The sequence below is a fragment of the Diadema antillarum genome, unplaced genomic scaffold (genome assembly GCF_040938485.1).
Source record: "Diadema antillarum isolate AM-2024a unplaced genomic scaffold, OU_Dant_1.0 scf00000007, whole genome shotgun sequence".
NCBI classification, from domain to species: domain Eukaryota; kingdom Metazoa; phylum Echinodermata; class Echinoidea; order Diadematoida; family Diadematidae; genus Diadema; species Diadema antillarum.
Genome location: NW_027270896.1, coordinates 2,633,609 through 2,777,787, shown reverse-complemented (window position 1 = coordinate 2,777,787; position 144,179 = coordinate 2,633,609). Strand labels below are relative to the sequence as shown.

Genomic DNA, 144,179 nt, shown 5'->3' with positions numbered 1-144,179 from the left:
TTTTATGTTTAAGTTCATGTTATGGATTTTTCTTCTACCTTTTCTGGAAACCAGGATCTAGTGCCACAGTTGGAGAAGGACTGGCCAGACTTTTTAATCCTGGATCAGTATTATTCGCTGTGGTATGTACACTGTCCTTTTCTTGAGCAAAACACTGATTATCATTATTTTTTGTTGTTGTTGCTAGGAGCTTCTTTCGTTTAAATCAGATGTTCATCATGTTTTTTTTTTTTTGTGTGTGTGTATGTGATTAGCATGTCTGTCTTCAGATTCATTCAGATTCATTGTTATTGATTTGTGATGGGACATAGAAATTTTGTTTCCGTTTGACATATTCAATTCAATTTTTTCAATTCAATTCAATTCAATTCAATCATAGTTTATTTCCAATCATCGAAAATCAAAAAACATAGTACAAAGTATACATGTGATGAAATAATATTGTTCAAACGTTTGCAAAAGGTTCATGTAATATATATACGAGACAAATTATAGAACAACATATAACATGTACAATATTTAGGAAAAACATTGTATAAATACTTCGTGGGTGAGCGGAAAATAAATTCGATTATGAAAAATAGTGATCCACTAAAAAGCAAAGCTTGTCGGACGTGGATCGCTAGATAAATAATGAGTATTAAAATGATATACTATTCTATAACAATATACATGTAATTATTTTGAGATACACCGGTTGGGAAAAAAATATAGAATACCAATGCTAGTGCCCAGACACTGCTCACCGAACCACGTGTACCGGGAAAATGTGACAAGGACAACACGTTCGTACACACATTCGATTACCCACACGTATATACACTGTAAGACGCGAGACAGTACCGAGAGGAGAGAAGACGGTAACAATACAAGTCTACGAAGAACAAAAGACGGTAACAATACAAGTCTACGAAGAACAAAAGACAGGAAAGGAAGAGGAGAGAAGAAAGAAGATAAGTCTGCACACAGAACACGCCAAGTGCTGCGACATCAGGACAGGTGAAAGCTCAAGCATGAATTAAAACAATTTAAATTATCTAAGATTATAAGTAGAAAGTAAATGTTTTCTGAGTTTGTATTTAAATGTAACAAATTTGGGGGAATCTTTTAAACTATTATCTAAATTATTCCAAAGTCTGGGTCCGGTATAAAGAAATGTATTTTGGGCATGTGCGGTTCTCATTAATGGAAGATGAAATTCGTCGGATCGTCGCGTGGGATAGTTATGAACATGACTGTTTCGATGAAATGAATCGTGGAATATTTTAGGTAAAGAGTTACTGTTGTAATTAAACGTGAACTGGCCAAGTTGAAACACATACAAATCATTTACTTTTAATATTTTATGGTCAGAAAACAAAGCATCTGTATGTTCTCGGGTATGTAAATTAAAAACAATTCTAAGCGCTTTCTTTTGCAATAAAAGAAGTTTATCAAGTAACATCTGATATGTATTACCCCAAGCAAGAATCCCCTGGTTTAAATAAGGTAGTATCAAACTAGAATAAAGAGTTAATAATGCAGATGAAGGAAGATAATATTTTAATCTTTTCATTACGCCAATGTTACGTGATATAATTTTACATATATGTTATCAATATGATTCCTCCATGAAAGCTTGTTATCGACGCAAACACCAAGAAATTTAAAAGAAGAAACTTCTTCTAAAGGAGTAGTATCAAATGTACAACAATCATGACAATACAAACACATTTTGCATCACAGTTGTGTGTGTGTGTGTGTGTGTGTCAATGACAGTAACAACATATAGATGATGACTGGCGGGGGAGGGAACATACCGAATGTTCGACCCGAAAGGTTTGAAATGCTATTGAGGGAGGTTATAAGTCCCGAGACGAAGTCAAGGGACTTATAGCCTCCCAAAATAGCATTTCAAACCCTGAGGGTGGAACGTTTGGTACCGGTAAATGTTCCTGACAACAAAAGTCATCATCTGTTATATTATATGGGTTAGTCAACTCTACTTTTTCACATCACTTGTATGGAATAGGCAAATTTATCCTATCGATTGCGTGAAAAATTGTTTGGTATGGTTTGTCATTTGTTACGTGAAAATATTTTCCCATGGGAGAACATTACAAAAATGTTCTGCCCATGGGTGAACATAACCAATGTGCCTCCATCACATGGCTGTGTTTAATAGCCAATCACTAACCAGTATTTGACTAACCCATTTAATATTGAACATTATGAACATCATAAATAAATCAACTGAAAATATCCCTATGATGAATGTGCCTCTGCTGTTTCAGATGGTTCTCTAACGAAGTTCACAGTGCATCCTAACAACAACAACAGCAACAACAAAAATAACCACAAAATGATATTGGAATGTAAAGAGGAAACTAAAAATTTCAACCATTTTTGCTGGAAATCTTGAATTCTAAGAATACAAGAAAATAAATCAAATGTGTGTATGATAATAATTTTCCTGAACTCTTTATGTGCCATGTTTGCATGCCTGACTCACTGGATGTCATGCCAAACTTGCTTTCCCCGCTCAAACGCACAAATCCATCTTAGGTAATCAGTAAATCACCCGAATACCACAGGACAATGAATTAAGGTTCACTTTCAACTGCATTTCTCACACAGCTTACGTTGGGTGATGGCTGAAAAGCCCCGTTTCAAAAAAGTTGTGTCAACAAGAACCTTGATACAAATACAGTACCACATTTTGTGGTGAAAAAACAATGGGGACTTTCAGTTACACATCTTACAGGGAGAAATTGATATAATGTGACCATGCATCACAAAACCAATGAAAAGTCATGTGTCATTAAATGAGGACTCAAATGGTGAAAAAAGGTGATATGGGTCAATCATCCAAGTAGATCTTTAATTTTCTGATTCCTGAAAGAGTAATTCTTCTTCTACATAATTCTAAAATATAGGGTCTTCAAAAAGAATGGGAAATTGTGTGTTTTTGCAGTCTTTCTAGATCACATTAAAAAAAAAAAATTAGTGGTATCTTAACTCTTTCCTCACGGAAAACTTGTATACCAGGTTCCCGTGGGAGCAACTGATATATGGGAACCTGGTATACCAGGTTGCCAAGATGAAGAAAAGAGTGCCTGCCGTTATGGCCTAAATTCATATTTCTTTGTGTTATAAAGTCCCCAAAAATGGGTTTGACAAAAAGATAAGAGTTTATTCTATCAGCATATGATCTCTTTTTGTCTGAAAAATGTGTATATCACAGTAGGCCTATTATTTGCCTTTTTACTGATTTAGTTTTCGCTTGTTCTGCTATAAAACTTGTATGAACATGTACATAGCGATCAATGCTGAGCTCAGTAGATTCCTGTGTTCGCTGACCCCAGTCATTCCATTCAGGTGCCCTGTTTTGTGTAAAACAAAGAGTCTGTGAGCCCATCAGTGCACGCTCTATTCATACCTCGCACCCGATTGATATTTTCATTGTTCGATGGCACATGTAGTTGACCATGGAAAGGGGATACATGCGCCGCTTGACTGCTCTCGCACAGGTGGATTACCAACCTCCTGTCCTCTGTAGACTGGGCAAAAAGAATCTCGTTTGGGGGCATTAAAGGCAGTCAGAGAATTGCGGAAGGAACGGGTTAAAAGCCCCAATTTATTTCTTATGAATTTTTTTGTATTCTTCTCTTTCAGCTGTAATAACTTCTGATGATAGAGTGGTGCTGTTTTGAATGTTGGTTAAAGTTATAAATAAAATGTTTTACAAAGTGTCTAAAATTTCAGCGTAATCTGGAATCCCTTCGTTGTGGTTGCTTTGGAGTTTTACTTCCACGTTTTGTCCCCATCATTGCACAGAGTACATGTTTGTGAAATTAGGTGCTTGAATAGACCTTTACATTGTGTACCTTCAAAGCCTCTTTTCCAATTGAACACTTTTTCAGTGTGTGTGTGCTTTCTTTCCATTGTTTAGATGAGTTATGCATCTTTTCAAAGCTTAGAGTCTGCTCTTTCAGAATATGGCCTTACGTGTAACTAAAAATCCATGTCTGGCAACTTTTTGGTGGTCTTGTGATGCAGGGTCACATATACAATGAGCTCGTTGTATCAGATTTGCTCACTGCCAGGCGAAGTATTAATACCCTCACATATGAAACTCACTTTGATAGTTACTTATCATCCGGGAGAAAAGTTTGGGGTAGCACCATGTGTGCTGCTACCGCAAACCTTTTTTTCCTCACTTACCTCCCCATGCAAACCTTCAAGCAACACATTACTTATCATTACTTTTAAAGGAACTATGCAATGCAAATGCATGTTGACTTATGTTGCGTCATGATACCTTCAACATCACTTATGTGGTGAGATGGGTTTGCCAGTTTGTGGTTGAAATTTATATCCCTCGCAGTTGTCACGAACCTCAAATAATGTCATGCACTGATACTTGTCAACGTAGTTCCCTCTGTGTGCCTAGAAAACCCAGTTATGTAGTGTATGTTCTCACTCGTGTTGAAGGAGAGATTCAAGCAGGTAAACAGCATGCTGAAATGGTCCAAATTTGAGCCATTTTTCATTGGCAGGCTTTGCATGAATAGGTGAACTTTCTTGAGCTGATTCCGTGCTTTGGCTACTGCGACCCTGTAAGCTGTTATCTGGGGTCATCACTAGACACCGCCATACAAACATGTGCATGGTGGATTGCCATTGTATTAACTGCAATTCAGACTATAATAGTTAGACTAATATGGAGCCACCTTGAATTAAAGGTACTGTTTACTCCATGATGTTTTGTGGAGTTAACTTTTCACAAATTTTGTGAGTTGTGTGCTGTTCGCAAATTGAAAATGCGCAATAACATATCAACTCTGATGCCGACATGAATCAATGTACTGTACATTTCTCCATCCATTACTGTACCCCACAATTGCAAATTTAACCACTCACAAAAGTGTTGGGAAGTCTGGATTACCGAAATGCAGTCCCGAAATGCAGTCGACTCATCAGAATTGACAAATATCAACTGACAGTAGACATCTAATTTGTACAAAGAAAGTGAGTTACATTCGATTGTGCTGGCAACAAGCACCTTTTTTGTGTAATATACAAATGGATAGTATATCATATCTGGTTAACATGATCATTTTTATCAACTGAGTATGAATTGGTTCAAAGTCAGAAATGAAAGTATGGAACAGGATGTATGTATGGTAATCCCAACATTTGTGTTTACATCTGTTAAAAATACTGGTCCTTTTTCCCATGCAGATTGATGCAGATAATCTCATGGAGGAATGCCCATAACGGCTCTAATCATAACATTGTTTTGCGCAATAGATGTCTCAGGATTCTCTTGTGTTCGTTGCTTTAGCTTCCATAGTGCTCTTTTAGGAAAACTTTCAGTTTGGAAGAGCAATATTGTGTGATGTCTTGTGCAATATGAAAACATTTTCCATAGTTTTGATATCTCTGTGGACTGGTGTTATTTGTGTTGGCCAGGAATATTGGATCATGCCAGGTGAACGAGGATGTACATCAAGATTCTTTAAGGAATGCCAACTCTTCTCCATTACATAAATTGTGGCATCATGATATATGATAGATTGTAGCAAGGACGTTAGGGACTGTACAGTTCTGGTCGAGGTGAGGATTTAGCTTTTAACGTTTTGCGAGATATTCAGAAACCACTCTATGAGATGTCAAAGAGCATGCAATTCTAAGGGGTATCAAGAGTTTATTTGATGAAAATCGGTTTTGAAATGGCTGAGATATCCAAAAACAAGGTGAAACAAAGAGATCCAAATAAAAGGCGTTGCCTGTCGCCTTTTATTATTATCACTTTTTTGGATATCTCAGCCATTTGAAAACCAAATTTCGTCAAACAAACGTTGAATCCTTCTTAAAATTCCACGCTCTTTTATATGTCATAAGAGGTTTCTCATTATCTCACTCAGGAATGTTACAAACCTAAATCCCCACCTCAACCAATACTGTACAGTCCCTTTAAGAGTTGGAGTTCCATCTGGCTATACAACTGTAATTATTCAAACAGTTGTCAAATTTCTATTGATGTACAGAAGAATTTTACAGGTGAATTTGTGCCTTTGATGATCGATGTACGAAGCTACCGTCTTGCTGAGCAATCTGAAGATTAATTTTGAACATTAACATAATATTGGCCATATTTTGCTTATTTATTCATTTAATGAAATGAATTTCACTTAATGATAAAGCATGTAAAACAATAGTTAATCCCGTGCAGAAATTTGTGCAAAAGTGTAAATTATTCCTTTAAAAAAAATACTCTCATCACTCCCCCCCCCCCCCAAAAAAAAAAATGGAAATTATTGTTGGCCCAAAAAGTATAAACCTATTGAGAAACTGCCTGAAGTAACTGTTTGTGAGTTTCGTGATGAAAGACCTCATATCATGCGATAGTATTTCATTTGCAATACACCAGTTGCTCCCAAGAGACACTGAAATCAATGTTTGTGTGTGAGTGTACATATGGTACAGGTAAAAAGATTGTGATATATATATTTTTTTCTGTTTGTGACATATACCATGATATAGAGCCTGCATGAGCCCAGATGTGTTCATAAATACGCATAGTGTGGACGTGTGCAAGTGATTATTGGTGTATAGGAATAGGAAATGGGAGTTTTTGCTTCCTTTCCATATCGGAAGTTGTGATTCGGAATTCGATTTGGATTTAAAATCTTGCAGATTGCCAATGTCTAAAAGAGATCATAAATCTCATCTCTTAGATTACATTTGTAACAGCGCAATGACATTGAGAACAATGTTCTTCAAAGAATTAAAAAGCCAGCAGTTCAACATACTAAATTACTTCTACTAAATTTGATAGTGCCACTACTTTTACTTATATCACTACCATGATTACATCTACTAGAACTACCAACATTATTGCTACTTCTTCCACTGCTACTACTCTTACTACTACAACTGTTGTTGCTGCTGCTACTACTACTAGTGCTGCTACTACTATTACTACTAGTACTACTAGTACTACTACTACTACTACTACTACTACCACCACCACCAGTATAGTACTACTACTTTTACTAATATGACTTCTGCAACCATACTGCTAAAATTATTTTTATCACAAATGTGCTAATTATATCAATGTGAAAGGAGTGACTAATTATAAATTGCACACGGCACGACTGCTCCTACGACCTACCTTACCTGCAAGTACTGCTACTACTACTCATTCGATCAGTGTATAAAACCCCAAACTGGAATTTTGGTTCACTCATCGCTTTGTGGTGTTGTCTTTTGTGGACAGGGCACATGAGTGGGACAAACATGGCACCTGTGCGTCTGACCTACCAGCCCTGTATGGAGAGCACAAATACTTCAAGGCCACCCTCAAACTGAAGCAGCAGTACGACATTCTTTCGTGAGTATTGCTCAAATTAGGTAATCTGAAGTTCGTCTATGTTCATACTTGTTGCCACCACCACCCAACAAAGGCACTAAAGCCTTACTACAACCTCTATCAGGGCAATTATCCCCCCCCCCCCCCCCCCACTAGATATGATTATGATAAAGTTAGAATAAAAATTAGGTTTAGGGTTAGAGTTTGGGTTTAGGATTAGGGTTAGTGTAAGGGTCTGGGGTAATTGTCCAGGGGTTAATTGCCCTAGACCCCTACAACCACTGCTATCACCACCACTGCCAACAAACAGTGATAACCCCTGGCTACCAACTTAAACAACAGTGAACTCCCTAATTTCCCACAATGACGAAGCCTGCTCCCAACAATGACAATTAGTACAATAGCCATATGATAATGAATCATCCAACCGCCTGTTTTTGAGTGCAGAGCTGAAACTGCATACCAGTTCTAGTCTTTATATCTACGGACAGTACGTGTCATCCTGTGTGGGGTTTGTTGCGATGTAGGCAGGATACACACCGCGGGAAGTGTGAAATATGCAAACTGGAAATGATATCATAAAGCTTTCCCAGATCATATTACAACTTGATAGGGTAAACATAAGACTTTTCTTGTTACCTTTTCCTTGATGATCCTGAAGTGGATTTTTTTTTTCCCTTAGATGGAAGAAAGAGAATCGTCCAAATTACATTACCTACAAGCTTGTATCTTATCAATATCCATAACCTTAACAAGAATATTTAATGTACATGGTCATACATTATTTACATCAGTGTCTGTAATTTGTGAATATATTTCCTGCATATGTAGTCATGGGAATTGAATGATTAGCAAGTGTGTGTGTGTGTGTGTGTGTGTGTGTTTCATGCCATTGTTACTGACAATATAGCATGAAATACATACTGATGTACACTATTGTAGGAGAGAAAGTGTATCCACTTCATAGTAAGATCCTCTCTCCCATTTCAGCTCTTATCCCTAGTAGGAGATTACTTGCAGATCATTCCAGCTGTTGCTATTAAAAAAAATATCAATGTATTATATTCAGGCTGTTACATTCAGGATTACATCCTGTTTGACAGGATGTTCAAACTGTTACTGGGTCATATCAGAATTTGATGATTGCACACGATATCATGGTCCATCATCTTTTGTCAAAATACATGTAGTCCCTTACTGTTCACAGAATGGATGAGGGGATTTTGACATCCGTGTTGATGCCAACAATGCAAAATTGAGATCCTCTTCAGATCCTCTCAAGTCTCTCTGCTGTACACAACTATTTAATCTATTAGATGCAGATGATGTATCATCAAGGCAGATATTGTAACTGGGTGGCAATGGTCACATTGTCCACTAGTATCTGATTATGATTTCCTGTTATCAGTCATTTTTCTTAACTCATTTTCATTATAAAACAATTCTTCTTTGTTTGATGTAAACATTTTGAAGTCAGATGCTGTGGATGATTAGCTATGCAAAGCAACACACAGGGACACCTCACCAAACTACCTTTATTGAATGATGTCACACTTGGTAGTTTCATCGGTTCTTGTAATATAGCATAGATGCACCTGTCATAACCAAAAAAAAAAAAAGAGAGAAAAAAAAAGCTGTCTTACATCTCCAAGAAACTTGGTGACACTGAATATGCAGCATATGAGTAAAAATGCCAAATAAGTGTAAAAGGTGAAAAACATTGTGTAAAAACCAGGTAAAGATTAGAGATCAGAATTTAGTATTGCACCTTTTGCATTGAAGTTTGTAGAGACCATCACTGAGACTTGATCTCAGAAGATGCACACAAAAAAAATTAAAAAAATAGGGCTTACTCCACACTTTTAAATAAATGGTACAATCCTTGGATGGATTTCATTGCATGTGAATAGTAGTTATCAAATTAGACATATATCTCTGATGCTGTTTTACATCAGTAGTTCACTATGGCATCCCTCAAGGGTCACGACTGGGCCCCTAACGTAGCCTGTGAACATGAGCAATCTTATTGGGATTGGTGGAAAGAAATGTTATAGTCCATCTTGTCACTGATGTACACAGATAACGTACAGCATTGTGATGCAGGGGTACAAGAGCCACTGACATTGTTGCTCTTAAAGGTTTGATTTATTACTCATGATGAGAACCGGGATATAAAGTTCCAGTTGATGCTCTAGATACATGACAGCGGAATGATATGATTTATTATTTGTGCCCAAAGCAAGCATTAATGCTCAGTTTCAATGAGCTAGCAATTGGAAATGTATTGTTCAGCTTAAAGCATAGCTCTCAGAAGGGCTCAAAATTCATCTTCCACCATTTGGAATTTGCTTGTAATATATTGACAGGCTCTACCAAGAAACTTGTCTGGTTGGCACAATATGCCAGGATAGTGAGTTGTTTTTGGAGTACTTTGAGATGAAAAGTGTTATATAATTTCAATACTTTAGTACTGACACAACCTTTATTCCTGAAGATCCCTTCCAATTCAGTAGTGGGTGGTTAGAATGTTACAAGTATGTGCTAATCAAAACGTGCCCTAGCAGTATTATTGAAATGCATGTGGCTAATAAGCTGTGCATGTGATTCACTCTTGTGCGATGGATAATATTTGCCCCGATGTATTGTTAATCAATGCAATCGACTATGATTAAAATGTCACATACCAACCACAATGAGGATTGCTCTGAGATTGCAATACTCCTTGCACTCCTTTTTTTTTTTTTTTTCATTTCACATTTTGGTCAATACCCAAGTGTATCTTGATATTAATTGAATATATGGATACCAGACTATAAGCTCAAGCTTGGTAAATGACAGCAAAACTAAATGATTATTGATACACCTGAGCAAGTACCACGGTATCTAAACTCAGTTTTAATGGGATATCAATTGGAAACTACTTTTTAAACCATGGGCTCTTCAGATTCAAGTACTTCAAGTGTGTGTCTTGATATGTATTTCAATATGGAAGCATACATGGGAAATGTACAGTAAATCAATAAAATGTATGATTCATATTCTGTGGTAAATCTGGAAATGTCTGGATCAAGACAACATTGATAGAATTGTTTGTGTCTGTGTCTTCAGCAAGCTAGATTAAACTGTAAGTAATGGTGTATTAAATGCACCTTATTTCCCGCTCAAACAGGTCAAAATTCAGGATGCGGTTTTACACTGTTACAGCCAGTATCTACTTCATGTCTGAATATATATTGTAGACATTGTTCAGTAATGTGTACAACCATTCATTCTCAGCTGACCTTTGGATGATTTAATAGGGTAGTTGAATGTTCAAATAAAGACACATCAGACACATGTTAATCATTTGAAATTTAATGGCGCATCACAGAATTGACATTAGCAATACTGCTTGGAACATCCATTGTAAGCCATTCTGTCTACATAAAGCTAATGGAAGGAACACTGTGCCAATGGCAGTGATGTTCTTTCTTAGGCCCCCATCTCACTAGGAAGGCAACAATGACGACCATGGCGATCTGTGACGATTACAAAAATCGTGGCGTGATCACCGTCCGTCTACATTTTTGTCCTTCGAGGCGATTACACCACGGTTTCTCTATGCTCAACCTGCGCTGTAGGCGATAGTGGCACGATAATGCTACGACGCTGCCACGTTTGTGCCACTTTTCCAAGCCGACGAGACGCTGCTTCTGCGATCAAAGCAATCATATTGTGATATTTGTACGCTTATCAAAGCGTCGCTACAAATTACAACAGTGATACGATTGGAGCGACAGTGATACGTTTACGCCGGGCTCATGCTTCGATATCAAGCGATTGGGTATATAATGGGTTTCATGATTGAATTTCTTCAGGCAGATGTTAGTGTCAAACCAACATGGTTATGCAGAATATGGTTTTACCCTTACATCTTAGCCTTTTAGAACACACCAGTTAGAACCTGATGTGAAGTTGCATTATTAGTTAAGTCATTCATTCAATTAAAAGGGTAAAATGTGTATGTGATATTAAAGAACCGGCTTACGAGCAAACTACAAATCGTATCCTACAATGAGACAATTTTATGAAGATATATATTGAAAAGATGACAACTTAATTTACTTTCATTGACTTGCAATGGTAAATGACAAACAAACAATTTAATAAACAGAATAGATTCGTACTGAGTGTACGTGGAAAAATAAAGTTGATACGCTTTCTTCCACATCCACCTTCGTGGTCTATGCATCACTTTCTTTCTTCTTTCGTTCATGGTTGGTAAAAGTTTGTAAAAGTGGTAATTTTCATAGACGATGGGGGCTGCTTTCGATGCGCTTGAGTTATGCCTAACGCGTTGCTACCCCGTCAGAGTTACGAATGTGGCGCTTTTAATGCGCTTGTGAGGCGATTGTGATACGCTCTAAAACCACGGCGACCTCGCTACGGAAGTTGTGGACATGTTCAAAACTTCCGTAGCGAGGTCGCCGACTATGGCGATGGTGGTGACCCTCCGCGCTTCTGAACCGCTCAAGATACGATGGAGAAGATTTAAAGCGATCAAGCAACGATCCGCCATGCTTTGTCGATTTTTGATGATCGTAGCGGAATCGCCATCTAGTGAGATGGGGGTATTACTCCCTACCCTAACTAGAGCCTTAACCCGTTTAGGACAGACTGATTTTGCTACAAAACGCATTTCCCGTAGACACCTGCCCGAGTATACTCGGGACTCGTCCTCAACAGGTTAAAGATAATATCAAGTTTTGGTACCTCAAAAGTTTCCCTGAATTTCCTTGTCTTAGTTTGTGTTTCAGGTTAAAGTACCTTTCGTATAACTAACACTGTGAGACTTACTCGCCCCAAAGTGCTCTCATGTCTTAGTAATCATGCAATAATGGTTTCGTACCAGAGCCGTTAGTTTGACTCGCCGCCGTACGGCGAGGTAGTACTGTACACGTATTGTACGAAACCATTATTGCAGTGAGTGAGAAAGTCTCACAGTGTTAGTTATATGAAAGGCACTTTAACCTGAAACACAAACTAAGACAAGGAAATTCATGGAAACTTTTGAGGTACCAAAACTTTATATTATCTTTAATATAATCTCATAATATTACATATCGCTTATGCATCACTACCAGGTATTCATCTCTTTGTTAAATAAATTTTAAAATGTTAGGGCCGGGTGGGGGGGGGGGATGAATAGGGAAAAAAATCTTTTGAAGCTAGCTGAAGTCGAGACCACTTGCATGATTTCAAATGTTGTGATTCTATATATTTCTTTCATCTAAGTGGCCTCAAATAAAAACAGTGATAAATCATTTTATGTGTCTGACATGTTTGTTCAACCTTGCAAAAAGATTGCTTCATCACGTCATAGGGAAAATTGAAACAGATGTGCACAGAGAAAATATGAAGAGGTACACACTTTTGTATGCCAAGGCAAATATCCCCCCCCCCCCCCCCCCCCCCCCCCCACTGCTGAAAAAAAGGAGAGTGGTTTATATATGGGTATGGTTAATACACTATTATTTACAGTATTGCAGTGGGAGGTGTAAATCTACTTCCCTGAAACTCACAGATTGTGGCTACAATGTACATACAGTGGTTAAAAACACTAGTGCATTAAGAATTACATAAGTACAATTGTGTACCTGTGGTTGCTCCAAATCCACAAAGATAAATCTTCTCTTGAGAAATCTTCTTCAGCTGACAGTTACAGGTATTAGACCAGGTTAAAGTCTTGTTAGATCTAAATCTACAAAGCACTTACCTGTAGAGGTCAAGGTCCTAGTTATTCCTGAACTGCCAAAACTTGTATATTATAACCACATCCACAACGTCTGTAGCTGCATTCAATGTAGGTAGATACGTGTATTGTACATTACTAATGTACATCACTCATAGAATGCAAATCTAGTCACATTCACCCCCCCCCCCCAAAAAAAAAAAGAAGAGAAAAGAATAAAGACTAAAGTAAAATTAAATAACTCAGATGAAAAAGCACCCAGCGATCATACATTAGCATGTAGGCCTGCAAAATGCACAGTCCCCAATATATAGAATAAATTGTTTGTGTGCACACTGTACCCCCCACAAACTAGATAATAAGTATCACAACACTTCAGATAAATAGAAGTGCATCTTTTCAATCAAAATCTTTAGCAGAAATTAGAATATCTCTTTATGTAGTTTCTGTACTTTGGACATCTATGTGAATTTTATTACACTGTGCATTTTAAGCTCAGATGAATTAATTTATAATATCATTTCATTGCGTTCATGCAGAAATAATCGCATGGACATTGTAAAGGTTGTCAAACTTGCCATGTGGGCTACAGTGTAATAGGGCGCGATGAGACTTTTGACAATATGTTTGAGTGGCAGGGGTGAGAGGTCATACCATGACTTTATCATGATTGGAGGGACTCTTGCGCACATAATTTTACTGCAAGTCCACATACCAAAGAGAGAGAGAAAAAAAATGGCTTTCATGCATTCATGCTCAGTTACAGTAGTGTTCAGTTTCAGTTGTGACTATACACCGGAGTCCCGGGCTGCCAAAATTGCTGCGATAGTAATTAATGTGTTTTTTGTTTCACTGTGCCCCTCACAGAATTCTGAAGAGTCATGAAATCACACCAGACGAGGAAAAGGTCTACAAGTTCCAGGATATATTTGACGCAGTCAGATACACAGTGGGGACAGACCCCATTATCAATTGCCTATATGATCCGGTGAGTGTTGACCAGTGTCGAGAGTATCCATGTCTGAAAGTGAAAACCGACGTGTGTCCGTGTTCCCCTTGCAATTACATGGAAATTCATGTGGCATGTGCAAACTTAGATTTTTATTTCAAAAGATTTAGGTGATGAGTGTGATGTTTGCATCACCTGGCATACTTAGAGATGGGGGGAAGGAAGGTCTGATCTGTTTAAAGTTTAGTGTATGTATGATATTTGTTTTTAGCATAGTTTGTTATTATCATTGTCATTGTAATTATTATTATTTTTTTTATTATTGTTAATAATAATAATAATAATAATAATATTAATAATAATAATTTTATTATTATTATCATTATTATTATTATTATTATCATTATTATTATTCTTATTCTTATCAGTTCTGAAAAGTGAAGGTGTGTGTGTGTGTGTGTGTAGGGGGGGGGGGTTTCGGGAGGGCTGCAGGCCTAGTCCCCACTGGGTCTGCAGCCTCTGCCACATGTCACAAGTTTTTTCAGTGGACTCCCCACATAACGCAGTCCTCAAGACCGACACTGTTCTTTCATTATAGCGAAATTTCATTATATCCGAACAAATAAGCAATAATAAAACATAAAGGCGATAGTGTTGCCGCCTGAATTTTATTATAACCGTGTTCATTTTAATGGGAGTGCACTCTACTACTACTACTACTACTACTGCCACAACTGCTACTACTGCTAGTACTTCTGGTATGACAATAAGGATTGTAATGATGATGATGACAAAATTATAGAAAACTATTGATATATCATATAGTCTGTGCTTGTATTATTGTATTCATCAGCAGGATCATAATCATCATTATTTAATACTCTGTGTATCGTGTAACAACTTAAAATTGTCACTCTCCCTTTCCTGTTCTTTGCTCAATCCCGACCCAACAGGGGACCAAAAAGGTGTATCTGTCCGAAGTTGAGCTCTGCTTGGACAAACAGTTTGGCCTTGTTGACTGTGTACCTGTCAATGGAGCAGCTAAGGGGACACAGGTTGAGGATGAGAACTGCTCTCGCGACAAAGATATCATGTATCCACCAAGAAAGTAGGAAGGAAAGTGTATGTGTGTGTATGTGGGGGGGGGGGGGGGGGGGATGACTTGCTGAAATGTCCCCCCTCCCCCTACTTCTACCGTAATCTTACCGGATTAGGATTTTAGTCTTCCTCGTCAGATGATCTACATCCTGTTAGATTTGGCACCACCTGATCTGGTTGGAGGTTTCACAATTCTCAGGAAGAAACTATGTGCCACTTTTCCCCCATTTGTATTGTAGACAATGCTGCCCTAGTCATTACAGCCTGAGAGTGAAACCACTTATAGCCATAAAAGCACCTACTGTAACAGTGCATGCTGGTTTGTGTCTCCCAACATGCTGCAGAGTTGTGTTGATGTGTGGAATGGAATGAAATTACTTGTAGACAATGGTACTTGTGAGCCCCACAAGGCAAGCAGCGGTGGAATTCACATAGAGAATTAGTCTATTATTTTGCAGACATGTTTCCTTTTTGGAAGATTAAAATGTTAGAAGTGCACCATAGGAATCATGAAAAAAAAAATATTCAAACATTCAAGAATATGAAATTATGACATGAAAATTGATATCTCTTCGATGATGTGCAGCTCAAGATGTCATCGCAGATTATATATGTGAATTGAAACCACAATCAAATGCAGGCAATTTATTCATGACGTAGATTAAAGTGTTATGTCATATGCAAGGGAAAAAAAAGACAATAAAATTAAATAGATGGGAATACAGGTGAAGGAGGGTGATCTGTTTTGTTCACCTTTTCAGTTATTATTTTATGAGCTGTATGCTTTTGTTTTATTCATTTCAATGTAGATATGCAAGGGCTTACTGATTACTACATTTTAGTCAGAAGTAAGTTTAGCATGTTGGGTCCATGGTAAACAGATTTTTTTGGTTTTTTTTTATAGCAAAGAGTGTTTCTTTAAAGAGTAGATGGATACAACTGGACTGTCTTGTGGGATATTTATGTATCAAATTGTGAAGGACATCGAATTGTAAAGGACAAACATCGAGCTATTTAAAATACTGAATGAATAAAGTTCTATCCAGTAGTATGATGATGGCTGCTCTAAGTAATCCAGACACCTTGCCTCCTTCCAATAACTCATTACTGAGTAGCAGATAATATCACATTTACATAGGAGTGGCAAGTGTCTAATTTCCCCCCCATTTTTTCATTTTTCCCCCTTTTTTTTCCATTTTTCTTTTGGATGTATGTGTTCACATGTATGTGTATGGAGATGTGTAGTGTTTGTGTGTTCGTGTTTCTGGTCATTTTCATACTAATGTGTATTAAATCGAAATCAATTCAATTTATCAAATTAAAGTGGATAAGCCAATTTGTGGGTATGGTTATAGCAGAGACTCCAACCCAAAGCACCTTCTGATCTGGAGATTCTCCCGCCTGAAACCTCTAGCAAACGGGAGACTCCAAGTTGATGTGTGCGAAGCGCGAAATTTCCAGGGTTCTAGATGCTCTCTGGTGCTATCTAAGGCTTATTTTTTCAACATACGATAGAAATCAGTAAGAAATCCTCTCCAACGGGAGACAAAGAGCCAGGGCGGGAGAAATTAAATCTCAAGCGGGAGAACGGGAGATTTTGCTAAAGTGGGTTTTCGGCGGGAGATCTCCCATCGAAATCAGGAGAGTTGGAGTCTCTGTTATAGACATGTTCTTGTCTCTTTGTGTATACTATGCTTGTGTGTTCCAGTTGTTTGAGAATGTATGAGTGTCTGTCCAAACTATGGTCATTGGTGTCATGTTAATATTGTTAGTTTCTTCCTTTGTAGTACAATCAGTGGTGTATAGAATTCTAGAGGGCTTGGCTGAACATAAGTGCTAAAATGGGTAGTCTGCGAACCTGAAATGCCTGTCTTTCAAGCAGCAAATGTAGATATGTAATTTAACATATCCTGCTACTGTAGTGTAAATGCTTATATACCGGTATTGAATTACAAGAGCTTATACTGTATGAGCTGTTATTTTTGCGAGGATTTAATTTTCACGAATTTCGCAAATCACTGTTGGACCGTGAATTTAACAACACGCGAAAGTTTCGCTATGTGCTAGTGATAATGGACTTACGATAGCCTCAGTGTCAATTCGCAAAAACAACATCTCGCAAAAATGTCTGTGACCTCATTTGCGAAAATATCTGTACGCGAAAGTAATTTGGGGGGGACATCGTTCCTGCTCCATGGCCCTGTTGCATTAAAAGTTGTGATCAAACATAAGTCAGAAAATCAAACATTAGTATCTGATTACTCAATTGTGATTGGCTGATGCCAGACTTATGTTTGATTTTCTCACTTATGTTTGATTTCATCTTTTAATGCAGCATGGCCCAGGTGTATGAGCATGGATGCAGCTATTTTTTGATCTTATTTTATATTTCTGGCATAAAAATATGAAACATTATTTGATATGTGATGAGCTGAAAAATGAATGAGAAAAATAACACTCATCATATGAAAAGAGATGTGTGATTAGTATAAACTGCAGCCTTTCTTGTGACTGCTAGTGGCTGCTACCTAATGCGCATGTAAATACATGTATGGTTTTCACATGAGAAATTATGACAATGTGTGACAAGCTACTTGCCATGACAAGTGCATACTGTTTAAAGTATGCCGGAGTAATATGCACCCTCTGTATCTGAGTATAATGGACTGGGATATCTGATGTACTGTATATACTGTATGTGTTTGAGGGATGATTGACAATTTGTTGACAAAAGGTCCTTTTTGTGGTTTATGTCTACAAAGCACTTTATAGGGCAAGACCCTTGTTTTTACTGAACTGCAGAAAAAAAAGGTACTTTCTACTTTGGGCATTATCAATGGTATATTAAAAGCCTGAGATACATACATGTACTGTAATCGCTGTAACACCTGAAGGCAAGGTACTGAAGAAAGGGAAAAACAATATTCAACAAAGGTTTGTTCTATAAAGTGTATTGTCCCTCAAATGGAGAAATATGCCGATACATTGTATAAGTTGATTGCAACACATACATGTACATAGGTTGCAGATCATGTGAAGTACAAAGGCAAGATCTGTACTCTGTGTATGGACGATGAAGTGGCCTTCTGAAGTATGGTCAGCGTTACAAAATCATGCACTCTGACTTGGAAAGGAATTCATGAATATATATATTTGCTGTTTGTGAACTGTACCTATCATAATCATGAGCAAGTTTCCTATTAACGTCTTTACATTATGCCTTCTCCATACAATGCCATATGTCACTCAGAGTTGTGCAATAGTTTCTTCAGCATGCCTTATGAAGCTTTGAGAAAAACAAAAATGTACAGTGTTAAACTTGCGCAGAGAAAGGAAAATCAGTAAAGAGAATATTGTGGAGATATGATTAATATAGTAAGAAAAGGGGTCAGTGGTATATTTGCATCATGTAATTAAATTATCAATATTATCATTATGCTCACATGAAATTTCAAAGTCACTGGGAATTTGCCATGTAAATTTTGATTCCTTGAATGTTACTGTAGTTTGCAGTGTTAACCGTTTGGTATTCACATGGTATGTTTAATGATAATTTCTAAGAATTTGCCTGCCCTTACCTTTCCAGACATATATCATGATTAAAAAAAAAAACAGTCTCGTCGGTGTACTTTTTTTAAATTCAAAGTAACCTATCTTGCAGTGCTGCAACACACGTAGTGCCTTGGCAATGTTGTTTTACATCAACATAAGCAAGTTTTAGCTTAAGCAGTCAAATAATCATTGTATACACACTTTCACAACAGAAATGTATCCAAAAGAGAGAGGAAAAATAACAGAAAAAGTGGAAGGCATGAAATCAAAGAGATATTCAGACACATGGACCCAGGTTGATAACGAACCTGCTTTTGCAACACTTACTGAAATCTATAATAAATGCCAGTGGCAGGGAAAATGTCTGAAAATTGTTTGTAACAAATTAAATTGTCGTCCTGTCACTATACCTCACTTATTTTATGTATGAAATGATGCTACCTTGGACATGTACTGTAATTTTCATGTACAGGCATGTACTGCAGGCTTAATCATCTCCAGAGATTCATAATACTCTATGTTATGTCATCACATTGCTGTACTCCATGTGTACAGTGCACTCCCGTTATAACGAAAACGGTTATAACGAAATTCCAGTTACAACGAAGTAAAAATTCAGGCCGCAAAATTATCCCCTCTTTGTTCTCTATTGTTTACTTGTTCAGTTATAACAAAATTTCAATATAACAAAAGAAAATTGCCGGTCCCGAGGACTTCATTATAACGAGAGTCCACTGTAATCATTCATTTGAAACACTAGTGGTGTAATGCTTCTTTTTTTTTTTTTTTTTCATAAAGCACAAACATGTAGTTTCCATGAGGAGCTGTCTGCATGTTAAAATGTAGTTTTTTGTTTTCTTTATGTTGCATGGTTTGATGTGAGAGTATAATAATGTACTGAGTTCTTCGAGTAATGAGAATAAAAAGCAAACAAATGATCTAGAACATCTCTGTGTTTCCTGAAACACTGTGTTTTGCTTCTGGGGTGTTGTTATCATTTTGCTGTGAAATTCCTGAAGAATCTCATTTGAATATGAATACATGTATAATTAACCGTGAAATCCTAGATTTTGCTTCAAGTGCAAGCAGGTATAAGGGATAAAAGAGAAGGGGAAGACACTATGCTTCTGTGGTTAAAAAAAAAATTATTTAAAAAATGACAGTTTGCAAAGAGACTAGAAGTGTCGGGGAGAAAGTTTGAATCGATCGTTTCTGTAATGGATTACAAATTCATGGATGATTGTTTTTTCTACAGCCTAGTATACAACGAACCGGATTTACACTTATGCACATATTTCTGGACGGATTGACTTTTGTTTTATATGCTTATATCATTAGACTCAATTTCAGCACATTTAATAAATATGCAAAATATCCCGTATTGAGTTTGCCCCATGTTATGTTTTCACTAATACGAGGATTGTTATTTGAGCCAGTTCTGAAGGTACGGACACAAAACAGATGTTTCATAGGTAGAAATAATATACAATCTAGAAATTGCATAGCCTGTTCATTTTGTGAAACAGCCTTATATGCTTACTATGACAAATTTGGAATTTGTGTGCATTCCTTTTGAATTTCGTGACAATGAAATAAAATACAGAAACAAGATAATAAAGACAATACAGTGGCGGATCTGGGGGGGGGGGCAGCCGGCGCACGCCCCCCCCCCCCCTTTATTTTTCGTTAAAAACAAAAGAAATAAAAAGAAAAAATGAAATGAAACCCAGAAGTGGCGCCAGAAATATTAGTCCCCCCCCCCCCCCTTTACAGAATTCCTGGATCCGCCCCTGCATTATTTTTGTGATGTATATTTCCTTTTGGCACTAAACGAGGGCAACATTAACCCCCTCTGTACCAAAGAGTCAAAAAGGCACAAATTTTACACACATACCTATTGAAGGAAATAAACGTGGTACACAAAGGATTAACTTTATTTTGTTTTATATATTAAACAGACGAATCACAAAAACGGGACATCGATATAAGCACGCAAATAAAATAGGTTGCAAAGTCAATCGCAAAAGAGCTTCAGCAGTAACACAATCAGTTTTATGTCCAAAACGAAGGATAGTGACCAAAAAAGATAGTGATATTGAAGTGAATGCGTCTACGTAAGAATGAAATGAAAGGCAAACGGGTGCGTATTTGTATGCATGAGATGACGAGTTCTTGTGTGAGATTTGACATCACGAATATTATGCATCGCGAATCTGTGTATCGAGAATATGGGTGATTCCACCGCGTGTTCGAGGTAGAAGTTACATGTCCCCCTCCCCCCCCCCCTCTCTCTCCTTCTCTCTCCGTCTCCCTCTCTTTCTCTCATCTGTCTACACGTGTGTTTGCATGATGTTTTAACTGGACCTTAGGGGTTGCCATCTTCATCGCGATCCTCTCATTGTTTTGTCAATGGGCAAATGATAAACTTAGAAATTAGATAAACATTTAAATGATTATGCTAATCATAATGATAATGATGCTGAAGTAATGGTAATGAAAGGATTATGAAATTGTGAACAGTGCGCTAATGTCGAAATAGTGTTTCTGTCGTCTATTGTATGATATCTTTATACAAGCTTTACAATTTGCGACAAAAAAAAAATATTTGCGGCGTTGAAAACTGTCTACGAATTTGACAGTTATCAAGTGTTGAAGGGGATATCTCACTGAGCTGCAAATATAATGTTTGCGAGCGTAGCGAATTCTACAGCAGTGGCGGCTCCAGGCGGGGGCGCACCGGGCATAAAGCCCCTTTAATTTTTGATAAAACAAAAGAAATAAAAAGAAAAAATGTGGGGGCGTGCGCCCCCTTTAATTTTGTAAAGGTGCCCCGCCTTTACGGAATTCCTGGATCCGCGCCTGCACAGGGAATGTGACGGTTCGTTAACAGTTGCAATCAAATTCGTAATACCCCCATCTCACTAGACGGCGATTCCGCTACGATCATCAAAAATCGACAAAGCGCGGCGGATCGTGGCTTGATCGCTTTAAATCTTCTCCATCGTATCTTGAGCGGTTCAGAAGCGCGGAGGATCGCCAACTTCGCCATGGTCGGCGACCTCGCTACGGAAGTTTTGAACATGTCCAAAACTTCCGTAGCGAGGTCGCGACCGATCGCCGTGGTTTTAGAGCGGCATCGCCTCACGAGCGCATTAAAAGCGCCACATTCGTAGCTTTGACGGGGTAGCATCGCGCAAAACGTAACTCAAGCGCGTCAAAAGCGGCTCCATGCCATCGCCCATGAAAATTACCACTTGTACAGTATGACAATATAACAGGAACCAACCATGAACGATAGAAAGTGATGCACAGACCAGGAAGGTGGACAATGAGAAAAACGTATAAAATTCATTTTTCCACGTACGAATCTGCTCTGTTTTGTTTGTTTGTCATATACCATTGTAAGACAATATTTTCAAATATAATTTCTTATCTTCATAAAACTGTCTCATTGTAGGATACGGTTTGTAGTTTGCTCGTAAGCCGGTTCTTTAATATCATACATGTTTTACCCTTTTAATTGAATGGATGACTTAACTAATAGTGCAATTTCACATCAGGTTCTAACTGGTGTGTTCTAGAATGCTAAGATGTAAGGGTAGAACCATATTCTGCATAATATCCATGTTAATTTGACACTGACATCTGCCTGAAGAAATTCAATCATGAAACACATTTTATACCCCGATCGCTTGAGATCGTAACATGAGCCCGGCGTAAATGTATCACTGTCGCTCCGATCGTATCACTGTTGTAGCGAGGTCTTGATAAGCGTACGAATATCGCAACACAGTCGGTTCGATCGCAGAAGCAGCGCGTATCGTCGGCCTGGAAACGCGGCAACAACGTGGTAGAGTCGTATTATCATCGTGGCGCTATCGCCTATATACAGCGCAGGTTGAGCGTGGAGAAACCGTAGTGTAATCGCCTCGGAGGCCAAAAATGGAGACGGACGGCGATCGCGCCACGATTTGTTAAATCGTCACAGATCTCCATGGTCGCCATGGTCGCCTTCCTAGTGAGATGGGGGCCTAAACAATAGAATTGCAATCAAATTCGCAGTTTTTATTGTTGTATACAGTTTTTGTTGTTGCAAAGGAATTTTGAACATGATTGCAATTGTTTTCGAATTTGATTGCAAGTGTTAATTAACGAGCCTGGGCGAACCCTGACAGATTCCACAGAAATTGCTACGTTCGCAAACATTCGCTGCTCAGTGAGATACCCGGCCCCGGTTTACGAACTTGATTGCAACTGTTTGCGAATCCTGACGAACAATAAAATTCGCTGTGTTCGCAAACATTTGCCGCTCATTGAGATAATCCCAGATGGTTTAATTTTCACTGTCAGCGAGTTTCCGGGCACGAAAACCAAATATCATTCTACTGCCAGTATGAATTCTGGGTTTTGGTTTTGGTTTTGGTTTTCTTTTTTAATAGCAGGTATAAACACACGTATCGAAAATGATCCGCGGTTGATTTCGACCGTGGTGTTAGTGTCTGATTGCTCGACAGACAAATAATTCGTGCGACACACTTTGCAGGGGATGGGGGAGGAGGGGGGGGGGGGGGGGGGAGATATTGCTTTCGCTCACGTTCTTTTTCTGTAGTGTCATGCATTATAAAAGCCGCAAGAACAATAGAAAGGCACATCATTATTAAACAGAAGAGCGGATCATGGCCCGGTAATTCCCATGCACGGTACCTCTCGTCATCTGAAACACGTCTTGTCACCATGAGCTTTTGTTGCTTTGCTTTGTTTGTTTGTGTGTGTGTGTGTGTGTGTTTGTGGGTTGGGTTTTTTTTTCAGTCCGGGAATTCTGTTCTGACTTTTATTTCTTGAGGTTGTAGTGCTGCTCAACAAGCGGTATCCTTGTTGTGGTTATTGATGGACAAGTGGAAATCTGCGAGTCATGTTATTGTGCTAGGCGGTCACAATACCATGATCGAAGCACGAGGTAGCAAAATAAAATAATGATGTTTTTGCGCCAAGCTGACCACCGCACAGTTTGTTCAATTCAATCAGCTGTTGACTTGTACACTAGTCACTTTAGCTTCAACAGGAACAGGTCACGAAAACTGTCATATCAGAAGATTGATAGATAAACAAAACAGAGAATTGATAAGTCATGGAGCTTTGCAACATACTTCCTTTTGAAAAAATCTGTACTATCCGCTATTGCGTGAGAGAACGATGCAGATTCACCATCTAATTTTGAAACGCCGCATAGGAGATCGAGTGTGTTATACCCTAAGCTCTCGTTTTTCTAATTAAAAACTGTAAGAAAGACTTCAGCATATTATTTTCAAAGGTGCAGTTCAATACGATGACCCATTGTTTTGCTGACGTTCATTAATGAACAAAATAAATCATCAAAATGTTTCCAGTCATAATAATATCAAGAAATATTTGCATTGGTGAGTTTGTGTCGTTGTTCAGTGATTAAAGTCGGCCGGAGTTTCCATTTAGAAGCTATGTATGTAAATAGAGATTAATTTGACCTTGTATGTGCATAGGGTAGATATGATTTTCATTAAGCATAATATATCATTAGCCTTCGTCAAAGGCCCAACTTCGCTGTATCATTGCAGCAGAAGCGGGATTAGAGGGTCGTCACGTACGAGTGCCAAACCAACAACGAGGCGCAAGCCCCATTGATAGGCGCGCTCTGGCTTGTTTGTTCGTGACTTTTGTATTTTTTTGAATTACCTGAAAGATTATATTCTGTGAAATTCGTCTTGTACTGTGGCATCACCACTCGTTGTCGAGTTTCCCCAAAGCATCAACCTAGTGTTTGAAACTTCATAAGTCTTAAAATCATTGTCTTGATTTCTAGTGAACTCTGACGGATGTGTTTCACTTAAAAAGAAAAAAAAAATCCCGCACGAACTAGATCCACATTATTACATGTTTGGGGAAATTCCCTTTTCAACCTTACGTCTCAGTCAAAGTGCGAGAAGGTCAAATATCTATTAGAGTATACTTACTTGAGAAGAGGAAGTATGCCTTTTGTTAAACCAAGTTTATTGAGCTCATTTCACGCCAAGTGTTAACTTACCATCATAAAGAAAAATGAAAGAAAATAAAACCATGTGGTTCACCACTAACATTTCTAAAAACCAATATGAGGTTGTTTTTATGAGGGTTCATAAAAGGGGTGTCAGAATAACTGCAATCTGATTGACTCATTGTCAAAAGCAAAAGTATGATTACGATTTAATAGGCGCCTACATTTAGGCCTACAATTGGAATTCTCATCGTAAAATCATTTCAGCATTTCTTTCTTCGCAATGGCCATGTGTCAGCAAGTTTCCTCAAATCCAGTTTTATGTACGATACATGCTTTAATGTTAAATTACACGTGATGGCAAAACTTGTTAAATCTACAGGATGCAGGGAAATTACCTACCATTTCAAGCTATGGAAAAACTCATGAGTAAAAAATAAAACCTGCTATTATAGGCAGAGAAAATGACTATAACAAAAGACCTTTTATGTAATGTCCGGTAATTCACGTTTCTTTTCCTATACAGCCTAGAATGACGAAGCATAACCTGTTCCCTCCCATTAGGTTCCTTAGGCGGGAATTCACAGAGTTAATTGTTGCCAGTTGGGGCAAGCCTCCGGCAAGCTTTGTGATTGTTATGGGCAACTTTTTGTGAACAAACCATGTATAGAATTTGAATACAAAACAGTCTACAGCTTGAAAACATATAGGGCTACATTGGGCACTTTGCCTTAACCTAGTCAAACATGGACCATCCGCAGGGAGGTGTTAAATGGATTGATTGGCAACTCTTTATAATCCATGCAAAACACGTATTTGGGTTTAAAGAGTTACAATAGGATGTCTGACACTCGTCTACGATTTGATGCCATGCTCGACGTTGCTCTAGCTTCGTGTACAAGGCGAAGTTCGGAGATGAAGAACGCATTTCACATTTCATCGAATTACAAGCTATTATTTCATCAGTTTAGGAAAGAATTCGAGTTATAGAACATATTCTAATTCTAGTTACCTCGTAATGCGCAAGTCGAAATGAAATGAAAATTATGTCCTCTTGAAATTCAACATTATTCCACGATGCGCACATTTGCGCATGCTAGTTTTATATCTTTCAATTTGGGATATTTTGATCTTTCAAATAAAATACTCCACTGGAGTGTGTTCCAGCGTGCTTTTCGACATGTTGCTGCTAAATTGCCAGTTTTACACTGCATTTTGATCCGCGGCTCCAATTCAAGGCACACAAATTCATTGTTGCCATCACAATGAAAAAAATAGCGAACTACACTATAAGGGGAAGTACTTCCTGAAAATGTGTATGAGATTGCTAGTCCTGACCATTGATGCTCTCTTTTGTCAAGGCACATGGGTAAAGGCCGTGTCACACCTTTCCGGGCAAGCCTCGCGCGCGACTTACGAAGAACAATTTTTACTGCCCGGAGGTCGATCCCACAGATGACCCGCCGCACATGACAGTTAGTAGCACGTATCTCACTCGTAGTTACCTGGAGTTGCTCACGCAAGTCCCATTCACCCGCAGCCAAGTTTGGGCCCTGTCTCACCTTCCCGGGCAAGATAGGCGGGCTTTTTGCGTGTGGGGATTTTCCAGCACGTAGGACAAGTTTTGCAGGCGGACAAGGATTTGGGCAAGTTTCGCATGCGTCTTACCTGCTGGACCCGTGTTACTTGTAAGCGTTTCTACTTCCGTGTGACCTGCGTGTCAGGCGCGTGGGTGGCGAGTTAGGGCTGACAACTCGGTGAAGGAATCCCTCTGAAGGAATGGCAGAAGTTCCACAGAATGTCATTATCTTGACGCATACGGGGACTGCGAAGTACTTGCGTTACATCTGTGAAGTACCTGCGTGGGAGCTGCCTGCGAGGCGCTGCCGCTAAGGGTCTTCTACTGGCGTTCTGCATGGACCTCTAGCCGCGGCAATTCCGCGACTCACCGGGAAACAAAATTTGGTCATGCTCAAAACTTGGCTGCGGGTAAATCGGACTTGTGTGCGCACCTCCGGGCAACTATACGGGCGAGATACGCGCTTGATACTGTCAGGTGCGGACCAACTGCTGGGAGGTCCGGGTGGCTAAATCCCCCCCCCCCCCCCGCAAGTCAACGCGCATAACTTATTGGTGGTGCCGATACATGACTTTGAAGGAGAGCAGTACGTGTTGTTGTTCTTCCTTCTCTCAAATCTAAATTCCTGCATGGACAAGCCAGGCAGGGAGGTGTCAGAGCTATGAGGAGAAGATAATCTCTCATAAAGTACGCGCAAGGCTTTGCAAGACACGGTGTGACAAGGCCTTGAGCGTGATCAAAACTCGTTCCGGGTGAGTCGCGGGGGTTTGCCCACAGAGGTACACGCAAAACACCAATAGGAGGCCTTTGGCAGCACCTCGTAGGTAACTCCCACGAAAGTACTTCGCAGCTGTAACGCAGCTACTTCGCAGTCCCCGTATGTCACTCGTAGCTGAAAATGGATTGGTTTCAAAGCTCCAACGCAGGTCACACGGAATACACGCAAGTAGCAGGTAAGTAGCACGCGTCTAGCAGTAAGACGCAAATACGGAACTCGCCAACAACCTTGTCCGCCTGCAGAAAATTCTCCTGCGTGCTGGAAAATCCCTACTCGCAACAAGCCCGCGTAGCTTACCCGGAAAGGTGTGACAGGGCCTTAACATCTATAGGTGGCGCATAACTTCTCGGTGGTGCCGACCATGACTTTGAAGGAGAGGCAGTACGTGTTGTTGTTCTTCCTTCTCTCACATCTTCCTGCATGGACTAGGTAGGGAGGTGTCAGAGAGTAGAAGATATAATAATCTCTCCTTTGTACCCATGCTGTGCAGCGGAGAAGTTATGTAGTCTATCGCATGTGTTGATATATTCCTTTCACAAAAGACGGCATTTCTGTCTAGGTATTCTCTTCTATCACACCATACCTGGGCGGTGAGATGGCTCAGTCGGTAGCGCGTCTGCCTCACGATCCTAAGGGCTCGGGCTCGAACCCGAGTCTAGACTGAGCAATGTTGTGTGTATCATACCGTCCCCTCTAGCAAGAGGCAAAACATTCTGTCCCTTGGATAGGACATAAAATGGAGGCCCCGTGTACGAGAGAGTAACAACTCATGCAAGTAAAAGATTCCGCTTCATTCATCGCCTCACATCCAACTGGACCCCCCATGGTAGACCAGCTTAACGTAGCTGAATATGGGCTGTCCAACCATCTTCTCAATGGAAATAAAAAACAAACAAACGACCCAGTGAGCATCTGTTTGCTGCAATTTTTAATATATTTCGGCAGCAAATTACAAATTAGTGGGATTCACACGTACGCGTATTAGCGAGATACAAATCTCGAGATTTTTGCCCGAGTGGACATTAAATCTCCCCAATAATATCACGATCATCATCGCGGTGCAAAATCCCAAGAAATCTTAAGCTTATTTCTGAATTATCCCGATGATTCGCCCCGCCATGACCGTGTGAACACTGGACCAATGATCTCGACATTTTATATCCCATCATTCAAAGCGCACATCACAACAGCATGCACACCACACCACTGTGACCAGCAGGAACAAAGCTCAAAGAGAAGCGCACGCAATGAAGTGCAATGCTGTCCGCGTGAACACTTGCAAATAATCTCGAGGTTTTGATCGCGATCGTTACCCTGCTACTTGTAACCATGTGAACGCTTGCAAAAACAACGAGATATGGATCGCGATTGTTGCCTCGCTGTTTTGTACGTGTGAATGCGGCTACTTGGTGTGCTGAGAACAGAACAAAATCAATAAAAGATATAGGCCTACTTCTTTAACTGTAAAACACTACTCAAGCACGCAGAAGTATGCATTAGCCAATTCTTTCATCCTAAAGTGTTAAACCTGGCGAACAAAATTATACACAAATGTGCGGCAAGATGGTAAAATGTAAACTATTTATGAGATGCTACTACATTTTACATGTATTCCTTTTCAGTCCTAGGGTATTCATAATAAGTTTTGAAGGAAAACTGGAAGTATTTCTGTTTTGTACCATTTCATTATTGCCACCAAGTTTCACACGTGATTTCATCATTTCCTCTGAAATACACGTACATCTTGAAAAGAATGTCTTCTTATTCTGTGGTTCCCATATCCAAAAAGTCTATAGGCCTATAGGGAAGAGAGGCTAAGATAATTGATACATCAAAGCCAGTGAAACGCTAAGCATTCAGTTGTCAAGCTACAGAGCCTACACATAAATTTCACAAACTGCAAAGAGGTTCCACTCCTTCTTTGACACCTCCTGGGACAAGGCATGTTCAGGGCTGAGCAATGAAAGCAGTACTGTACCTACACTATTTGGCACATTACACAATTGTGTGGAGTACAGAGGTCAAATTCATTCCTACATTCCAAAGTACACGTACAGTATAGAATCGAGAGCATGGTGGTGTCTTGATCACCTCTCCTCGTGTAACCATGACAGCAACACGGCAATAAAGATTCATTACACTTCATAAATCTGCCAATTTTGTGAAGTTTATTATGCCTGGTACTTCCAAAGGCAAATTCTTACACTCTACACAAAGAAGCAATCTTTTATGTTTGTTTGTTTTGACATCACTGACCGACAATGCACATTCTACACACACAAGCCTACCAGGGACAATTAATGAAACTGGATTTCGATCAACATTGAGCCATTAGGGATCTCCGTTTCAGGTTTTATCAAGGATTGACAGGAAATAATTTTCTGTCACAATGGGCGGCTGTGTGGGAGGACGACCCTGGAGCTGGAGACAGAGAGTCACATGACCAGGGAGTCAAATGATTGATCCTCTCAATACATTATCAGTCAGCAGATCTGATGTTGAGCTGTCTTAGCATACATTGCATTGTGCAGAGACAGACAAAGACATTTTGTACAACCCTATTTCCTCACACTTATGACAACTGCATTCCTTCATTCGGGTCTAGGGCAATTACCCCCTGGGCAATTACTTCAGACCCTTCCCCTGACCCTAACCCTAATCCTGATCCTGAACCTAATCTAACCCTGACCAAAACTCTAACCCTAATCTTTACTGTAATCTTATCACTAACCAGTATGTAGCTGGGGGGTAATTGTCCTTAGGGGGTAATTGCCCTGATACGCTTCATAGACAAGCAAAGTACATGTACACACAGAACATCACAATTCATTTTTCCTCGCATGTATTCTTCATTCTCCATCCCTAAGTAACTGAAAATACAAAGGTTGCACTTTCTGAAGGAAAACAATAGAATACAAATGTTACATTGTACCATGATAGCACTGTTTATTAGCAAAAACAATGCACTAATAATGTGAGAGATACACACTGGACTTGGGACAATCAGTTGTGACATAAAAAAGATATGTATACATGTATTGCTAACATGTACGTGATGGAGAGTAATGGCCTCTAAACTGGGATCTGAATGTTTTTCAAACATGCCACAAAGCATCATTGAAGTGGAAAACAAAACTGCAGATTTTCCACTTTCTCATTGAATGTCTACAATTCTTCATCACTCATTAAAGCTACTACGTATACATATCATATGATCACGGTCAACTCACTACCTTTAATGTAGTATTTGGCCACAAAACCAAAGATCTCCAACCTTCAGATTTACACAATAATCTATTTGTCAAAAGCGCTGTAAAAGTGGTTGTTTTTCCCCTAGTAATTTTTCACGCTCAGCAGGGTAAGATGAATTTGCTGTGTTTTCAATTCTGTGGAATCAAAACAATGAAATAAGTGGAACATATGACCGGCAAAAATATTTGTGTGTCGTGCTTTAGCGCTGGTTTTTGGTCGCGTGAAATGCGCAAAAATTTCCACTTTTACAGTATGCTATTTCTGTTGAGTACCCACGACAAACCAAGTAAGGGATAATAGTGGGGTGGCTTAGTGAAATTATCGTGACACGGCGGACAAAAGCATGATTTTTTCACCAAAGGTACTTCATGATGTACCTTCTCAAAAAATAGGGTGCTCCAAGAAAATTGATGCTGGGAAGGAGGTCAGAGGTCAAAGGTCAATGACCTTTATTTGTGAAATAGGTTTTTTGGCTATTTCTCAGGTCAGGAATATCCAATCTGGATAAAACTTGGCAGGAAGAATATTGAGAACAAGTAAAATATTTTGATTGAATTTGGGGTGAATTTTCCAAAGGTCAAAGGTCAAAGGTCAATGAACTTTTTCTAAAAATCATGTTTTTGTTTATTTCTCCAGGTAGGAAGATTCAATTTTCACAAAATTTGATATGAACGTTATATAGAAGGTACCAAGAGTATAAACCAGGGGTCAAATATAATTGTTGATTTGTGCGTTGCCATGGCAACCCAAAACGAGGGTTTTTGATTGAAGTTAGTTACAGGAGGCTATTTTCCAGTTTGGAAGAGATTCCATTTGAATAGGTACAACTGATCAACGGGATGTATAGAGGTTTGAAATACTTTTCATTAGTGTTAAGTGGTATGTTGCCATGGCAACTACATATATAGATTTTGGTTAAACTTAAAGGAGACTTCAGAACTTATGAATTTGAAGAGATTTCCATCAGGGTTGGTATAATTGATCAACAAAAAAGTCGCCAGACAAAGATTTGTCACCTTTATAGCATGTGGGTTGAGTGAATGCAGCAACAATAGTAGAACACATCAGTGAGAGTTTGAGGAAAATTGGACAATCCGTTCTAAAGTTATGAATTTTTGAAGTTTCTGCTCATGCAGTCGAGGCTGGATGAGAAGACTACTATACCTTGTAATGTCACATGTGTACAACGATATAAAGAATGAATAAAGAAAATTCAACATAAATTATTTTCGCTTACAAAAGGATACTCGACTTCTCTTTCAGAAGGCAGGGGGAATAATTTTACCCTTGACATACGTAAGTAGCAAGTCAAAGAAACTATGTGAACTTTATTCAAAAAGTATGGTTTTGTGAAATTCTCATTTCATTTTCCTTAGAATGTGTGCATGTGACATCATACACTGTGGTAGTCTTTTCATCCAGCCGCGACTGTGCAGATACCTTAAAAAATCATAACTTTTGAACGGATTGTACGATTTTTTCCAAGCTTTCTGTGATGTGTCCTACTAATATTGTTGTATTCACTGAATCCACGTGCGCATGAAAGTGGACTTGTCCTTTAAGGACAGATTCTGAAAGAGCAGACTGTAAGCTTTAAAATGATGTATCACACAATTCAAAGGGATTCCCCTAACCTATCTAAATAATAATACCGGTACTGGAAAGAAAGCACACACTCTGGATAAGTATGAACTGAGAAAAGAGGCTGCATTGTCTATTTTAGCGTTTAATCTTTACCAAGCTGTCTCATGTCATTATGTTCATCTTTTCTTCCCCCCTCCAATTTTCATTTGAGTTTGCCATTATTAATTTTTGATGATAAGAACGATGCCACAAGGCATTGTTTCTTAAAAATGCTTCAACTGCTCCTTCAGGTCCAAAATCTACATCAATATATATTATTTTCCTGATCTCCTCAACATTTTCCAAAAATAAAGCATACACCTTTTATGCACTGAGTCCTCCTTTTTGTGGATAATTAAAGGCAAAAACCCAAAATTAGTGCTTGAAAATTATTCTTAAGTGTAAGTTACGGATACAAAGAACCTCTGTAAAAAATGAATCTGTATAATCAATGTTAAGTATTGTTAATAACACAAAATGTGAACAATATTTCTATGATAACATGTTTCCAGACTAAACCGTCCGCATTTATGCTTTAATGAGAAAAATACTGATATCTCTTTATATGTTTGCTTTGATTGCAAAAACTGTATATGGTAGGATGTCTTGTGATACAACTGGGGGGCATTTCATGAAGCGTTTTGTCAGATATTTTGTCTGACAAAATGTTAAAAGCTACTGAAATCCTTGCATCTGATTGGCTGAGAGCATTTTTGTCCGACAAGTTGTCGGACAAAAATGCTTCATGAAATGCCCCCCAGGGGGGCATTTCATGAAGCAGTTTGGTCAGATATTTTTCTGACAAACTGTTACAAACTACAGAAATCCTTGCATCTGATTGGCAGAGAGCAAATTTGTCCGACAACTTGTCGGACAAAATGCTTCATGAAATGCCCCCAGACCTACACATATTATGCATAAAATGTGATATCCTGAACATTTTTTTTTTCAAGTCACTCTCCCAAAAGTGTATAATATAGGACCTTTAAGTTTTTCTTGTGTTTGTTCCTGGCAGATTACTAGTACACAAATGCTCCAATCCATGATGACCTAACGGAAATTAAGGAAATTAAAATGAATATACTGAAAACCAAAACTACAAATACTAATAACTTACTTCATTCTTCTCTCCCCACCCCACCCCACCCCTTCTTTTTGGTTTCTTGATATACTCGTAGATCTAGCTGACTTTGATAATTGTCATTATGTAACATCATCTTCAATTGACAAGGCGATAAAACTTAACAATCATTTCATTATGCTGCTCGACTAATGGGGTTAGTTGAACTATATTGTTTTTAATGTACTATACTTTTTCCTCCTATCAATCACATGTATTTTGGGTGGAATGTATTTTGACATAAAGCATCATAGAATCAACCGCCTTTGGGGTCGGGAATTTTGTCATATCATATTGTGATTTAGATTCTGCTCTATGCCGATTTTGTTTTATTTCTATCAACTTTTTAAACTTCCCCATAGACTTTGTTCACCAGCCAACTACATCCCACCCTCTTTGGATAATGTGAACCAATCAAACATTGCTTTTACTTTTTAATAACATGTCTATACATAGCTATCAGACCAAAAATATTCAAACCGCTTCAAGTCTTTATGAGTGAAATTACAAATATCAATATATTTTTAAAAATATTCAAATTGTCTAAATTCAACTTCATCTATGAAAATAGACTTTTAACCTTTTTAAACATTTGAATAACCCCCACAAGAAATAAGAAACATATAAAGAGGGGAGGTGCGGACTATAAAAATTGCTTACGGGAACCAGGTAATCCCTGCGCTAAACCTATGGAATTCACACAATCTTGGAGGAAACGGGTTAAATTTGTTAGGAAATATGTAGGTCAATACCCAAAACCTTAAGTTCTCAATGGAATATGCAGCTCTTCTACTGGTAAACTAGTAGTTCTGGGAGAAAAAATGAACTGTGACATAGTCCTACACCTGGCTCAGTCATTGCCCAAGATTTAAAGTATCTGAGCCAGAGTCACATGTCACTCTTTGCCATTTCTCTACAGGAGGTAGACAGTACTAAAAAAATCCTTTACCAGAAATTATAGGAAATTATTTAATGAAAAGGTGCTTAAGAAAACTGGACTATTCCAACACACCTCCCTCAGGTCTGCAACACAGACTAACCACCTGTTACCATAGGAAAACCAGTAAAAATGGTGTATTACTGTAAACATGCACACAATATGTCGTATTATGGGTCTGAATTTTAAGACTAGCAACCATGTACATTGCATTGCATTGTACAGAAACCTGGCGAATGCCCTGTGTATAGTCTTTGAATTCAGACACTATTGTTATGTACAAATTAAGGGCATTTTCTCATCTTTTCTGTTAGCGGATTTCTTGGAGCACCCCCTAATTTTGATCCTCATATATATACAAATGTCTGAGGAAAAAATGACACTTTTGTCCGGCGTGTCACGATTATCAGTATATTTGTCACTAAGCCACCCCACTATAAGGTATATAAATGGCTATTGAGCTGCACATGTAAGCAGACATATCATAAGAATATTGTTCTAGTGGTTGAGACTGTACAAAAAGACGCATCACGACTAGATTTAGTTGTGATTTCTTTGTGGTCATTTTATACAACAGAAGGCTGTTTACACATTGCGGCAGGTGCAGTGGCTGAGGCCCTGCTCTTGTACCACTGATAATTCACACACAGACAAATTCCATGTGCTATTCCTGGGCACTGTCAGCCAGAATCTTTGCACAAGACAAAGAGGAACCGGAAATTTTCATTTAGCTCCTTATCTTTGTTTTGAAACCATAAACTAGGGTGTGGTGGAGAGCTAGACAGCAAACTTGCGAACTGAACACTGTTTCTATCTTACGGAAATACATCGTTGCAAAAACAATGCTAAAGGGCAAGGCCTTTTTTCAATGTGGCTCAGAGGCCCGCCTTGCAAGGGTGGTACCGCAATGCCCCCTTTGTACTTGAATACATTGTACGTTCAAAAGTTCAAAACGGCATCAGGTCACTTTGAAGATTTCTGCACTGTGACATCCGAATGATTTTCCACAACATACAACACATACTTCCAGAAATGTTGAGTCCAATACATAGTTGGGGTACTAATTTTGTAAAAAATTAATTGAAACTTATATGACTTTAATGATATGATGCTGAATTCTGTAACATGTTTTACAGGTACAGTCCTTCTGGTGTCCCTTCGTTCTTGCGGTACAGCACATTTTCCTTCGACTTCTTGAAATCCTCATTTGTAACTTTCATTCTCCTCTCACGTAGAGCAAGAAGGCCTGCTTCAGTGCAGATTGCCTGTTGGAATAAAAATCAAATACAAACACACACAAAAAAGAATGATAAGTCGAGTGACTGCTTTTGTTCATAATATGTACAATATTGTCATACACAGCCATTTACACATATCATGCACAAAAACAATGTGTCAAAATAGTTTGTCTAATGAGGTCAACAAACATCTGAGTTGTCTTTAATGCGCTAGTGCATAAAGCAGCCAATGACGCAATGTTGAGCCAAAATACTTGAGTTATGAGTCCCTAAGTAGCTTTGTGTACTTGTCTGCTTGTGTTTCTAAATATCACATAATAGCCTTTTCTTGAATGGGCAACCACCAAAGTTTTATTTAAAATGATAACAACAGCAAAAATGAAATCATCCTTTGGCATCTTTTCATTCATTCATTTTCTATCAATGTATCTGCATTCTTTTTTTTCGACAGCAGGGTAGCCTCTTGTGCAGCCATACACAACTGCTTTCAATAGGAGCCCTGTAGTAGTAGTAGTAGTAACAGTAGTAGTAGTAGTAGTAGTAGTAATAGTAGTAGTAGTTGTTGTTGTATAGTTACAAATGCAGCATAAAAACTGACAAAAATGGCTGTGGGAGGAGGTGGGGTTGGGTAACAACAGGTCACAATTCCACTGGTGTTCCGACTAGAATTGCAGATTTCCGACACATCACTGACCTTGACATCTGCCCCTGATAGATCATCCTTGGCCATGATGTACTCATCCAGGTTGACGTCCTCAGCCAACGTCATGCGGCTTGTGTGAATGTTGAAGATGCGTCGCTTTGTCTTCTCATCCGGGAGCGGGAACTCGATTTTACGATCAATGCGACCTGCACATGCAAGCATGAAATATGTACATCAAAATGGGACACCTCCTTTAATAAAAGAGATGCAGCAGAGCCACTTTGCATACTCACAAGATAATCAAGCATACACCATACAACAGAGAATGCATCAAGAAGACATGCAACATGCATAGCAGCACAGTAGACAACTTTGCACATTAAGCGACTGTCACAGTTGTGCTTTTAACAAGGAATTTACATGAAAAAAAAAATTGAAGAGATAATGGCATACTGCTTCACTCTCATGTGCATCACAAATCTCAAGAGATGCCCACTGGAGTCATGGAGCCAAGGAACAACTTTGAAAGTCCGACTGGTTTACCATCAGTATAATCACATTAACTACAGACTATTGTAGACATTGTTGAGACATTTCAGGCTATTTCCACCCTTTTCTTTTAACTCTTTATGTGCCATGGTATGAACGCTCCTGCTGTGCCACATTATTCTGAGATAGCAACGTCGTCATGCTTTGGGAAAACATTCTGTTTAAATTTTTGTTACTCTGGAAATGTAATGAGCAAAGTTGTAGAGAAAATGCCAAGCTTAGCTTTCATGTAAGTTGTATGACAAATCTATGAGTGTGTTTCTTTTAAATTGACCAATAGTTACATTATTGTAGAGGCATGACTTCTGCACACAAAACAGTGACAGAAACATAGAATTCACTCACAAATCCAGTAGGGAACACCACTTGAACTTGAACACCACAAAAAAATCCAAGCTACATGTGATTGGAATGGAACCGGGAGAATGCTTTCAATGCACTGTGGCAGTTGGCAATTTTATCGATCGGTTTGGGTGGGTTTGTGCATTTGAGTAGAACGTGCGAACTTGGCACGCCGGTCAACTGTGTCAGGTGTGCAAACATGGCATATAAAGAGTTCAGGCATTGTTAGACAGTGACGGTGCATCTACAAGTAATGATGGCGCCATCACAGCTGTTTTGCTGACCTGGTCTGATGAGGGCGGGGTCCAGAGTCTCAATCCTATTGGTTGCCATGATGACTTTGACATCCCCCCTGGAGTCAAAGCCATCCAGCTGGTTCAGAAGCTCCAGCATCGTCCGCTGGATCTCACGCTCTCCACCGGAATTCGACTCGTACCTGATGGGTGGGTTGAAGAATATACATGTGTATGATAAAACACATGGATAATATGTGTATATTTGATATAAGCATGTTATTATCATTAGAAAATAAAAATATGACGTATGCATCAAAGGATATGAAACTTCATGCACAACAGGCCTCAGTTTAGATTGATGACATGCCACATATCCAATATTCCATCCACACGTGCTAATGAATGATTGGTAGGTCATCTGCCACACACCTGGTACAGGAATTTTGAAACTGGATGGAAAATATGTCTCCCTCAGTTTATATCCTAAGACAATTGATCATAATTGACCAGGTAATTGATCAGTTTGTAGAATATTCTCTTGTGAAAGCACAAGCAATTGATACTTATCTATCACATATGAGCAAAGAGGAGTTTCATGACATTTTAATAGACAATAGCCAAAGTAAGCAAGTCTGCAAACCAGAAAAGTGATAATATCACGAGGTTCTTTTCTGTGATGCTTCAGTTTGTAAAACTATTCATCTCTTTGTCTACAAAACACAAACCAACCCCCGAAACAAGTATTGTGTGACATAGTTTTGTTGAGATTTGGAAATTACAATTACCTCTTTGTTCCTATAGCATCAATCTCGTCTATGAAGACTATTGACGGGGCGTGTTCCTCGGCCACTCTGAAGAGCTCCCTGACGAGTTTGGGGCCATCTCCCTGGTCACATGATGACACAGATTGTGAGGAGAAAGAAGTTGTCAGCAATGCATGATGGGAATGACATCATAGTCATCATCCCAATGATTTAAGCATATTCTGCGAAGTATGTTCAGTTTCCCAATATCATCAACTTTTCTTGTGGTCCAATTAACATGTTGATACATGTAGTAAAAATATGACTTTTTTTCTTCCAATGAATGAACTCCTTTGTGGAGTTCTTTTTTACACATACAAAAGGATTGACTTTATCTTTTTTTCAAAAGCTTTTTTTGTTTTTGGTATGACCTTTGAAAAGATATCTTTCAGTGGATATTTAGCTAAAACTTAATAAACTGACTTCTAAAGTCAAAAGGGGCCAGAGTTTTTGATCCTAGCAGAATCTTCGTTAGAGGCAAAATGACAAACAGGCATGGAAAGCAATCACATACATGTAGGACTACACACAACAAGAACAATCAAGGGAGGGCTAGGGACACAGAACAAAGAAAACAAAAGGGGAGGGTTGGGGTCATGGGCAAGGAGCCCAACAGGTAAAGGGAGGGGGATGGGGATTAAAGGAGGGTGGACAGACAAAAGGCAGAGGAGGGTCAGTGATAATCTGGAGGACCATGAAGGATCAGGATGAAAAGGGAGGCAACATCAAACAAGATAAAATAAGGAACAACAGAGGGATAAAGAAAGGAAGAGTGAAATTGCAACAGCAAGAGTGAGGAGGGGGGGGGGGGGGCTGAGCAAGCAGTGAGTGTTCCAGTATCTAACGTCTTGATTCCATGGTATGAAATTAAAAATGTGAAATTCATCTTACCTTACCCAGTCACGCACGAAAAATTACCCTCGTGAAAATAATCTACTTTACAGTACAGCCTCACATCGCATTTGTGAGAAACTAATAATTTTTCTTGTCTTTTTTTTCTGACAAAATACAATGAAAAGTATGGCTGCAAACACATTTTATGAACATTTTAATCACATATGGCATTTCAATTTCACTACCAGCTAATCCAACATATTGTTAATTCTTGTTCACTTTAGGTCCTGTATATCTGAAAATTTAATATCAGCATCATCAGAATTTGGTTAGTTGCTACTTTCATTCACTATAGATACTTTTGCTCCCCTTTCTGTCTGTCTGTCTGCCTGTCTTTTTTGTCTGTCTGTTTTTCTTCCCATTCTTCTTGTATGTAAATCATAAATGAAAGATCGTAAAAACTTTTCAGTATCCCTCTCTCCATGCATAAAGTTCTCATAATAAAAGACACAGTGCATCTTTCGTGCTTACCAGGTACTTCTGGATGAGCTCTGAGCCAACAACACGTAAGAAGGTGGCAGAAGTCTGATTGGCTACAGCTTTGGCAAGCAGCGTTTTGCCTGGTAAGAGGGAAAAAGTATTCAACATGAAAAATTAACAACATTTATAATGGCACATGAGAAATACATGTATATACAATGTAATGTCTAGAATTTAAAGAGCAAAATCACTGGAGGAAATCACAACTGCTGCTCACCATAAACGAATGTTAAAATCAACAATGAACTTGTACCAAGACTAAGAACCCATTGGTAAATAAGCAATGACAGCATAAAATGCTCAAAGTTTAGAGACTTCTTTGCTATTATACCACCAAGTAACTACCAGTAGAAAGATATGCAGACAGAAGAAACGGACCAATATTCCTTAGTCACATTTCATTACACATAGATATTACCATAATCGGAATATTCATGTCTTTGAATTGTACTTTCATGATTATAAAACACAGTTTTGCAATTTATGTTTGTTATACAGTTACACTGACATTTCTATTTTGAGGATATATCTAGTCATGACCAACTCTCAATCCTCTCCCCTTCCAAATTGTGAAGGAACAAATACATGCGAACACACAGGCACATGCATACAAACACGTACTGGAAAACAATTCTAAAAATCTATCAGAGAAGAAAACAAAAGAAAGCAATACCACATGAAAAAACCTGGGTGACAAACTTGCAGAAATATTCCTACCAACATCCTCAATCCTTGCACCCAAAACAACACAAAGAAAACAACACAAACATAGCAGCATCAATGATTAAGACATCAACTCAAGTGTAACTGCAATTTCTCATCCATGAGAAGACAGCCATCCTCTTTCATTTCATTACACCGTTGTGAAATATCAACTGTGATGAAAACCAAGCAGATAGCAGGTGTGCATTTGGTAGAATGAAACTCTCCCACAACTTATTTGTGCACAAGTTTTTATTCCTGTATTCCGATTCAGTATTCAATATATTTCCATAATATTTGTAATTACCTGTGCCAGGTGCTCCATACAAGATGACTCCCTTTGGAGGCCTGATACCCATCTCCTCATAATACTCGGGGTGGGTGAGAGGGAGCTCCACAGACTCCTGTCACCATGGAAACAACAAGTAGTATTGTCATCTTTGATTCTCATTCATACACAATGAGCTCGATTGCACAACGTCAAGCTTAAATCAATTGCACAATACTGGTGAGTGTCGCAATTCACTTGTGTTAGGACTTCACGTTATACTTATATTGCATATTTTTCTGCCACTTTCACAAGAAACTTGCAATGCGAGTATTTTTAGCATAGAGACAAGGATTGCTGCAGTGTACACTGCTCTTCGACTCTAATGAAATCTTTCCAATATTCCTTCAATTCTTGGGAGGATAACATTCAGTGTCTTCATGTTGTATCAGACAATTTTTTTTTCTGCCAATAAAATACACAATATATCATGAGTGAAGCCATTTAAAAGATCAAGAAGGTAAAAATCCATTCAATCTGTCATTCAGCAAAGAGCCATACCTATAAAAACATAGGCATAAACCAGTATGCATATGGATATAAAATGGTGGCATACATCTTCAACATTCATACACTAGAAATGAAGTCCAAGACTTATTACGAGATTACAATTCACATTGGGAACATACAATTTGTAAACCTGACAGTGGAACACACCTGTAGAATGACTCTTGTAGATAACTGTCATCAGATTTCATTCTAGATTCCCCCTAGATTTTGTTCATTTAACCCTGGTATTCCAGTGCATGTTTCTTAATAGAATGAAATGAAAGTACTCTATGAATGTCCTCACATTTCTATCTTTATCTTAATTCAAAAGACAAATATACACACACTCCATACACTTTTTTTCCCTCTCCTTTGCTATGTAAATAAGAGAATGTTTGTAATGAAATTCTGTATATCAAATCAATTTTTGCAATCAATGCAATTATATTCTCTATATCAAACACTATAACATGTTATCTGTTACAGTTTTTATCATCACTATCTTAATCAACATTGTGGCATTTCACCCACAAGCTACAATAGGATTTTAAAAATTCTCTAGAAAAAGAAAAAAAAAATGACCATGCTCTCATCATCAGTGACACTCCTCCAAAATATCCTGACTTTCTGGACCCTACCTTGATTTCTTGGATCTGTGTGTCTAGGCCTCCTATGTCTGCATATGATTCCTGCGGTGCCTTCTCAAGCTTCATGACGGACACCATGGGGTCGGTGTCATCCCCCAGAACACCAACAATAGCTAGCACCTGCAGGGGTCAGATTGGGAAGGGATTACATAAAATAATAAGAGACAGAGAAAGAGAAAGAGGACATAATTTGAGAGAGAAGGAGGGAGATTAGGAGAAAAGGCTGACAATGAGTGGAGCCTGCATCACTTCATCCAATACTGTATGCGCCAAATATTTTGCAGGGTTTTAACTTTCGTGAATTTTGTGAGTCGGGTGCTAAAAGATCAACTCAGATCAAGACATGAGTGTGACATGCATGTGTACATTTCTCCTTCATTACTGTACTCCACCATGACGGTGAAATTGTCGGGGAGTTCTGATTTGCAAAAAAATTAGACTTGCTAAACGTATGGCGTATAGTATGTGATTTGTCACATTGTCAATGCCATCTTCTATGTTCAGACATTGTGGCAATGAATGCTTTAACAATGTGATATACATGATAACACAAAGACATGCATGCCATCTTCATATCAAAATTCTATTCAATTACAAGTTCTCAAGTAATTGCTACTTCAGTTACCAGCAAAATGTGCAAGGATCACCTTACTCTTTGACATTGGAGATGAATCATCACATCATAAAACACAATTGTACTTACAAATGCAATTCATTGATATGACCAGTATTCTCCTAAAATTCTTTGAGAAAGATGTTGCCCTTGTGGTGTAGAGCAAACTGAACTAGAAAAGCGCTCTGAGAGTGCAGACCTCCACCAAGCAGTTCATATCCACCACTGATTTTGTTCTTCCATACAGATCAGTGATTTCCACTCATGTATGCATGCTGAAAATAACCCAATTTCCCAATATAGAGGCCTTTTGTTTATGTCATCAGCTTCCACATGTGCAGCACCTTGCCCTGGCAGAGCACACACTGTAGTGCACGTATGCAAACCTCAAACATTGACCCAATCTGCCAAATTCTTAAAAATCCTTCAAAAATTCATACAAATTCCTGGATCACTAGCAAAATTTAATCAGTTGGTCCTTGTGTCATTATCAACTTTTCCTGTAAGTTTCATATAAATCTGTTCACAACTTTTTGAGTTATTTTGCACACAGACAGACAGACAAACAAACAAACAAACCAATGGCGGCAAAAACATAACCTCTTTGGCGGAGGTAATAATAGACATGATATAGCAGAAATGCAAACACTGACACTGGAGAGAGATCTGTACATGGTCTGGCACTGTATTCTCTATCTTCAAGGCATCTTGCAAATTGTACCGTACAAGTGGAAAGTTTTGCGGAGTTGAGATTATTGAGCATTTCGCGCAACCAGAAACTAGCACGAAAGCAAAAGCACAGGAATATTTTTGCTTGCCATATCTTCTAGTAGTTGATGTCTTGATTCCGTGGTGGCCAGAATTAAACAACACGAAACTCTTCTTACCAGGCAGAGCGCACAAAATTAGTCACGCAAAAATATCCACTTTTACAGTATTACAGCATTCTAGTACTTTCCCATTCCACTATTCTCTCTTCTTTTGACTTAATTGGGGAAATATTCTGATAACTCACTTTGTGATTCAGCAGGACAGTGCAGCCTGGCTCAAGCTGGTCCTTGTCAACAAAGGAAAGGATGCTGACGTAGTATTCTGAGCCCACCGAGGCCGACACGATGGCGTGGTTGTCGTCGATGATCTCCTCCAGCGAGCCCACCGACATGGGGGTTCCTCGAAGGTCATCCACCTTGGATCTCTCCTCCTGAAAGTCAGGTGACAGAGAAAATGCTGATCGTTGTCATAAATGTGGCGAGTTGTAAAAAAACTGTAAGCTGTACAAACTTCTACAAGAGGAGAGACCAGTGGGTCTACAACTCATCTGAGTATTGCAATTTACCTTCATGGCACTCCACCTGACATAAACTACAGTCAAACCTCACCTGCCTTAGCAGCCCACCTGTCTACAGTGGCTACCCGCCATATGCAGTCACTAAAAATCCTCACAAGAGAAAAGCCATGTTAAAGACTCTGTGCACAGCAGCCACCACTTTTGCATCTAGTGGTAGATTTTAAACTGCATATAGCAGCCACACATCCATACAGAGCCATACCAGTTCTTTGCAGCCATACCAGTCATGCACAGAAAACAGATCAAAGATCGCCATGACTGCATTCACCCCCCCCCCCCCCCCCCCCCCATTCAGGCAGAGTAATGCATGAATTCATGAAAGGCTTGCCTGATGCATGCATGCTAGTGTGCACTAATGTGCCAATAATGGCATTGTTAAAAGACACAATGTTATATTACTTAACTCATAATTATACTGTACATATGTACATGAATATTCCTAAAAATACAAGTACAAGTCAGTACTTATGCACATACATGTACTGTCACATGTCTATCTTCTTTTATTAAAGAAATATTTGTCATTTTCCTATATTGCACTGTACCTAAATAGTGGGCCTTCAAACTCCCATTTTCTATCCTTCATAGACTCATGTGCATGTGCTTTGAGCTGGAGTGACGAGGTAATACCATCACTTGTAAGATGTATGGACACACATATTTCATACCATGCATACTGTGGTTATATTGTTGACACATTTCTAAACAAAGAACTGGATGAAATTCTTGAGTACTGGTAAATCATTCAGTAGATGTGTGACAATAGGCGTTTTCACATCAGCCCGATGTTCTGAAATAGCGCGCTATTTTCTGACTTCGGAAATAGGAAAATATCTCGAGCTTGGATTTTTATCGGGCTGATGTGAAAACGCCTAATAATATTGGCTCTCCATTTTGGGGGACACTAGAAACAACATTGCCCTCAATAAGACCTAATATTCTGGTGTCCTCCTCCAGGTCACCACATATCATAAAATATTACTTTGCTGCAGTCCACATTATATGCAAGAACGATGATACTAGAATTATGTAAATTATGTTTAATGGTAAATGGTGAAAAATATTTTCTTTTCATTCAGGAGATGAATTTAGACTTCCTTGACTGTTAAACTTACAAAAATATAGTTTTCCACAGTGCAATGATTATCATGTGGTTTTGACACACCCTTGCCTGCAAAAAGGCAATCTCCTTGTTGTTTGCCACATGGGTAAATCTCGTTGCTAACTTTTCTTGTTACTTATCACTTCAGTAACTCCATTTTTGCTCATTTCACAAAACATCTAAAAGTCGATTGCATGTGAAAAAAAGAGAGTGAGAGATGACTGACCTCATCTTTTTCTTCTTGGGGTTTAAGTCTCTCCTGGTTTCGGATGAACTCTTCCTCCATCAGTAAGTAGTCTTTGATACGCTCCATCTTTAGAAGCCGTAGTCTGCACTTTGTGTGTGGCGTAACTGACAAGCAAAAACATTACGAAGATGGTAAAATATTACACTAGTGCCACCAAGAGGCTGAAAAAAAGTTGGTTGATGACAGTATCATATTGTTATGAATGACTTTGTTGCTCTCTTCACACTTACTTGTACATATGATGTATGAGAACATCAGTGGAACAAATGACACATAATCTACAGTGTATCCTAGACAATCCTCTTTTTGTAACAAAAATAAACACAAAAACAACTAGAAACGTTGCTATGGCGTCTAGTATGCCTCCGCCATAATGCATCGTTTTCCTAATAGGTCTATAGTCCAATGTCTTGGCAATGTGTAATGACAGTTTCACATAATTGGCAGAATAGTAAAATGACAGGTTTGTCACAAATGTGTGGAATATTCACTTTCCTTGAACTAGGTTTAATTGGAAGAATGGCTATATTGTTTAAGAGTGCAGGTATTTGGGGATTTGAAGATTTTTACTTGACTTTTGACCCTTTGATAAGTTTATGCATTGAGTAATTTTCAAGGTATGGAGAAAAAGTGTAATTTCAGTATTAAATAGTAAAATTTTAGCATTCTAATCTGGCCTTTGATGGACGGAAGAATGGACAACCCGAAAACATAATGCCTCCGGCGACACTTTGTGGCGGAGGCATAAAAAATCCCATTAGTAAAAAAGAACACGCTATTGCCATATGTTCTTGTTCTTGTGTGTGTGTGTGTGTGCACTGGGCAAAGCCATTTCTGCATTCAGGCAAGCAGTCTATGAGACAATTACATATATTTTGGGAATGCCATGTTACACAAACATTTATTTCTAAAATACAGGGAATTTTTTTACAGAATAAAATTTGAATTACTAAAAGTACTTTTTTATTTGGTTCTACAGAAAACCTTGAATGATATGATGTTGCCGTTTGTTTGTTTGTTTTTGTTTTTGTTTTTGTTTTTTTTTTTGGGGGGGGGGGTTTGCATGCAAAATATTTTATATTTTCTGCCAGAAACAATAAGAAATCACTTTCTCATTTTGTCATTTCATAAAGTGAAGAAAATAGATGAATATATGTCCAAAAAAAGACCCTGAAGGTTTTGTATCCCTTATCAGCTGGAATGGTATTCATTTCATTCAAACTGTAGCTGTCTGTAAAATTGTATTACTTATACTATATATCATGCAGAGTCACATTTATTTGTATGTGAATGTTTATATGTAAATAAATCTGTGTGTGTGTGTGTGTGTGTGTGAATAAAAAAGCAGTCTGTGAAAAACTGCAGTGAAGTCCTACTGCAGTGCTCTCCTCAAAAGTAACTGCATATCACAGTGTATGAAAAACAATATGGTTTATGGAACATATACTTAATACATAGCAGTAGTTTTATTGTATCATCACAAATGTTACAAAATTACAAATCATGAATCATTCGCAAAATTAACATGGCAACTATTGCTTCCTAAGGTAACAAATACAATGTTTATCATCTCCACGGGAGAATATGGTTTAATTTGCTTCTTGAAAATAATGTTATTTTTCATTCCATGTTCTGTGATTCTTGACAGCAACTTTAACCACACATATGATAAGTTAAATATAATGCTTGCTATTCAAAAATGCACAGATGGCATATACTATACTTACTGCAAATCTATTGCCACTGATGATCAATGCTTGCTTAACAAATTCATCACATGTGTGCCTTACTATTATAGACATGGGAACTGCAAAGCACAGTGAACAGTTTACACCTTCTGCTGTGACCACACTACACGCAGTGTCCATGATGGTCAGTGTCCATGATGGCCACGTTGTCCATGATGGTCAGGTTGTATTGTGTAACGGGGTGTACTCATTACCTTTTGAGGCACTAGCAGTGATGCAGTAACTCACCTTGTGGAAGTTTGCTTGCTGTGTCTGGTCCTTTAGTCCTCCGCTTCTTCTTGCCCACCCTTGTTGGGACTGGAGGCTCATACTTCTTCTTTTTATCCTTTCAAGAATAAAAAAAAGTCACCTAAATCAACACAAAACATTAATTTCTGCTGAACTGATACATCACCAGGACCACTATCACACTTTTACTACCCTAGTATACAGCATTCATGTTAAAAAGGACTCCTCCTGTGCTAAACTTACATGTACATGGTCACAACTTGAGTATAAAGGATTTTATGAAAATTACAATGTCAAATTCTATCCAACTGGCAATACACCAAACAGAACTAAACCGAACAGAACTAAAACAACAAATCAAAGCAGTTGGCAATTGGCAATTGGTCTTTATGATACACACATTGACAACAAAATATGATTTCACATAGCATGCATATCATGCTAAAAAACTGAAAAAATCCCCACAGAAACAAAAACATAACGGCATTTCCTTTGTAACAAAGGTGTTACCTTATCATCTTTCTTGTCACCATTTCTGCCTCCTCCTCCTGGTCCACCAGATTGGTTCTGACCCTGTGATGAATGATGAAAAAGTAAAAAAATAATTAAAAATTGTAGAAAAGGAGAAATCAACTCAAATCTGAGCACAGTTTCAGCAGTTGACAGATAATGGTTCTCTCTTTAAAGGAACTGTACAGTACTGGTTGAGGTGGGGATTCCTGTTCTTTACATTCCAAAGTGAGATAATGAGAAACCTCATATAAAATGTGAAGGAGCATGTAATTTTAAGAAGGATTCAACGTTTATTTGATGAAAATTGGTTTTCAAATGGCTGAGATATCAACAAAAAAAAAATGATAATAATAAAAGACTACAGGCCATGCCTTTTATTAGGATCTCTCTGCTTCACCTTGTTTATGGATATCTCAGCCATTTCAAAACCGATTTTTGTCAAATAAACTTTTGATACCCCTTAGTGTTGCATGCTCTTTCACATCTCATAGAGTGGTTTCTGAATATCTCGCAAAACGATAAAAGCTAAATCCTCACCTTGACCAGAACTGCACACACCCTTTAAGCACAACAGGAAAGTTTATTGTTTGGTTTTGTAGATTTAATTATGCAAAAATAAAGCATGTTCTTTCAAACAGTTCAAACAGCATGAAGCATGCACAGGTAAGCTAACGATACAAGTTTTTCATGAACATTTACAAGATCATTTATGAATAATAAAACAAAAAGAGGAAACGCATATCAACACCACCCACACAACAAAAGAGTGCACTTTTGTTTTAAGGTCACGTCACATAACTGTGAAACAGTAAAATATGGAATTACATGAAAGAGTAGTACAGGCCTATCACAAAAATATGACACTAGTATCTAATTTTCACACACAGAGTCTCCATATATAGACCTACACCATCACTGTATAGTACAAGTCCATATAAATTGCATTTAACAAGGTTGTCTAACTCAGACTGGTAACTTCAATATGATGTCCTAGAAGGTACCGGTACATACAGTAAATTCAGATGGTTCAGACAGTATCAAAGAAAGAACTTATCCATGTAGTTAATGAATATCTTTTACATTTAGACAATGCCTCTTTGAATGACTTTGAATATTTGTTAGAAAGAGTTTCTTTTGGGGCAGAACCCGATAGTCGATACGATAGATCTATAGTGGTAGGCCCCTCGTTAGTGCCCTTCGTTCGAAGCTTCTGTGGTTCTCAGCTGTGCCTGTGGCCCGAGATCTATTCTAGATCTATGTAAATTTACAATTGTTATTTTATGTGTAATGATACAAGACATAGACAAAACCCTCTATATAGTCTTCTGCTAAATATGCGATATATAATACAGTGTGGAGGCGATAACAGAGGAAGCCGGGATCATTCAGACAGGGCGCATTAGCGCAGAGTCTGCTGAAAGGCATCCAAAACTGAACTGTACAATGCAAGTGTAACACTAACAGCGATATAAATGAATGGGACTGCTTATCTCCAACCTTGATACAACTTTCATCTATAAAGCAGCCGTTTACTCAAAATCTGTCCTGAACTTAATCATTTTATACCAATATCGTAATTGATGAAATATCAAAATGCATGACACTGTCAGCAATACTAACCATAGCTGGAGTTAAGTGTTAAATAGTGTTTGCTCGTCTTCTTGATTAGGTTTCAGCACGATAATGACTTCGCCGATTTTAAATTTTCGCAGGTACAGCACCGCATTCTATCCAATGAAGCTTCTTGCGTCGTGCGTAAGCAAATGTTTTACTCGTATTTTGGGGGCTCAGCGAACTTTCCTCTAAAAGCATGGAGTGGCTGTGATCTTTTATGGGCTTACTGCAAGGGTTAGCTGAGGTAAAAATCAACCCTCTTTTATCGGGGATCATTGTTTGTATTTTATCGCAGCGTGAATATTATTTGAATCAAAGCCATAACACAAAGGGCGCTGATCAATACAAAATAATAATGCACATAGCAAGGCTCGACACTAACGGTAGCCCGGGCCACCAAAAATGAAAGTCGGGCCACCATATTTCAAAAAAGGGCAAATTTGGTGGCCCGTCTCGGGCCACCAAAATTTTTTGAAAAGTATGTCAATTAGTTCGTAATTTTTTTTTTTCCGTTAGAACCTTCAAAAGGACGTAAAAGAAACTCTGTCTTTTGTGTTTTGAGAAATAGAAATATGTTCTTCTAGCTTCTTAATTATTTACATATTATCCGATGTCATTTATTTATGTTTAGATGTTGCAACCATAGAGCTGCATTAATACAGCTCTATGGTTGCAACCCATGTGCCTGTCAATGAATATTTATACTTAGTCTTCACCATTCAGCATTTAAATTTGTTTAAAGGATGGATGAAAAGGACTGAATGAGTGCCTTAGAGTGAGCTGCGAGTTTGTTGAGGTTTATTTATGAGTAGATATATCCATCTTCCAATTCTTACTATGATAAAACTTAGATATTTGACTCTTTTTTTTTTTTAAGGACTTTTAATGTTTTTTATTGTGTTTTTTCGGGCCACCAAATTTTTCTTTCGGGCCACCAAAAATTTGAAATTGATGAATTTGGTGGCCCCATTGGGCCACCAAAAAAAAAGTTAGTGTGGAGCCGTGCACATAGCATAGGGCGTTAGTAAGAATGATAATACACCCGATGATAGCATTCCTATATCATCTAAACTTAGAACAGTCGGAAACACACGAGACAAAATCAGTTTTGTGGTCACATTCTTTCTTAAAAGAAAGAGGGATATGAGAGTTTGATTTGTCTTGGCACTATAGACCCATGATGACAGTATCAGCTTCCATGATATCCTCAGGAAGTATGCCCCACTTTTTAGGAATACGTTCACTGTTTGCTGGCAAAATGATTGGAACTGTATCATGAACATAATATGTGTTTGAATCTGTTTTTCAACTTAATGTTATAATAGCTTAATTTTGTGATTTGTTTTTTTTTTATCCTTTCTATAGAGTTTTTGTGCATATAAGACAGACCATAGTAAGAAAAGAATAGTGTGACACTATCTTTATAGGAAAGCCAATTATTGACTGATGATCTCGAAGCCCAGACGAAGATTAACCATTTAGCAAGGTCGTTTGTATAGTAGGGGCTATGAAATCATGAAACAAATGTCGCTTTACGGATTTTTTTTTTCATTTTTTAAAGACATGAACACATAATGATAATATCATGTAAGGCATCAGGTAGAACGTTCTTATAAATAGGCTTGTTATTGAACACAAATTCAAGGATAATAGAAACTGGATGACTTTGCAATTGTTTTCAACGTCACATGATCATATGTATTAAACACCTTTCGGCGTAACGAAAATGAATACATTGCACTATCTAGACGATCTCTCAGGCCCTACATGATATATGATTATACATGTACATCAATGATATTAGCCCTTATCAAGAGTTATCGTTTTTGTCTCATCTCATTAATGTGATTAAATATTAGCTCTGTCCTGAAATAAATAGATTATTACCGAGGATCTCCCAGAACATGACTAAGTGCAGTAAAAATAAACTTTGCACGAACACAGTAACAGGAAACCAAAAACGACCTGGGAACTTCCGTTATCTGAAAAAGAGATTATATCGATCCTTTTGATAGCAGTAAGAACTAGCTCAACCTCCATGTTGCAACGAAAATGCTTGATGATTTATCGAACGGTATTCTCGTTTTGCATTCAGAAAGCAGTATTGGTCAACATTCGTGATGTCACACCTGACCTCATGCATTTTCGATATGACGAAAATAATTGCATTGCACTTTATACGACAACAATATATAACAGCATAACTTAGATTTTGTTTCAATGCTGATATCACCTGTTTCAATCTTCCTCTTGTGTGTGTGTGTGTGTGTGTGTGTGTGTGTGTGTGTGTGTGTGTGTGTGTGTGTGTGTTTCACTCCTTTCCGTCAGTCGATTGTGCGATAGCCTCTGATTATAAGCATTAATCATTTTTTGTTGCCGTGCCTTTTAATTGAATTTGCAGAAACTCACATAAATCTTAAATACTTCATACATCGAAGTGAGTTACTTTTGACAAAATGTGTCCTCTGAACCCCCCCCCCAAAAAAAAAGAACGACGGTACATAAATGCTACGAAAAAGAAACAACACAAAAAGCAAATGATTTTGAAACATGCCCAAGCACGTCCGAAATCCATATCATTGATGATAGGCATGCAGAAAAAAAAAAATGATCCAAATATTCATTAAATCTAGCGCTCTTACAGAAAATTGGCCCGCAGCGGCTTACATGTTAGTTAAATAGAATGAAAATCAGTGAAAATGAAAATGAATACATTGAATCTGAAAGATGTCTCTTAAAAGTTGCAAGTGAGGGTGCAGTACGGATATTGACGGAAGCTGATTCCAGAGGCTAGGCGCATGCGATCGGCAAGCTTTGCCATCTGTTAGATGTAGATTGTTCTGGGAATGTGTAGAAACTGCAACAAACGACGTTAATGTAGAAGGAAACGGGAACAAGCAGAGACTTTTTTTCACTGTGGATAAATCGTGGTGATCCCAGCATCACTTATGTCAGGCATTTTGATGACCTTGATCCCATTAAAAAAGTTTGATTATTATTATTTTTATTACTTTTATTATTTTATAATATATACACTTTGAGATAACTTGAATTTGTTGGTTGACTCTTGCTTTCATTTTGTTACTTCTTCTTGGTGCACCAGGTTAGGGCTCGCTGCTTGCTCAGCCCTCCTCCCCCCCACTATTGCCGTTGCTATTTCACTCTTTACCTTCCTTTATCACTCACTCTGTTGTTCCTTATCTTGTTTGATGTTGCCTCCCTATTCATCCTTATCCTTCAAAGGTCACCCCCTCATGGTCCTCCGGATTATCACTGACCCTCCTCTGCCTTTTGTCCATCCACCCTCCTTTAAAGGGGAAGGCTAGTAACTGATCAGTGGGAATCAGTGGAAATGCTGGGAGATGATTGTTCCAATCCTTATGGGATTCATTCAAGAGTTCATTGTATATCTGTTGTTGTGTGAAAATGATTTGCTTCAGAATGGTCTCATATTCAAACCCCACTCCCTTTACCTGTTGGGCTCCTTGCCTGTGACCTCCTACCCTCCCCTTTTTTTCTTTGTTCTGTGTCCCCAGCCCACCCCTGACTGTTCTTGTTGTGTGAAGTCCTTATATTTATGTGATTGCTTTCAATGCCTGTTTGTCATTTTACCTCTGACGAAGATTCTGCTAGAAAAAAAAAACTCAGGCCCCTTTCCTTCATCACTTTCCTTCATTGGTTGCCCCATGGTCCTCAGGATTATTATACTGACCCTTCTCTGCCTTTTGTCTGTCCAACCTCCTTTAATCCCCCTCCCTTTACCTGTTGGGCTCCTTGTCCGTGACCTCCAACCCTCCCCTTTTGTTTTCTGTGTTCTGTGTCCTACAGCCTATCCCTGACTGTTCTTGTTGCGCATAGTCGTTATTCTCTTGCTTAGTGAAATGTATGTTGACAATTGTCTTGATTCATGATATTCTCAACATCACTTGGCCCTATGTGTCCAATATATTTTAAGTAGCGTGTTTTTACATATAATTTGATGTGTTAGGTAACTTTCTTGCATTTGTTGGTTGACTCTCGCTTTCATTATGTTGCCTCTTCTGTACACTAAGTTAGGGCTCGCTGCTTGTTCAGCCCCCCCCCCCCCCCATGCTGTTGATATACATTTCACTCTTTTTCTTTGTTGTTCTCTGTTGTTCCTTGTCTTGGTTGATGTTGCCTCGTATTCATCCTTCTTCACATGTTACCCCCACCCCCCCCCCCCCATGATCCCTGGGATCGTCACTGACCCTCCTCTGCCTTTTGTCTGTCTATACCATCCTGCTTCAATCCCTCTGCCTTTTAGGGACCTATACTTGTGGGGCTCCTTGCCCATACTTCCATACCCTCCCCTTTTGATTTCTTTGTTCTGTGTCCCTAGCCTTCCCCTAACTGTTCTTGTTGTGTGTAGTCCTAATGTGATTGATTTCCCTGCATGTTTGTCATTCTGCCTCTGACGAAAATTCTGATAGGATTGAAAGCTCAGGCCCCTTTTGACTCTAAAAAAAGTATAGCAATTTGTCAAACATTTTTCTTCAGATTTCTTGGATAGGCCCCAAACCCTTCCAAACCAAGATTCTGATGCCAGTGACATTATTATCTTGCTGAAGTGCTACAATAAGACATTGGAATGCACCATGCACCTTCCCCCACACTGAGCAGAGCTTGTATGTTACTATGAATAATAGATAACAAAAGAAATTGTAGGGAAACATTTGAGGTCACGTCGCGCACGTTTTGAGTTCTTGCGCATACTGAAAGCGGCATTTTCGAGAACAAACCACGAGCAAATTACGACAAGGGGTGCGGAAACGTTTGACAGACATGATGATGTCATTTCATTTCATTTCATTTATCTTTTTTTTTTCCTAAATTCCCGCTGAAGACTTGATGCTATCCGTCCATGTCAGTTAGCGGTCTGTTGCAGACTAAATAAAAATACGAATGTTGGACTTTGTCGTCCTTCGCACATCATTCGCGTAATTTGTAAAAACATCCCTTTTAAGGGGAAATCCAGTCGAAAAACAAGTTAGTCTGATAAAAAAGAGTAAAAATCTTACGAGTTCAAGGTAAAAATTTGACTGAAATCGGATGAAAAATAAGGAAGTTATGACATTTTGAAGTTTTGCTAATTTCTGCAAAACAGTTCTTGTACAGTGGATATGAATATGCAAATGATGAGCTGACCATGCATGTAGGTATGACCTCTTTCCATTGATCGTGTACACAAAAAAAAAAAATGACGAAAATTCATTGTTTTTGTCATTGAAGTCTGAAACACGATGTTATTCCTGGTTGAATAACTTCAGAATAGTGATCAGTTAGATATATAAGGATTTGATCCTCGGGCATAATTGCGTTTGGATGAAACACGGGAAATGTCAATGTTTCATGTACAAACTATTAGGCAAGTTGTGAGGGTATAATGCTCACTTTGCTATTTGCATATTCATATTGACCGTTCAAGAACTGTTTCCCTAAAAATTAGCAAAACTTCAAAATGTTATAATTTTCTTATTTTTCATCCGATTTCGATCAAAATTTTACTGCTCAACTCGTAATATTTTACCCTCTCTCGTCGGACTAACTTATATTTGGACTGGATTTTTCCCTTTATTAACACCTTTATGACACTTTGCTAGTGGTCCAGTGTTTTGTGTACAGTGGGGTGTACATCTCTTACACTTTAGACCCACAGAACTCTGTGTTTATTCTGTGGTTTAGACCACCTCAGCCGCAGTACACTGTACACGCCGCACGTTACACGCTGTGCTCGAACGACCGACCGTTTATTATTGTTTGGCCCGTTGTGCGACAGCGACTTTACCCTTGTCTCTGCTTTCACAGCATATGACCTGATTTTCTCGTGACATAATGGATCTTCTATCAGAATTGCTTATGGCATCACTCTTGGTATCAGTCTGCAACATTTGTCAGGGTATGACAGTTATTATATCAGCGATAATTACAATACAATACATTTTAATTACGCCCGAGCCGAAATCATTCCGTTCAGTCCCATGTATTGATATTTATGTTTTGGGTGATAAACTACTTGAAAACATAATCATTACGAAAAATGTAGACTGATCGAGATGATGATCTACTATCTAATCATCTAGATCTATGTATGATCATAGGCATAGCTACATGTACTGTGTAGCTGGCTAACTGGCTTCTTGTTGTAGTGAAGTGTCCTGTCGAGCAAAGAAAGTGATTTAGGCCTAGATCTAGATCTAGAAACCTCTACTCTACCTACCTCTAGCCAGTAGTGGCAGTAAACTTACCAGTGCAAGCTCTAGAAATTTTTTCTATACGCGAAACTAACAAAGCACATTTTCATTGGCAATGGCAATGCAGTACTTGGTTGGTCTCAGGTCTGTAATAAATAAATCTATATAAAGATCTAGCTCTCTATCATGGAAACATATATGAGTTATATTACACTGTATTCTAAGCATTAAACATTCTCATGGCCATTATTGGGGATAGCTTTATTTGTAGGTTCTATCTTGGGTTGTGTGTGAACTGCTGCATTTTATTTCTATCTTCTTTTTTTTTTTTTTTTTTACAATGATTCAGCGCTAGTGCAGTTTTGTAATGCACCCATTTAATTCATGTTTCATTCAACCAGTTTTCTTCAAATTTTGTGATAATGCAATTTAGTTGTAGAGTAAAATATGACACATCACCCAGCTAAATATGAATCAAACCAAGCTACTGGAAGCATCACTTCAGTATTTGAGATTGCTGCAGGCCTAGAACCTCTATAAGATTACAGGGCACTCGCATTACACCGAATGAGATTATAATGAAATTTTGTACAAGAGTGTAAAAATTCAGGTCCTAAATTTATCATTAGCTAAAAAATGTCTATGGTTCAAAATTTGCTTATTGTGAACATGATTATGGCAACATTCTTGTTCGATTTACAACAAATTTGGCATATATATTTCGCAAAATATTTATATTTGCTTGTGTTTTTTGGAATTTGCAGGTTGGGTGCTACTGCTATGTACACATGTACAATGTACTTGTAAATTTAGCAACACACACAAATGTCAAAGTGCGCTATCATTAATCCTGGCATGAATGGGACGCAAATTGCTTACCATCTCTTGGTGTGTCACTTTACTCCACAATTGCACACATTAAATCATCAGGAAGTCCTAATTTGAAAAAAAAAAAAAAAATAGACTCACGAAATGTATGGCTTACAATGCAGTATGTGTTCTCATGTCTCTCCAACAGTCCAAAGCCTGCAGTGCTACACCTGTGATGGGGAGGACACCAATGAGAATTGTATAGGGGCCAACAGAGTTCGCACCTGCTCCATCACCCAGGACAGGTGTCTTACCCAGGTCACCTACTCGCGTAAGTGTGCAAGCCAAGTATCGGTCATGTACATTATGTATCATTATAAATATCTGTAATGCTGAGGTTAGTGGATTTTTGAAGATCACATGTGATCTGTTCATCCTGTGCACTCATTATACAGGGATAAAAAGCCAATCACCTGTGCGAATGAGTGATTTTCTTTTTTTATAAAGATAGAGATCTTCTTTTGTTTGTTGTTTTACAGTTTTGAGTAGACTTGCTCATACAGCATTTCAAGATCAATACAGTGAATGAAAATCATGTGTCTGGTGTGGCTGTTCTTCAATTAACTTCTCACTCACTTATAGTGAGCTGAATATTTAATTTATATGATTTATTTGATTTAGATATGTAAAAGTTGAAGATGGTATGAATTTTGGAAAAGAATTGCAATCAGTTGATAAATTAGTCTGACCATTCTCTGAATATGATTTGAAGTAATAATAATGAAAATAATAATAATAATGATGATGATATATATATATATATTGAATGTTTCTATTCCAGTGCAGAAGTTGAACAGAATTGCATGATGAATCTGCCTTATTCTTAGCAATATGCAAAGATTTCTCTCAGTCATATTTTTGACCATGTTTTCACCTCTTTCCTTTCCTCTCATAAAAACAACAACAACAACAACTATAGGGGAAAGAGGCAAGCTTCACATTGATAAAAGATGTGCATCTACACAAGGTTGCACTGCTGCAACTGATCAGCTGGGAAAATATTACTTCTGTGACAAATCGCGGAATGGCTGGGGGTGTGTGGACTGTTGTGCGACAGACAGATGCAATACAAGTGGTGGAGTGAGCATCCAGTGCAAGTTATGGCTTCCCATTTTTACAGCTTCCTTTCATATTCTTATTGTCATGATAGTGAGAGAATTTAGTTGGTGATTAGGGTTAATTCATGCAGGTGTAATGAATTCTGTGAGTGACAATCCAATTTTTTAGGAATCCTCTCCACAGCCTTGTACAATGTATTCAGATTTAGTCAATGCAATAGGTTATCTTTAGGAAAGGTACCAGAAATTCTTGTACTGCGTGGTTTTGCAAGTTGTTGGAAATCCATATTGAATTTCAGAGAATCCTGCCTGATGTCATCATTAAAGGACAAGTTCACCTTTATAAACATAAGGATTGAGAGAATGTAGCAATATTAGTAGAACACATCATTGAAAGTTTGAGGAAAATCAGACAATCCGTTCAAAAGTTAAGAATTTTTAAAATTTTTGTGCAGCAACCGCTGGATGAGAAGACTACTGCAGTGTATGAATAACTTGCGTACAACAATATGAGGAAAATATAAAGAGAATTTCACAAAATTCCATCTTTTGAAAAAAGTACACATTCCCCTGACTCGTTACCGACAAATGTTATGGGCAATATTATTCCCCCTGCCTTTAGAAAGAGGCAAGTCAAGAGCTCTTTTATTATGCGAAAAAAGTGAAAATATGTTGAATTTTCTTTTACATTTTCTTTATACTGTTGTACGCATATGACTCACAAGCTGTAGTAGTCTCCTCATCCAGCGGTTCCAACACCAAAATTTTAAAAATTCATAACTTTTGCATCGATTGTCCAATTTTCCTCAAACTTTCACTGATGTGTTCTACTAATATTGTTGCATTCTCTCAATCCTTATGTTTATGAAGGTGAACTTGTCCTTTAAGTGTCAAAGCAGTATTGTGATTTGTACATCATCATTTGAACACAGGAAGTAAGAACTTAACTTTTCACTATTTCTACAGTGCATAAAAAAGAAGTAATGCATGAATGGTGAAAATTGGTGCACTTTTGTCATATTTTGGTTGGCAATGATTTAAGACATGGTTCCTCTGGAGCTACTTTCCAAATAAAAGTTATGGATGATCATTGAAATGTGACACATTTCATCTCATAAGCTACATAGCTTTTTGTCATTATTGTAGGACACAACTGCCAAAGCTCCAACTGGAAAATATTTCTTGCATTTGTGCCAATAATTATACCCTATGCCCCCCTCCCCCCAAAAAAAGACAATGGGACCCTCTGTAAAGATAACTTTGAAAATAGTTAATCAATCCAAATACAATTTCGGGGTATGAAACTATAACTTATTACCCACATCTTGCAGAAAACCCCTTCTGATTTGCTTTAGTGGTCAAAGAGAAATTAGGATTTTGTAAAGTATGTCAGGAATCTCTTCATTCCAAGTTCTGTCCTTTGTGTTCACACATCAATATGTACATAACGCTAGTTCCATGAGCATCAAAGTGCTAAACTTGAAAGAATCAGACCCATGACATGTCTAACAACAATCCACATTTCTCTTTGACCACTTAACCAAATTGACTTGGGTTTTCTGCAAAATATAGGTAAGATGTTATATCATTCGACCCTGAAATAACATTCAGACAGTTTAATCATGTCATAAGTTATCAATGCAAAATCCAATTGTTTTGTTTGTTGTTGTTGTTTTTTTTTTGTGGGTGGGGATATACTGTGTATAGAACTTCAGATTTTAGTAATGATTTTGTTTCATCGAGGGGTTTTCATTCAGATAGATTACAAGTTACCGGCATACCCACAATAATTCAACATAGTTTATTCATGCTATCTTATTCAATTTATAGACTACTACATGTAGTATGCCTCCAATTGTACTTTTGAAAATGGTTTGTACGCTTAAGCTGTAAATGCTGCCGTACTAGTATTTTGTTATTCTCAGCTCTTCAATGAATTTGTTTTCCCACTGATATCTTGTTTAAGTCAAAGTGAGATTCAAAAGTGCTATGTACATATATATCAAGTCAAGTAATAAAATTATATATTTCATGGATAATTTATTTCTTCATAATACAGTTCAAAATGAAATGACATGTGTAAAACCATGCTGGCATGAATAGCATACATGATATCCATTTTATACTTCAGAACATTTTGGAGTTACTCATATTTTTAAATTATGATTACCAATACATATACTCAACCTTACCAAACTAAGATTAAGAGCTGTCAGGCTCTGTATTTGTTAGAACCTATGGGTTGTTATGAATGTCCAAGAGAATATTATTTTTTTGTTTGCATGTACTAAGTAAAAGGAGTGACGGAATGGACAAAATGTTTTTCATGTCTGTTTTACAAACAAAGTCACTGTTTAGCTTTTGGGAACCAAGAGTTAGTTTAGTGTGCTAACATAAACTGAGGTATTAAGTTCAATGTGCAGATTATTTTGGGCAAGGGATACTACTTTTTGTCCAAGGAAATATGTTAAGAAATGTGTGCTCGTACATTGCAATGATGTTTTGCCGTGTTCATTTAGAAATACGATTTGTACTGTGTACCAAGATATCTAGTTGGAAACGAATACATATGCTGTCTTGCCATGTAAAAATAGGGTGGATTGGTATGTAATCGTATCCGCAAATTGTAGCATCTCCCCTCCTTTGCTTCTTTCAGCGCACCATTGTTAGAGACCGATTGTGTCTTGTGCATTCATATGAGACTTACTTTGGCGTGTGGTATTATGGACTTATCTCAAAAGCTTTGCAAAATTTAAATTGCCAATTACCTTGAAGAACACATTAAACTCTGGTGGCCAACCAGCGACTTTGCGCAGTTTGAAGAGAATGGTTGGTTTGTAGTGGACTGCCATAAAACTCCGAGTAAACAAACAAAAGTTAAGTTTAACTAGCAAATTGGCAAAACAGTGTCATTTATAAAGTTCCAAATTTACAACTTGAAAATTTTAGGTTCCTGAAAGGAAGGACTTTGCCATGTAAGGAGGGGATTGAAAAAGAACTCGCACTTGTTTTAATCCATGGATTTGATATGAACTATCTGATTTCCGGCCATTGCCACTATTAATTGCTCTTTCTGGTATAAGTTTCAAATTCTAGATTCCATTTTGATTGTTCATCTACCATTCTCTTCCCTTGATCTTATTTTATCATGAAGATCATCCCAAAGTAAAATGGATTGCACCACACTTTTTATACGACTGCAAACTGTATATAATGCCCTTCAAATACACTAGGATGTCTGTCATTTCTCTCTGAGGTCGCTTAATACAGTTTTAGTTGATATTTATTTATTGCAGCTAAAGATACATGTGTGCCTACTTCAAACCAAATTTGGAATGACTTTCAAAACGAATGTAGGGCCTACAATTTGTTTCCTTAAAGGTTTTTGCATGGCAACTGTGCAAAATATGTGCTATCTGTACAGGTATGTGTATGATAATTCATGTACATAGTAAATTGTCAACAAGGAAAGATATGAAGATTGAAATTATCAAGTTTCTTCCTCTGTGATGCTGCTTGCTATGCGAAATACTACATAATATGAATGGATGAGGAACGAAGCAAAGTCCACATATTATGCTATCACTAGACAAAGAAATGACGGTTCAAACATTCCCTGGGGAAATGCAATTCTTGCCATTTTTATGAAATATGTAGAAGATGTCTAGTGATGTGTACTTTGTACATGTATATGTTCTTAATTTACACTAAATTTTCCAAATGCCGTGTGTAAATTTACCTGTTTCGACACACAATGTATAACCGCAGCAGTGTACTCGACTTAATTCCAACAAATTTCGACTACTGTTGACAAATTGCTGTGACTCAAGATTGTGTGAGGTATCCTCCATCAGTTGATTATGCAACATGAAATGTCTGATCCAGATTAAACAGTATTTTGTATTCATTTGTATTGTATTCACCTTCTCACCGATTTACAAAACTGAAATGACCACCTGGAGATGCCATAGTGATTCCACTTAATTTACTTGTTTTCGAGAATGTGAAAATGACATCATCCTCTTATTCAGATAATTTTTTAACTGTGTTTGAATGAAAGATGATATGCATAGAAATGGTCTCCCTATATAAAAGTAAGTATTTCTTGAAAATGTACATTATAACGTTATTTGCAGATGAAGTTTTCATTTTCTTGTGCTTGTCTATTTTTTTTTTCTTTTTGGTAAATCACAAATATAAATTACAGCACCGTGCTGCTTGAAAATGCGATTAGTAGCAGGTGTTTTTCAAAGTGGTTTTAAGGCGATGTACATACATGTAAATTGTATAAATGTAATTATAATGCGTGGATATCACCTGATTATTGATAATGTACAGTGTAATTCATATAATGAAAGTTGATGTACAGTATGAATTGATGTCTATTATTTTAACATTCCAAAAACTACATATACATGTATATTTTATTTGCCTATTTCTATGAAATTTTTATGAAGACACAGTTTTAAAGAAAGTACAGTGTATTCGTATAGAGTGTATTTAGACAACCTGCAGTGCGCTGTAATCCTCCACTATCAGGAGAACCAAGGAAGTTGAAAAGATGGAGTTCCATCTGGCTATAGTGGCTATAATTATTCAAACAGCTGTCAGTGTTCTACGAATGTAGGCAAGGATTCCACAGATGATAATACTGATTGTGTGTTTTTTCTTTGATGTTCAGGGTTGTTGCTATCTGTCTCAGCAGTCTGAAGAGGTGCTTTTTCTTCTTCTTCTTTTTTTTTTTTTTACAGCTTACATGATATCCGGTATGGGTACCGGTATACATTGTACTTTGCTTGTTTATGCATTTGTAATTGTATCAAATGAGATGAAACGTCACCTAATGATAAAGCATAATTGAAACAAAAGTCAATCAAGTCCAGCAAAATATGTGCAAAAGTGTTAGTCTGAGCTGTGTGTGTGTGTGTGTTTTTAGTGTTAAATTTTGTTTACCCTCATGGAAAGCCGATTTTGTAGCTTTTCCGGGTTATTCCGACAAATGAAACGGATTTGATATAATCTTCACTTATGGTCCTTTATAAATTGATATGTCAGATTAGTGTCCAGACATGTCACAGTCGAGTAATTTTGTTTTAATTTCAGCAATATTTGCGCAATCTCTGTTTGCGCATCCCGTGTCTCTGTAGCTACGTGTACATGTATACAATTATCTTCCGCCAATCTTCCATAAGTAGGGGTGGCGAAAAGTTATAACCATCGTCATGACGATATACATGGTGTATGTTCCTTAGAGGGTGGCAGGTCATTATGCAATGAGACACGATTCCATTGTTTTCCTCTTTGTGAGGCAGATCCAGCGTGGGGCAGATCCAGTGTGGCACATGCTTCAAATAATATTTTGAATGGCGCATCGAACATCAAAGAGAAAAAGACTGTTGTGACTCTCTTGAACTTCCTTGGTAGAACTCGCTGATGCGGGAAGAGGCACCCAGTAATAGTTTATGAAGATGAGCATGTGCTCTCGATTATATACCTGCCCTTGTATTTTCAATATTTCACTGGGAAATCACGAATGACATTGCAGTATACATTGAAATGTATATATGCCAGTTTGTAAAGCTACAACGGTTACGTTTCAATCAATATTTTGTGTAATGGCATATATGCACACTGTTTGAGACAAAAAAAAAGCGTATTTTGTGTGTGCCAGGTGCACGTATATATAAGCACATTCGTTCCGATTAGTGAAAGGGCCTGCATGAGAAATACATGTACAGTACATGTAATTGATTTTAGAAAAAAAAAAAAATCTTCGAAGGAAAATTATGGGGAAAATGTTTACCACAAAGACTGAAAAAGGAATCGTATAGTTACACAAGTCTTGAGGCTTAGTCTTCATAAGATAATAAATGACAACAAATATGAAAGCATGCTATTTTCATGCTTGATCCATATAAAGAGACGAGTAAGTAACGGCAGTTATGTAGTTTCGCAAGTATTGTAGAAAACCCTCGTTAGTGGGAGAGTGTTTGCACAATACATGTACATTATATACATAAACATATATATATTAATTTTTCTTATTTTTTGAGGGGGAGGGTGTATCTTCATGTACTTCGTTTATCGCAAAACCTCAATGCTCCTTTCTTTCAACAGTTCTATCGTTTGTACTGTATATGTAGCACCGATTCATTATGAGACTATCTTGTTCCCGGAATGTGGAAGAATGTCGAAGGGTACATGTATGTGAAAACTGACGTATTCTTGACCTAGTTGATCATTCAAATCCTTATTCTTTTTATTGCTGTGCTATTGCGTGTGTATGCAAATGTGGTATCGTTATTTTGAGATATCTATTAAAATTAGATTTTTTGATAACCGTTTTCAACTTTGTGTGTGATTATGGTAATTTTTAGCGTGTTCTGTATGTATATACAACGTTTTCTATGTACATGGTGAGAGACGACAATCACTATTACACACGTTTAATTTAGATCTCGTAAACTTTACAGCCCAGTGTTTTATAACATTTTTATGCTAACTTACCGGATGTTCGTAAATAATCAAACATTTATGTGCTAAACGTTTGTTTACTTTCATGGTTGTATTTTGACACTCGGACCGAATTCAAGGCACACGAGTCAAATTAAACAGAGTTGCCCAGTGACAGTACAGGGTATGCCAAAATCTGGAACTCTAAAGTGATTGTTACCGTGGGTAAAGAGGGATAGTATCCTTTTCGAAGGAAGTTGCCTCAGGTTCGAGCTACATATTGCGCTTTTCCTGGCTAATTCATTCACAAACTGTATCCCAACTTGTGTGGAAATGATTCAGCCGGTGCGAGGAGAGATGTCCAGATTTGACCTGACATCCATTTAGAAGGCTGGACCTTGCGGATGAACAATAGATGTAAAAGTTGAAACGGGTGGCAGAGGGTGATGAACCACTTATTGGTTTCCCTGGCTTTACAGCTGAGTTCGTACGTGCTTGACGACTGTTAGGCCACTGTCCGATGTGTAAAGCTGGTTGGCACGTCTGCTCCTTCTGCCAGGGCGGATTTCTGGTTCATTACCAAAGGAACCATCGCTTATAAAATGAATTGTAGACATGCACTGTACATTACAGATTCGCTTTGCACTCAACTCTTTTTTTCTGTCGAGACACTGAGTTAGCCCTCCCCCAAAAGACAAAAGCACGGCAAAGCAAAGCAGAATAAAACAAAAACAAAACCATTATTAAAGGGATATCAAAGTTTGGGTTGACATGAGGATTCAGATTTTAACTTTTTGTGAAATACATGTAATAAGAAACCACTAATATGAAACATAAATGAGCATACAATATTCTAAGAGGAATAAAAATTTTACTTGATGAAAATCGGTTTTGAAATGGCTGAGATGTCCAATAACAAAGTCACGGAAAGTGGTCCTCTAAAAAGTGGGTCCCGCCTGTAAGGTTCACTTGTTTTACCTTGTCTTTGGATATCTCAGCCATTTCAAAATCGATTTTCATCAAATCAACTTTTAATTCCTCTTACAGTTTTGTGCTCTTTTATATTTCAAAACAATTTCAATACAAAACAACTTCCCCTCCCCCGTAATTAAATATATTTTGTTTATTTTTGTGGACAAAATGTTTACAAACTAAACTGACGGATGAGCTCATTCTTTCTTTTCAAATTTCCATTGACTGACATGACATGACAGTTCTGACCGTATAAAGCAAAGACCATGACGTGACAAGACACCAAGGTCCAGATCATCTTTTGACTGACTGAAGGAAAAATCGTTTGGCTTGGACTTTCGAAGGGATTTCTATCTACCTTGACGGCTGTCTTGACCTGCAATGTCCTAACAAGACATAGTAAGCGACGACTCGCAGAATTGCAGATTTCTTAATGTTACCAATAGGGCCTACCTTTCATATGCGATGCTTTCTGATGTTTTCAATTGTTTTATCTGGCGCGAATTTGCTATTTGCCCTTCTGTTTTTTATTCTCGTCTGCCTCCACGTATTCTGTCCCGCCGTTTCCCACTCCTTTTCCCTTCTTCCTATATACAGGAACACACTGTACACTGTATTACAATATACATTATATTCGAAGTCAAAAGGGGCCTGAGCTTTCGATCCTAGCAGAAGCTTCGTCAGAGGCAAAATGACAAACAGGCATGGAAGGCAATCACTTATAAGGACTATGTATCACACAACAAGGACAGTCAGGGACAGGCTAGGGACATAGAACAAGGAAAACAAAGCGGGGGGGGGGGTGGGGTGGAGGTCATGGGCAAGGAGCCCAACAGGGAAAAGGAGAGGGGTTAAAGCAGAAGGGTAGACAGACAAAAGGCAGAGGAGGGTCAGTGATGATCCCGAGGACCAAGAGGGCAAAGGGAGGCAACATCAACAAGATCTGTAACGAATTATTTTCGTTACACTAATAGTATTCTTCGTCTAGTTTTCTCCATCAATCCAACCCCTTGTCCTGTCCTTTATCTTTTTCACTCTTTTTTTTTTTTAGGGGGGGGGGGGGGGGTGGGTCTATCTTCATTCCCATCATGCTCAAATCCATGCTTAACACAGAGGATGCATGGCACTGATCACTTCCTAGCCACAAGAGACTTACTTTGCTCGTCTGATCGAAAGCAGGACTTCTGCCAGCGTAGCGATCAGTCTTCTCTTTCCGGTACGTGTTGACTGAAAAGTCGTCCCACCGTCATTTTTGCTCTAGTGAAGCTTAAATGGGTTTACAATCACACTGATTGAACTCTTGAAAGATGACGGTGGTGGCAGCGAGAACGATCATCTATTTTTTACATCATGATAATTATATCACGGAATCAGCTGACAGCTTGCCTATCCTTGAGAGTACTCCATGATGCTGTTCTTTATACAACTTTTCTCTTATTCCAAAGATATAAAAGGGTCAGGGACGCAAAGTAGATGAATTATTATACTCTCACTAAAATACTTCCACTATGTAATGATAAAATTATGAGTGATGATAAATCACTAGGGAAGGTAACAATGTCCAATAAAGTAACCACGAGTGCACACTCCTGTAATTTTTTCAGATGGTATCCTGTGAGGTAGCTGACAACAGGGCGGTCTATACAATTCCTGACAACCAACTATATAAGAGTGTCGTGCTAACATATAGTCGGACACCTTTCTGTCACTCATACACTGGGTCATTTGCCTGCGAGGTCAGCCATCATTCGTACGGCTGTTTCCTGTAATGGTTTGTGTGCGTGAGCTGAAGAAAACCAATGTCAGTGTGTAGAAGGTCTATTCGCATCTATACACGTATATTAACATTTTACTGTGAAACACAGTCAATTTTAGAGCAAGTGCAATTTCAGCGGACAACTTTCTCTGCCATCATCACCACCATCCCGTCTATTCTACTGCTGGAAGATTTACCACTCGAAGCATAATAACATTTGCAAGTGCATGGTTGCATGCTTTTTACACTGCTATCGAAGAGTTCACTTCGCTTGTCGTAGTGCCTAGATTATTCTGAGGTAACAGTTCTCAATAACCACTGAACGGCGTCATGAGTGAGACCGACGTCGGCGAGCTGAACGACGTATCCCTCCAGGACTCGGTAGACCTGAGCCACCCAGAGTCCTGGTCCACTTACTCATTTTCTTCGTACTTTCAACAATATGACTGGAACATCGACCATGAGGATCGTTCCATCCTCAACAAGATAGCCTTCTTCGTCTTCCTGGCCCTGATTGTCGTCGGCGCCTTGTGCAATGGGGTCCACCTCTACAGCATCGTCGCATTCGAACGGGCTCGCCGTCTCGTCGAAAATGTCTTCATTGGAAATCTTCTCATCGCCGATTTGCTGTACCTATCTACGGCGGGAATTGCCAATCTGATGGTGTGCGGATATTTCGCCTTTGTATCTCATCACGTCTTACCGATGTACATTATTCATTGTTTCAAGACTTTGGAGGTCTTTAATACGGTAAGAGAAAGCATGTGCGTGTAACGATGCACATAATCATATAGGTGTGTGGCGATTGTGGTAATAATGTATGGCGTCCTGACAATTACTGTCCCCTACCTGTCTTTTTTAACATTTTTCCTTAATCGTCCTCATGATTATGGTAATCATGATAATGTGTGAGGAAATCAACCCTGACAGATACATAAATAATGATTTAATCACCACTCACTATGTGCTGAAGAGGTCGTGCCGTTCAATGCTATTGTTTGGAAGCTCTTCACTTGGTATTCCGTGCATTGGACAAAATTCCCGCCTGACTCGTTGACTCATCACTGTATTATCATTATTATTATCATTATTGCTTTTATTATGATTGTGATTATTATCATCATTGTTCTCATCCTTCTTTTATTGCTATAGGCTTGTGTCATTATTATCACTGTCGTTGTCATTATGTAATGTGGAAGTATTGATCACGGGACGGCGGCGTCTTTCTGCTCGTTGGAAACGCGGGAAATTAGTGAGTTTTAGTGGGATCGAAATGATATTATGTATTAAAGGTATAATAGTCCATTTCCTAGAAGCAAATTATGCCGCGTACAAGGGGTGCGGAACGTATTTTGTGTGTGTATGTGCGTATGGGGGGGGGGGGGGGGGGGTCAAGGCACAATGGTAGGCCTACATAGCCCGTCTCTTTCCAGCCCCCCCCCCCCCCCCCCCCCTCCATTCCGCGGTCCCTCCTTTGCAATATTCGGGAATCTCGGACGGGAATACTATCGTTTCAATAGTTTATCTGTGATATGTTCATTGATTAACCTCCTTGATAACAAATTTACAGACACCCAACGTCCATGCCATGCTATTATTGTCTTTGAATTTCAGGTGGTCCTTTACCAGATTGGTGGCATGATTACAGTCCTGGCCGTTGACTATTACATTGTCGTCACCCACCCGATTACTGCCAGAAAATGGAGAAGTCCGCGGAATGCTTTCGTGCTTTGCGTTATACTGTGGATAGGTGAGGATTTTTTTTAATCAAAAGGCAACATAATAGCACTGAAACTGAAAATTGATAGAAAACAAACATTTCAAGCAAAATCTAGATGCAAATACTTCGAAATCCACGTCGTAAAAAAATGCATATACAACGTAAAAATGATATATAGACTGTCTCTACGCCTTGCTGATATAAGTGTTACGATTTTCTTCATTTTCATTCAGGTACTCTTAACTTAAAGCTGCTTTCTATTAAAAAAAGAAGAAGAATGTAAACTGTAGTATTATGTTCGCATTGTCCTATTCATACAGGATAGGCCCCCTACTGATAATTCTGGAATGATTTCCATGAAAACATTCAGTTCCTTTCTTTTATCTATATACAGAGTCATTACAATACTTATTCCCATTATGAATTCTCGTCCTCCATTTTGTAATCCTGATGTGTAGCTATGAGCAGTGATTATTACTACCTGCATATCACAAAGTATATATTGCACCGATTATACACAGCACAGGAAGTATAGTCTGCTTTTTCCGATTTGAACAAACACTGTTTTGATATGGTGACCTGCTCTACAGGCCTATACGTTATCGGTTTTGATTTGACTTTGTTTTCATTTCAGGGGGAGAAGTGGAGGGCGAGGAGAGTCTGGACGATTACCCCAGACCCTCCCCCTGATCCTAACCCTGATCCCAATCCTTTACGTAATCCTAACCCTAAGAACTCAAACTCTAACCCTAAACCTCACCCTAACCCTAATCTTTACTCTAACCCTATAACCGGTATTAGCCGGGGAGGGGTGGTAATTGTCGGGGGGGGGGGGTTACTTGTCCTGTTACACTTTTCCCCATCCCTAACCTTTAGAAATGAGTGTCATGCATTATTTTGATTTATCCGTGTGTTTTATATTCAGATTTTTCAATTCCTTTCTTTCATATACATCCATACGGCAGCCGGTGTAGTTGTGGCAGTAGCAGACGGTCTTACATTTCTGGCTGAGCACCCAACGATCCATATCGTCATGCTGATTAAGGATTCGCTAATCGTTATCTTTCTCTACCTGGGGCCGGTCACCTTGACGACAACGCTGCATATTTGCGTCTGCCGGACACTGTGGAGCGCGCGGAGGGCTACGGGCCAGACGCGCCAGCAGCATTCCAATAGATTCGCGCAGATGACAGAGGCAGACGGAAGTGCGCCCGGTGCGCTCGTCCGCGCGCAGGAAATGCCAAACACGACAGCTCTCTTCGTTTCCTTCTTGATCTGCTGGGCCATCTATAACACCACCATTCTGGTGATTGTCTTTATCTTTGCTCTGAAAGGGTTCGACCATCCCATCTACGAGAATAATAAGGACGAGATCCTCATGGTTTTTGCTGATATGGCCGTACATTTCAACGTGGCACTAAACCCGCTGTTTTACGCAGCGTTCAACCCAAAAGCATGGCGACACATTTCGCAGACTGTGTACGTCATACTCAAATGCAATGGACGTCCATTTGAAGACCAGGCACCCTTGTCTGATGAGGAAGAAAAAGCATAAAAAACCAGTCTTCACGTCGATGGCAATCACGACGTATCCAGAGACTGCAAATGTAATACACGACGGTTATATAACTGGAAACTGATTACTTAGTTGTAGATACATGTATTACATTTCAGACATGCGGACCGCCTCTCTGATTATTTCCAATCTACACGTAACTTTTAACACAGCTACCAGGGGCGGATCCAGGAATTCTGTTAAGGGGGGGGGGGGGGGGCAACTAATATTTCTGGCGCCACTTCCGGGTTTCATTTCATTTTTTTCTTTTTATTTCTTTTGTTTTTTAACAATGATTAAAGGGGGCGTGCGCCTCTTGCGCCCCCTGTGGATCCGACACTGGCTACAGTGTTTTGTTATACCCCGGACATCTCATTTTCTTTTCTTTTTATGATGCAATGTAAGCCCATTTAAATAATGATTATAATTATGATCGTAACTGATGTACTTTGACATTTTCTTGACATCGACGCAATTTCGTAATACATTATCATGTTTCATCATCTTGAGAAGACAAAGAAAAGAAATCGTGCTCGAATGAAGTCACTGCCACAGACTCAGCAGAAATGGGTGCTACAGTGCACCCCCGTTATAACGAACACGCCCCAACGAAATTCCGGTTACAACAAAGTCAAAATTCAGGACGCAATATTGTCCACTCTATCTTCATTGTTTATCTGTTCGGTTAAAACGAAATTTCGATAATATAGCGAAAGAAAACTGAGGGGTCCCGAAGACTTTCGTTATAACGGGAGTCCACGTTTATACATGTATTGTGCAATATGCAATGTATAGGCTTCTACGTACGTGAATCACTTCATAACTTGCCATTATATATACAAAGTATTGGAATTTTCTTTTTTTTTTCCTTCTTCTTCTTTTTAAACGCAATTAAGCCCCAGTCTATACAAAACCCTATATATAATTAAACCTGACTGGTCACTGTTGTGAAGTTACTCAGCCAGGAATAACATTGTTCATGCTTTCACAGTAGAAAAATGAATTTTCGTGATTGTGTGTGTGTACCCCGATCAATGGAAAATTGTGAGATGATGACATTATAGTTCATTTTTTTCATCATTTATCAAATGTTTCAAAACTTACACAAACAGCGAAACTTCAGAATTTCATTTAAACTTCCCTGGTTTTCATCCCATTTCGATCAATTAATTTTCGCTTTCGTGCTTACATTTTTTTTTCTCTTCAGACAATCTTGAAAGTGGTCCGAATTTTCCCCTTGTAATTACCCATGCATAATCAGCAACTTACATTCAAGGAAATCATGAAAATGTTAATAGATATGAAGTTTCGTTACTTTCCTAGTTTTTATCTGATTTTGATCAAATCTACATTGCTGTGCTTTTAAAATTTTGCTCTTTCATTTCAGCTTAACTTTTAACTGGTTCGGAATTCTCTTTTAGGAACAATTTGTGTATTTATAGTACATGTATTCTCTTCTCTCTTTTTTTTCATTTCTTTTGGAAACCAGAAATGATACAGTAGATATGACAGTGATGGTGACAACGCAGAAAATAGTTTTGAAGATCGAGAAATCCACTGCATTCTTTCAAACTGGACGCTATAGGCACTGTGTGAAGATTATCACCTGGGCCTTTTCAGCACTTATGGTTTCTTTTGGCACTGTAACAACGCAAGGAATCAGTATCTCGTATCACAATTATTGTACACGATGTTGTAAGGGTGCGCTCATAATAAATGCTAAAATTCTGTTCGGTTTCTTATGTAAAGCCACAATTTTCAGTGCTTTTGAATTCATTTTGAGGTATATTGTGCAGTTGATGAAGAAAGTGTGTGGCCTTTTTTTTTTTTTTTTTTTGATAGAGAACGCTTTTTCAACGCCGTATTCGTGTAAAAACCAACAGAAAACTCATTTACAAATCAACTGTCATCCTTCAAGAAGACGATACCTTTCCAATGCCTCTTCATACAAAAAAAAAAAAACAAACCAGTGATTATTAAGTAAAAACAGAATTTGTCGAATAATGCAGTGCAGCTATAACTATACTCCCTTAACATCAGATAAAGCAAATAATAGAGTAAGTTTTTCGTCATGAAATTGATAAGCACAGTCAGGGTCTCGAGGCCTCGTGCCCTATTTTGAGACTGAATGGCGAGGCATGGGGTGAACGCACAATGCTGCCTCGCCCTAATTATATCCCATAATTCAGCAATGCCATATGACGGTCATACCATGCAGGTTCAAGAGATGGAGTCACTTCTTCTTCTTGCTTATGAGGCAGCAGCAGCTAAATAATGTCCCTTTTATTGTGTAGCCAAGTTACAGTCTGTGGAGTAGGGTGTGTCAGGTTCATGTTTGTCAGGAGGGCGGAGATCAGGGCACTCACTCAAGAGTGTTTGAGCAGTCTGTTCACAGATGGTGCACCACACTGGCAAGCGCTGCTGACGGGCGTAGTCCCCAACGGTGCATGGCTGCATTGAAACGCCCAACTCCCGTTCGAATCTCGAGTTAGAGACACCCACTCACTCCTTGGGAGGTTTGCTCCTGGGGACAGATGTATTGTGCGTGACAACGAGTTGGGCAGGTCGTTGGGTGTCTTCCCAGCTTGTTCTCCATGTCTGGCAGATGTTGAAGTCTGATCCTCTCAGCGTTGCTGCATGGCGGGAGAAAGGGCGGCGAGACTTCAGTCGCTGATGCCGCTGACCCAGAGTTACAGAGCCCTCAACTACGTCGTGGAGGAGGTCGTCCGGGTTGTTGGAGGCCTTGGTGACCAGCCTATGTGTGTGATGTTCTCGGCACATGGGGCAGGAGCGATGCCTGAGAGAACAGGTAGGAATTCTGTTGGTGTAGGCCGGAGACACCCTGTAATTAATCTCATGATGTCATTCAGAACTGAGTCAAGTTTCTTGGTGTGAGAGCTCCTACACCATGCAGGGGAGGCGTATTCCCCGGCACTGTATACCAGTGCTAGCGCACTAGTGCGGAGAGTGGTTGCACTGGCACCCCATTTTGAGCCTGCAAGTCGATGAAGGAGGTTGTTCCTTGAAGACACTTTTGCACTTATGGCTTGAGTAAAAGGTTGTTCCTTGTAGGTCAGCTGCCTATCCAACTTCAGTCCAAGGTAGGTTGGTGTAGCATTGTATGGAAGAGGTGTTCCATCAAGAATGACACTGAGTTGCCGATTAGCCTCCTTGGTGTTCAGGTGGAAGGCTGTTACCGTTGTCTTGGACATGCTAATCTTGAGTCTCCAGATCCTGAAGTACTTCGCGATTTGCGACATATCTGCAGTGAGGGTATTCTCTACATTTGACCAGGCTCTGTCAGAGCGAAGAAGGGCAGGGTCATCTGCATAGGATACTGTCGTGAGGTTGTGAAGGGGATGTCACTGATGTATATGTTGAAGAGCAAGGGGGACAGTACAGAGCCTTGAGGAACTCCATTCCGCAGTTGGCGTGGTCTGCTGGACTGTCCATCACTAGTCTTCAGAACGAACCTCCTGTTGGCTAGAATGTTGCAGAGGAACCTCACCATGTGGCGATCAGGGATGGAGATGGAGTCACAGCAGGCTTAGTCACTTTAAACCCATGTTCGATGCCGCCACTCAAGAATAATTCAAGCATGTGCCAAACTGGATATGCCACACAGATACAATGTAGGAAGACAATAGATTAATGCCTCACTACGTAATGATCAGCCTCTCTTTAATGAAGATGATGTCAATGACGCGGGGATGTGCAAACATAAATTGCACTAAGACTGATGAAGTGAAAATAAGATTAGTCCACCGGACATGTCTGAACATTAATGTGACATATATCTTATATTCAGAAAGAACTATACTAGTAGATTCAATTCAATTCAATTCAATTCAATTCAATTCAATTCAAACTTTATTTCATTTTTCGAAAAGAACATAAACATTTCACTTTCATTGGTAACAGAGAATAAGGTTACATATATATAATCAAAACAAAGTGAAATTGAAAAGGAACATAATTGTGGAACCTTGGGGTAACAAATAATGTTGTAATGAAAATTGACTGAAGTGATATAGACGATATAGCATTACACAAAATATCGAAAAATGGAGGGACCCACTAAAAAGGCAATGCTTGTAGAATGTGGGCCCCTCAGGTACAGAATGTCAATAGAAAATGAACTGATGCAAAAAGGGGAAAAAAGATTACATCATATCAGTCTGAATTTGTTGTCCCCTGTATACTGTAATTCCATCCACGCAATATGCAGGGTGCTTTTGCAAAGCATGTGTACTCATCCTAATTAATATGGACGTATTGCCTTGTGCTGATTGAAGAGTTTCGTGAATTGGATTGATCGTCTGTTGAGTGACTAGAGTGTATTTTGACAATGTAAATTTTACGAAGACAACAGCCGGGCATTTGTGAATTTGTGAACGGTGCCGTAATAAACCATTCTTTTTTTAATAAAGTTTTTGCTATAGTAATTCGATTGTTCTGATAAGCTGTCTTACACACAAAAGAGTCCCTAACGTCTAAGAAAGGAGATGTATTAAAGTCAAAGAAACCAACATTCTATACACATGCGTTTCATCAGGGAGGTGGAAAGAGACTTCCCACCTCCCTGGTTTCATCCATGATATTCAACATGTTCGGGGTGAAGATGATAGCAACTCTTTACTGCTGCTATACCAGAAATGTGAGAGTAGTACAAACACAATTTATAGCTTTTTAGCCAAAGTCGATCCTGAACTTATATTCCGAGGACGTATTTTACTGGTGCGTTCAAGAGCGTATACAAAATCTGATCAATAAAGTGCTTCCTCATTTTATAAGATGCTGTTAAATCATTTCATTCGTGCAAATGTCTGGTTATTATAACCATCCATGACTGACCGTGTTGGCAGGAAAAAAGTTTTCCTCTATACCCGAATCGACTCACTATAATGAACCTATTTGACTCATGCATAGTATACTCAGTGCGTTCACTTATACACTGCACTTTTATTTGGACTGGTCCTTGGTTATGCAAAAACTTGTATTGCAACATCAGAGACGCTATAAGTTGCCATTTTAATGTCTTCTCTAACCACAGACTGCATTTACAATTCTCAATTCGTAGGCCTGCAATGAATAAATTTCAGGGGAATTCCACGCGCTTTTGTGGTTGTGCGTGTATGTGTGATGATGGCATTGTGTGTGTGTGTGGGGGGGGGGGGGTGAAGTGCTTGTCTGCACGTAGCTGTTTGAGTGCTTTTTTGTTTGAGTGCTATTATGATTACCGGTATAATGCTTTACAAAGATATTTATAAAAGTCATAAACAAATTTAGTTTTCGTCGTGCAGCATCAGTTTCCATTCTGTTGAGTTAGTAATTAGAAAAACACTGACTTGAACGTTTGGACTGTTTTGAAGGTACTATGTACAAATAGGTAATTCCACGGCACGGATGCCCAAACATAATGATGTGTATTTGTTTTATAGATTTTTTTTTCCGGGGGTCGCAACGAACTGTGCAAATCCTTATTGTACCTCCTCATTTCGCTCCTATAGAACGCTTGTTAGTCTTGTGGCTAATTTCCTTCATTTCAATTTTGGCACTCTTTGTTTTCAAAAAATATTCTTTCCTCTGGGCTTCAAAAACTATTTCAAATCACGGCTTCTCAATTTTATCCAGGTGATAGTTTATTGTTACGTCTGCAATCATCACTCACCATGGCCCTGTCATATAAGAGTTTAGATCAAATGCAATATAAGTCTGTGACTACTCTATTCTGATTGGCTGATTTCTGACTTATGTTTGATTGCATCTTTTTATGCGACAGGGCCCAGGGTCAATAAACAGCCTGCTACTATTCAATCCTTTATCATATTGGTTATATGTAATATGGAATTAGATTACACTGAAAGAAGGCCCACTATAGTTTTTAGGACCACGGATATTTTCTTATTGGGAAAGTTAATGAAATTTGTGATTTTGTATAAAACGAAATCGGAAAAAAAAAAGAAGTGCAGAACATCGACCGATCATTAGCTCGTCCGGAGTATGAAGGTTCCATGAAATAATGTCCGATATGTAAATACAGGCGTTTATATAATATTATATTTATAGAATCGATATAAATGTTATAATGTTTGTTAGTGTTAAATATTATTGTTGATATTGGCGCATTAATCTCACGAATGTTATTTGTATTGTATGTTCTTGAAATTGTGATTTGTAGTTTTCGATATATACCTGCAATTATCTAAAGGGATAATTGACCTGGTTGTGTATAAACATTTTTTTGAATAAAGAAATGATTCAGTCAAAAATTATCTACACTCTCGTTACATGTGGCATCGATCGCATCTCCATCAAAATAGATTTTGGTCACATGGACTCTCTCAACCAATCATTCGATTGGAATCTACTTCCTCTTTTTAAACGTTAATAAACTCAAACAACAACGTTGACGATTTTGCCGCCCTCTACTGACGACGTGTGTATGTACTGGGTGCATGGTGCATGCGCGTTGCGATGCCGTGAGTTATCTTTGCTGCTGTTGGCCTCACGCTCCTTTTCCGGGCTCCCATATAAACCTGTGTTAAATGCAGCATATTCCATGAATCATAAAAAATCAATCGAATCGTAGAATTTTTTTAAATTGAAGTAGATGAAGGGAAATTTTCTCTGCTTTCAAGCAAACAACATATTTTGGGATGTTGTCCAGCTCTAAAAAAAGTTAAGAGCCTCCATACGAGACTAGTCATCCAGTCACTCTCAAAAATGATAAAAATAGCAAATTACCTCATACATCAATAAAAAATCATTAAAAATACAAAAACCCTGATTCATTCAACTTCTTCATAACCTGCAGAAGCTCCTGTCCTCAAGCAATGTCAAACACTACCAAAAGTGGCAATTTTCCACTTGACTGATTTTTAATGATTTTTTTGGTAAAAAATAACATTACCTCATCTTTGTACTGCCTTCCCGGTAGGCAATGCGCGAGTTGAATTAGGAGCGTGAGGCCTATAGAGCAGTCAAGTGCTTCCAAACACTTTTTGAACGCTTTCATCTTGTAGAGATATTAATTCCGACTACAACGATATAAAACTTTCTACATTTCATGCTTGTTTTCAGCAGAGTGGACCCCATCAAGCTATACAATGCACCATGTACTGAAATCCAATCAATGCACCCTTGCTGGCATTATACCTCGGGTTCGGTGAAATTGGATGTAGGGCCCAAATAGACAATAATTCAATGACATTCATTCAGTCCAATTTGAAGGTTTAAATGCTGGATACCCTGAAAACCTCCCAAAATATCAAAATAATTATTCATATTATATCAAGATAAATATTTAAGTTCAATGAGCAAGAAAGGGAAGTTCAATTTCACTGTTCCATGGAGCATTTGAGCCCACCACCAGGCCATAAATATACTATGATGTACTTTTAAAATATATATCACTGTAAAACTCGATATAAGGTAGGGATTAGAGTTCAGAGGTTAAAATATGAAGGATAGAATAAGATAGGATGGGAAATGTGGGGGGGGGGGGGGTTTTCCAGGACATGCCTACAGAATGGCCCTACATAAGGGCAACAACAGAGAGCATGAGTACAGGTTTATACATTTTATGTTTTGTGGGGTTAGTGAGATGCTTGACTGCTTGGATCTGGAGTCAGAATGCAAGTGTTCTTTATTCACTGTTCTCCAGTATTATTATTCCAACACATTTACAAGGTCACAGCCTTATTGACTCGGCCTGTAAAAAGCCAGCATACCACTGGATCATCACCCGCACTCTTGTCCATCTTAATTTCTAACTGTTTGGAATAATGTTTGCTCCACTCTTCCGCATTCATATCCAAATCTTCTTGCTTGTCGCCATAAACCACCCCCCCTCAAAAAACAACAACAAAGAAAGAAAGAAAAGAAAGAAAGAAAGAAAGAAACAAACACTGTTGTATAAAAACGTTCATGCACAAACCTGCTGGCTCCCTCAGACCCAGGACCAGAATATTGTGTATGACAACCTGCAACACAGATATATTATTCATTAAATGTCAGTAAATGACTATGACACTTTGAAAACTGATAGCACTACATTTTTCTGAGAGAATGATGCTGAGTTCGTTGTTAGAATGAAATGCAATGGAGTGAATGTGTAGACCATGAGTGGTGAATAAATGGCACATGGCTGGTGCGTGAACATGAATTCGTACAGCAAGGAAACTTCCAACACAAAAAACCACTGTCTGCATGGGACCAAGCCAGTCCATCACAGTTTTTACACACATAGCTCTCCATTTTCACAGTAAAAGTGAAAATAATACAGTTACACTGTCACTGGGTGCTAGTTTTGAGGTGTACAAGTAAACTTAAGGATATAGGCCCACAGTTAGGACGAGGGGAAGCTAGGCAGGGTGAGGGCTAGGGCGTAAGTTACTCGGTCTAACTTTAGACTAGAGTTCTACACTAGCTTAGACTGGGTTAGATTTGAGCCTTGTTCATATTACTAGGCAGCTAGGGTTAAATTTGGGGTTAGAATCTGATTTTGGGCTGAATTATCTTACTTTGGGTTGGCATTTAGGGCTATGGTTTGGATTAGGGTTAGGGTTAGGGTTAGGTTAGGGTTAGGGTTTGGGTTAGGGTTAGTTAGGGCTAGTTAGGGCTAGTTAGGGTTAGTTAGGGCTAGGGTTAGTTAGGGTTAGGGTTAGGTTAGGGTTAGGGTTAGTACAGGGTTAGGGTTAATAGGGTTTTAGGGTTAGGGTTTTAACAGCTAGGGTTAAATTTGGGGTTAGAATCTGATTTGGGGCTGAAATCTAACTTTGGGTCGGCAATGGATTCAACTTTAGGGCTATGGTTAGAGTTGGGTTAGGGTTTGGGTTTGGGTTAGGGTTAGGGTAAGGGTTTTAAAAGCTAATGTTACTTAGTTAGGGTTAAATTTGGGGTTAGAATCTGATTTAATTGGGGCTGAAATCTAACTTTGGGTCGGCAATGGATTCAACTTTAGTTCTATGGTAAGAGTTGAGGGCAAGGGCTACCTTAGAAATAGGACTACACTTGTTTACTAGTGGTCTGACTTACCCCTTAAAGAATATTTCCGAATTTAAGCTAGCAGGTACCATGGCAGTAACCCCGGGAACCTTCCCGTACACTCTGCACGCCGTTTGCTGGCGAGAACATCGCATTCTAGCAGACGACTCTCATGCCCACTGCCTACCAGTCTCACAGTATAGGCCTCACGCTCCTTTTCCGGGCTCCCATATAAACCTGTGTTAAATGCAGCATATTCCATGAATCATAAAAAATCAATCGAATCGTAGAATTTTTTTAAATTGAAGTAGATGAAGGGAAATTTTCTCTGCTTTCAAGCAAACAACATATTTTGGGATGTTGTCCAGCTCTAAAAAAAGTTAAGAGCCTCCATACGAGACTAGTCATCCAGTCACTCTCAAAAATGATAAAAATAGCAAATTACCTCATACATCAATAAAAAATCATTAAAAATACAAAAACCCTGATTCATTCAACTTCTTCATAACCTGCAGAAGCTCCTGTCCTCAAGCAATGTCAAACACTACCAAAAGTGGCAATTTTCCACTTGACTGATTTTTAATGATTTTTTTGGTAAAAAATAACATTACCTCATCTTTGTACTGCCTTCCCGGTAGGCAATGCGCGAGTTGAATTAGGAGCGTGAGGCCTATAGAGCAGTCAAGTGCTTCCAAACACTTTTTGAACGCTTTCATCTTGTAGAGATATTAATTCCGACTACAACGATATAAAACTTTCTACATTTCATGCTTGTTTTCAGCAGAGTGGACCCCATCAAGCTATACAATGCACCATGTACTGAAATCCAATCAATGCACCCTTGCTGGCATTATACCTCGGGTTCGGTGAAATTGGATGTAGGGCCCAAATAGACAATAATTCAATGACATTCATTCAGTCCAATTTGAAGGTTTAAATGCTGGATACCCTGAAAACCTCCCAAAATATCAAAATAATTATTCATATTATATCAAGATAAATATTTAAGTTCAATGAGCAAGAAAGGGAAGTTCAATTTCACTGTTCCATGGAGCATTTGAGCCCACCACCAGGCCATAAATATACTATGATGTACTTTTAAAATATATATCACTGTAAAACTCGATATAAGGTAGGGATTAGAGTTCAGAGGTTAAAATATGAAGGATAGAATAAGATAGGATGGGAAATGTGGGGGGGGGGGGGTTTTCCAGGACATGCCTACAGAATGGCCCTACATAAGGGCAACAACAGAGAGCATGAGTACAGGTTTATACATTTTATGTTTTGTGGGGTTAGTGAGATGCTTGACTGCTTGGATCTGGAGTCAGAATGCAAGTGTTCTTTATTCACTGTTCTCCAGTATTATTATTCCAACACATTTACAAGGTCACAGCCTTATTGACTCGGCCTGTAAAAAGCCAGCATACCACTGGATCATCACCCGCACTCTTGTCCATCTTAATTTCTAACTGTTTGGAATAATGTTTGCTCCACTCTTCCGCATTCATATCCAAATCTTCTTGCTTGTCGCCATAAACCACCCCCCCTCAAAAAACAACAACAAAGAAAGAAAGAAAAGAAAGAAAGAAAGAAAGAAACAAACACTGTTGTATAAAAACGTTCATGCACAAACCTGCTGGCTCCCTCAGACCCAGGACCAGAATATTGTGTATGACAACCTGCAACACAGATATATTATTCATTAAATGTCAGTAAATGACTATGACACTTTGAAAACTGATAGCACTACATTTTTCTGAGAGAATGATGCTGAGTTCGTTGTTAGAATGAAATGCAATGGAGTGAATGTGTAGACCATGAGTGGTGAATAAATGGCACATGGCTGGTGCGTGAACATGAATTCGTACAGCAAGGAAACTTCCAACACAAAAAACCACTGTCTGCATGGGACCAAGCCAGTCCATCACAGTTTTTACACACATAGCTCTCCATTTTCACAGTAAAAGTGAAAATAATACAGTTACACTGTCACTGGGTGCTAGTTTTGAGGTGTACAAGTAAACTTAAGGATATAGGCCCACAGTTAGGACGAGGGGAAGCTAGGCAGGGTGAGGGCTAGGGCGTAAGTTACTCGGTCTAACTTTAGACTAGAGTTCTACACTAGCTTAGACTGGGTTAGATTTGAGCCTTGTTCATATTACTAGGCAGCTAGGGTTAAATTTGGGGTTAGAATCTGATTTTGGGCTGAATTATCTTACTTTGGGTTGGCATTTAGGGCTATGGTTTGGATTAGGGTTAGGGTTAGGGTTAGGTTAGGGTTAGGGTTTGGGTTAGGGTTAGTTAGGGCTAGTTAGGGCTAGTTAGGGTTAGTTAGGGCTAGGGTTAGTTAGGGTTAGGGTTAGGTTAGGGTTAGGGTTAGTACAGGGTTAGGGTTAATAGGGTTTTAGGGTTAGGGTTTTAACAGCTAGGGTTAAATTTGGGGTTAGAATCTGATTTGGGGCTGAAATCTAACTTTGGGTCGGCAATGGATTCAACTTTAGGGCTATGGTTAGAGTTGGGTTAGGGTTTGGGTTTGGGTTAGGGTTAGGGTAAGGGTTTTAAAAGCTAATGTTACTTAGTTAGGGTTAAATTTGGGGTTAGAATCTGATTTAATTGGGGCTGAAATCTAACTTTGGGTCGGCAATGGATTCAACTTTAGTTCTATGGTAAGAGTTGAGGGCAAGGGCTACCTTAGAAATAGGACTACACTTGTTTACTAGTGGTCTGACTTACCCCTTAAAGAATATTTCCGAATTTAAGCTAGCAGGTACCATGGCAGTAACCCCGGGAACCTTCCCGTACACTCTGCACGCCGTTTGCTGGCGAGAACATCGCATTCTAGCAGACGACTCTCATGCCCACTGCCTACCAGTCTCACAGTATAGGCCTCACGCTCCTTTTCCGGGCTCCCATATAAACCTGTGTTAAATGCAGCATATTCCATGAATCATAAAAAATCAATCGAATCGTAGAATTTTTTTAAATTGAAGTAGATGAAGGGAAATTTTCTCTGCTTTCAAGCAAACAACATATTTTGGGATGTTGTCCAGCTCTAAAAAAAGTTAAGAGCCTCCATACGAGACTAGTCATCCAGTCACTCTCAAAAATGATAAAAATAGCAAATTACCTCATACATCAATAAAAAATCATTAAAAATACAAAAACCCTGATTCATTCAACTTCTTCATAACCTGCAGAAGCTCCTGTCCTCAAGCAATGTCAAACACTACCAAAAGTGGCAATTTTCCACTTGACTGATTTTTAATGATTTTTTTGGTAAAAAATAACATTACCTCATCTTTGTACTGCCTTCCCGGTAGGCAATGCGCGAGTTGAATTAGGAGCGTGAGGCCTGTTGTGTGTGGTTTTTTTACATGAACGGTTAAGTTCCGGGGTACATCGGTTAAATTATACGACGAAGAGCGCAACGTATGTATGCAGATAGCTAGCTGGCACATCGTAATTCTAATCTTAGAGTATTCAAATTAAACACACGCAGAAGGATAACAGCACCGTAGTGTCGTCCTACCGTCCCACGGAAAACCAGCATTCCCTACCAAGTAAAAGTATTTAATTTAACGTTTTGTGGTTCCATGTTGAAAGCGGAGATTGAATGTTTTGTCTGCTGGCTGTGCTGTGATAACGTTACATCCGCAATTGAAGTTTTGTAATCTCAGAGTCAGACGCTTTCCTGACTCGGCGTCATTGCTTAAGCAGACAGTTTAGTTGTCACCTCAAAATGAGACCCGACAAACACAAGGCGAAAAAAAGCGCCAATTACCGAAAAGGACAACATGGACGCGCTAGAAAATCATCGAAGGAGAAACAAGAAGACAACCTTAGCAAGCCAGCGCTAAGTGATGACCGTCATCAGTCACAAGTGCATAGCAAGGATGTGTCACGAAGTCCAATCATCTCTCATCATATGGTTACCAGTACCAGTGGCAGTAATAAAAATAGATCTGGTCCATCAACGTATATCGCAGAAGACCTGTCGTCGTCGGTTAAGGTTCGTACAATCTACCTTAATACTTAGCATAGCTTAGCACTCAAATATGTAATAGAGATTCTAACGTTAAGAGGTGCATGCCTCAGTTTGTAAAGTAGAAATCTAACATTAATGGCATGCATCTTTAATGTGATATGGGTTATTTATGTTTTGAAAGATCAAGTGCATTGACTATTCAGAATCATTATTGGTATAATTTTTGTGTCGTAACTTTCATGCATGGATAAACAGGAGGTCCGTACGGGAACCTGGTGGCCTGTGTAGATCTACTGTAAAAGTAACTATACACAGCCTAGTCGCTGTGCGTACTAGGTACACTGCGTAATTACAGCGTCTGGTCGGGCTACTGTAAAAGTGGATATTTTCGCGCGACTTATTTTTTGCGCTTTGCTGGGTGAGAAGACTTTCGCATGTTTTTAATTCCGCGGAATCGTGACACCAAGTACACGAACATACGGCAAGCAAAAATATTCGCGTGCTTTTATTTTTGCGCTGGCTTCTGGTTGCGCGAAATGCGCAAAAATTTCAACACCGCGAAAATTTCCACTTTTACAGTATATTGTTATTAAGATAAGTCTATGGGCATTTCAGAATTCAGTATGGAATAGGTTAATAAGAGAGTGCATAAATTGATTTGTGCAAGAGTATTACTTTTGAGAGAGAATGAATTGAATGTACACACACAACCTCTCAGGGAAATACAATGCTTGCAATCATTTAATCTGTTTTGTGTGATAGAAATACTCAAAGCGCAAGATTGAATCCAACTGGCTGCGATATGACGTCCCCATGGAAGACTCGGAGGAGAGAGAGGCATTGAACACAAAACCCAGAGGACTTGATTTTCAGTCTCTGATCATGCAGACAGGTTAGTATGATCAGTTGAAATGAGACATTCTAACAATCGCAAGGATTTTAGATTGATGAGATCTCATGCTCACTTTGATTCCATCCTGTGGTCCTTGTCTTGTACTCACATAATGTTTTTGCCCTTGGCACAGATGTTTCCAGGATAAACCTAATGTACATACACGTACATACACCATTTGACTAGTAGTGGCCAGTGATGAGGCATGTACAGTGAGCATGACCATTACGCTCTAGAGTTCCATTCCTTTAAATTTGATGAAAAGAATGAAAAATAATATAATTCTGCCGTAATCTGATTTAACCAAATGACAATGTGTAGCATATCAATAGATTTGACGTAAAAATGTATGTTGATTCTTTCATAATTTATTCAACAAATATCTGTGTATCATGGGAGTGTAAAAGGTGTGATAATGTTCTGATATATCCACTATGAATAACTCCTTTATGATGTGCATCTATGCAGTTTGTTTACAATGTAAGTGTGTTTACAGAAACTGGAATAGTGATCCTTTGTGGTTATGCCAGTATGGATTGTTTGTTAGAGGTTGTAATGATACCTTTTCTGTGGTGAACATTTCTAATTTCTGCTTTCTAGTTTTGATAATAATATTTCACAGAGAAACAAGTTGTTCTCATTATCTTTTATTTTTTATCTTGTGTTGGACGTTATCTTGCTCTGAAAAGTTAATCCATCGCACATGTCTTCACATATTTCTTTTCTATCTTCTGCTTCACACAGTTGGTGCTGCAGAACAGTTCCATTTTAAAGACGATACCTTTGATCTTCAAGATGATGAGATCCAGGTACATGAGATTCTTATATCATATTTTAAATTAGTACTGTGTGTGATATTTATGCTACAAAAACTTCCATTACATATATTTTTTCTTCCTGTTTCTCAATTTCAGTGAGAGATGCTGCAAATATCTGCCTTGATTTAAGAAAAAAAAAATCACATTTACATACAGGAGGATAGTGGGCTTAAGAAAGAAGAAAATTTACTGCAGGGGTGAAACACATTGTTGATGATATGGTTAGAAATCATCAGACTGAGCAATTGTACAAATTTGGACGACTTATGAGACTTCCTGAAAACACAAAGATATGCTCCAGATTTCCCATTGTTGTGCAATGATGAGTTGTTACTGGTATGTTTGCACCATGGCTAGAGGTGTTCCATGTTTTCAGATTCGTATGACTAGGTGATTTGGTATTAGGTCAATTCCATTGTGACTTATGGGACAAAGTGACAATTTTCGGTAATTTCAAACCAGTATTCTGAGAAAATAATTACATCAAATGCGTTTTTCTCAGTTCATGGTTAGATCGATCATATCACAGTTTATGAAAACACCATACATAGTTTGAAAAGTATCATTGCATTACGTACAGCAACGAAAAATTGCTGTTGTGACTTATGGGACAAGTGAGGACCACCGTTTTTCACATGGGAAAGTAAGTTCTGAAATATTCTTACACACAGAGTCTCTGGAAAGATATTTTCTTTCCTGAATGTAGCAAAGGGTTGGTGCTTACCCTGAGCCAAGTGGTATGAATATCTACTCATTGTTACAGTAGCAGGATAAGGAAAACCAGTGTGACTGATGGGACACAAAAACGTGACTTATGGGACGCTATCAACTACCACATTTTGAGATTGAGAGAATAATATCTACTGATGCCGGAACAAGTTCTAGAACATCATAAAACCAATCTATGACCAAAGAACATTCAGAAAATAAGCCATCTGAGAATTACACAAGCTGCATTATAGTCATAATAGTGTATCAGAAATGATACATAAATTCTGCAAAAATTGGCAATTTTCATGAAAAATGAAGGTTTTTCGGACATAACTCCACTCCACGTTCACCGATGTTCACAAATGAGGTATCAAAATATCCGTTGTGAAAGGCTGCTTTGAGTAAACAATACCAGATCATCTAATTAAGCTTCATTAATCATCTATACTCAATAGTTTGATTTTCATAAAATGCAACCTTTCCGTGGAATTGACCATTAGCAATGTGCAGCTGAGCCTGTCTTTGCCATTTGTCACCTTCTCAAGCTAGACCCTCTCTCAAAGAACAAGCCCAAATGCAGAGAACACCAGAGGCTGGCAAATAACCTGTGACCCGCAGCATCGTATCCAGCTAATTTGGAGGGAAGCTGCATGCAAAAGTGGCACACTGTGATTCAAGGAACTGTGATCAGCAAGTGAGGAAACGTTGTCATTGAGTAGTTCATCCAGCCATCCATCTGTCAGCTGCACCTTTGATTGGAGACATTGCCTCCATGCAGTGTCTCTAGAATGGGATGCAGATATACCAGTGGCTAGCAACATGGAGCAACATCAAAGTTTTACCATCTTTTGCTGTAAAGAAAGAAAGAAAAAGGTTCTACCATTTCCGTAAGCACTCTGGAGTTCATACTGCAACCAGCATTTAATACCACTGGTCAGGGAATGATGTGAAGCACCTAACAAGTACTACACATACATCATCTAGAGGAGAAGAGCATGTTGGCAGCAGGGGACTCCCCGAGAAGTGAATCACCACCCCACTCCAGACAAGGGAAATTAATAAAGAAAAATTGAGAGTATCTGGACAATGTTCTGTGACCATGCAGTCAAAAGAATTATTTATGATCTGCCCCGAGAAATAGTTAAGGAGCAATAGCACCTGGTCTGCGCCACAGTATTGCTGAAAATCATGCACCATCCTTTAATACATGTACGTGGATGTAACGACCATGCCTTAAGAGTGCCTCACAGTGAGTATCTGAGCCTCTGAGTGCACCTGGCTCAACTGCATGGCAATCCATGGAAGCTTCACAATGGACGGCTTTGTGAAGGTAGACGAAGGGCTGCTAACTGTCCCTGTCGGAGAACACCACGGCGAGGAAGGAGAGGGAAGCCATTCCAGCAGAGAAGCAAGAGTGGCTCCCATCACCCAAGTAAGGCCTTCTGGAATGTCGGTACTCGACAGGCACATGGGGGTTTTGTGAAGCAGAGTGGTCGTGCACACAAGTTCTAGGACAAGGTCAGGACAGGCCCTCAAGTTGTTGGAGTATCCTGGAAGTTCTGCTTGGAAGATGGCTAGCTCAGAGATGTTATGCTTTATGTACGGTAGTCAGCTTTCAATAGCAGTATCACAGGGTTCCAGTTTGTTTGAACAACTAGATGAATTCTACTCATGAAGCAGTATTAACTCTCCAGGCTGAGAATTCTCATAGAGTCAATGTCATAGTATGATATCCCTTGTCTGGCCATAGTTTCAAATGCCTTTCCATGGTCCCTTTCCCTTTTCAATTCTGCTTATTTCATTTTGAAATGCTAATAATGTATGATCTCCCTGACAGTAGGTATGCCCCAGAACTCATTAATTGTATCCACAGGTAGGTGTAATGGAGTTTACTTTCTGCAAACATTATGCTTGATAAAATGTAGATGCTATGTGTCATGTATTCATAGTGATTGTTGTTATAACACATCTTGCTCTTTTCCTGTGTTTGCAGACTGAAATGGAGGCCATCAATAAGCTCTTTACAATCAACTTCAAAGAGGTTGCAGATTATCTCAAAGCAACTCCACTTCACAAACGACTTGACATACCTGAGAAGTACTTTGAGGTGAGTGGGCCATCAAATTCTTATTAATCATGAACTTATTGCATACCATTTTGTGACAAGGTAACATACAATGTATGGGCTAATCCCACTGGAGCATAGTCATTTGAAAATGAAATTACTGCGTGCAGTAGAGGCTCTGCTTTGGAAGTAGGTCTCTATGAATTGCACAATAGCCTTCATTGATAAAAGTCACTTTGATAGACTTATTGGACATTGGAAGTGATTAAGCCTTTTCCCCTTTTTCATCTCGGCTTGATTGATGAGTTGGCAAAGTCTCTAACGCATAGCCAGCATTATATGATGATATACATCTGTGACTGCTTCATCTCTGAGTGAGATATACCAGTACTTCTGTACATGTGTAAAACTTTGTTATACACAAAGAATACAAAGCTCATTGCTACTGTGTTTAACAAGCACACTTGTTTACACACAACACATGCATGTTTGAATGCACAAGCAAGTAAAGCTGTGCAGGGATGGTGCTATTTATAGATGACAAGCAATCAGCTGATAAGTTGCTACCAGTATTAGCTGTGTATTTTGTAATTATACTTGAACAGTGGGATTGCACCACAAACGTGCAATAAAAGGGGGGGGGGGGAAATGGAAGTATATTGTGAATGGTATGCCTGCATATTTTGAATTTCTTTTTGTTATGCTTTAAATAAAGTCATGTTTATAAATTGTCTTCTGTGGTCCTAAGCAATAAGACGTACAATGTAGTAAGGTAGCTCTTAGGGATGGATGGACATGGTCACAGTCCACCTCAGAAATCTAGAATGTCTTTGCGTAATCTCACGCCTAGCTGCTCTCTGACCTTTGCTTCTCTGAGGAGGCATCCTGAAAATATCCTCGTTTCCTGACAAGAAAATGTTTTCAGAAGCCTCCTTGATTTGAGATTTTTTAATTTTTTTTAAATTTTTGTATTTTAAGATTTGTAATTTAGTTTTGTTGTCATTTATTTATTTGTCATTTAACTGTAAATGACACTCGAGTACCTTCTTATTACACTTTGGAACCTCCCTGCCATTTAATCTGATAATGCATTGGTTAAAGACGATTTCATGTGAAGAGGTAAATGAGGTGACACCGCACATGTCAATCTCCCTGGATTTGGTGTTTTCTCCTGATTCTAAAGAAACATGATGCAAATGGTTTGATTTTGCATTTGATGTGCTCAGATACATTGTGGTATGTCTGTAAATGTTAAAGGTGCATAGTCTCTGTAGGAGATATGTTGTTAAACTATTTATGCACTTTCGTCTCTTCTCTCTTTGCAGAAAGATATGTTAGACAAAATATTTATGCACTTTCGTCTCTTCTCTCTTTGCAGAAAGATATGTTAGACAAAATTAATGCAGATGCAGATTATCATTCTGCGAGATTTAGGGAACAGTTGTCGCGAGAAAAGCATGAGAAAGCAGCCAGAAAAGCAGCTGAATGTGATAAACACACTACACAGGAGGATTGTGCTGAAGCAAATAGTGACTGCAGTGAACAAGTGGAGGAAGTAAGTGTGGAACATTGCACAGACAGGACTGCACAAAGTGAAGGTGAATGCTATAAAATCAGAGATGAATTTCAGCAGCAGGAGAGAAGCATAGATAGGAGTTCGGCATCAGAGACTGCTGCTCCCATAGTTGATTGTCGAAGGGATGTGGACTTAGAAAGTGGAAGGAGTAATGGACAAGGGACAGTTGTGTCTGATGCTGAAGAGATGTCTGAGGTACCTGCAGCATCAATAGCAGAGTCCAATATTACTGGTAAGAGGAGTGACTGGTATGGTGTGAATGCTCAAGGTACAGTGTATCTGTCAGGAACATGCCAATTAATACTACACCAAATAGAGTTCATGCTTGCGCTTACAAAGTACACCTATTTTATGTTTTTTTTCTTTTTCGCCTTTTCCCCTGTTGTGTTTCATGTGCTTGATATTTGAAATTTACACATTAATGATGCTTTTCCGTAATGATTGGATTCATTCAATGTAAATTCAGAGAGCAATGTGACAGATGATTATAGTTTCATGGCTTTGAAATTGCATTTAAAAGTTGATGATGGCTGAAAAAATAAACGAGGAGTAAGTAAACCTAGGCCACTTTTGTCAAATTGTGGGACTGCCAGAATACTAACACAGGGTGGTCCACTTGAGCAGTATTTGGCAATGATATGCTAAAATTTTCGCATGATTTGGAAATTTTCCCTTGTTTTTACTGCCATGCCAAAAATTGATGACATCAAGAAACTCGTAAATGCATCTCAAAACTTCATCAAAAATTTCACCAATCCTTGGATTCGAAGTTCATTCACTATTGTTAAAGTTATCTGTAACTAAGGTCAAGATAACTACACAGACCATATACAATTTTACCACTTTAGAACTAGAGATCTTCCAGAACCAAAGTTGCTAGGGGCACTGTGAAAGTATACTCATGCTCAGAATCTAGGCTTTTTTTCCATGAAACATTTCAGGATTTCAATTTGTGGATGAGAAATACTACAAGGTAAGTCAAATTGAAACAAGTATTAAATTGTGAAAAATTTATGCTCTGGTAATGACTAATGAAATGAGAATACAGTCAACCTTGCTTAAGTTGGCCTGGCACAAGTCGAATAATTGCCCAAGTCAAAGATCTTTTCAAGTCCTCTTCTCTTTATATTCTATTGATTTTAATCCCTCATAAGTCGAAGCTATTTCTTCAGTCCAAATAGATTTGACTTAGGCGAGGTTGACTGTGGATATGACATGGTTTTATGTGGTGATAACATGTTACATGAAGCTTTATATTTTGCTGTTTTCCTCTATACAGAAGCATCTACTGAATTACCAGTGAGAACAGATGATGGAGACCCAGAAGACTGGCTTGCAGGGATTCTGGATGAATGAAGTAGCATGTTGGAGTGTTTTGGGTAACATTAACTCCCCATCATCTCCCCCCAAAAGAATAGAAATCAGGAAATAAAAACTTTCTCTCTCTCTCGCTCTTAAACACATACAGGAATGCATATGGACTGGTGCGATTGCTTTATATATTTTTTTTTTCCAGTGGCAAGATGTCTCCACATTATAAAGATTTCACATTTTAGAGTGAAAAAAAAAAATGTGTTGTGCATTCATTTTTCTTCTCTTTATTTGTCTTGAGATTATCCCCTGAAAAGAGCAGTTAATGGTGATTAGTATTTCTCCAGTGCAGTGTATTTCTGACAGTTGAACCTCCAGCCTACAGCCACTTTGACCCCGTTTACAGTGCGAGGCTCGGCCGCGGCTTGGCCGCGGCTCGGCCCAGCCCCGCTTCAGTGTAAACGCGCAAAAGGCCAAATGCGAGGCCCAAATTGGCCTCGCATTTGGCCTCGCTCTGGAGGTGGTCTCGGCTGCGGCCGAGCCGCGGGTGAGCCCGGCCTTTTCTCTGTTGAAACGCAAACTGGGCCAAATGCGCCGCCAATTTTAGTCTGGCTTCCAAAGGTTTAAGGTGGTTTTGTCCTGCAAAGGATTTTTTCCTTCGGCAAAGGCCTTTGCCCATACAACGGAATTCAGTTGGCAAAGGGTCTGCAAACCAGACAATACCAAATTGTGTTTGTTTACAAGCAGAGCGCCACTACGACAAAATATTGAAAGGCTTGAATCAAAAGTGCGGCCGAGCCCGGCAGTGTTAACGGACAAAATTGCGGGGCTCGGCCCAGCCCCGCACTGTAAACAGGTCTTTGTTCTTATCCTCATGCATTTGATTGGATATTTAGGCCATTTTTTCTTTTTCTCTACAGTCTTCTATTTACACTCCTTTTATCGAATTGTAGTTGCTGTCCATTTCTTTGTTCTAGTCTATTTCATTGCACATGTATTTTCTTTCAATGCCTACAATTCTAGTACATGTATTTAAGTTCATATTATGTTTATGATTATACACTTATAATATTGTATCACAGCAAATATTCATTTCAAGCCACAGTGCTTGCAGAATGTTTTTGTTCTGAAATGTGAATGTTGTTACATGGATATAGAAAAAAAATAGTTCTATAGATCTAATGTGAGCTGGTAAATGGCTATTCAGCAGCAGAAACCAGACATCCCTCTTACATTTTAGACCAGAATTATTGTTAAAGTACATTAGATTTTTTTTCAGTCTGATTTCAAGAGTAATTTTGTTTTGAAAGATGAACTGCTGTGTAGACTATTCTGATGAATATCAGTGTGGATGAGAATTATTTTGTTTATTTCCTTTTTTAAAAGAATGTTTTGCACATTTCTTAATTTTTTGTGTGTGTGTCTTTTTAACTGTTTGCCTTCACTGCCATTTCCTTCACATCAGGATTTCTATGTATTTCACTGTGTCACTGATAGACAAGTTGTCTTTTTATTTGCCTAAGATTTATATGCTGTAGGCAATAAAATTCCAGATCCTTTGTCAGTTGAGGCTAAACATCAATCACAGTCAAAGTTCATAGGTCCTTTTTTCGAGTCGGCCCATCTAGAGCAAATATCACTTCAGGTTTTATTGTACATGGTCCTTGTAGCAGTGCAATTCACTGATGATGGGACGGAGTCACGTAAAGATCAGGTTTTAATGTCAGATTATATGACCTTATAATGTGGCAACAGCAGAGTTTTCGCTCATCCGATTTGAGTGGCTTGGTTGAGGTATGGCTACAGTATGAGCTATTTCTCTGTTTATGTCTCTGTCGTGAGGGTTGCTGAAGATTGCCAGGGACATAATATTTTTGGGTTGTCCACCTGTCTCTCCGTCCTAGATCTCATTTTCTTAGCTCAGAAAGAAAAAACAACAACAGCAACATTCAGTATATTTTCTGGGTACCTGGTCAAGGTAAGCTACATGGGGTGTAGATGTGCTGATTAGATTTAAAGGGCCCCTGACATCCAATTCTAGTCGTGTGAAATTTCATTCCATGATAATTTCTGTTGATGTGAAGACCTGTGTGACATCATGTAAGAAAGAATGTTAAATTTTCAGGAAGGAGCTTAGAAGCTGGAATGGTATGAAAAATAAAGTGATTGAACAACTGTAATACGTATTTTGATCCCAGTATTCCTAAGTTTATAATTTGTAGACTTATTCACATAAGCAGAAGTCAACATTGACTTGATTTTGACTAAACATGGCACTTTCTGCTGCATATTAGTTTAGATTGATCTAGTGGTAATGAATATGGTACAAAGTATGAATTTAAGAAATTGGCAGTTATTTTTTTGAAATCATATTGGTGAAAAGTGAAAGGTCAGGTCAAATATCAGAAGAAGAAGAAGAAGAAGTGTCCCCCGTATTAGCAAGGAATGTTCAGTTGATACACAGGGTAGAAACTGACAAGTTTTGGGACAAACCCGATAGTAGCCATACAATTGAAGGTCAAAGGTCACTGTACTTTGTATGAATAAATCCATGTGGTAATTTCACTGACACAAGTTGACATGCAACAGGGCAGGAGAAAATCTTGTCATTTAATGCAAAATGTTGACTCATGCAGAAGTCAACAAGATATTACAACAAAATAAAAGAAATATAATTGGGACATTTTCATTGTGCCGACTTGCACGATTTGTTGACTCTTGCAATGTCAACTTACACAAGGTTTCCTGTGCATCATTCTCAAGCCATAAGTATGGTAAGGAATATCCTAGAGCAATATCGATCTAGAAGGAAAGAAATGATGGGAAAATTGAAACCCTTTAATCATTTTCTCCAAAAAGTACTGTGATTAGATTTGGCAGGAATTACTTCAGGGATTAGGGAGGCAGAGTGATTTAAAAGGTACATATGGTCCCCAAGATGCCTTTTGGTAGGGTTGTTGAGGGCCAAAACACTAGAAATTTCAAACATTGTATGTCTACCTTGATATTCAGGTAAATTTTATGGTGCATAGACACCTTTGAAAATAAAAGGATACATTGTAATTGTTTGTTGGGGGCCCCTAGACAGGCAGTTACGATATAGTGAAGGACATACCATTGAAGAACACTGCAGCAGAGTTGCATCCGAGGTCATACTACAATGTGTTTTGAAGCTTAGCTACACACAGCACGCTGCTTGATTAGTGTTAGTCGACACTGAAGAGCATCAAATGACGATTGCAAAGCATTCAAGTCTTGTCTTTTGTTTTTTATCACAGAAAAAACATTGACGACCTATGCGGCGCTATTGCATTATGATATCCTCATTGTGGATGAATAAATCGTATCAGTACACAGGTATAAGCAATATTTAGCTTTACAATGATAACATGTACTGTATACAGTTACAGGGAAAACATGGACCTCTATCACTTTGACTTAGGTGTTAATTGACTAATGTGAGGTTTACTGTATGCACATAAATACTTGTTTGTATGTTTATATATACAAGCATATAAGAATAGTGCAAGAGAGAGAGGGATGATTGTTCCAGTTCTTGTGGGATTTATTTAAGAGTACATTGTATGTCTATTGTTGTGTGAAAAAATGTTTGCTTCAGAATGGTCTCATATTCATGTAATGCGCAGTTTAATGTTTCCAGGCTAGCATGCCTGTACAGTGACGGGACAGTAAACTGCACATTACTTGAATATGAGACCGCTCTGAAGCAAATGATTTTCACACAACGATAGATATATAATGTACTCTTAAATGAATCCCACAAGAACTGGAACAATCATTCCCACTGATTCCCACAGATCAGTTACTAGCCATCCCCTTTAACACCGCCGTGAATGTAGTGAATCTGCTGTCGTTTTACCTTTCCCTTCAAAATCATTGCTGTTTCATTAAAATATTCAATGTATGTGCTGTCTGCATTGTATGCAGATATTCAGCTTGGTTTTCTTTAATTTTTTGAGAAGAGAACAAAATATGCAGAATAAAACATCCTTGATTAAAACTTCTGGCTAATTATTTGAAGCAGTTTACCACTCATTGACTATGTGTACAGTATTTGTCTACTGGTACTTGTACATGTACATGTATTTACAACCTTGTTGCCAAGATACATATACTAGTACACTTGTATTAAAAACAAACACCTCTGATACTGATTCAGCACAAGGTGGAAATACATGTAATCAAATGTTGCCTGGTCATGTGATGCCGCATCTGGGTATTATATATACGCGTGTATACATATACATGTATATATGTTTGTTTTTGTTTTCATATTTCAGGGATTGGGCTAGGAAGGAAAATAACTTGGACCAGTGTGAGAGCTGTCGCACATACAAACATAGAAAATATCTTACCCACTACCTGTAATTTTTTTTTTTTATAACACCATTGATAACGAGATGTTAGCAGTTTGCTTGCATTATGTTGACATGTATGCTATAAAATACTAGTACTTGTGACATACATGCAGATCTAATGGACACAATTGTAATATGTGTATGTGTTTTATATGTGTATGCATGTGTATGTATATATATATATATACATATGTATACATGAATATATTAAAATACACACGCACACACAAACATACGTCATTCATGTCTGTATTCGTGCATGCACGATCAATGAATTGCAGATCATACTCCTGTAAAAATGCTAAGTGGTGGTGAGGCACCAAACTGCATACAATGCATTGAGCAGTGTAATTACATTCACACACACACACATACATATACACTGTATATCTTAGTTACATTGAATAGTGTACAGTATTTCTAGCATGATTCTTGATTACTAGCAGTAGAATTGGTATTTGTGACATTCATTGATTTTGCTATACATTGTACATTGCAGTTCACGGCCGTGAGCAATATTTTTTTTTTTTTTTTTTTTTATTGCACGGGGAATACCGTGTCAAACAAATGCTCCAGTACATGTGTCCTACACACACACACACACACACACACACACACACACACACACACACACACACACACACACACACGTTGTATGTTATAAATACACGATACGCACGTCTTTGCTAACTAGAAAGAATGGTACCGTACATGCTCCTTTTATGCATTATTCTAGCCAATGTGCTCTCCAGATAGTACGCCTACATATAATTTATAGTGCATTCAAGATTATGTACTTTATACATGTACATGTATAATATTAATACACATGTGTGTGTATGTATATATATATATATATATATATATATATATATATATATGTGTGTGTGTGTGTGTGTGTGTGTGTGTGTGTGTGTAAATTGCACCAAGCCTCATTGCAGAACAACGCAATTAAAAAATTAAGGCCCAGTCAAAAAATGGATTCGATGAATGGTCCATCTCCATAGACAAGTTTAAATCATTGTACAGTCATTTACACATCCTATTGTTTATCACATACATTGTATATAGTGTATTGCTTAGAAATTTTTGAACCCTCCCTCGTTAAACCCAGATTCAGTAACATGTACATCTGTACATGAACCATAGTACCTCCTCTTCTTTTTTCTTTTTTTTTTACTTTCTCCCACAACAGCCCAGTGAATGTATACATGTAGGTTAAACAGCAACCGGGAAGAAAGAAGAAACATGAATTCGTACACTTGTATGTGGAAACATACGATGTACAAGCTACACTCACACAGTAGCAAATTAAGAGACAATAATGTAATTGGTTGTTGAAAAATTAATCGTACGGCCTACATGTCTATGCATACAAAACTGTCGGCAAATTTGCCACGTCTTGCGCTTAACTATATAAGTGTTATTTTATTATCATTAATTATTATTATTATTATCACCATTATTATTATTATTATTGACCTCAAAAGGGAATTTCCTGATTTTTTTTATTTTCTTTTTTTTTAAATGAATGCACAAAAAACAAACAAACATGTGAAACACCTGGCGAAACTTTGAGAAAATCAGAAAATCTGTTGAAAGGTTGTTCAGGTTTGTAAAGATACCAGTAAATTCCCCATACTGCACCTAGATGGTATACCCTTCAACACCTTTTGATGTCATACACAAAATTGCGAATATTGTGAATTTCGCAAATCTTTATTTAAAAGAAAATTACATGTACAAGCATTCCCACCATCTGTTACTCGTTCAGGCTACAAATGTTACAGTAGCAAGTTACGAGACAAAGATGTAACCGATTGTTAAAATTGCATCGTACATGTACATGTTTCTATGCATACAAAACCGACTGCAAATTTGTTAACTATTGGCCTCATAAGGGGATTCCCCGGAATGAAGTGGATTCAGTCTGAGTGAGGAATATACATGTATAAAAAAAGAACACACACGAATTGAAACACCTGGCGAAACTGCGAGAAAATCAGAAAATCTGTTGTAAGGTTGTTGAGTTTTGTAAAGATAACCGGTATCAAAGTACCCATGCCACGCCTGTAGATGGTATACCCTTCAACAACTTTTGATGTCGTACACAAAATTGCGAATATTGTGAATTTCACAAAATAAATCTTTATTTAAAAGAAAATTACATGTTCAAACATTCCCACCACTTGTTACTGTATAAGAGTATGTTAGGACAAAATGACTCTACATGCCTCTTGGGGGAGCAATGTCAAGTGCTTGAAAAATAAGTGAATATTGTTACGATGAACTGAATAACAACTTTGTGTAACGTTGTACAGCGTACAATGAAGTACCGGCTCTTCGTCTGCAAAGTGACAATCTTTCACTTACGGCAAGCATCGCGTGGTATAAGGAAATAGTTTTCAGTGAGAATGGAATATATGAAAGTTCCACTACTGTAACCATGAGAGTAATTCGCCTTATCAATGGATGTTATGAATGATGTAAAACCTCACTCATGTTTATTTATCAAACTGTGAATCCCAGTCCATTATGAAAAGACTGACGCGATTCATTCAGCTTGGTGTTGCTGATGATGTATGTTGATAGGCATAGCGTGTATGTGCATATACTTACATACACATACATAATATGACCAGTTGTGACAAGCCATTTTCTAAAATGATATAACCTATCACAATAATAATCGATATGAATCAGCAAATGGATAGATTCTGCCAAACCCTGCAGACATATTAAAACCAACACATCATTACATTATCATACTCAACATGGCAGTGTGATAATCTCACTGAGATCCTTATTTGTCCGGATTTTACATAGCAAGTACTGTATAATGGACCTATAGGGCCTATCATTTCATTTTATTATACACCCTTCTTCTGTTTCGGTAATGCGCCATGCCACAGAGCAATAGGAAGTTCTAAAGATAATGTAACCTTGTTGTTGACGCACCTTCTTTGGCGCCCTCAACTCGAGATGTAAAAATGACTTATCAGGAAATCCCGTGACGATAAATCGTTTGAAAACCAAGCGGTTCTCCGCGACACAATTCAGACGAAGACAACCATGGCGATGCTGCGGGTGTTTACTTTTCTTGCTCTGTTCTTGGTGCCGACTCGTGGAGGTGAGATTACATGTGCTGGTATATATGGATCTTCGAAATTTAAAAAGGGGGGCCTATCCGCCTCATAATGCCTCAACTGTTTGTTGTTGTTTTTTTTTAAATATAATCATCCTATAGAACCTTACTGATGGATACTGTGTCTTGAAACTGAGAGACGTTGGTTTGGACTCTGCATCATTTTTTTTTAAAACACCGACCGTGTCCTGTGCAAACCGTTTCCTACCTGAAATCTTAAGACTGCATAATTATGTCCAAAATAAATGCTTTTAACTCTCGTGGTCTTCTAAACCTTTATTGCAGCAAGTTCCACCTCCCTGCATGGTTACAGTGCCCAACTTGAAGCATCACCTGTAGACGCAGCCAAAATGGGGTTTTCTTTGGGTGTTGTCACTCTTTTGGGGCCTTAGATTATTCATTTACTGAATTTTTTAAAAAGACACAAATCGCTTATCTCATTTTTTCATTTTTTTTTCCTGAGGCTGCCATCACTATCAAGAATGCACCTGCTTAAAATGGTAGACTCCCGCATTATATCCTTTCTCTTTCTCTCTCTCTCTCTCTAACTGGCAATACGTATTGCAAATATCTTTGTTTTCCTTGTATCTGTTTCAAATACTTTTAGGACTATCGTGATTGTTATACTGTGAATTTATAGAGTATATTTTTGCGCAAAATACATTGTACATGTAGGCCCACCATAATTCATATTTTTTTTTTAAATGGAATATATAGATTTGAAATTGAACTGAAACTGAAACTGCAACCTCAGAATATCATTACCCCTTCCGCAGCTTATTGCGCTTTTTTTTTCCATGATCACCGAATTCATAATAGGTTCGGCGGTGATTATCCTGCAAGTTTGGTCATCAACAGCGAGAGCGAAGCCAGGTGGCAATCCTGACCGGCCCAATAGGCATCATGTTATTGAAAAGAGTGCAATTATATGTAAACAATATTGTTCAGTATATACACGTGTATTTGTGTTGAATAGTCTTCAGATGTTTTTCCCTCTTTACAGATATCCAAAACGTCGCACAACCTATCAACACTTAGTCTTTACGAAGCGATAACTTTGGCTCACAGCGTGGCTTGTACATCGTGTGAAAAAAAAAATGTTCCTATAAGTCATGTTTCTTCAAAATGCATGATGCCGATGGAGGGTTTCACTTTGTCTGGGATTCAAAGTCAAGAAATGTACAGATATATTGTATTTTCCACGAGTCATCACAGTGTAATAATTATTTTGTATGAGTTTTTTTTTTTTCTCGGGCAAAAACGCTCGACACAAACGTTTCTAGTCAGAACTCGTGATTCCAACGCGTTAAATCAGTCAGGCAAACTAAACAAAAATTCTTCTCACGGCGTTCTCCACAAAAATGTTCATCGGATTTTGACCTTGCTTTATTTCATGTCAAACAAGTTTATTGCCTCATGAATCATTCGTTGTTTCACCAGGCAGTATTGAAAGGCGAATTTTCGTTCCTTATGGAAAGTAAACATGCCTTTGATATGTTCCGAAAATACGTTGAAGCAAACATTGTGCTCCATGCCCTTCGGAGGAGCTCGGTGAAGAAGAAAATTCATTCAGAAACTTGTTTGATGTTCTTATGAATTCTACAATAACATCATGAAATGTCGAGTTGTCTATACGTAATATTTTTAAACTTTTAAACTTTCACTTTGTATTGTGTTATTATAATCTCCTTTTTTAAAATTCTGTCACCGAATTTACACATATTGTTGGGAAACTTTCCCTTAAAATCGTGTTTTACGGGCTGTCACTGAGAAAGTCATGGTTAGGGCTATATACGACAATTTATCAATACTTAAAATGACAACAAGAAGAAGAAGCAGTTGTCAAATTTCTGAGTTAGCGTGTGTTAGATGACTGTATAGTTGTATCATACAAGTTAACAAGGCACATTCGAGTCTGATAACCACCACGTAAGGAAAACCAGGACATGCATATTTGTCACACTGGAGACACAAAATGTTCCCGTATACGTGTGAAACACATCGTACCTCCTTTTTTTTGCCACGGAAATGATAACGAAGAGACAGCGAAGACAGGGACAATGGATGTTCATGGTATTTCATCCCCTTCAAATACAATAGCGGTTTCGCCGGGTTCAAATTATACAAGCAATATGAAATTTTCACTCTTATAAATAACTTCATTTCCAACAATGATTACTGGATGAACAGAGAACAATTATTATGCATTTTTAAAATTAGATTTTAATCATTATTCCGGAGCACAAGATGGGTGGAATATTTGGGAAATTTTCAACAAAAATAATGATTATCATTTCAAATCCTGCCAAAAAACTAACTAAATTCTTCCCTTTTCTGCATGATTTTCTCAATTACTGAGCATGTGTTTTTTTTTTGTTAGAATTAATATCTAAGCGCAGCAACAGAGTCACAAAAGAATAAAAGGAGATGAGCCTACAGAAAGATGCAATATATCTCGTCATGAGAAGAAGACATAGGTTAAAGAAATATTGCTATATAAATAAGGCATACAAAAGCGTATGATATAATATAATTTGCGTCTCCACCTCTCTCCTTCTATATGTTTTATATATCCTTGTTTGTTTGTGTGTGTATTATACAAACATGTACATTCATGAATGTTTGTTTGTTTGTTTGTTTGTTTGATTAATTTTTCTTCCAACACAATTTCATACATAAATCAAGATTCTTTTCGGTAATATCACATAAAATATCAGTAAGCAGATTACAATGTACATGATTCAAAGAAGGGAAATTGATGTGTAAATTAATTCCGTTAACAAAATATAACTCGTATTACCAAATTTCCAAATGATTACCTGAGAAATTATGCGGAAGAAGGTATATGGGTATATTATTATGTTTCCATGTGTATGCCTCATACGCAGGCAAACATTATCAAGTATTTCTTTGGCCAGTGATATGAATTTGCACTTAATACATTCACCTGTCAGGATACCCGGTATTGCATTCGTGATTATCATCACGCTTTGTAATATCGAGCAGCACGCATGAGAATCAGATTTCATTTCTTTAACATTTTTTCCCCATTCTTCAACCTTCTTGCAGGAGTTGAGGAGAACTTCCGCGAGCTATTTGAGGCCTATTCGGAGAATTACCAAGCCGTCATCCAAACTTCGGCGGACAGTGGTCTTGGAGATGACGATGAGGTATGATGTAGCTCAGAGAACTTTCAGTTTGTGCCCTCATATTCCCTCAACGAGAAAATCTTGCCGAGTTGGTTTCTTTTCCGGTATTTTTTCCACTTCAGAAATATGGATTTGTCAAGCTCATCTTACTATCATGCTCGTATTCACCTTGTATTATCATGGAATAACCGTATATTTGAATTCATTAATTATCCGTTTCAAAGGTTAGATTCCAGTAGGCCCTAATGTTGTTCTCAATTCAATTGACTTTGTATTACATGTATGTATGAACAAGAAATGCAGAAATAAAATCAATCAATCAATCAATCAATCGAAATACTACCATGACTCTACGAAGACAATCTACACACGTGCACAAAATGCATTTCCTTTATTCATGTCATAATATCGCAGTAAAGGTTCTACCTCATCGAAGAAATTGACTTGCCACATCAGCGTCCACTGTTTCATCAGCCACCTTCACTTGTGTGGCCTTTATTTCACTCATCACTTATTGCGTGAATAGCAGTTTGAAATCATTTTGTTCACTGTGGTATTTGAACCACTTTATCATAGACATGATTGAGTTAACAAGGTACATGATGACCAAAAGGTTCAATGCAGCGTTTCACGTGAAATAAATTGGATATGGTTCGTGAAGTGGGCCGGTTAAACACCGGGTTTTCATTTTCTCCTGACAGATTAGTATAGATAAGCGATATTGTCAATGGATACCGAATTGGCAACAATCTCCAACCTGATTTCCGTAGTAATCGTTGGAGAAGACCTCATTGTCATGGTTATATATAGTATCGAAAGTGAGGCAGAAAACTCGCAGTAAACAAACACTGACAAATGAAACGACCTTCTCTTTCCGATCCATAAGTCGGTCCCGAAATGGTAGGCCGGCACCGCAGCAGTGCACAAGCCAAATTAATGAGGACGGGTTCAGGTTCAGGTTTAGGTTCAATTACATTCATTTCCAGCAAATATAGATGTATGAGTACAAGTATCACCCTTCAAGTAAAATGCTTCAAGTAACAGGTGCTTCAAACAGATAAAAAAAAATCTGCCTTCGTTTTCTCCTCTTTATTGTCGGCATGAGCCTTTCTATTTAGTCCTCACTTAAAACTCTTTACTACAGAAAACGTCTATACTAGAAACGTTCATAGGCCCTGCTATTGTGTCGGTATGTCTTATTCAAACACTTTTTAAGCATCTGACACCATAATGTGCCTTGTTTTATAAGTGTATAACGTGGGCGAAAGAGGATGCGGAATTAAGTGAGTGCACTTTCACAATTCGTTCAAGTACGGAGTAATCACGTGTAAAAATAGAACATGTCGTGGGTTTCCCCTTTCTTGTTAATTAACGACGCATGAAGGCAAAGTTGAATATAGCATTGAGGAATGCACATTCAAAGGCATATAAAGTGAAAAACAATGTTGAAAAAAGGTGACAAAATTAATGATTAGAATGTAAGGAATGTGTTAAAAGCATATTCTTTCGAGGACGATTCCGAAAAAGAAGAATATTGTTTATTAACATGGTTAGGAGAAATTGTCAGTGGTCCGAAAAGGGCAGTGCAGCGTACAGGCAATAAGATATCAAGTGTAGCAACATTTCTAATTCTTCAGTTTTCAAGCAGATAATGACACTCCAATATGTGATTATTGTGATTGTGTATATTTTTATTATAATCAAGTTTTTATTGGTAAATAAAACTAGACAAAAGACATGTTGACTAAACATATTGTACCAGATCCACGGTTCTATTGTGGACACAATGGCAGGTAATGACACACTTACATAACAGTGAACAATAGTTACAGTGTAGCTATATTTACAACAAATTTTGATGATTGACAACAATCACACAAAATCTAATTAATCACCGTTATCATTTCCCAATGCAGTACACATACACAGTATTACATTTCTGATTGCTGAAGTGATTATCAAACTGTACTAATTTTCATATTTTTCCTGGATACGTATTACATAATTTGAAGTTTAAAGTTGCAATAATCAATAAACCATTAATTTGTCCAGAGGACATATCACATTTTATAACTAATCAAGTATGTCTAATAGATCATTGTCCGGGATACATGCATTTCCAAGACAAGTGTTTATATGTCAATCCAACAATACTAATTTATACACTTATCAGGATAAGTACCAAACGTCAATCCAGTAAATAATTGCATTTATCCAATTAGACTGTAATAACTCTACATAATCATCAAACATACTAAGTCTCTTACATTTATACTTATGTATTGAATTTCTAAGTGATAAACTTTCCACAATTCTGTTCTTTTCTTGCGTAAAATGTCTTATAATGTCTGTTTACTCTATGGTGGCACGAAGTGACAATATAGGGCGCCACTCGTAGATTGTATTACAGCCATTGTGATCATTTTTGATAATAGATTGAACTTCATGGGCTCGGTCTCACATAAGACATGAAATTGGGTTTATTCGTGAGTTCAATTCATTCCCTATCTTCAAATCACATTAAAGAAAGTGAAGGCAACATATAGTAATATTTAAAGACAAAAATCGCATCCGCCACGTACTAATCTATATACCCTTCCAGCCCAGAAACCACATTTCTGTGGTCAGTTCTGTAACTTTTTAATGTGATGTTGCCTATAATACGTATACATTGTATATGTTTCATATAAATGTTCCTAAACATTCGCTTACAGTTCAACCATTCGTTGTTCCTTTGCTATTGTTTGTTGTAGCTACACCATTTCAAAAACTTCTCAATTGCTACATCTATATATCTATGGATTTTCAATTCAATTCAATTCAATTCAATCATAGTTTATTTCCAATCAACGAAAATCAGAACGTAGTACAAAGTATACATGTCATGAAATAATATTGTTCAAACATTTGCAAAAGATTCATGTTGTATCCGAGATAAATTATATAACAACATATATATATATATATATATATACATATATATATTACTATTAGGAGGAACAATACATATATACTTCGTGGTCGTGCGGAAAATATGGAGATTCGATTATGGAAAATAGTAATCCACTAAAAAGCAAAGATTGTTGGACGTGGATCGCTAGATAAATAATGAGTAAATAATATATTATTCGAAGTTATTACTAAGACATTAGTCATTGTTTCAGTACGATTGTTGAATCGGCATCTCATCAGAGATTCTCTCTCAAATTGGCAATAAGTTTGTCAGTTCTTTAATTTATCATATTATGCCAGTTAAATGAATGTAACCAGTTCCGTCTAATCTACACGACTCAACGTAATCAGTGGAATTCACTGTACCAGTTTCCTAATGATAGGATTATGATAACGATTATCAAAACAAAATCCCCTCATCAGGGCTAGTTACTATCCCCATCGTAATATTCATGCGAACGCAGCAGATGATACCAAGTGGGCATGTGCGCATGAGCGTGGCGGTGGTGGCGTGTGTAATGGGTGTGTGGATGACCAATGGTAGGTCCTGAAACTGGATTCGCAAATCGCATAACAATGGGAAAGTAGGGAAGTGAAGAGCTGTACTGACGTAGGGTTATGCGGCTTGAGAGAATACGGAATACCAAATATGAAATAATGGGAACAATGGTGGGATTATCGCCTTGTGCTTGCTGTTTCCATATTGACTTTTGAGGTGACTATTTTATGATAACAGTACCACACAACAATCTCATTGTATTTGCACATCGATACAGAGCTAAAAAAAAAAAAATAGCATGCTAATTGGCAAACATTGTACAATGATAACGTGTTAAGTAATCTGTAATAATGATTGATATCTGTTTCGAGAAGTTCAGCTTTCGTGTACTGCGTGCATTTTTGTTAAATTGCTGTTATATGATATCCTCGAATATAAACAAAGTTTCATTTTGTGCGTGTGTGTGTGTGTGTGAAAAAGCTGCAAGGGAATACAGATACGTTGCTGTGATAAGTTGTAGTGTCAAGACAAGGTGGTGAATATTAATTTTCTACAAGCCCCGCAAACAGTTCTCATTATGAAAGTTTGAAAGTCAATCTTCTTTACATTTTTTATGTGACTTGCACGTGCAAGGTTTTATTACCTCGCGAGTCTGATCAGCCCCAGATGGATATCTGGATTCAGCACAAGCCCATTACACATAAAATAGTGTGTGATTATGAATCACGATAGCTCAATTAGCTGATTAAGCACAGTGGATAGTAGACAACACAAGGTACCTTGCAATCGGTGGCGCTATATCAAGAAAACGTCCACATCTCCGTATTGTACTGTGATTTACTCTGTCATTATAGGTATGTAGAAGGTCGTATCTAGTCTATTTACCACGGGGGCCCCTGGGCATAGAATCATAACAAACATCGATATTTCTGATTTAAATCCAAACACTGTGAGGTGCTATCTCCGATTCTGATTACACTCGTGACCCTACAAGTTGTTTTTGTTTATTTCTTTTTAAAGACAGATAGATTTAATGTTGTAGATTAAAGGGTATTGTCATACTAATCGACGGCAGTCGGTGCCATTGGTCTTTGCTCGCTGGCCATTTGCAACGCGTGACTGAAAGAGCAAGTACAAAGGTCCAAGTTTTTGGGTTTGATTAGCGAGGAGATACGCCCCCTTCACGCCTGTGCCCTGTATCATCCACGGGAAAGTTTGCGAGGCACATAGCTTGACCTTAACCACCCATTGCTATACCCTAGATCCTATTAGGGATTTTGGCTCTCTGGTTGATTACAAAGCTATAGAGTTATCAGTGAATCCAACAACAATCTCGGACAATATTACTCATCAAAATTACCAAAAGCCTCTGTATCTGCTATCATTGCTTTTCGAATTTTTCTAGAATAACATGTGATTATGCTATAAGTCATATAGTTTACGCAACACATTTGAAATTATTCGAAATTGATATCATAACTCAGTTCACACTTTCATGGTAAACGAAATACGTTTGAACTTATTGTACATGTATGTACGAGAAAAGAGAGGGGATAGTCTGTGCTTAGACAGGTGTTTAATGTTGATTTTACTTTGATTTTATCAGTCTTGTTCTATTAACCACCGGATTTTATTTCCACAGTATGGGATCAGCTTCAATTGTCAGCCGTCAGTCTCCCCCGAGAAACCTACATCAGGCAAGTGATCTCTCAAAATGTTAATCATCCCTCATTATTACATAAGAAGTTCGTCTGGTATATAGCGCTGGTATATTTGTCACTGCTTGGAACTATTTGAACAGAAGACCCTGGGATTAAATTCAGCACATCCATATAGAATACCTAAGGACAATGTGTTTGGCCAACAGTGTCTGGGTGACCCACATGTACGATAAGGAATAATCTGGCACGGATATTGAAGAGGGACCCCTTGAGAGAGCCTGACAAATACTGAAGAGGCTACTTATTATCTTAATAACACTTGGTATTGCATCAACGATGTATAGCCCCCCCCCCCCTTGAAAATTATCGTGTGTGTTTTTTTCTCATCTCACCACTTTGAATTAACACGAGCTTTATCTGAAAATGGAATTATATTTTGACCAAGGATTTGTCATGACATCATTAATATACATCATACATTCAAAATAAACTTTAACGAACGCAGTAACAGGAAAGACATAACGACCTGGGAACTTCCGCTATCTGACACTATAATAGACTATTATCGATCGTTTTGATTGCGATAATGTGAAAGAGCTCATAACGAAACTATAAAATGCTCATTAATTCATTCTCGTTTTCTCGTTTTCCATTCAGGAATCTCAGTAGTGTTTGATAGAAATGGATAGGAGGCAAAGTCAACAGTAGTGGTTGACATTGAGAAAGACAGAGAGGTCGACGAGGGAGAATAGAACAGGCATTCATTTAAAGAATACAGTATTCTGCTGTGTGTTCTCTTCATGATAATATTGTTAACGTATTTTACAGCCAAACGTTAACGCAAAACACTCATAAGTTGATGCTGTTTTGTTACCACGAGGAACTGCATGTTACAGATTCCGTGGAAGAGAACTTCGGCACAGCTCGAAAATGCATACATTATTTTCGCCGCAACGTTTCTATACCACAGATCTTCCGCATTGTAAATCATTATTCGCTCTCTTCTCCTGTAGATACTGCTGTAGTTTTGTTTACATGCCCACTTTGATTACGCGTTGCCTGGTATCTATTCGTCTTTCTTATAGCTTATCAAAACTTTTAAGCTGAAGCTTCTATGATTGATGAGTATTTGAGACGTATACCAGCAAACATTGCTCTTGGTGGACTATTTCCACTTTCACAGAACATAATATCGACAAATGCACATGAAAATCTGTTCAAACAGAATTAGAAGCTACTGTTTGTAAAGCGTTGTCGAAACAACATTTTTTTCTGTGAGCTCTCTTATTTCATCTAGGCCTAACTCTATGTTACAGTATGAATTGAACTGACTTAAGAAATCTTTAAAAGCCCCCTAATATCTAAAAAAAAAAAGTAATGATTTCTGTTCTATTAAATGACATGGGGATGATTATTTATTAAGTTCACATACTATTCTTTCGAAATCGAAGGCATCGCCATGATATTCCCGGACGCTCTGTTCTGCTAGATCTGTGTGTGATCTGTGCATGTTGTGATTTTGCAATGGTTTACGCTGCTTAGCGACAGTCGTACAGCCAGGGATTGGTAGAAAATTATCACAAGTGCTACCTTTAACCGGCCTAATCTAATGAATAAACACGGCAACGACAACTATACGACCTACATGCCAAGTCTTGTTTTCTAAATAGACCTATTGATTATCATAGCTTCAAATACTAGCTAGATCTATGATCTAGATCTAATATTAGAGGTAACAAAGGAGGCTGAGTTCAAGTGTCTTAATAATAATCGAAGAAACAGGCCGCTTTCTGAACTAAGGGTAATTATACGAGCAATTATTGATATGATGTGAGATTAGAATCTGATATAAAAGATGATAATGTTTTGCTCTTGATTTACCTAAGTGCAGTTTGTTCGGAGCTATAGAGCTGCTCCTTGGGAGGACTTCGCTATCTTTACAAGTCTTCCATAACCAGACATAGACCTACTTATTATATTCCTTCACCTATATTGGTGTCATACAGGTGACATATCACATTACATGGGTCAAACACTTTGATTATCAATGTTCGCACCGGGCGGAGATTGAATCTGGGATTCCTGTCGGAGAGTCCCGAGCTTCATCCGCTGTCACCACGGGCCCCAAATAAATAAATAAATAAATAAATAAATAAATAAATAAATAAATAAATAAATAAATAAATAAATAAAGAAATAAATGAATAAATAAATAAATATATATATAAATATATAAATAAAAAATCAAATAAATTAATGAATAAATAAGTAAATAAATATATAAATAGAAATAGATATATGAATATATGAATAAATCGTTTTGCAGATCCGCGTCGCGTACAAAAAGCTGGGCTGCACAATCAGGTTACCAGTATAGGCCTATAGTCATCGGGGTTCGTGTAAAGAACTGGAAAATAATAACACAGTAAAATGCTATTCTCTCTCAGTGTCACAATCTCGGTTACACTTCGTTATTCAGAAGGTTCGTTAATCCGAAGATGAGATAAGGTTCGTCATAAACATTCCAAAGTTTTCTCGAAGGCCATCTGTCAATCCGAAAATGAAATAAGTTTCGATTTATTCCGAAGGTTCCATAATCTGAAAAAAAGGGGGGTGTTATTCCGAGGGTTCGTTATTCTGAAAATGAAATGAAATTCGTGTTTCCGCAGGTTAGTTCGTACGCACCTTCTTTTTATTTTCGGATTAACAAACCTTCGTGATAACGAACAGCACCCATGACGATCTCACCTCGGTTATCGGTTTCTTTGCATCCCTAATTCTTCCCATTCCATCCCCTCCCCCCCCCCCCCCCCCCCCCCCCCCCCCCACGCTGTATCTAAAATTGATGTGGGTCTCATAATCTCCCCGATTTGACTTTCTCTGCTTCACAGTTCATCGGCTACGTCCGGGGGACATTGACGTGGTAGCAGCGATCGGTGATTCTCTGTCGGTAGATATACAGCAGTGATGCTTATGACGATATGTGATGATTTTAATAAGTTTGACCATGTTTAGAAAACACTGATATCGCATATGTTTTATAGCAATTATTATGATCAATATAATGCGGCAAAGTGACTGATTAGAATTGTAATTTTGTTGATGATTATACAAAAAAATCCTAATATCAGTAACTAAGTTGTATCGATTAGTATAAAAAGTTTAAAAAGATCCAAGAATTTTAAGAGATATGTTTGCGAAAGTGATGCTTAAAAGTTGATAGCATATTCTTCCTTTTTTACTGGTTGTTGCTTTGTTATAGAATAGTGCATTAAGGCATTTTCACCCTGATTTCGACGGAGTTTCTTAAAGGACAAGTTCACCTTCACAGACATGTGGGTTGAGTGAATGCAGCAATATTAGTAGAACACATCACTGAGAGTTTGAGGAAAATCGGACAATCCGTTCAAAAGTTATGAATTTTTGAAGTTTCTGCTTACTCAAGGCTGGATGAGAAGACTACTATAGCTTGTGATGTCACATGAGTACAACGATATAAAGAAAGAATAAAGAAAATTCAACATATTTTCACTTTTCTCGCATAAGAAAAGAACACTTGACTTCTCTCTTTCAGAAGGCAGGGGGAATAATATTACCCTTAACATATGTCAGTAGCAAGTCAAAGAAATATGCACTTTATTCAAAAAGTAGAATTATGTGAAGTTCTCTTTTTATTTTCTTTATATGGTTATACGCATATGACATCATACCCTGTAGTAGTCTTCTCATCCAGCAGTGACTACGCAGATACTTTGAAAATTCATAACTTTTTAACGGATTGTCCGAATTTCCCCAAACTTTCGCTGATGTGTTCCATTAATATTGCTGCATTCACTCAACCCACATGTCTATGAAGGTGAACTTGTCCTTTAATATCATAGAAAGCCACACTTGGCAAGCAGACGAGTTTTCAAGCTGAACCAAAATTAGTGTCCACGGTTTTGCAACCAGAACGGCAAAATCATAAAGCAACGGCAAATTTACGTCGATGTTCTCAAACAAAACCTACTAATTCATTTGGGTTCCCTTTTTTTCCGAAAGAACGTTTCGTAAACTATATTTCGTAGATTGGCTGTTGATAGATGTAGATTTATTGTGTCGTACCCTGAAACGAGTGTCCTGGCGTAGAGTTAATTTCTTTGTATCTTAATAATATATTATTGATTGCATCTCGACTCTATCTTAACCGTACATTCAATTCGATAAGAGGCTGGTATTATTTCCCCACTAAATTCTTTGCAGACGGCATATGCAGCCGAAGCGCTCATCTTTCTACCTGTCATGCTTAACTATTGGGGAGTTTCAGCAAGGTACGTGCTTCCAACGCAAGGAAATACAAAATGTAGTCCTGTATTCCATTATTTTATAGAAATTGAAAGGAAGTATACCGGCCCTCTGATCATGTTTCAACAGATATCCAACCTAATACAAAAGTGTACCCAATGTAAAGAATCGAGGGGGAAAAAGTCTTTAGAGAGCGCACATTAGTAGTGGTTTCAACTTCAGGGTCATTTCAAAATACAACTTTCTTAATTTGGGTGCGATAAGATCGATTACGAGTCCCTGCGTTAAACTGAACATCATTTTTTGAGTGACACATTAATTGCTCCTGCGACAATTGCTCCCGTCTTATTTTCTCCAAGGACTTAGGGTTAGGGTTATAATGCTTGAGGGTAGAATTTATGTTTGGCTTTAGCGTGTAGATATTTCATGGAAGTAATATTGTCGCAGACGTCAATGTCATGGAACCCATTTTGGATTATAGGGCCAACAGGTGTACCAACACTCTGACACTACGCACACGCAATAATATTAAATATTGGACAGTGCTAATGAGTTGAAAAATATTCTGTGACAGCAACTTCGCTGTCATGTGATGATTAGCTGGTCTTATAGAGGTAATATGTTGCATAGCAACAGATCAATGTTTCCCATAAGATATTGGCACATCTCGCAAAAATTAAGGAAGAAATACATTTGAATTCTGACATTTCTGTCAGTTTCTGAAGTCTAGTTAATAGTCTTTGGGATTATAAGAAAACTTTTTGATTTTTGATTTTTTTTTACTGAGTTGAGATTCCGTAGACAAATTCACTCTGATTTTGATGCATGATACAGAACACTTCGTGTGTATATTTTCCACCAGCATTGGAGGAAATGATGACATCAGCTCTGTGGGAACCGTGGCAAGTGAGTTTAATGTAGCTCCACCCCTCCCCCACCTCTCTCTTTCCTTCTCCCTCTCTCCGTATTTTCCTGACTTAATCCTATTCTAATGCTCAACAAAACTACATGTATTTGACACCTTAAAGGTACTGTTTACCATTGGGAGCAGTGATTTAAAAAACGTTTGAGATATCACATTTGATGCATAGGCCTATAGGTCAGTCGCATCACGAATCATCCTACCATATATAAATATTTCACAATAAAACCTAAAATATAAGGAGATATCACTATTTTTCTTACTTAACCAAAACTGTAGGCAGTTTGCTCTGGAAACATTTTTATTATAACCATTGTTCACATTTCGTGTATTCAACAATACTTGAAATTGAATATACTGATTAAAATTTTAACATTGGTTGTTTCTATCCCTAACTCACATTTGAGGACTATTTTGAAGCGGTAAAGCTGGGTTTTTGTTTCATCTGCAAATGGTAAATAATGCCTTTTAATTAAGTATCGAAAGGCGTTAGAGAACCGACTTTATAAGTAGGAGATTGGAAAGTATGCCGACCAAAGTGCATCATGGGTTTTATTTCTGTTACTGTCATCATATTTGGTTACCAATATCAAACGAGACTTATACTCACGTCTCTTGCTTTACTCGCGCCGAGAGAGAGGGAGAGAGGAAAAATACCTTTTCAAGTGACTGTTGTCACACAGCGTGTGGCATAAGGTTTGAACGTACGGTGGTGCACGTGTTTTCGCTAACTTATCGCAGCTTATCATGATATGCATGTAGGCCTTTATTTGTGAGCACCTCATTATTAATTTGTGACGTTTACCTTATCATGTGTGTATCAATATGGTCTAAGATATAATAACCTTGATAAACGATTTTATGTGGATCTACGTAAAAGGGCAAACCGATGAACAATACAGTTACGTGATATTGATATAAGCAAAGACGATAGTTTGTATATTTTATTTCATTTTGCGTTTTTCAAATACAGTCAAATGTATACATTACGTGATACTTCTTCAACATAATACACTGGATACATTAAAATGCAAGGTGCAATTTGACGAGACGTGATGATTATATACTAATACATTACAGGCAGCATTTTTCTTGTATACTGGTAAACATGTGATTTAACTCTTGGAAGTGAGAACTTTAAAATGCGTAGGAGAATTCATCCTGAACAGTTGCGTGATGTCAATGACGACGACGACGATGGGGAAAGCAAAATTTAGGGATTGTCAGTAAATAAGTGAAGAGATGCAAAAAGTGAAAAAACTAATTGAAATCCAATGAAAAGAGAAGAGAAGAGAAGAGAGAGAGAGAGAGAGAGCGTTTTAGTACCATGTATGCGGTGTAACTCTAGTAAATAGGAGTTGGGCAGTCACGGCCACTATGGATGCCTTGTCGAGCCAGATTTTTACTGCCCAAGAAAATCTTGGTTTTCTTCTGATTTGATTACATCTTTTGTCCCCGATTGGCAGATATCTTAAGACAGTACAATCCCGATATATTTGGCTTCTCCACCGGATCGGGTGTGGTCTTCACACAGCCAAAAGTCAAGAATTTCAATCATGCTGTGGTCGGAGCGACAGCAGAGTGAGTTCTATTTCTTACCATAGTTACGTTCAGACGGTGATTCTTATGAAACTTTAAGGAGAAGCTAACTCTAGTGATAAGCTTTATGGGGCGCCAAGTGTCGCACGGTCGATTTCGTTACGAAATCGGTCATTTCATCGACGAAATCGACCGTGCGACACTTGGCGCCCCATAGAGCTTATCCTCGAAGTTAGCTTATCCTCGATGTTAAGGATCACCGTCTGAATGTAACTATTGTCAACCTCGACATTGTTTATACAGTATATCTTATTCTATACATCAAATCTGTTTACATCGGTCTATCATAATGTAATATATCACGTCATACCAACTCATATCATATTTCAGCAGATTAATCGTGATATTTTCTCTTTTTTAGGTTAGTTTCAGGATGCTTTGAGGACTCAGACAAACCTTCACGTTTAGTTGCAAAGGGAACTATAACAAGTCATCTGATAATATAGACAAGAAAATTGTGAAGTGGTATACTGATCGAACACGTTGTAGTAGCAACTTTTATGACTGCAATCTTCTATATTGAGGAGGTTTTCATTCTGTAGCATGTAAGCCGCGTCCCTTATTTCTCTACAGCGGTATCTGTATTCTTTCATTTACCTATATTATGTCGCTAAAACAACACAGTGACATGCCAAAACAAGCTCGCCGCCTGATCGACGACCTCAAGGCCGATTCCCGCGTCGATATGGAGAACGACTGGAAGTTCATCACCCTCTTCATCGGAGGCAACGATCTCTGTAGTGGTTGCAATAGGGAGAACTCGAAGCCCGCCGCATTTCTTGGCTTCGTCCAGGAGGCACTCCAAATGTTCCATGATGAGGTATGTTCATAAAACATAATCCAGCGCAGAACAGAAAGCATTATGATAACGGAAATCCCCAATGTGAGCGGACAAATAATCATAAAAACAAAACAAAAACAAAAACAGCTCTTCACCTTGTGTGACATTTGTAAACATATCTCGTGACATAGAATTATATCTTATACCGTATCTTGACTCCAGTGAAAATGACATCTTACTTAGTTTTGCATTTACTAATGACAGAAGCCAACTGTTTCGTGAACGCGGATGCACGTCACCTGCTACTAACATCACATTACACTCAGCACTGAATTCCCCCATTTACTTTCCTCGGCTAATATGCGCGTGACAAGAAAAGAAGAGTCAGTGCAGTCAAGGAAGTAAATCTAGGATATGATAGCATCAATAAATTTAGCAGTCACATGACCGAAACTATTATAGTTACATACTCCATCGAATGATATGCGAACCATGTAAATACTCCAGACTGTTGATATCATGTCAGCATCGCCGTTCTCATTTCTCTTTTTCAAGTAGATATTGAAGTATTGTTTTCCTTTTGTTTTTTCTTATTGCTTCTTCTGGTACATTGGATATCCCAGATTTAGGCTACTGTGTACTTTTTACTATAGGATTCCTCCTGCGTGTGATTCCTTTTTGCCAGTTTCGTTGTTGTTGCTTCGTGTTATAGAAGTGTTGTAGTTGATCATTTTAGAAGTATAGTGCAATGTCATGTGCAATGTGGAGTGATATAACAATGTATTGAAATGTTTTAGTAAATGTCTTCTCTGCAAAAACAAGGAATAAAATAAAATCAACCAAATCAGATAAGTAATGGCGTTACGAAATGAAGTCTGTGACAAGTATCTTTCTTTTTTTTACCCTCACAGTATAACGAGGTAAACATGAGTATAGTAAACATGAATGAGTTTTTTCTTTTTATAACTTCCTCTTCCTCAATTGCCTTTAAAGTGCAATATCACTCCACATTCACGCTATATAGCTTTGATTGTGACGTAATGAATAGAATGGCTATTACAAACACAACATGACATATAAAAGAAGGTTTTAGGGAGTTACACGTTTACGCGTTTACCACATAAAATATGCAAATTAAGAGATGTGGACAAAAGATTCGCCTCACGAGTGTTCTGCAGAAAACGAAAAATCTTTCTTTTTTCTGACAGCTGAAAGAAGAAAACAAACCATAAATTTCCATAGCCTTATTGTTTCACATTCGACTTTCATAATTTCACATATATATCGTGCTGTTTCAGATTCAAATGATGTAACACAATAATGATACAACGCAAGCACTAAGCCACAGTATAATAATAAGGTAATGCCAATACCAACAACAAGAACAAACAAAGAAACTTTTGCAAAATATCATTTCTTTGAGATAGCAGAAAATGCGAGACAATAAGATAGAAAGAGGAACGAAATGAGCCGAATAGAAAAGCCTGCTAATTTGGAATAGGCTCCTCGAAAATATTTAGTATTCAGATTTGGATAAAATATTTACGCTTTCGTACTAGTACAAAGTACATTGTATGTTAAAGTTTACTCTTTTCCTCTCAGTCCGCCTGATGTATGAACATGCATGAAATTGCACACAGCATGCTCATGTATACACTGTATATCAACGTAATGCGATCTGTCCAGGTTCAGAGTTACTTTATTTTTGTTAGTTTGTTTGTTTAAAGGGACCGTGTAGTTTTGATTGAGACCTAACTTCAGGTTTCTAGTATCTTTTTGGTGAGATAATGAAAAACCTGTCATGAAATATGAAAGAGCATTTTTAATTCCAAGAGGGATTCAACATTTCGATGAAAATCGGTTTTAAAATGGCCGAGATATCTAAAACAGAGCATTCCTAATAAAACGTGGGCCCACCTTTTAGTAGCATCGCTTTGTTTTACTTTGTTTTTGGATGTCTTAGCAATTCCAAAACCAATTTTCATCTAATAAACTTTGAATTCCTCTTAAAATGGTATGCTCTGTACTATTTCATAAGTGGTATCTTGGTATCTCGCAGTAAGGTAAAAGCCCAATTCTCATCTCAACCAATACTATTTACAATCCCTTTGAGATATATATATATATATATATATATATATATATATATATATATATATATTGACGCTTTATCATTGTGTATGGCAGGTCCCACGGACGTTTGTGAACTTGGTTGGTGTAATGAATGCATATGTTCTACCAGAACTTGGAGGAAGTTTGACGTGTAACCTTGTTCATAGGTAAGTTTTGTGTTCATCTTTTTATTAAGTTACTGCATGCACCATGGTCTGACAACGCAATTTGACATCAATTCCTATGTTGACCCTGATACATTATATTACACTTTAGAAAAATTGGTTCAACTTGGCACCTTTACACAATTATGACACATTGTTGTAACACCTTTTAAACACAGTACTTGATAGGAGAGAGAGAAAAAAAAGAAAGAAAAAGGGATGGGAAACAAGTTTTAAAGAGAATCAAAATTTCCGAAACTGCTAACTACTTGAAGGTTTGGCAACGATACCAATGGCAATGTAAAAGTCCCCTGTTTGTAATGTGGCCATCGTCAAATGATCTCCTTGTATATGTGAAATGTTATTATTATCCTTTCTGTGCTTGTATTTCAGGATAGTTTGCAAATGTTTATCTCAAGATGGAGGAGATGAGGAAGTGTACCAAAGAACCAAGGAGTATCAAGTAAGGTTGTAAGACTGCTGGAAAGGTAGATTTAGATATAAGAGAGGCGGTCGGGTAGGAGAAAGATTAAGCATGCGAAATTTGATTTTTATGTGGTCCTGTATGTTAAGGATCATGAAAGGTACTAAGTTTTTGTGTTGTTCGTTTATGGTAGAAGAGCTTATTTGTGCGCAGGAATACACAGTGTATATGTTTTTTTCTTTTTCGATTTACTCTACGTTTGTATGTTTCATAAACTTACCAATGCGACACTGTCACCATGGGCCGAATGCATAAAACAAGCAATTGCTTGTAAGCAATTGCTTCAAGCAAAAGCACAAGCTCGTCTAGCAAAAGGTCTCAGCAATTGCTTAAATCCATATGCATAACCTTCTGCTTATGCTAATACCTTTTGCTTGTCCCGCGCAAGCAATTGCTTGCGTTTTCAACAAAAGGGACGTCACGCCTGTGCGAACACAAGAACAAAGGCGAGTGTGGCAGCATGTATTTGAAAGGACATGTCTGTGTGGAAACATTTCCTGACATAGCACAAGAGCTATGAAATGCACACACAGACACATACACACACACACACGTATTACTGGCTGATTCCCATCACTGCAGCTTACAGTAGCCCGGATCTGCCAGATGGCACGTGGAGAGAGGTCTCCTTGCTCTCCACTGAAGTCAGACATCCTACCTGTTTTTCATCACATTTTGCGTGCTAACCACTGGAAATTCCTGTTGTTGAAATGAAAAAGTTTCTTACACTACTTAGAAGTAATTTCTTGTAGATTTATACCACTCCTTCACAAGAATGGTCTTTCTTTCATAAATATGAAAAGGCTACTTACAAGGGTACGTTCCGGTTAAGCAAAAGCTCAAGCTCATTTTACAGAGCTTGGAAAATCGTAAGCAATTGCTAGCAACAACTAGCAACAGGTCCGTTTTATGCATACGTTTTTAAGCAAATGCTTGGTCTCTAAGCAATTGCTTGCGGGCAGCAAGCAATTGCTTGAGCTTGCTAGCAAAAGCTTCTGCTCGCAAGCAATTGCTTGTTTTTATGCATACGGATTCGAGTAAAAGGCTAGCACAAGCAATTGCTAGCGTTTATGCATTCGGCCCCTTGTATGGACTTGTCATTCTCCAATGCAGGTCTGAGAGAGACACTTACATTGACTCTTCACCTCACACATGACATCCTCCTTGGAAACTTTATTATCAATCTTATTTTTTCGTTAAGTGAGGGAAGTTTCTAGACGATTTAGGCCTACATGTATTTCTCGAGAGACGTCTATTGTAAAAATGCTTATTTCTCAGGGTTATTGATATCAAGAAGTTGTTTCTTCTTCCACAGAAAATGGTTCAGGAATTCATAGAGAGCGGATATTTCGATAACAAAGAAGACTTCACAGTGGCGTACCAGCCTTTCTTCCACGAAACAACGTTGCCTCGAAAGCCGGTAAGAACATCCCGTGAACATTCCCTCATTTCATATACACATATCTAGACGGGAAAATTTCCGGCATGACATGGAAATTGGTGCTTTGTTTCTTTCTTTCTTTCTTTCTTTCTTTCTTTCTTTCTTTCTTTCTTTCTTTCTTTCTTTGTTTCGATGTTTTTTGTTCGTGAATAAAGTGTTCTTCATATCGATGTACAAAGGTTTGAGTATGATGAACCCAGGTACTGAAAATAATATGCTGTCGATGGGTATGGTAAAAAAGAAACAACTTTAGTAAGAAGATAGCAATGACTACAGCTTTAGATCGATGTGGAAGCACGAGCATTTCTTATCTTAAGATGTAAATGTACCTATTTGAGTGCTATCTCCAGTAATACAATGGAGTTGTTATTAATATATTGGTTATTTCTTCCATAATTCTAGGCCGGACAACCACGGGAAAACAGGAAGAAATTCGAATTCAGGATCTTAAAATTATACTCGAAGACGGCAGGCATTTCACAATATAAGTGATTCCTTCATGACTAACGTTCTGAGTTGAATGACTTATATCTATACGCACTGTTGATAAAAGCATTGTGTGTGTTTTTTTAACAAACGGTTATCCCTCCTGCAAGAAAGGGACACTAATTCGCTGTCAGTTCAAGAAAGCATCATCAGTCGATTGTCATTATCTATTCGTGAAGCCGATGAACAATTTTTTGCATGGGAAATTGAATTCTTGTGCGTGTATAGGATGAATGATAACTCATGAATATTTATACAACCATTTGCCCTTTTGATGACCAACAGCACAGAACTTCATTGACATTACATAATGTAGAGAGGTTGTCAATGACAGTGGCGCAGTGAAATGGTCAATGATTAATTCTTTTTTACGTAATATCGCCATTCAGGACGGAAAGCCGGATGCTTCATACTTCGCTCCCGATTGTTTTCACTTCAGTCAGAAAGGGCAGACAGCTCAAGCCGTGGCCAACTGGAATTCTCTGGTAAGAAAGTATTACATTCAGCAGGATGTAGTGTTATATTTGGTACAACAATGAATATAATATTGCGATGGCCGTGGAAATAGGTATTGTCTGTTTAGAGTTTAATTCTTCTTTTTTTTTAATTCATTTGATTCCAAATGTACATATTAATTATGTCATTTCACACGCGTCTTGTTAAGTAGCAATAGCCTATAATGTCCGCGAACTTTCAATGTCTCGATATAAAACATGATGAAATTTTCAAGTCAAATCCAGCCGAGTTATTAGCATTCTTTTCTTAAAATATAGTGATGATCTCGAGTGTTTCTATTGTCTCGTTCCATAGTCATATTTTCTTTATGTCGTCTGGAAAACAGTGAAACTCTAGATTACTTTGTTGATATAGCATGCACATGTTCTTTTTAAGGGTTCATTTTTCTTTCTTCCATATACATGAACATTGTTCTGAAATATACTTTTGTCTATTTATTCTGTATTTCTTATTTTATATTGACGCGATTTTCACAACTTCTGTGACAGTTTGAACCAGTTGGGTCCAAGCGACTAGAATGGGTACCCGGAGAAGAACTACAGTGCCCATCTGAGGTATATTTTTTGACAAATATCCGATCAGTCGCATGTATGCATAAGACTGAGAATGCACCATTCCCTAAAAGTACAAAAAACTTGAAAATACATGTTTTACTGATAGGATCTACAGACAACATCGCAGGGAAACATGCAAGTTTAATATGCTCAGTCTTGGAAAAGTGCATTCGAATGTCTTTTGTTAAACATATGGTGTCATCGACAGACTCTTGGTTTGGAAGTTTTGATTTGTTTTGTTTTTGTGGGCATATTCAGGTTATCTGAAGAAAATTGGTAGAATTATTGATAAATATATGACACATATTTAGATATTATGTATGACACATATTTCGATATTCTTTTGGCCACAATGTGATGATCATGCAGGGTATTCTATTGATCAGTACATCATTACATGTCAGCATACAATTTCATTGCATACTCCTTTGAAATAAATCAACATCATATCGTCCATGGCCATTATTTCATATTTCTATGTACATAATATAATTATCTTTCCTACTTCCTTGATTGACAATTTTACCCGATGTTCCACCCAAAGTATGCATCAGAACTTTGAATTTCAATTCCACAAATGCAAAAGATCCTTCGTATGGCAGGGGATACCCCTCCCACACCTTCCCCGCTCTTAATTCTGCAACCATTATCGTCAAGGAAACTGTAAAAAGGCAAACAACCAGATGAGTACACAAAGTCTATATGGAGTGATGAGAACTGTTTGCACATTGTTTTTTTTTTAAGTTTTCTTACGCTTGCTGCTCCGTCAAGGTGAAAATCAAAACGAGCTCTAAATAGTTATACTTCATAACACAAATAGTGATTGTCACAATAGTTCATGAGATTTAATAGCATGACTATTATATCAAGCAGTTAATTCTTTCCTCTTTCAGAGACTGACAAAATTGAAATATGACATTTTGATTGTGGTCCAGTTCCTTATGATTATACGCACTTTTTCCAGCTTCTATCATTTATTCTAGAGTCACTGTACCTTGACTGCACAGGTCAGGTATGCCAGATTAGGGCTAAAACGTCGTTGCCAATGATCATCTGTATGAAGTAAGGATGCAGCCCTATGTAACTTATGACGAAAAATGATGCATAATGTCGCGTGTAAATACAATAGTATAAACTCGTTCTCGTTTTTTTTTTGTGTGTGTGTGTGTGTTTTTTTTTATTCCTTCTCTTCGCATGTGCCAGGTTTTCCCATACATCTACACCAATGTGAACAGCCAGGTCCATATCGGGGAGAGCGATCAACAAGAGATGCCGTCGCATCAGGAGACCGCTGGGCACATTCCCCTGTCCAGCAAGAGTGGCTTCACTAGTCAGACCCTAATCATCGTCGGAGCCGTTTCGGGCGTCCTCGTAAGCATCGTCGTAATCGCCATCTTCGTGAGTGCCTGGAAGAAACCGAGGAAGCCCAATACAACTTACGCTACGTTTTGAATAAAAATTACAGGCATTTGATACGGAAGAAAATCAGACATGTAGACTGATGAACGTTTGATCGAAATCGGACATAGAATCAGAATGTCTTGAAATTCTAAAGATCCGCGTGTTTTCACCAAACACAATAGTTTTGTAAGAGGCGGACTTGTGCCTCAACTCACAGTTCTCTCATTGGTATATACACGACATTGTCATCAAAATCATGTGTTTGATCGATGTAGCAACTACAATCTTTTCCCTTCTGCATGTGAGTCGTCGTTGGTAGGTAACAAGACTACAATAATTTGATGCGAAGGGTATACCTGTACATGTTATTGACTTCATGCCCCAGAAAAAGGGAAGTTCGGTGAAGATCAGTATGAATTAACAGTTCCATGGGAGATTTATAAGGTCGTTATCATCATTTCAATTTACCAGTTTGCGTGTATTATGGTTGTGATTATAGCATCTTAGGGATTTGCAAGATAATGAAAATTCTAAAATTCCATAGCTTTTTCATGTTATGTACAACTATATACTTGTAGGTCTGATTTTGTCAGCGTCGTCCATTGCGTTTGATTTGTCTGATCTTTCTCTATTTATCAAAGCTAACGTGAATAAAGTGTGGAATGATCACACTTTAACAGGCTTGTCTGTACAGTCGAACGCCGTTGATACAGCACAAAATGATTAACAATTCATTGATCTTTCGGTAAATGAAAGTAATCTTTTATCATTATTTATTCAGCCAAATAGAAATTGCGTCTAAATGCATCAGGTGCAATAGCAACGATTTCATTCAGTGCAATTGATCTCTTTTTCTTTTTCCTTATATAATGAGTTTACGCAGGCAAGAAATACAGTATTAGATGTCTTCCAGCTACGGACCACGTGACTTGCAGGGTTCTTTAGGGTTATAATTATGAATGGAGAGTGTGAAGAGGAGAGCAGCAAATGTATAGGAGGTCGTTGAATCTCCCTTCAACTTAGGGTAGTGCCAGAAGATTTGCTCTTCTATTTTGTAAATTATGTCGACGAAAAATATCTGGTCCTGTCCCAGTCATAGGCAACATGTGCTTTTTTAAATGTTTTGTTCCGGGGTGTTTTTTTTTTTGCGTTTGAAGAAGATATCATAATTATGTATGCTTTCCATACATCGTTCTTCTCAATTCAGGGCAAAGACGCGTAAGCGGAAAACCTTGTCGAGAAGGTGTTGAATGCTGCTGCATGAAGAATTAAAGAAACGCTGTTTATCATAAGTTCTTTATGTGCTATATTATCTCCCGTGTGTATAGTTTTCTTCTTATTTAGAAATGACTGTTGTCAATCAATAGCCATCGCAGACTACTTGCAGTGAAAGCACATGAATTATTGTAACCATGCAGGGAAATCGTAGGTAAACAATAAAGCATTTACTAAAGCATTATGCTTTTTCTTTTGTATCTCTTTAACATCACTGTTCATGATAAATGTTGAAGAAAACGTGTGCTTTACCGTCGTACGTGTATGTGACAGGGAAACGTGTAGTGGTATCAATGAAGAAGCAAAACAATTAATGCAGTTGACATACTATACAGAGAATCGTTATTCATGTATCGTGAATGAAAATAAAATATTTATTGCGATGATAATATACCGTCATTCTGTTACTTTGACTGTTATCATAATGGTTATCATTGTTCTAATTGTTGTCATTATCATCGGCATTAATTTTGCTGTCGACTTCTTTTTTTTTGTCATGAGCTTAATTAAACATTTGCTTGTTAATGTATATGTTACGCTGTATTGGTTTTTGAAATATTCACCTCATATAGATATTATTGTGCAAAGTATTGTCTAAATTATAATCAATTATTTGTGAAAGTTGCTTTGTACATTTGCTCAGTTTGTTAAAGTGATCGTATATGCTTCATGGAATGCCATTTTCATGTTCTGAAATTAAAATTTTTCCATTGAGCCCCCTTCAGCATTGGCTATATTAGATCTATTTTCGGCGTTACTGATTTCAAGCGTTTTTAAAAGAATAATTTCGACATGTGTAATTTATTACCAATAATGATATCATAAAAAAAAAAGAGACGAACAGACAAAAAAACAACAACAACTAAATACTGCTGTCACGAAGGGAGAAGTCAGAAGCATGAAATCACGAAGGAAAACGCGCATGCGTCTTCGACGCACTACTCACTTTGAGCACTTCCTAAAAAGAAAACAAGAAACGAAGTTCACTAAATCAGTAATCAAGACATGTGCACATTCTGTTGAGCGCGTTTGGGAAAATACATTTCTATCTTTTTTTTTTCTTAAGGAAATACTGTCACAGATTATTGCCCCTGATTCGTAAAAATTAATGAAGTATAATATTAGCCTCCACATATCAAAGAAAAAAAAATAGAAACGAATCTGCAGGCTATGTCAACATCCTAAATGATCGACAAGTAACACAAGTTGGAAAACTATTCTTGCTTCTTCTGACAACTTACCGGTAATGGTAATGAGGTGACGACGACGACGACAATGATGATGATGATTATAGTAACTACAACAGGAATGATAGTAATAAGAATGGCAACAAGTACAATCACATCAACGATGAAAATAAATGCAAACAAACGATGAAAATAACTATGATGATAGTATTGATATAAATGGAAAACAGTAAAACTATATTTTAAAATGTATGTACAATAGATTGTTACTTTAGCTCTCTTGGTTTGGCTAGAGCTGTAGAAAATAAGAGGACAAATCTAGACTGTGGTCAGAGCATCGCTCTATATACTGCATGTAAATCATTATGTAAGTCCTCTACCGTATGTCCCCCCCCCCCCCAAAAAAAAAAAGAAGGAAATTACGAAGGGATCCTCCGCGATGATAACTTTAAAACTGGTGAACTTCTATCCAAAAACAATTTCAGGGTATGAAACTATAACTTATTACCCACATCTTACAGAAAACCCCATCCGGTTTGCTTCAGTGGTTAAAGAGAAATGAGGATCTTTGTAGAGCATGTCTGGAATCCCTCCCCTCCAAGTTCTGTCCATAGTGTTCACACATTGATACGCAGTAAACTTTGGAGAAACAGACCCATGACAAGCTTTACAATGATCCACATTTCTCTGTGACAACTTAACCAAATTGCATGGGGTTTTCTGCAAAATATAGGTAAGATGTTATATTTTTAGATACTGAAATAGCATTCAGTCAGTTTAATCATATTGAAAGTTGTTAATGTGGAAATCCGATTATAATTTTTTTTGGGACATACTGTTAGTGTACAAAGAGGAGAAAAATCGCTTTTGTTAAAAAAAAAGAAAAAAGAAAAGAAAAGAAAAAAGACCTCTCCAAAGAGATTTTCCCCAGTGGTGGGAAGGAGAAAAATCTCTTATGGTAATGGTCCTCTCACACAGCCTGAATGCTGTGCTGCCCTCTTCGATCACATGTTCGATACGATCATGATTACGATTATGAGTACATTACAGTAATTAACCAGTCGTCTCATTAAAATAAGAATATGAATGTTTGATACTTCACTATTTTAACTTAATAAACTCCTGTTTTAATAATTTTTTTATTAATTTAATAAATTATTAGATAGATAATACATGCAATCCTTTGATTTTATCCAAAAGATCTGAGAAATATAGAACTAAATTTACAGACGGCTCATGACTCAATCTACAACGTAGAGCACACAAAACGTAACAACAACAACACGATGAAAAAGATAAAGTCGCATCTGTACTGTACTTGTGTTTATACGCAGGAAAGAATATTTTCTGGGATGACAGCCGTGGAAAATGAGGGAATTTGTGGCAAATGCAATGCGTCTCTTCGATTCTACAGAGAACTGCTAGTGAGTTAAAACTCTGTACAGCGTGGAAGCGGTTTTGTCACATTGATGTTTAAATCAATCGTTGAAAATGCAGCTGATTTTGTGTGTCGCATGTATGATACTGCTTGTGGCTGGTGTTTGTGTGGATGACAGCTACTGTTTTGCGCTACGGAGAGACAGCCGCTCAGTGGACAATGGTCACGTAGGGAAGAAGGGTCGCCATCTGCCATCTTACCCGGACTATGCAAAAAACGACAACCTTCGTGCATTGCCCACTTGTTCTTCAGCACAAGCCTTCGATGTCAGCGACAGTTACATAATCAGAACAAAAGACTCCAAAGAAAATGGTGCATATTACATTAATGCCGTGAAGGTGAGAACATTTGAGGTGTGTCTTGAACAGTGCTGTTTGAACGAAGTCTGTGACACTGCCATCTACAGAAGTGATGAGAGCTCCTCCGACCCAAACGAGGCGAACTGCTTCTTGTTTGAGTGTAGGCCAGAAGGTGATGGTGGTCCCAATGTCTGCTCATTCACGTACCACAAGGGATATGTCAGCAGTATTATGCTTGAAGGTGTGCGCGAACATGGCATCGAGGACCAGCAAGGTGAACAAGACCCACCACGTCCAATCACTGTGACTGAGGAACCACGACAGACGCCAAAAAGACAAACAGTGAATCCAACAACACTTCCACCGCCACCTGTAGTTCTAGTTGGTAAGAGTCTCAAAGACAGCGATTTTTGGCTTGAATTTTTCATCTCACTAACTAAGGGCAGTTCAAAGGCATTGTGTCATTGCCATTGAATTGATGCTAGTGAATTGCATCCATTGTGTACGATAAAGTTGTGTAAAAATTGAGTAGATCTACGTATGCAGAAATTGGAGAATACCCAGCCATGCTGATTATATTTTGTAACACCCAGCTGGGGCCAATGGCAATGTCCAGAAGTATTGCAGGTTTCATTGAAAACATTTTCCCAAAATTGTACCCTACACATGTCTATTGCAGATACTTGATAGATTCACTGTACTTTAAAACAAAAGATGAGAAGGTACCTTTTATTGACAGTTGGTTCCGAGTTTCTTTCATTGTCCATCTGTCAAAGAAAGCATTGGTGTGTGCAAGCACAAGGATGAGTTTGTCCCCATGCCTTCATATGTTAACAATGTACAACTGTAGGCAGTGTAGATGTGAATTCATGTTTTCATTCGTGCAGTACGATTGGCATTGAAACAATCACTCTCAAAGTGTGAAATCATCTTGTCAAAGGCTGTGTACACATGAATTTTCATTATGCTGGATTGAAACTGCTCCTCCCCACTTCCCACTTTATATCAGATGGGTGTATGGGGGAGGGAAAAATGGGCCTTTCACGCTTTAAACAAACTTGCATCACGGAATATCAATGTTGTGTTTGTGCTGTTTTCAGTGAATGCAGACGAACGAATCATCAGACTGCGAGAGTGGCCATGTGCAGTGCACCTCTGGAGAGTGCATCAACGAGCTCTATGTCTGCAACTCGGTGGTTGACTGCAGAGATGGCTCGGATGAAGCTCATTGCAGCACTGCAGATGAAGACACTGATGGGGCGGAACTGCAGAACGAGGACACCCATACTGGTGAGTGTTAGTCGTATGAATACTTTCTTCCACTACCATGTGAACACTGTATCATCCAATGCACAGGGTGTAAGTCATAAGATTAGGCTGTTCACGCTGTACGTGTAGAAGATTTAGCTTTATAATTTTTTAGGCTAAATCAGAAGATTTACATAATGTAGACTGAGATACCACTGGACTGTATCATTGCAAAACTTCAAATTGCAGCTTTCTGAACACTTTTATGAATTTCCCTTTTGTATACTGCATGGGATCTTTTGCTTTGGTTTCACTTAGTGAATTAAAAATTCATTATCTTCAAGAAGTTCCAGCTCAAAGCTTGTGATAAAACTTTGCGAAATTTGCTTAGCTTCCTGCAAGAACTAGTTACTTTGGTTGTAAGTATACAATCTACACAACTTATCAGAGCAGCTACATTGTTGTCAGCAAACTGACTTCTAAATGAACATGTATCCAAAATAAATTTATAAGAAGAGAAAGGGAAATGGAAAAATGAAATATCTGCAAATATCACTCTATGAACTGATATTGCAAGTTTGGGTGAAGTGACTTTACATGTAACTGTCATGTCATTTAGCTTATTGAGCATTGGCACAGTGCTGAAGGGGTATTAATTTTTTTGTTTTCATTTTTGGGGCAGTAATCTCATACTGCATTGCACTACAGCATTCATGTACATGAATGTTCCTGAACTGAAAAAAAAAAAAAAAATTAAGAATAAAAATCAAAATACAAAAAGATACAAAATACAAAATACAAATATTTCCATTGGCATAATGTACTTATTATTATGTACTGTATTTTTAACCAGCTACCGTCACTGAATTACACACAGCTATCATGCCATTGCTTTGTTTAGCAGGTGGCATGACAGCTGTGTGTAATTCAGTGAATTATAATATTAAGATGGCATGATAGCTCTGAGTAATTCAGTGATGGTAGCTGGTTGAAAATGATTATTAGTACATAATGTCAATGGACTATATTACTATTGAATGCATAAAGATGTAAAATATAAGGTGGAAAATGTGATATTTTGGCTTTTGATCCAGATTATTTGTACCATTAACATTTCCAAAACAATGGCAAAATGCCATGTATGCTAGTGACTGATTCACATCAAATTAACATCAGACATAAAATCATTTAACTTTCTGTAACCGGTTTGCTTCCTCTCTTAATGCTTCATAATATCCATGCAGCTAAGAAACTGACTACTTCTCCCCATCTGCCTCCTACTAACCCACCAGAAGCAATAATAGCCGATGAGTCATACCAGTATAAGACAACTGGTGACAGAGATAGTCAGGCCAGTGATAGGGACTTGACTTATGAACATGGATACCAGAACCTTGCTGACGAATTGAATGACCAGCTACCAGACCGCGTAGATGACAGCAGTACCAGGCAGTTAGGCAGAGGCCAGAATGATCCGTTCGATGACACAGAATCCCAACGCAACGTCAATGATATGAGGGACCGACTGGAAGAAGAGAGCAGGGGGAGGGATCTGAAAATGCCGACATACCAAGACTCGGCCGGTGTCAAGCAAGATGAGAAGAGCAGCGATCCTGACTTGGCAGATGTTGAGTGCCAGGGCACAACTTGTTACGACGATAGCCCAGATAGAGAGGAAAGTCTGAACGATGGACTTACAGAGGACTTTACAAATATAGGGCGTCAGTGGAGACCAGAAGATTCCAATCAGCAGGAGAAGATACGGCAGGACAACCAAGATGCAGGAGCTCGTGAAAGCCACCTGTCACCATCAAGGGACAAAACACAAACCTTTGATGACGGAGACATGGACAACACTCCATATGAAGGTGAAGACATTGCAGATGGAGCTGATGAAAGCGATGACGACCAAGGTACTAGGCTGGATGAGGGTGGCCAGAGAAGCGCTGAAAGAGCAGAGAGTGCAAGAAAAGGTGGATACCAGACCAACGGACACCTGTCAGATCTGGAAGACAGAGATGCCTCCTACCAAAGAGAGCGGGAGTACAGTCCAGAGCAGAGGAAAACTACTTATGACCGCAACTCTGGTGTGAAGTACCCTGCAGATGCTGCTGATGAGAAGACTAAACCATACAGGGAACAGCCACAACGGGACAGGATCAAGACAAACAACGACTGGGGATTTTCCAACAAGTCTCCAAAAGTAGACTCACGTACAACGCCAGACCCTCCCCGCCGGGGTATCTCGCAGTCAGATCCAAGACACAATCCAGGATACATCTACAATAGTGACTACTATAGCTACTATTACCCTGTGGATAGTCAGCAAGGTCCATTCAAGCAGCGTACACAGTACAACAACTGGCCAGCATCCAGCAGGAACCGGGCCGAGAGCTACAATGAGAGAAATCCTCAGAATGTTCCGTACAACCCGTCTAGGAATCCTAACAGAGGCACTTCTTACGACAATGGTCGTTCCAATTACAACAGACATGATGTTAATGTCTATAGTAATGGACGTTCCCCAAAGGGCCCTACTGAAGTTGATCAGCAAACTGGAAGGAATAAGTACTATGAAGACAACAGGGCTGATTACAACAGTGAGTAAAATTTGATGAGATCCACATGCATGCATCAAGGAATCCTGTTTGTGTCAAAGTGTAAAAAGATATGTGTCTTTTTTTGTGTGTAAGTGGCTTAACCACTTTATATTTTCGCTTTTTTTTCTTGCATTTCTTCTAATGTGTTTCCCATTTGCAAGAGAGGTGCCATTATACATGTACTCTTAAATGTGCATTGTTGCAAGATATTCTTTGCTTATCCTTCATGCAGCAATGAAGTTTGCTGAATTACTTTTGTACATATTATTTTTCCTTTTTGTCAGAAACAACTCTGCTTTATTAAGAAAAATATTCAAAATGGCTGTGTGTACATGCAATTGTAAAATAGAGAATCAATTTTATATGAACAGTATTATCTGTATTTCAAATACCGGTAATCAAATCCTGGATACCGAGCTGCTAGTGTACAGTATTCTACAATAGTATATGCACAGGTATACAAAGTGTACTTCTGTGTTCAATGTACAATGTAAATTACATTGGTGAAGCTACAAAAATTGTACATAACATAATACTTGCAGTTTACCCTGGAGGCCAAAAAAGAAATATGTTTTCAATACTCAGTATTAATTAATGGAAGCAAAATCTCAAAGAATTATTTCAGTCAGCCTGTTGGAAACATTGAATAAAAATGACTTTTTACCTGAGAAAACAACAGATGGCAATGTGCAGCAGTTTAGGCAATGGCGTGGTCACCAAGCCATCAGAACTATTGGGGGTGCCAGTGATGTGCTAGTTTCCATGGTCACTGGCTTCCTTATGACATACAAATGTATGACACTGTTGTATTACATTTGCAAAATTTTAAGTTTGTTATTTATTACTTGTTCCTGTTGGAACATTGCTTTCTGAAAGTGAACATTTCCTTGTAATTACATTTAAACAAAAATTCTGTGAAAGATTTTTTTAATTTTTTTATTCAGATTTTATATTGAAAGCACTACTGCTGAACTGTAAATGAGGACCTTATAGTACTTGTACATTATTTTTTCTTGTTACCCTGTACAAGGATTTTCCCATATACAAAGTAGACCATCATTATTTTTGAGAAAAAGATGTATCCTTTAGTATAGTCTGTACACACTTGTAACCTTTGCTTCACTTCCATTCAATGTGTACACTGTATTGTACATCTGTACATCATTTTAGAGCTGTGTTGTTGTTTAAACTGTGCTATAGATGTAGTGTCTTTGTGTTATGATGTTTTTGTGTTTGATTTTCTAGTGATATTTAAATGACATGATCACATCGAACCTTTTTGTGGGTGGTAATATGATCATTCCCAGTTTAAACTGAAAATGTATTCTTTGTGTTGCATAATTGTTTGATGTGTACAAAGATGTGTAATGCATAGTGCATTTGTATACATGTGTTACTTGTATGTAGAGCAGTGTTTTGTATGGTTCAAGTGGTACAAAGTATGTTTTGTGACAAAGATGCTGATACTGTGGCCAATGTTTATTCAAGTAGTCAAAATACATGTGTTTAAAAACATTGTGTGTATTTAAGAGCAAGGAAAGCTGATCATCAATCCAGTATCATTGTAGACTGGTTTGTTACTGTACATGCAAGAGTGCAGTGTGAGCATGTTGTTTGGAATATTACAGTTTGCTGGAAATCTACATTTATCTGCATGTATACTGTATTGATTATGATGCACACTATCTATGCAAGTTCAAGCAAGAGCTACAGTGCAAATACATTGTACATGTATTGTAATGTGCCTCTTTAAAGGAGTTGCACATCGTACACATGTATGTATTTTGTGAGCTGCAACTCTTCAGTATCTGTGTGTATGCACATTCTTCAGGTTAGAGTGAGAGAAGTCAGTGTAATGAAATCTATTGCATTCAACTTGGTCTACACTCCATGGTCTACACTTGGATCCCATTTACAGTTGGGCTTGTAATTTGTGTTCTTTGTGAAGTGTATTTTGTAGGGGCTTCCTCAATTAACCCCCCCCCCCCCCCCCAAAAAAAAAAAAAAAAAAAAAAAAAAAGGTGAATTTTCATCTGTGATCTTTATGAATCTGTTTGATTTGACTTAGAAGTGTCAGCAATATGCACCCCTTTTTCACAAGAAACTATAATCTTATAAAAAAATATATATTCTTTTTTCAACAAAATGTGCAAGTACAGAAAAAGATTTTCACTGCTCAATTGTCTGCATTGCATGTTAGGCCTTTGTGATGTACAGCACATGTAATATGGAAAACAAATTCTATGGTCATTCTGTATTCAACTTTGGGACTCAGATGAAGTACAGGTATGGTACTTGGCCTGTAGGATGTCTCTATGAGGGTACCCTTATATTACCATATTGCAGCCACTTGCTTCATTAGTGATGTGCAGACTTTCTTTGAAATCTTTGGGCTTATGTATGATATCTTTGCTAAGATCTCAAATGCCCCGAGGAAAACAGGGCTGTTGATTCCACTTGGAAAATGTTGAGGTATCTGGCAGCTTCTGACAATCCTTACAGTGTACATGCAGGGAATACCGAAGACCCCAACTTACATGTACACATGTATGTACAGCGTATGTACGAGCCTGTACAGATGATGCCTGTACATGACGACTTGGGCATCCTGTACACAGTGTACACGGGGCTGCACACTAACCCATTTTTTTCTCCTGGTCCGATCTGTCTCTCGGACCAGTACATACCTAGTTTTTCCATGTTTCACTGGTCCATTCCTAAAAAATTTACTGGTCTGACAGTGATTTTTACTGGTCAGAGACTGTCGGACTAGTGCCAGTGAGCAGCGTTGGTGTACAGGTAGTGCATGTATACAGTACAGGACTGCTCGACTGGCTGGCCCTCCATTGGCAAAACTCTTTTAAAACCATGATAGAAAGCATCAGCCATGGGCTCTATGATGCTCATACTGGTGAAGGAAAGTGACATCAGCCATGGGCTCTATGATGCTCGTACTGGTGAAGGAAAGTGACGAGAAACTGTAAAGGCTCATACAAATGTATGTACATGTACTTACAATAGTACAGTACATTAACATACATGTATTTCAGGTTCCATCATTTTAGCTGATACGATTCCGTTACTACTGTACATACAAGGGTTGTACATTGTAGGAGCGTCGTGTATCCTGAGCTTAACCTGTAAAGCACTTTTGACTTTACCGTACATTGTATTTGACACATATACATTTTAAAACAGTACATTGACCTCTGTTTGAAGTGGATCCCAAGTATCATTGCATGGCACTCTCTTTCTCCTGTATGGCACCACGTAATAATTGCCTGTATATGCCTTATCTTTTCCTCCCTGTCGCACCTCCTCTGTCTATCCAATCACTTGCTGGTAACCAGACTTGTGGAACACCTGGCCGTATTACTACCCCAGCAGCGTTGTCGATGAAAACGAGTTCGATGATGACGTCCGCGGTCGCAATAGTGCGGGCCGGGGGAAACCCTCCCAGGCTGCTGGCAGTGGTGTCAGCCGCCTCAGACCCCGCCCCAAAGTGCATCAGACTAATGGTATACCTCACAGTGTCACCACACATACTCACCCTCCTCCCACTCCGCCCGTCACTCTATCCCCTCTCCAACTTGATATTGTAACCAAAGGTAATCATGGTTCTTCTAACATGTATTACTAATATGCATTTTACTGATATTATGTCGCATAACAAGTTGCATCCTAAATGTTGCATCAATGTATTGAATCTGTGCATGATGCATAACTGACATTATGCATGGCAAATCTGCTTAATTATTGGCCAAGCCCGCAAATCTTCTTTTTACTTTCCAAAGCTAACTTTTACTCTCTTGAAGAAGCCAGTCATGCATGTTGCTAACACTTATTCTCTTCACTGCTGACTTGAGCTCTAAGCTTTACCCGCTTTTTGATACATTGTTTTATACTGATGTTTGTTTTTAGTTTTGAATTGTTTTGCCATGTATTATGTACAAATTTGACTTTTTCTCCAATTGTGATTGTGTTCTTTAAAACTGATATTCCAATGCTAAGTTACATTTCATTCTGCAATCTCATTACTGGCTGTCAAGAGTTACTGTATTTTGCTTTATTTACTTTAAATTTTTATATTCTTTCCATCAGAAAATAATGATACATGTATTTTGCTCTTGATTTGACTACCTTTGTACATGTAGCATTGGCCTTTGCCCTGAAATGATAACATTATCTATGCTTTCACTGAAAATTGTCACCTTAGAATTGGCATGGCAGCATTTTTGCCCCATGATTTCATAGATTTAGATTGATTTTTACTTTTCAGTTGCATCTTTTTCTTTTTAAGATGAAGATAGTAAAAGAGAGAGATAGAGAGAAAGAGAAAGAGAGAGGGAAGAAATATACTGGAACAGAACAAAACAAATGAGATTCTCAAATGTTAAAAGAAGTTAAAAGATATATTATATTTTGTCAGAAGTGTGTAAAACAACCCTGTTTACAGATTGATCGCTATGCCGTACAGAGTTGATTCAGAGTATTTAGAATTGAGAGACTTTGAAGTCAATCATCATATGATTGGCAAGGAAGAGTATAATTTCATTACTCTTTGACCTACATGTAAAGGAACCTACTGTAGTGTGCCCTGTTCAGCATCAAATGGACACTTTAGAATCTTGTCGCTGACAAGTTACATGGATTTGTAAATTTTTAAAGTGTAAATTACAAATGTACCTACTGTATGCAATTGTTACTGCATTTTGTTGTATGCAGTAGGTATAGTATACAATACACATATACCACTGATATTCAGGCCCATGTTGGCATGTATGTTTTAGGTACAAAAACTGTAGATTTGTCAGAAGACCATGACAGTTTAACATTCTATTTTGTTTATATAAAGTAAAGAAGTATACAGCAATGCATTTACTTGAGAGAGAAAAAAGTGTAGACAGTTTGAGATTGCGTTTGTATTTGTTCTGTTCCTGTAAAGTTTGTAAACATGTTAAATACATGTAAACGAGGAGTACTAAGAATCCCCAAAATGTGCAATCTATAACATGAAGGTACATATAAATGCATCGGAATAAGTTTTAACATTTATTATCATTAAATAGTTTACAGCTATGTATGATATAAAAATATATGTACTTGTTTATGAATTCTTTAATCCTGTCAACTCTTTCAATGTTTTGGCCCTATTCCTGGTTTTGCGCCATGCTACAGTGTATTTTCTAAATGTTTATTTCTTCTTTCATGAACATTTCCACTTTAATTGACTTTTAAATGCACCACTATAGTACAGTATATTCATTGTAATTGGCTAATGTTTATTTGGACTTTGATAAGTCATGAATATTTAATTTCTGCATTGTTGATGTATTATCTCAAAGTATGTATCTTGTCTCTCCTTCACTGCACACAAACTTCACTTGTTCGTGAAGCAGTTGATACAGTTGATAAAGGCAGAACAGACACTGAGGGCGCCACCACACCCAGACCTACCAGGGGCAACAAGACGAGCCCAGCCAAGGAGGCGGAAAGCAATGGCTTGATGGATGACACCAACGAGGTAATTTATTATGATTTTCAGAATTATACAACTTTGTATGATGCCATGTCACAACTGTGAATGTACAGAATACATGTACAATGTACAATGTACCTTGTGAAATACAAGTATATCACCAACTGTGGAATGTTGATCTCACAATATCTCTTGGTACAATTCATCATGACACATTGGTGTCTGATTTCATGAACAAAACTGGGACTCATGAAAGTCTGAATGATTTTACAACAGCATGATTATTACAGTACAATGTACGTCATCCTTATTTAGTTTAATGTGAAAATGAAATGAGGTAGTGATGCTGGTATGATACTGTACTTAGTGTACTAGCTGCTACAAGTTTCCGTACAATACTGCTGGAAAAAGGCATATTACAACCCTTTATCAACAGTGAAGTAAATCCCATAACCATGATGCAAGCTATACTGTAGCAATTCTCTGAGTGCTCATTCCACTACGGCAATCTTAACACATGCTGCACATTTGCTACATCCAGTACAGCTGAGCGTGTGAGTCATTTTACTGAAATTATGACAAATTTGCTCTGAATATTCTTTGGCCTGAGCACTTGTGAATCAGTGGGTCATTTCAATTGAACATTTAACACATGCTAGGAGTATTTGTAGACTGAAGACTTGTGAATGAGTGATCCATTTTAATGAAACTTTGACACATATTGTGAGTATTTTCATGACTAACTACTACATGTACTGAATGCACGGGCCATTTTAATGAAGCTCATACGCTGTACACATACTACATTGCATGAGCATTCTTGGACGTACATGAGTACTTTCAGCCTGAGCTGAAAGTACCTTGTACCTTTTATCTTTTCTGCATGCCCTGCATCTGCCTGTAGTTTGTACTGGTATATTATGGGATTTTGGATGTAAAGATTCATGTGACACATTTTGGACTGGACTTTATACCAGCAGGTTGATGCGGTGGAAGTAGTCCGCGGTGAAGGAATGCCGACGGCGAAGAGCGCCATCCTTGCCCTGGTGGTTGGCCTGATCATCACCGTCTGCCTCCTACTCATGGTCGGGTGCCGGCTGCGCTACATGAACCAGCGGCTGCGCTACGGTCGTCTCAAGACCAGCGCCCACGATGCCGACTACCTCATCAATGGAATGTACCTCTGATTGCACCTCCAGGGGTTTGTTGTGAGTGTTGACACCCTCACACCCTCCCCGCAGGGTGGCACAGCCGAGGCAGTTCATCGTGGATATTTCATGGAATTCACACTGATCAGCAGATCTAAATGCATGATGCATATTGTTGGTGCAGTAGTCCATCATTTGCCAGGAGAAGTGTTGTACGGCGCATGAAAATGAAAATAGCGTTCTAAGGAGGAATACCAGTGAAGAAAAACACAACAACTGGTGAACGTTGTTATATTAGCTTGATTTATAGTACTTTTATGTCAGTTTGAAGATGTCCTGCATTTTAGTTTTGTGTTTTCATTTCATTTAGTGGAATTGTCACATAAGATCACACTGATCTGTTACAAGATGTTACGTCTGAATCCTCACTCTGAAGACTTATTTTCATTGTATTTTGCTTGTAAGACATGATGCTGTAAGCAGGATATGATAGGGATATGGCTGATTTCAAGTTCTTAAACCTTGATGGTGCAGACAGTTCAATATGAATTGATATGTAAATCATTTTTCCTGTCTTTTTCCTTTTTTTTTTTGAAGTTGTACACAATAGGTATATCTTTTGTGAGTTTTCTCTCTTTTTCTCTTATATTCGGTGAGATCATAGAGTATGACCCGTAATCCCTCCCCCTTATTTCAGGCGAACCTTTCCATATATAGAAACCATTGATGTCCATCATCATTGTTTTGCAGAAAAACTGTCACTGTTAAGTTTTCCATGTATTTAAGAGTGTGCCATTTAATGTATTAAAAAATTGAAACAAGACAAAAAAGTCCCCTGCATGTTGAGATAGACTGTAATTAAACTTCTTTTGGCATTCAAATTACTGTAAAGCAGGAAATTTTCACAGCTTGAAATTTTTGAGAAATTGGAGCCAATGGCCTTTTTCGCATCATGAAATTTTTGTGAACTACCACCGGCATTTGTTGTATAAATCGTATAGACAAAAACTTTTGCCTGCATTTTTAATTTCGCAAAACTTAAATTAAAAAAATTGCAAAATTGAAATGCATGTGAAAATTTCGGGTTTGACAGTACTCCAAATTTAGATGAGACAAATTAGATACATACATACAACTTGTATTTCATATCTAGAGGTCATACTGTATTTAATGTCAAAATGAGACACTTGAAAGGACATGCTGCTCGCACAAAATAAATATATGCTGTCGTGTCAGGCACTACAGCTGTAGGTGATTTGAATTGTCCGACATCAGTGTGCAATTTGCCAGAAATCAGTTTACAGCGTACACATGAACCGTTGATTGGTCTTTGAAATAATGGAACATTGAGTATGCTTCATACAGGCAAAGCCACTGTGTGACTGTTATACCATGCATTCAGAGTTTTAAACTTGTTGCTACAAGTATAGTGATGGTTTGTACATGTGCATCTACATGTACATTATGTACATGTGTGCCTCTGCTGTCTTAAGACATTACATTGAAATCTTGAGGGTAAGGCAAAGTGAATGCTTGTGGCACTATAATTATGTACTGTACATGAACAATTCCGCATGTGAAACTGACATGTATTCAGTGTCATGTATTTAACAAGTGTGGATGATGCTCCTCTGTGATATTACTGTGACTTTATATAGATCTCCATCAGTGAAATATTTCATTCAGCTTGTCACACCTCCATACTTGTGTATCTATACATTTGTCTTCTGGTGCTCTGTGTTGACATGTTCAAAAATATTTGTCATCCAATAGACAGTACAAACCATCCTATCTTTGATGTTTAAGAGGGATGTTACTGTATGCACCATATATTTCACAAGGTACTTAGTTTCGCAAATTTCACAAGTCGATGCTAATAAAGAATTTAACAACACCCAAAAAAATTAACTCTGAACTCGACATGAATGTGACATGCATGCCTACCAAAAAAAAAAAATAAAACAAAATTCCGTTGTTACTGTACTCCATGATGGCAAATCAAACCACTCATGAAATTGTGTAACATCCTGATTCACAGAAAATTAGACTCGTGAAATATATGGCATATACAGTATATGGCCCATATAATGGTGTGTGTGTGTACACTCCTTGGGCATGAACAGAATCATTTATTCAAATGTGTGTACAGATGTATATCTCTCTGTGAATGAAACAGACAGTTTTTTATATTTGAATCCTCTACTCTACATATATGTATAAGATGTAAAAGTGGTACAGTAAAGAGGGGCATGGTGTTCAGTCTGTCATGTCGTACAGTATGTCTCCGAAAATATATCACCTGCAATTTGAACAGCCTTCTAGTTCTATCTATATATCGCTGTCATTGTTTGTATATATTGACATCAAACATGAATAGGTATAAAAAGGGTTATGTGCATTGTAATTTCTTTCTACTGGCATGAAGCAATTCCAAACCGTCTTTCACTCTATCCTGAACTAAAAAACATGAAATACTGTCATTATTATTTGTTTCTAATATTTAGTATTCTATATAAGGATATATATTTCTGCCAGAAGTTGATACAACTTCCACATGCCGCATAGTCATTCCCAGATTATTTGTGACATTTCCGTGCAAAGTTTTCAACTTTCATTCATATGAAATAGTGAGTACATGGAGCTACAAGTTAAATGATGGAAGGAATTGAAATGTCAGGCTTGTTTCTTGGCCGTGTGTATTTGTAATGTTTGTGTGTTTCAGTACTCTTGATGTTTGAACAGCTACTGTTTATGTTTAAACCACATGTATTTGCACTTTGAGGCTTTATGCAATTTTTAGTATGATTTTCCCGTGGTATTGCCAGTACTGTATGTAGAAGATGCTAGTGCTTTTCCTCATTGACTCATCTTATCCCACGGAGTAAGAAAGTGTAGTCAAATTTCTGATGTTTGTTTATGAAGTTTGTCTTTCTGTTATGTTGTATTATTAAAAGAAAACAGTAGTAGAAATGTCAGACCTGATTTAATAACCTCTGAATGCTTGCCATCATGAATTGTCCATGTTATAGCAGATATGGAAAATGGCAGCAACATTTTTGTTTATATTTTGTTTTAGAGTGCTATCCAGTCCAGATCCACATTGCAATGAACCCGACAAGTTAGGATATCTGGCTAGTGGAAGGGGGAAAAAAAATCAGATATAACGAATCTTGTATGAATATCTCCTGAAGGTGTTGCAACTACATTTTCCTGAGGTTTGCTCACAAATTTCACACTGGATATTATGCAACATGTGGACATAAATGCATTCCAACAAAACACTGCAGCTAAGAATATGAGTGGCAGTTTCTCTACTTGGGTTTGATGCGGATGCATACTCCTAAAATTGTCTCTGATGCTTGATGACAACACAGCTGATCAAATGTACCTATAGCAATTAGAAATAGAAACTGCTATGCACTATGTTCGAAAGCACCTTGTTTACATTTCATTATTTCGGCCTTGCGCTCGATTGATTAACATAGGATAATGTATTAAAGCATATTACTATTATTTTGTTCCCCACTCATGTACATTGAGTTGTAATGCAGTAGACTGTTGCCATTTCAAGCTCAGCTAGATCTTAATTCATTATCGTCATCTTTGTTCAGGGGATCCTTCCTCCCCCAGCCATCGCTGTGGGGCCATTCATTGACTGTGGTGTGACTTGCTGTTAGATTTGAATACCATAGTAGCATTCCATCACAAAAAAAGAAGAAAAAATGTACATAAAAAGATGTATTTGTATGCACGCTCTATTGAATGTACAGAATGATGGGTAGTGTCCTACAGGATTCAAATGGGAATTGGAGTTCAAAAGTAGAACAGCTGAATTTCGGTCAAACGACTTGCGTTTTTTGCAACAGTGTATAAATGCATTTCTTGCATCTGTGTACATTGTATTATCATGAGATTACCTGGTATGTCTGATGAGTACTTATTGTGGAGTTGTCCTTTTCATCCCAGTTTGCATATTTTGTCATAGTACCTGTACCTGAATAAATATTTTGTGATTTATAAGGGGGAGTATTTAGAATCCTGTTGTTTTTGTTTTGTTTGTCCAAGTCTGTGGAAGAAGTGCATAACCTCACGAGCTGTATAGCTGTGCTGTAGTTTATTATATACAAGTATTATCATTTTCATGATTACTATTGCGACTATCACTGTCGTTATTATTATTACTATTATTTATCATTATTATTATCATCATAATTATTAATATTCCCTTCTTTCCCCATGACAACATTCATGTGTTTTGGACGTTTCAGAACGCCATGTTCCCATAATATCCGACATGACATGCTGATGGACGATCGATTATCTCTGCAGCTGTCATCATCCATTGATTTTCATCTCAACTTTCATATTCCGTTAAGGTCCTTTTACTCATGCAGGAGACCTATGGGCTACCATTAGGCAACAAAAATCGTACAAAATCCTTCGGTAGTCTCCAACCCCAACCCCCCCCCCCCCCCCCAAAAAAAAAAAAAAAAAAAAAAAAAGTAATTATAACAACTAGAACTATTGAAGGTGATGAGTACCCCCGCTCAGGCAGCTCAGACTCTAATGAAAAAGAATTGAATCAGGATTAGTTAAAGATTCTGTTTGTGTGTGTGCCTGCGTGTGTGTCTGTGTGTCTGTGTGTGTAATACTCTGTGAGTACCTTGTGAGTTTGATTGCTTCACAGTTGTGGAAGTAGTTCACTCCATAAGGCTTTGGGAAAATTGTGGTTACCATGACAACGCTTTCTCCGACAAAGACAAAAAAAAACATGTCTTGCACATCTACACCTCGTCATCGGGTACACCAAATTTGATTTCTATTGCTTCAAAATTGTGGAAGTAGTTCACAAGATTTTCAAGAAAATATGCAGTTAAAAAGGCAACACCTTGTTAGGTACAAACACAAAGTATGTCTTGCATAACTACACCTGTAGATCATTATAGATAACAAATATACTGTGGAAATAGTTCGCTCCACAAGGATTTGGGAAATTGTTACCATGGCAACGCTTTCTCCGACAAACACACACACACCAAAAAAAAAAAAAAAATGTCTTGCAGATCTACACCTCAGTGTCATGTACACCAAATCTGATTCCAATTGCTTCAAAATTGTGGAAGTACATGTAGGCTCCCTAGTTCACAAGATTTTAAAGAAGAATATGGCAACACCTGGTCGGCTACAAACACGAAGTATGTCTTGCATAACTACACCTGTAGATCATTATAGGTAACAAATATACTATGGAAATAGTTCGCTCCACAAGGATTTGGGAAAATTGTGGTGACCATGGCAACGCTTTCTCCGACAAACACACACACACACACACACACACACACACACACACACACACACACACACACACACACACACACAAAATGTCTTGCACATCTACACCTTAATGTTATGTACCCAAAGTTTCATCGAAATTGCTTCAAAACTGCAGGAGATTTGCAACGGACCGCCCGACCGCCCGACCGCACGCTGATTCCTATATATATATACCCCCTTATACACTTCGTGTATGCGGGGGTATAATAAACAAACCAAGGAAATAACCAACAACAGCAGAAAAAAAAAAAAAAAAAAAAAAAAAGGTTTTGGAGATCGAAAGAGAATATTGCTATAGAGGGGGAAAGATGTGATCATATTCACTCATACCCTACCCGTCGTTCCCATGATTTTCATTTAAGTAATCCAAAGCTTTTACTTGCTCAAAAGTCGATTAGACATCACGGTCCGGATACATGGAACACTCTTCCCGAAGAGTTGAAACAGTGTGCCTCCTTGTTTTCATTCAAAGCAAACTTAAAGAAGCATATTTTATCACAGTATACTTCAAATACGAATTAAGCCCGAATAATTTATATGACTTATGTTGGTCTCCCGATAGTAGCAACATCGTAAGTCATTCCCTCTTCCAGCAAACCAATTTTATCATTCCAAATCCCAGCCTATCTGCCCCTGTGCACTCTCAAGCACTCGCACGCACATTCACCACCTTCACACATCAGAGTTTATTTTCCCCTGCTATCCTCGCAGCAGAATTTGTATTGTTTACCAATTTACCTATACCTACCTTTTCCTCGGGCCGGCCATCTTTTCAAGCAATGCTTACAATGGCGGCCCTCTGCATTATCATTGTGCTGTAAGAAATTGTTAGCATTTGTCACCCTCTGTATCTCTAAGATCGCTACTGCTGATCTACACTAACAAACACAATGGAGAGAACGAAACTAGTAGGATTGTAACTTGTTATCTACTGCTGATGTAATAATGTCGGCATTTCGAAGCCTGGGTGTTTGTTTCAAGTTCATCGTGTCACTGCCGGCAACTAGGGATAGCCCGGTGGTAGTGTCGCTGCCATGAAAGCAGTAGACGGCAGGTTCGAATCCCACTGGTTTCCTTCTTTCCGTGTTAAGAATTGCAGATCAGCAGTTGTGATCTTAGAAATACGGAGGTCGACAAATTAATGATAGCAGTTTCTTACAGCACATTCTGGAGACCCTTTTGCACTTTTTTAGGGACCTTATTCTCGCCGATGTCTCATGAGTCCCGTTTTGGAGAGCAACGTCTTCCCCTGTGCAGTATTTCAATGTCTTGTACTGTAACTTTTCCACTGATATCTGTCACTGATTCTTTAAATTTCGGCGGAAATTCACTAAAAGCCTTAAATTTGTTGACGCGGACCGCCGAGTGGTGGACAGATCGCTGAGCATTCATGTAAAAGTCTGCTGCCCTCTTGAGACCACTGAGAGACTGTTGATCCGATTCAAAAATTTGATGAAGACCATCGCAACCATATAGCATTCTTTAAACAGTCTGTGGACAAGGGATGTAAGGAAACCCCACTTACATATTCAAGTTGGTGAAAAGTGGGTGTAGTATCTCCAGTAAATGTTGCAATTGGACCTACTCAGATGTGAAAAGTAAACGCGGTCTTATTTGCTTTTTTTTCCTCTCTCTCTCCTTTCTTTAAAACACAACACTTATTTGCTTATAAAAATGTCAGTTAGTGTGCATAATACTTTAGCAAATATGATAGGTCGCTCTCTTTGATATGTCATCATCGCTAGATTATTGCCACCACACGTAATATTTTTGTTGCCATCATCATTTTAGAAGATCGTGCTATATGTGTCAATGGGTAAGCGTGTGATTAAACGACAGATATCAAATGGAATTGGCATTGAAACGATTATATATGACCGTTATCGCCGCTTCATGAAAAAAAAAACACCCTGAAACTATGAAATGCCACGAGAGCTGATGAAAAAAACTTTCATCGTATTATATATATATATATATATATATATATATATATATATATATATATATGTGTGTGTGTGTGTGTGTGTGTGTGTGTATATATATATATATATATATATATATATATATATATATATATATATATATATATATCCAATAACGTAGATTTGAACAGGGGGTCGAGCCTAATTGCAAAAGCATTGATAATAGCTAAAATCAACAATAACGTAATTTTCTGCCAAGTCATTATCCGTTCTGACTAGGGCCATTTAAAATTTCACATGACATTAATTCGCAGATTCCCCCCCCCCCCCCACCCCTACAATGCAAATTCAATCGCAGAACTGCACAGAAACAAAGCATTTAATCTTGGAAGCCATCGTGATAACAGACAATAGATAACACCATCTAAATTACATTAATATTTCTTTTATTTGTTAAAACACTCCAGATATGACATGTTAATGTACATCGCAGGACTTAAAATCTTTTCATTATTCTATCAAAATCATTCCCATCTAGAGGACAAAAAGAAAATCAACCATCCATATTAGATTAAAGCGAATTGATAAATCATTAAACAGAAAAAAATATATATGTTACTTTCATCAACAAAATAAGCATGGCAAGGGAAGTTATGATACTTGTCTAAAAATGCAGTGAAAGTTCTCTTTGTTATAAAAATAATTAGTGCATGGATTATTCTATACAAAATGCGCGAAAACAAATAGCCAGTATGAGTATTGGTCACTGCATCTGAAGATGATCATTTACACCTATAGAAACGCGTCTATGTACACTTATTTCAACGCAAGATAGAGATTCTGCTAATAATTTTCACAATCAAGCGCGTTTTCCCTCGTAACAAGAAAAAGGAAGACAGTAATAATCTTCTTTTCTTCATAAACAATTTGGTCTTCCTGTCTGACCGTCCATGTATGAATAGATTTGGTGTTTAACTGTCCAATAAGGCACGGTACAAGACTATATATTTATAGGTAAACATTATTATGGTTGTGAATCTCGTAACCATTCTACGTTCTTAGAACGCGGATTGCAGCACGACCCTATAGATGTTCACAAAGATAAACTAGACATAGTGTCCAATCATACATTGGCTCTTCTAATAGAAGTTGATTACTGGTGTTGCATAGTTGATCCTTATAGCCACTGACTGCTTATCTACAAAATGGGTTACACGTCTACAGTTATTTCAACAATCAAAACAAATCTCTAAGATTAAAGAAAGGAATAGCGATTTAGAAGATTACACACACAACAAAGTTCAGAACTTCAGAACTGACGGTAGAATCAAAAAGAGAAAAGATATTGGCTAATTGTGTTTAAGCCGATTGTTCAATTGAATAAGACTAACAGTGTAAAACGAACCAGAAATTACAATAATCAATACTAAAAAAAAAATGCTGCAAACATCTTAGAGCATAATATTTGAAAGCACAAAAAGTGGATAAATATTGATATTAACTGGCAAGATGGGAGCAAAAGACAAAGTATCAACAATGATGAAAGCAGCGGAAAGTAGGTAAAATGCGGTTGCACAATGAAACTAAAAATGATCTTCGTTTTGTCCATTTAGTTATCTCCAATCGCAGCATATTACATGGCACATATGAGATACTTAATAACGTCTTTATAATATAACTTAGATATTATGAAATAGCTATACGTTACATGATTGCAAGTTTGTGCCTATGAACGCACTCGTCATACGCAAACACTACTCATGAATGCCTCGTCATATCGCAATTCACGTTTCGTTTAAGTCTCATTCTTGCAGACGACCGTGCTTAATTTCGCCGGACCTCTTGCGGAGAAATCAACGACTTTTCTTTCTCTCTCTTGTTTTTTTTTTCCTTTTTGGTCATTTGTTGTTGTTGTTATGGCCTTCTCTTGCTCGTTTTGAAAGTGGCGCGCAATTTCACAACTTCGTGAGGCCTTGGTGTAATATCCTATTAGGAGGTCAACAAAACAAACATATAATACAAGCC

At 38.0% G+C, this 144,179-nt stretch overlaps 6 protein-coding genes and 1 long non-coding RNA gene across 7 annotated transcripts in view; 6 read left to right on the top strand and 1 right to left on the bottom strand.

Annotated features, from left to right (window-relative positions):
- Positions 1-15,176, top strand: part of LOC139717536 (ribonuclease Oy-like) — a 28,581-nt gene extending 13,405 nt beyond the window's left edge. Inside the window, exons 5-8 of the mRNA XM_071629046.1 lie at positions 55-122; positions 7,268-7,381; positions 13,959-14,079; positions 14,994-15,176. Of these exons, the coding sequence (XP_071485147.1) occupies positions 55-122; positions 7,268-7,381; positions 13,959-14,079; positions 14,994-15,152 (462 nt within the window). The 3' untranslated portion in view covers positions 15,153-15,176. The remainder of the gene's footprint in view (positions 1-54; positions 123-7,267; positions 7,382-13,958; positions 14,080-14,993) is intronic.
- Positions 15,177-35,116: 19,940 nt separating this feature from the next.
- On the bottom strand, positions 35,117-46,717 carry LOC139717213 (26S proteasome regulatory subunit 4). Its single transcript, XM_071628717.1, has 10 exons — positions 46,624-46,717; positions 44,627-44,751; positions 42,966-43,151; positions 41,329-41,457; positions 40,181-40,277; positions 39,163-39,251; positions 37,780-37,880; positions 37,043-37,194; positions 35,919-36,073; positions 35,117-35,251 (listed from the first exon to the last, which is right to left on the bottom strand). The coding sequence occupies exons 2-10, from the start codon at positions 44,711-44,713 to the stop codon at positions 35,117-35,119; spliced, it is 1,131 nt and encodes a 376-aa protein (XP_071484818.1). The 5' UTR covers positions 44,714-44,751; positions 46,624-46,717.
- A 7,825-nt stretch (positions 46,718-54,542) lies between these two features.
- Positions 54,543-56,865, top strand: LOC139717206 (uncharacterized). Its single transcript, XR_011709949.1, has 3 exons — positions 54,543-54,667; positions 55,981-56,103; positions 56,752-56,865. It is a non-coding gene; the product is annotated as an uncharacterized lncRNA (long non-coding RNA).
- A 9,536-nt stretch (positions 56,866-66,401) lies between these two features.
- LOC139716651 (mu-type opioid receptor-like) lies at positions 66,402-69,346 on the top strand. The gene is made up of 3 exons (XM_071628182.1): positions 66,402-66,734; positions 67,686-67,821; positions 68,757-69,346. The coding sequence occupies exons 1-3, from the start codon at positions 66,402-66,404 to the stop codon at positions 69,344-69,346; spliced, it is 1,059 nt and encodes a 352-aa protein (XP_071484283.1).
- Positions 69,347-86,075: 16,729 nt separating this feature from the next.
- LOC139717195 (uncharacterized) lies at positions 86,076-89,740 on the top strand. Its single transcript, XM_071628700.1, has 3 exons — positions 86,076-86,850; positions 88,187-88,616; positions 89,664-89,740. The coding sequence occupies exons 1-3, from the start codon at positions 86,674-86,676 to the stop codon at positions 89,738-89,740; spliced, it is 684 nt and encodes a 227-aa protein (XP_071484801.1). The 5' UTR covers positions 86,076-86,673.
- Positions 89,741-97,146: 7,406 nt separating this feature from the next.
- On the top strand, positions 97,147-120,653 carry LOC139716641 (phospholipase B1, membrane-associated-like). Its single transcript, XM_071628172.1, has 14 exons — positions 97,147-97,204; positions 100,289-100,389; positions 105,462-105,516; positions 108,372-108,430; positions 109,723-109,790; positions 110,627-110,670; positions 112,153-112,267; positions 112,910-113,105; positions 115,254-115,345; positions 115,736-115,805; positions 117,142-117,246; positions 118,143-118,238; positions 118,758-118,823; positions 120,027-120,653. The coding sequence occupies exons 1-14, from the start codon at positions 97,147-97,149 to the stop codon at positions 120,273-120,275; spliced, it is 1,374 nt and encodes a 457-aa protein (XP_071484273.1). The 3' UTR covers positions 120,276-120,653.
- A 3,551-nt stretch (positions 120,654-124,204) lies between these two features.
- Positions 124,205-134,937, top strand: LOC139716632 (uncharacterized). The gene is made up of 6 exons (XM_071628161.1): positions 124,205-124,804; positions 125,533-125,713; positions 126,916-128,271; positions 131,622-131,879; positions 133,668-133,795; positions 134,728-134,937. The coding sequence occupies exons 1-6, from the start codon at positions 124,205-124,207 to the stop codon at positions 134,935-134,937; spliced, it is 2,733 nt and encodes a 910-aa protein (XP_071484262.1).
- The last annotated feature ends 9,242 nt before the right edge of the window (positions 134,938-144,179 follow it).

Bases quoted from the DNA above. Each gene is read 5' to 3' on its own strand.
- LOC139717213 (XM_071628717.1), bottom strand. From the start codon at position 44,713: ATGGAGCGTATCAAAGACTACTTACTGATGGAGGAAGAGTTCATCCGA. The intron at 41,458-42,965 runs GTGAGTTATCAG...TGACCCCTGCAG, and splicing joins CTGTCCTGCTGAATCACAAA to GTGCTAGCTATTGTTGGTGT. The intron at 37,195-37,779 runs GTAATTGTAATT...CCCACCCATCAG, and splicing joins GATGCTATAGGAACAAAGAG to GTACGAGTCGAATTCCGGTG.
- LOC139716651 (XM_071628182.1), top strand. From the start codon at position 66,402: ATGAGTGAGACCGACGTCGGCGAGCTGAACGACGTATCCCTCCAGGAC. The intron at 66,735-67,685 runs GTGTGCGGATAT...TTTGAATTTCAG, and splicing joins CGGGAATTGCCAATCTGATG to GTGGTCCTTTACCAGATTGG. The intron at 67,822-68,756 runs GTGAGGATTTTT...TCCATACGGCAG, and splicing joins TTGCGTTATACTGTGGATAG to CCGGTGTAGTTGTGGCAGTA.
- LOC139717195 (XM_071628700.1), top strand. From the start codon at position 86,674: ATGTGTCATGTATTCATAGTGATTGTTGTTATAACACATCTTGCTCTT. The intron at 86,851-88,186 runs GTGAGTGGGCCA...CTCTCTTTGCAG, and splicing joins TACCTGAGAAGTACTTTGAG to AAAGATATGTTAGACAAAAT. The intron at 88,617-89,663 runs GTAAGAGGAGTG...TCCTCTATACAG, and splicing joins AGCAGAGTCCAATATTACTG to AAGCATCTACTGAATTACCA.
- LOC139716641 (XM_071628172.1), top strand. From the start codon at position 97,147: ATGGCGATGCTGCGGGTGTTTACTTTTCTTGCTCTGTTCTTGGTGCCG. The intron at 108,431-109,722 runs GTAGATATACAG...AATTCTTTGCAG, and splicing joins CGATCGGTGATTCTCTGTCG to ACGGCATATGCAGCCGAAGC. The intron at 113,106-115,253 runs GTATGTTCATAA...TGTGTATGGCAG, and splicing joins TCCAAATGTTCCATGATGAG to GTCCCACGGACGTTTGTGAA.
- LOC139716632 (XM_071628161.1), top strand. From the start codon at position 124,205: ATGATACTGCTTGTGGCTGGTGTTTGTGTGGATGACAGCTACTGTTTT. The intron at 131,880-133,667 runs GTAATCATGGTT...TTGTTCGTGAAG, and splicing joins ACTTGATATTGTAACCAAAG to CAGTTGATACAGTTGATAAA. The intron at 133,796-134,727 runs GTAATTTATTAT...ACTTTATACCAG, and splicing joins TGATGGATGACACCAACGAG to CAGGTTGATGCGGTGGAAGT.